The sequence below is a fragment of the Miscanthus floridulus genome, chromosome 18, assembly GCF_019320115.1.
Source record: "Miscanthus floridulus cultivar M001 chromosome 18, ASM1932011v1, whole genome shotgun sequence".
NCBI classification, from domain to species: Eukaryota; Viridiplantae; Streptophyta; class Magnoliopsida; order Poales; family Poaceae; genus Miscanthus; species Miscanthus floridulus.
In genome coordinates this window covers 21,470,514-21,602,108 of record NC_089597.1, presented here as the reverse complement: position 1 = coordinate 21,602,108, position 131,595 = coordinate 21,470,514, and the positions used below count along the sequence as shown (strand labels likewise).

Genomic DNA, 131,595 nt, shown 5'->3' with positions numbered 1-131,595 from the left:
AATATAGATCGAATGTAAGGAATAAGAATATATATAAATGTAGAATGTAAAGAAACATGAATATAAATATAGATCAAATAAATATAGATAGAATATTGGAGAAGACAACATATCAATACCATTGAAAAATGCAGGAGCCATGACCAAATCACGTAGAGAGAGAGTGGATGTCTTGAGAAGTGAGAGTGAAATGTGAGAAATGAGACTGAGAGAGTTCGTGGGTGGGTGGGATCGATGTATGTGGCCAGCAGTTTGTTTTATATAGGGGGGCATGGACATCACTACCGGTTTTTAAATAGAATCGACAGTGAAAGTTACTATCACTGTCGGTTTTAAAACCAAAGACGACAGTGAAGGGCCCTGTCACAACTTTAGGTAAAAAAATATAAAAAAACAGTGTCAGTTTGGAGCCTGCCATCGCAGCCTTTTGTAAAAAATATAAAAAAGTTTGGCCCGCCTGAGATTCGAGCGCGGGTCACAGGGTCGAGAGTGCGCGACCTTAACCGCTGAGTTAGGATAGAGAGTTCGGTTAGAATGGTTTTATTTTTTCTTTTATCCCATTGTAATGCACTACCAAATAATAAATACAAAATCAAGAAAGTTTGTCCCGCCTAGGATTCAAGCGCGGGTCTCAGAGTATAGAGTGCGCGGCCTTAACCACTGAGCTAGGATAGGGAGTTCGCTTAGTTTGCTTTTCTTTATTTATTTATTAATAGAAATAATACAGTTAGTTTATATTCTAAAATAACACAAAAATTTGTGTCTTGATTATTTAATTCTACGATAATTAATTAATGGTCAATAATTATCAAATAATAGTGTTTGTGAACATCATCTTAATATTTAATTACATAGTCAATAATTAAATTGTAGAGATGCGCACAAAATATAAATTAAATATTTAGTACGAATTACTGATACAACGTCTGCATAATAATTACATAGTTAACAATAATTTTACTATCTTTAGGTGCATCAACAATGAGGGCATCATTGTGATCAATTCGTACATAAGCATGTTCGTCACCCTCTTGAAGGATAGATAGGGGTACGTTCGCCCCGAATAGAGGCATTTCCTGATAGCCCCTATAGTCTTCTTCGTCCGTCACTCCATCGACATCGACAATCTTCCTTTTCCCTTCTAAGACTACTTTTAGCCTTTCTTTTGTCTTGTTGTCCCTTGCATAGAAGACTTGCATAACATCTCTTGCAAGGACGAAGGGGTCATCTCTGTATGCGGTCTTAGTGAGATCAACGGTAGTAAACCCTTCGCTGTCAGTGTTGATTTCCTCGAGCCGGACCCACTGGCAGCGAAAAAGAGCTGCCTTCAATGGACCGTAGGCTAGCTCCCATATCTCCTCTATGAAATCATAGTATGTTGCCTGCACATTGCCGTTCTCATCGTGAGCATCAAAATGAACACCACAATTTTGGTATGTGCTCTTTCCATCTTGCTTTTTTTGTGTAAAATGTGAATTCATTGATCTCATACCCTTGGTACTTAAGATATGTACTCGAAGGTCCCTTGGCTAAGGCATCCAGTTGATTACCCAACTTTATTCCAAGCAAGCGATGTCGCAACCAGCTGACAAATTCCTCCTTATATTTTTTATCTAGCCAAGCCTGTGACCTGCTCGGATACAGAGTTTGCAGCGATTGCCTATGCTCATCAATATATGACATCACACCCTCGGCTTGTTGGAGAACAGCGAACTGTGCCTATCTAAAAGAAACAAGGTCGTCTACTGTAACAGATTTCTCTCCGATCTTCCTTTGCCATGTAGTCTTCCCTCATGACAAGATTCTGGAACTTCGACCCTTTTGATGTCTAGATAATATGTGCAAAACTCAATGGCCTCCTCCGTTGACCATCCTTCAACCATGCCCCTTCTGGCCTGAATCTGTTCCTAACATACCTCCTGAAAACTTTCATCAATCTTTTGAAAGGAAACATCTGATGCAGGTACATTAGGCCAAGGGCTCTAATTTGGTCAACAAGATGAATGAGCAGATGCAATGAGATATCAAAGTAAGTCAGTGGGAAATACATCTCAAGCCTAACGAGAGTTTCGGCTATGTCCCGCTGCAGCTGCTCTAGCGTGGACACATCAATGACCTTTTTTGAGATCGTGTTGAAGAACGAGCAAAGCTTTATGATTGGGACGTGGACCTTTGGGGGGAGGATACCACATAGAGCAACAGGGAGCAGCTGAGTCATAATGACATGACAGTCATAGGCCTTCATAGGGCCATAGTTAAACTTGAGTTCTCTCATGTTCACTAGCCTCTTCGGGTTCGCACAGTAGCCCATCGGGACTTTGAGTTCATTGAAGAAAGAAATAAGCGCACACTTTTCTTCCTTCTTCAATGTCCATGACGAAACCGAAAGTTCGAACTGGCTATTCTCTAGCTCCACGGGATGCAGCTCCTTCCTGATTCCCAAGTGTTGCATATCTAGGCGTGTGGCTAGTGAATCCTTCGATGTCCCCTCGGTGTCCATCAAGGTGTTAAGAGTGTTAGCGCACACGTTTTTAGTGATGTGCATGGGATCAAGACAGTGGCGTACACTCAGAAATGGCCAGTAAGGTAGTTTCCAGAAAACCAATTTTTTCTTCCAAACGCTCCCATCAGGCGCTGCTGCTGCATTGTCCCCCTTCCCAAGGACAACCTCCAGTTTGTTGAGTTCTCGAAGTATCACAGGCCCGTCTCGATATTTTTGGAGCTAAGCATTTCTCAATAGTATCGTTGAAATCTTTTCTGTTCCTATGGTAAGGGTGATCCTTAGGTAGGAACCTACGGTGTCCCATATAAACTATCTTTGAGTTATTTGGCAGATTTACTGCATCGGTGTCGTCAAAGCACTCGACACATCCAGTATAGCCTTTTGTCTTCTCTCCGGACAACGAACCTCGACCTAGCAGGTCGATGATTGTAGCGATAGTACTCCCTTGATCATGACATGTTCCTTTTTGTACTCGTCCCAAACATCTGGCACACCCTTTTTAAACATCTCCACTAGTTCATCGATCACTGGTTCCAGAAACACATCGATGTCATTCCCAGGCTGTCTTGGCCCTTGGATCAGTAGTGGCATCTGGATGTACGACCGCTTCATACAGACCCAAGGTGGAAGGTTGTATATACAGAGCGTCACTGGCCAGGTGCTATGATTGCTTCTAACCTGGTCGAAAGGATTCATCCCATCTGTGCTCAAAGCAAACCAAAGGTGCCTTACCTCTCCACCGATGTCCTTATAGAACATAGTATTGACAGTCCTCCAGTCATACCCATCGGCGGGGTGCCTCATCATTGTATCTTTCTTACGCTCTTCGCCATGCCAGCGTAACAGTTTGGCTGACTTTGCACATGCAAACAACCTATGCACCCGGAGAGCTATAGAGAAATACCAAAATACCTTTATGGGACCTCCTCTGGTCTTGGTACCCTCATCTGACGGCCCTTCCTTGTACTGTGGAGCTTCACACTTGGGGCACTTGTCCAAGTCTTTGTATTTTTCTCCACGGTACAATATGCAATCATTGGAACACATGTGGATTTTTTCAATCTCGAGGCCGATGGGGCAGATCATTTGCTTGGCCAAGTATGTCTTTTTTGGCAACTCATTTTTTTCTAGGAGCATTTTCCTTATTATACCTAACAACTGATCGAAGCCTTTATCGCTCAATCCTTTTGTCGATTTAAACTCTAATAGCATGATGTCGGCTTCTAGTTTGCTCATTGGACAATTCCTATACAATGGTATTTTGCCATCTTGTCTCATTTTCTCTGGCTTTCTCAGTTGTCTTTCACTAAGACATTCGGTCTCTACATTACGTAGCAGCTGAGAAATGCCATCGTTATCCTCGGTGTCGTCAGCTAGCGTGTTCCTAAACACATTATTAACTGTGGTCATAGGTTTCATGTTGACACCGGGTTCCTCGTCAGCATCATGGATGGCTACGTCAGGTATGTCCACATCATTATCGTTTTCCTGCAGAACATTCACACCAACCTCGCCATGCATAGTCCATATCGTATAGTTTGGCATGAACCCCCTTGGTAATCAAGTGTGATCGTATAGACTCAATTTGACGAAAGTTTCTATGATTCTTGCAATCTTTACATGGGTAGAAGACAGGGTTCCTATTCCCAGCATGGGCTTTGGCATCGGTGATAAACTGACTGACGCCATGCATATACCACTTGTCTGTTCGGGACAGATGCATCCACTCTCGATCTATCTCTGCACAAAAAAAATACTGAGACAGTAATTACAAAGAATTAATAAGAAATCGAGCTTAATGAACAACAATTGTAGCTCGAAAGTACCATTTTTGGAAAACATTATTGTACACTAATTATTGAAAAATTGAAATTGGTAGCCCTGGCCCTGTAAATTGAAAATCGTAGTAAAAAACAATTATTGTACAATATTGAAGAACAACTATTCTACTATACTTTTAAGAACTAATTATAGCATCACATACTAACAATGATGATCTTGAGCACCATGGAATAATTAGCTAGGAATTTAAATGTGTTCATAGACACCAACCTTTTGGATGATGGATTCACCACAATTTGAGCCTTGCACAAATGTCCAATTGAAAAAGTGTTCTCTAGAATGGAGAAAGAACTAGAATGAGAATCAAGCAATGTAGCCATCAAAACGAAGCTAATTAAGTAACAAAAGCAAAGGAGTGGATGTTTGTTACTAACCTTAAAGCAAAAAGATCAAGCCATTCTTCAAATCCAAGCACTAGCTTCATAGTGAAGAGCAGCTGCAGCAATAGAGGGAAGGGTCCAAACGCGCTCCTCTGTTCTCGGGATGGAAGAGAGGAGGAAGGAGAGGACGGCTACATCCTTTTTGTGTTATAGGCTTATCATCGTCGGTTCTTGGCTAGAACCGACAGTGATAGAGCACAATCACTGTCGGCTCTTGGCTTAAACCGACAGTGATGAGTGCCCGCCAAAACACTGCCGGTTCAAGCCACAAACCGGCAGTGATGTGGTCCTTCACTGCCGATTTTAGCCCAGCACCAATCATTTTTTCATTTTCAAGCTCATAACCGGCAGTGAAGGTACATCACTGCCGGTTCTCACAAATTCGGCAGTGATGATGCCAGCAGTGATGTGTAAATCTGGCGTAGTGAGCGGGAGCGCCACACGCGCACGACGCGCCCGCGGGTCCAGGAGCCATGGCACTAACCGCGTGGTGGTCGAAGTAGCCAGTGTGGAACCCATTGCCGGTGACGGGCTCGGTCGGGGTTCATTGAGTGGAGCTCCGGTGCTTACGACCATGGGTGGGGCCGTGGGGGCGGAGTGGAGCTCACTCAGCTAAAGGACCTGTGGAAGGCAGCCACAGCTCACCACGCGGGAAGCCAAGAAACCGGTCAGCAACGGCGAACGGCGGTGTGCATGCCTTGGCCATAGCGACGCCATACAGGGAGGGTCAACGGTGGTGGAAAAGTGAGATGAGAGGATAAGGTAGAAGAGAAATAATAAAATAAGCCTGAGAACAGAGACATCCGAGCTTGATTGTGAGAGCCTTGCTTGTGGGTCGTTGAGTGAACACACGGACACAAGCATTACCGTTTGTTGTTTATTAGACACCCGCAATATCTTGGATCAGTCCCTAAAATCTGGTTTTCAACATGTTCATTTTCGCTGAAAATTGCAAAATTTACAAAAAGTTCAAGTTCGTAACATAAGGAAAATATATCAATGTAAAGCTGTTGACACCGTTTTTTGCACGTGTCAAAATGATCGGAGTGGACTAATCGGCAGGAGGAAAGTTACTGTATACGCTGACAGCCGATGAAAGTCAGCTTGTAAAGATGGTTGCCGATGATTGGTGGTGATCGATGGAAAGGTTGATTTAGACTCGGCGTTGCCGATGAGGTTGGAGGTGTTATTGTCGATGCCGATGAAGGAAGGTTTGAAGACTACTGCCGATGAAACAGGAAGTATGCCGATGGAGAGGAGGTCGGTGAGATTTCCATCGTAATTGAGGCGGACAGGGAAATAGATAGGAGTTGAATTCCTTTTCTGTATTTTTTAGAATATGATTCATGTAAGAGTCACGTATTTCCTTAGGTATGGATTTGGTGTCCTAGTTATGTTTGGTTATGTCTCTTTAGATCAGGGTATAAATATGGATTGAAGGGCAATGTAAAATATATATCAATCAATATCAAAACCAATTTTTACTCCTATTTGCATCTACTTACTTTTCGGCGACTTCGTCAATTTGCACATTTTTCTTTTTACGAGTTCTCATTGATTCGGCGAGTTGCATCGCAGTGCAACCTTCGGCGATTCTCGAGTTCCGCGTGAGTACCTCTTGGCCGTGACTTCCGGGCGTATCGCTGTTGTCAGGACCAAAGTGCTCGTATCTTCATCCTTGTCGATTAACAGGTCAAATCGACTGGCACGCTTTGGATATCGATTCGGGTATTAGCCCTTTGTGTTTGCAGATCTACTTTTGCATCAACAAAAGCTGCATCCATTGCTAGTCCAAATGAACTCCATTAGTTCTCAGCTCCTGTGGAATTGTGTTAATTTTTCAATTTTATAAAATCAAAGACAGATAACGGACATGCGCACGCCAATTCCAAATGGCCGTCTCAGGGCACCAACTAAACATTACGATTTTCATTCAAGGACCTACAAGCTTTTTCAAATGAGTATAAGGAGCTTCTAAAGGGGAAGTTTTCCAAGGGTTTATACGCTCAACTGATTTTCATTCAGGGAAGTATAGAGTTTCCAAAGGAAATCATATGCACAAATACACTTTTATTCAGATCACGAATAGAAGTTTCCAAAGCATATACACTTGTATTCAGAGCAGCAGTGGCCGTATGGGAGCTCTTGATCATGGCCGGGAATCGTCAACTATCACTGTTATGGATTCTTCGTCCTCGAGTGATTATGTAATTGCTCTCGCGGTCATACTCATTATTCGTCATGGACAAGTAATTCTGTCATCCCTCTTAACGAAACACGTGCACGTGCGTTCGCCGACGTCGCCAGCACGCCGCACCACGTTCGCTGCTGGCTTCACAGCAAAGGGTCGGATTCCAACGCGGTACGCGGCAAAGGGATTTGATTTTCTGGTCTGTGGCTTGGGCAACGTACGTGGGCAGGTGGGCGAGCGGGGCGGTTCGACTTGGACCCCCCGAGCCGAACCCGCGCCTTTTGCAGCTGTGTACCCCCGTCCCGGCCTGCCTCCGGCCTCGCGCGCAGCCTGCCGGCTTTCCTCTCCCGCTTCTTCACCCTTCGCGTCGACGCGTCGTGGTGGCGGACGCTGGGGCTGAGGCCGGCCGCCGGCGGACGTCGACGACCTTGCCGACGCCGACCGTTCGCTAACTTGTCCACGGTCGCGGTGCCGTTCCTCCATTCTCCTCGCGCTGTTGCAGCGAAGGCTTGGCGCTGTTTCGTGGAGGAAGGAGCTGCGTAGGCTGCAAAGCGCGTAGCTGCACCGCAGGCTGATGGCGCGGCGGCCACTGCTGCTCCTTGTCGTCGTCGCGCTCTTGCGGTCAACGTCTGCCGGCGGGGCGGCCACCATCACCGTAGACGTCAAGGACTACGGGGCCAAGGGCAACGGCGTCGACGACGACACCAGGGTCGGAGGCTTGGAGCAGCTTTCTTCGTCTCCGATCCTTGCATCCATCCTCGTCCTGCTGACTCTGACCATCTCTGAACAATGAATGTCATTGCATGCAATGCAGCCTCTGATGACGGCGTGGAAGGCGGCGTGCGGGTCGGCCGGCGCGGTGACGATGCTGCTGTCGCCGGGGACGTACTACATCGGCCCCGTGCAGTTCCACGGCCCCTGCAACGCCTCCACCTTGACCTTCCAGCTGCAGGCAAGTGATCGATCCAGTTGCATTGCATTGCACTCCGATCCATTGGTAGTTGCCAGTCAAGCACCAACTGGCTGGACCCTGGACGTACGTGCGTGTCTGCATGCAGTTACGGTCTCTTACGTGCATGTGCGGTGCAGGGAACGCTCAAGGCTGACACGGACCTGAGTCGGTTCCGCAACGACTGGATCGAGTTCGGGTGGGTGACGGGGCTCACCGTCGCCGGCGGCGTCATCGACGGCCAGGGCGCCGCGGCCTGGCCCTTCAACGAGTGCCCTTTCCGCAAGGACTGCAAAGTCCTCCCCACCGTAAGCACACGCAGCTACTAGCTTGTTCTTCTTCTTCTCCGTCTCCGATAGATGCATGGGCCTCCGACGACTGACATGCCATCGACCGTCTGTCATGCATGCATACATGCACAGAGCGTGCGGTTCGTCAACAGCCGGAACACGGCGGTGCGTGACGTCACGTCGGTGAACCCCAAGTTCTTCCACATCGCGCTGCTGCAGGCGAAGAACATCCGGATGAGCGGGCTCCGGATCAGCGCGCCGCCCGACAGCCCCAACACGGACGGCATCCACATCGAGCGCAGCGCCGGGGTGTCCATCACGGACGCGCGCATCGGCACGGGCGACGACTGCATCTCCATCGGCCAGGGCAACGACGGCGTGGACGTGGCCCGCGTGCGGTGCGGCCCGGGCCACGGCATGAGCGTCGGCAGCCTCGGCCGGTACGCCGGCGAGGGCGACGTCACGCGGGTGCACGTCCGCGACGTCGTCTTCACCGGCACCGACAACGGCGTCCGCATCAAGACGTGGGAGAACTCCCCCACCAAGAGCAGCGCCGCGCACATGCTCTTCGAGAACTTGCTCATGGAGGACGTCCGGAACCCCATCATCATCGACCAGAAGTACTGCCCCTACTACAACTGCGAGCACAAGGTACCTTCTGCTCTATACGTGTACGACGTCGTGGCGCGCCGTGCCGCCGCCATTGGTGACTACATCTCATGTGCTCGTGAAAAAATGTTGCGCGCATTGCATGCAGTACGTGTCCGGGGTGACGCTCGAGGACATCCAGTTCAAGAACATCAAGGGCACGACGACGACGCCGGTGGCGGTGATGCTCAGGTGCGGCGTGCCGTGCCAGGGCCTGGTGCTGCAGGACGTGGACCTCAAGTACATGGGGCAGGGCGGCACGTCGGCCAAGTGCGAGAACGCCACGGCCAAGTATGTCGGCTACCAGTTCCCCAAGCCCTGCACCTAGGTGGCCGCGCGCCGACGATTTTTTTTTTTCGCGCGTGGCAGGCTTGCCGCCGGCTATGTGTGCGCGGGATGGTGAGCGCGTGCGTGCGTGCGATAGGATTTTCTGCTGCGATATGTCAATGCGTCCTCCAACCTGGTGTACCTAAGCCAGCTAGCTCCGATGCGTTGTGAAGTGAGCTTTGATTCTTTGACCGTGTTTATCTAGATGTCTGTCATTTTCAGTTTGTTGTTTCTTTTCGCTGTTTCTTGATAACGGATAATGCTGGCACACGGGCGTCCGTCAAGACGTGTTCCGTCCGGATGGCTTGTTTCCCCCGCTCCACTTTCAGTATGAAGCGGTTTCTCCAAAAAATAAAAAACACAGCGACATTTTCTTTCCCCATTGCCGCACGCATGCGACCGCCGCGGGCGCATCCACCACGCCGCCCGCCTACCGCTGGCCTTCTCCAACGCGGCGGCCTTCCTCTAGCGGTGGCCTTCCCATCCAGACGTCGCGCGCCCACTCCGCCTCGCTACTGTCGCGCAATCATCCCGTGTTGCTCGCTCCCGCCCGTTGCGCACACCGCCCGCCCCCCCCCCCCCCCCCCCCCCCCCGAGCCAAGCCCGGTGCTGCTAGCGATGGTGGTGGTGGTGGTGCTCGCGCGGCGCCGGCTCCGACCTCAACGGTTGGAATCGCCTGGCCCTGGGCTCCCCATGTTACAAGCACATGTTTCAATTGTTTCAGATGATTTCGTAGGTATGTTTCAAGTGTTTCATGCGGATGCTGCAAAAGGTCGGGATGTTGCAATGATTGTACACGCATGTTGCAAGTATTTGTTCACAATATTTTATCTGTTTTTTCGACATATGTTACAAGTGTGTTTATCTGGATGTTTGCATATGTTTCACACACGTTGCAAGTATTTTATCTAGATGTTGCATATGTCTGTAATTGTTTTTCATGTGTTTCAAACACATGTTTTGAATGTTTAAGCTGTTTCGTACGTATGTTGCAATTGTTTTATTTGGATATTTCAAAAGTAGATCGGAGGTGTTGTGTATGTTGCAATGTGAGCCACCTGACACAGCCGCCTGTTGCAGTTGCTAGGGTGCCGTGCATGGTGGGGAGCAGCGCAACAAGCGTGGAGGGGCACGGGAAGCATGGGGGAGTGCCGCAGGCAGGCCCAGCCTATGCGTGCAGCAGGCGTTGGCGTGGGCGCCCGGACACGTGGGGTCCGTCCAGACGTCCGGGCTAGTGCTGCCCTCTTGATAATGATTGCCAGATTTTTTGTGGTAACGAATTGGTGATCTAGGGAGGCAAAATGGGGAAATGGCATGGCAAGAAAGGTGATATAAGAGCATTGCGTTGTACCTAAACTTTGTCCTGCTCTAAAGACTCAAAGAATGACGGCTATATCTGCAATTGTGCAGAGGGGCTAACAACAAAAACTGACAATAAGCGATCTTGTTAACAACCAAAATCTAAATACTATGCTGGTTATATTGCTGACTAGACTACATGACGTATCGACAGAAAAAAACAATCTATCGGTTATGTCATAATAAGGGATTAGAAGTGCCACGTTCCTTCATGGATTGATGTTGCATTCCTGCAAGTTTGTTCATAATCCAGGTTCTTAGACCTGTGTCTAACTCAAATAAGTACTGAACTTACATAGTACCTAGCAACTAGCATCTAACACTGTTTAATTGGAAACAGAAATTGCTAGTATATAATCCAAGAACAAGACATAATGAAGCAGCAAAAAGTACTCGTTAGCTAGTCTCACGGGGAGGCAATGAAGATCCGTAGTAAGGGTTTTACTACATTACTTTATTAGTACTAGTAGCTCCAAATTTGCATCCTGACCATCCAGGCACATTACTATCCTAGTACCAGCAGCTACACTAAGGGCGTGATTGGTTGCAGAGCAAGCCTCGAGCAAGGATGGCTAGGCTGTGCAGGACCAAAGAAGCCGGGTTGAGCTCGTGCAAGTGGTCGTATTTGGTTGTCTTTGTTGTTGGTTCAGTACAAGATGAGATCATGTTTGGTTGCATGCATGTATCAAAGTTTTGGGTGTCTGACACATGGGTCCCTGCACCATGCGTGAATCAAGCCGTCCTGCACGGAGAGGGAAGTGAAAATTGAGAAGACAAAGGTGTGCGGGATGGAGGAGGGCAGATGAACGAAAGGATGCAGGCGAAAGGTGCGAGCAGGGGAACCAAACACGGCCGCAATGCACCGAGTGATACCAGATGGCCCTTCGGACGGCGTGAGCGGGGCAACCAATCACGCCCTAAATACATAACCAAACTTTAGGTCTTTGGCGTCCTGACGAAATACCCTTCCTTGAAACGGCTATGAAGTGTGCTCTTCTTCACACCCAACGCATTGGCAAGTTTCTGAAAGGTTGTGCGCTCACTCAGAGGCACAGCTTTGATGGCTTCAAAATCTATTTCTATTCTCTTGCGACCACAATTCTTATGCATCTTGTTTTTAACACCATCTATACTACCATAATCCTGACCCTTGCGCCACACAGACTGCACTACTCTCAGAGGCACACCAAATTTCAGTGCAACCTGACTTGAAACTCCACGACGCAGCACAGGTGGATCAGTCTTTGCCAACAACTCCAGGTAGATAGCGATCTTTAAATCGTGTGAGTAGTACCTCCTCCTCTTCTTAGCATTCGATCCTACAAGTATAGGAAACCTCAAAATTAGAACTCCTGAAAGTACTGTTTCAATACGACAGGATATCAGTAGCTATTAGAATATACACATCACTGAATCCCGACAAGATATCAGTAGCTATACCTCCATAAAGCATAAATCAGTAACTATCTGAAGTTACTCCATGGCGACAAATCGAAGTAACTGAAAGCTGAACATCTCCAGGAGTACACTAAATCCTGATTGTACTGTTTCTGGTCCGACAAATTTAAACACAGAGAACTAACCTTCATCTCCAGCAGATCCTCCATCTCCGGTTCCATCTCCAAGTTCCAAAGCCCCAATCACTACATGATTACTTGCATCTTGTAATCAAACAATGAACATCTAATCAGGAATCCGATTGGTCAAAACATAATGTGCCAAAGACAGAATTGTGTTCAATTTACCATGCCCTCCGACCGGGTCAGTATATCCTCCTGAAGGAGCATCACAAGAATCATCATCTCCCTGGTTGTGCACTCCTAGCCCATCTCCATCTAGGAGACCAAAAACAAAAGGCAAGGAAAAACAAGTCGGTGGCACCAAACGACCAAAATCAAACACGCATTCGGTTTAGAATAAAATAAATCGAGCAACAGTACCTGTTTCTCCATCATCCCGCACCATGTCGTAGTGGAGTTCATGCGCCGGTGCATCCCGGTCGCCAATGGCATCTCCCCAATCGATGCCATCGTTAAGGTCCCAGTCGGCTGGCACACGGTTTAGGTCGAATTCTCTTGGTGCCATTGGTCGGAGAACAGTGCATGCAGTGAATGAATAGATGATGGAAGAACTGTATGCAGGTAGGAGAGGATCTGAGGACATATATAGAAATGGCTGTGGCCCTTGGCCTTGGGCCATGCAGGAGGTTTGTGTGCGCGAGCATGGAAATCGCAGCGGGCAAAATTGAAAGAAGCGATCATGCGGGAGAATTTTGGAAGCGGCGCGAGGGGTTTGGGGCGGCGAATTTGGCACGGCGCGTCATGGTGCATTCATGCGGGAGAAATTGGCGAGGCGCGAGGCGCGAGGCGATGCGCGTGCGCCGCCACGGCCGGGGAAACCAAGCGATCAGTGCGGCCGGCCGCGGAGTAAATGGTTTTGACGAGTAAAATTTAGTGGCAGTTCTTGAACTTACACGAAGGTGTGGGTCTCTAACTCTCAAATTTTGATTTATTGGTATCTAAACTTATATTATAGTGTCATTTAGGTTCTCAACTCTCAAATTTTGGTATTTAAGTCCTAAAACACTTGTATGGTGATACTCCCTCTGTCCCTGAAAGAATCAATTTCTAGATTAAAAATTTGTCTCCAAAAGAATCGATTTCTGGAGGTGAATGGTCCACCGATCCACATTAATCTCTCTTGTAGTTTAGGTTGCATTTAATATAACATCTCTCTTCTGCGTTGCTATTGGATACTCCAAACAACACTATTTAATTAGTCTTCTCGGTAACTGGAGAGTTATTAAGGTTCAACAGTTTAATGAGGGGCAGGATGGTCTTTTATCTTCTTTGCTAATCTGTCCTAAAGTTCCTAGGAATTCATTCTTTCAGGGACAGAGGGAATACCATCTCGATCCCCAAACTTGACACCGATAATTTTGGTATTTGAGTCCACGTATTGATAGGGCGCAGTTTTGGTGGGAGTTTCATGAGAGTTTCATTTACATTAAATAGTTTGCCATATATGTATTTTTGATGACATGGCAATGTTTTAATGAAGAGATAGAAGAAATGAGTTCCATGGAAATGAAACTCTCATGACACGATTACCAACTCTATATGAGTCTTAAAATTAAATGTCTATGAAACCAGATAATGAAACTTTGTATTGAGAGTGAGTGTTTCATCCAAGTTTTATTCATTCTATATGACATGGCAGTTTTAAAAACAACGCAATAAAAACTCTCCACTGTGACTGGCCAAGTATGCTAATTATGGCCCCGTTTGGAGAGCTTCGTTTACTAATTCTTCAGCTCTGCTCCTTAATTCTTCGATGAAGTGATTTCATTGGATTCCTAGAAGGGAGTAGGGTGAGGAGTCGATGAGAATTGATTCTCTGATGATCCCCACTAGAATATAACGAGGAGCAGGGTGAAGCAAGTTTTTTAGCTCCCAACTCCTAGTGTAAATGGAGAAGTGATTGTCTCCTAATCTCCACCTGAATCAGTTGGCATTTTGAGAATTTAGCTAGTTAGGAGTGATTCTCTTAGAAAAACACGAGGCTAGAGCTCTCCCAAACGACCCCTGTATATTATCGTGCAAGTCCAGAGATGACATCGCTATAGAAGTTTTGGAACTCAAAAATCAAAATTAAAGAGTTGGGAACTCAGTACTGTTGTACAAGTTCATATACGTCTAAATCAAGATTCGAGAGCTATGTACCACTGTGCAAGTCTACTAAATTTTACTCTTGGAAGTCCCTCACTACCGAATTAAATCAACTTTTAAAGTTATTTCTAAGTCAAATTATTTGGATTTAATTAAGTTTATAAGAAATAATGCATATCTATGCCATCAAATTAGTATTATAGATATATCATAAAATATATATTTTTCATAATATATTTATTTAATGTCGTACGTGTCATTATTATTTTCTATAAAACTAATCAAATTCAAGGTATTTTTTATTTTGAACGATTTTAATAATTTGTACGGGACGGAGGAAGTACCTGTGATGCAAAAGAAACATTTTAAATTTGATTGGTCGGACGGACTTTTCTTTGTCGGATACGTACATAAATGTACTTGTTTTCCCCAACACTACTGTCCATAGGCCGCCACCGCCATGGGCGATGGGCCCCCGGCACTCAAAAATATAAAGGAAACGAGATTCTCAAAATGGGTGGAAAATGACGCGGATGATCCCTAAAATCAGATTCGACGCCCACGGCTCTAACGGGCGCGACCGCGCGAGGTCTTCGAATCGTACGGGCTATGCTAGGCCTTCCTGGAGTTGTAGTCTGATTTCAAATTGAGAGGGCGCTCTCCGCGCTTCCCACGCGGTTGCTGGAGTTGTAGTAGAGCTGGTGCGTTTGACTTAAAATTGGTGGTGGGAAACTATATTCTAAGGACTTTCTAGCGTATGGACGTCCGATCCGAAGTCCTAACGTGGGACGGTGCATGCTGCATGTCTCATGAGTACGCGCGCTTCACTTGCACAGGCAGTCAGGGCAGGGCTGCCCTGTGCCGCTCTGTTTCCGGGCGAATGCCAACTCGCACCCGTTTTGCTTTCGGACCGCCTGCGCCCACGTGGGTCCCAGTCACCTGCCCTGCCTGTGGATGCGCGTCGTGGATGTGTTGCCAGCCTTAGGCGCCCCGTAGGGTGACCCATGACGACATCCAACAGCTGCAGCAGGCGGCTGCGGTAAGTGGGTCCCATTGCAACATATGCAACACCGGATCTACTTTTGCAACATCCAGATGAAACACTTGCAACATACGTCCGAAACAGCTGAAACACTTCTAACATATGTCTGAAACACCAGGAAAGCACATGTGTAGCCATTGTAAACATATGCAACATCCAAATAAAACAACTGCAACTTATGTATGAAACACCTGAAACACTTGAAACATACACTTGCAACATACTTGTATATGAAACATCTAGATCTAAATTTGTAACATCTATATGAAATACTTGCAACATACGTTTGAAACAAATGAGACATTTAGAACATACACTTTAAACATACTTGTATATATAGCCATTGCAACATGTACACCATCCCGATCTACTTTTGCAACACCGATATAAAACAGTTGCAACATACCTCTAAAACACTTCAACCATACATTTGCAACATGTGCTTTTAGCGCAATATCTCCTTGCTGCTTGGGAACGGAGGTGCGTCGGTGCGTGAAGTTCGCCGGTGTAGAGCTCGGCGGTGGTGCGGAGCTCGCTCCTCCGGCGGAGAAGGCTACGGTGGGTTGCTTCGATGGAGAAGGCAGATAGCGCGCTGGAGAAGGCCGCAAGACGAAGTGGGGCGCGCGGGGATGAAGCGTGGCATGGTGGCGGCGGTGGTGCAACGTGGCAGGGAGGCAGCGGCTGCTCGACTGGGAGAGGGCAGCCATGCACCGCGCCTTGCAGGGCCGGCAATCGAGCACCGCGACTCGAGGCTGCCATGCGCTGCGCCTGGCAGGGCCAGCGGCTGAGCACTCCTCCTTGGAGGTGCAGGCGGAGGGCAACACAGAGACGAAGTGGTGCAACAAGCGACTCCTTGCGATTGGGAACGAGCAAGTGAATCGGTAAGTGGACCTGTATAGAGAAACCACACGTTTAGATCTGACGAGTTAATGCATCCTATGAAAAGCACCGTCTAGAGTCCAGATGCTCTATCCTAATCATTTCTGTTTTGTTAATCTACACTGGACAATGATTAATTATAACAAATCATAATTTGATAGTCACTGGAACCGGAGTCATTATGATGTTACGTAGACGTTTGAGATCGTTTTTTATTGTTGTCCATGTCGCTGTACCGGTTCTAGTGATTATGTCCATCCTAGTCAGAATATCTATTGTTTGATTGACAGAAGAGTAGATTGGACGATGGTGACGTCTAATTATCTAATCCCTACCACTAATAATGTACCGGTTGTGAACTTTTATAAAGTCACATAAAAAAAAAAAACTGTACACCGCAGTTATGAACTATCCTACGTGCACCTTAAAAAAGTACACCTAAAGCCAACTAACTTTTAAAACGAACGCACAAGATGCGCTCTAATCTCTCCTCTCTCTGGCTCACTCGAATCTAACGGACCATGTTTTCTGGATCAAACCTCATGCCTCATCCCAAATCCCACTTCCACCACGCGGCCCGCGCGTGACTCCCTCCCTCTGCCGATGGCCACAGTTCGATTCCCCTTTTTCCCTAATTTCCTGAAAAAGAGAGACATCGATGCTACGCTCCGGCCTCTGGGAAGAGAGCCAACAACCATGCACGATTCCTTCCCCTTCGCTCGTGACCTCTCGGGAGTCACGAGTCGTGACTAGTCGGCGGCGGCGCCTCCCTCTCCGCCCACAGCACCCTTCTCCGGCCGGCATCTCCATCTCCCACTCTGGCCGACACCACGCCCCTCTCTCTGTCCTCGTCAAGCGCCTTCGTCTCCTTCTCCTAGTCCGGTGGACGGTTAGGGTTTTGGTCGGCGGCGGCCGCGCTCGGCGTAGGCCGTAGGCTCCCCTGCCGGCCGCGCCTCCCTCTCCCTCGCCTACATCGGCCGGCCCCTCTCTTCCTCCTCAACAGCACTGTGCCAAGGCCTGGCCTTGGAAGACGGCGGCGGCTCGGCCCTGGATGCGGTGGCGTGGGCCTAGGAGGCGGCCATGGGAAGGCTCGAGATACGAAGGCACGGGCTTGGGATGCGGCAGTGACGCGGGTCCGAGATGCGGCGTCCGGCGCGGGTCTGGGATGTGGCGGCTGCAGCTTCCACGAGGGCCCAGGAGGAAGCAGCGGCGTGGCTAGGGAGGCACGACGCGTAGCCTCGAGATGCGATAGCCGCGCAGGATGTGGCGGCGCAGGCTCAGCAGGCGGCGGCGTGGGCTCAGGAGGGCGTTGGCGCCAGGACGACGGCCATCAGGTCGCCAGGCCGCCGACCACCAGGGTATGATTTCTGATTCCGTGAATATCTTGATTATCTCAGCAATTAAGATGTGTACAGAAAGTGTTAGTTTTCTTTTTTCGAAATCTAAGTGCTGATAGTTGTGCCACAGCTCACAGGTGTGGTCACGAACAAGATGATTTTTGGCTTGGGCTGGTTTGCTAAACCCGGTTCTACGTGAAGCTGAAAGGTGTAAAATTTCTCCTCAGGATTTGTGATTAGCTGGTAGTGCAGCAGTGTGTGGTAATTTCATTTGATTTCTTCACTTCAGGATTTGTACACAATTTCTATTGTGGGATTTCTTCGTCTGTTTACTGGAATAGTTGTAGTAGTTTGTTAGCATGACCATGTAACTTTTAAAGTTTTGCCGGAGCAAACGTTTTGTTTAATATTCCTCACTTATGTACAATTTCTATTGTGGGATTTCTTCGTCTGTTTACTGGAACAGTTGGAGTAATTTGTTAGCACGACCATGTAACTTTTAAAGTTTTGCCGGAGCAAACGTTTTGTTTAATATTCCTCACTTATGTTATCTCTGCATGGGTTTCACTAATGCCATTTACAAATTTGATTAGGTCCTACTTCTTTGGTGACATTTCTTCAAAAAGAAATGCAGAAGCATATCCAAATTTCCTATTCCATCTGTACTGACTATTTCGTTGGAAAATATCGATGCGATCAGAATGAAATGCTGCCACTAATTGTCAATACTCCTGGCTGGGTAAAAGGTATCTCTTAGTCATGCGACAGCTGATTTGCTTGGTCTTACCACATACTTGATTCAATAATGTTTTCTTTTTTGCATTTTTATTTAATGCAGGTGCTGGTTTTGATATGCTCATAGAGATGCTAAGGTATATCTGCTCCGCAATAGTTGTTCAGATATGCATCACAGTGCAGAGCAAGAATCTCCCTGATGGAGTGTTTTGGCTAGATGGTTGGCAAGCAGGACCTAAGATGATTAATATCGATGCTGCCTCTCATGATGCCTCGAATAGATCATGAGTAACTTTTTTTCAGTTAGAAATTTAGAAACTGATATAGTTCCGTGTATTTGTAAAATATACATGTAGGCTTGTAACTATGAACATTAAGCCATTTATCTCTGGTTGTGCTCAGACCTGTATATTATGTAAGTGATTCTGTGATTGCACCATTCAGTGATAGTTGTATTTGGGAAGTTTACATATTCTCTACATGTGTTCACCGGATAATGCATTCCATATTTAGCTATCAGTTTTCCTTATACCATGTTTTGACTACAGATGAGGGTACTGACATGTGTTCATTCTATATTTAGCTATCAGTTTTCCTTATACCTCTGTCCTATTGGAACCCGACTACAGATGAGGGTACTGACATGTTCATTCTAAAACATGGAATAGCATCGGATTTCAAACAATGAAATATCACAGTGGACTTAATGGTGGCCGTAGCATTAGCACGGACTTAATGGTGGCCATAGGGTTAGAAAGTGCTTTTGCTGGTCTGAAAGTGCTGTTGAAGTGGACAGACGGGTGTAACTTGACACAAGACAAGTAATGTGATTTCATATGCCCACACTATTTCTTTGAGGAAGATCACACATCTGCTGTTAGAGAAGTAAACTTCTGCCTGTATCATGTTCCTGCATGCAGTTTATTTTCCTTTCTGAGTGCACCCTACAATTTCTTTGAAGCATATTGTACTTGCAACAATGAAATATATAGTCTAGATTGGCAAAATAGATCTTTAGAGGAGCTCTGGAACTCCTGGTATGAATTTGTTTTTTAGGGGTGGAAATCTGTGATAAGGTGATTTCAGCTAAGTTGCTAGGGTGTTAACCCCTACTGGTTTTACCTGATAAGAATGACTTCAAATCAGAAATCAGTAGTTTACAAACCTTTAGGTTTGGAGGCCATAGTATACTCACAAATTTTCAAAATTTTTGCAATGAAGGTTTGGCGCAATTACAGAAAAAAAGAATATGTTCTGTCTTAACTTTGGGCAGCATTTCTGACAATTGAGTTGCTGTTGTCTGTCTTCTTTCAGTAATTCTGTTAGACATTCAAGATTTTGTTCCCCCAAATCTATGTCAAAAGAGAGCTCTAGTGCTCATGGATCTGCAAGCCCCAATATTTGGTTTGCTTAATAACATAACAGTTTGCTATGAGTTTCTTGGAATTTCTTTCCACGTTGCAGTTTCGTTAGATTAAGATTAAATCAAGCCTTACTGTTTGCGATGGTTAGCATATACGGTGAAAGCTATTTGTTTACCCTATTGCAAATCTAATGATTACCTCTTCTCTGTGTACGGATCCTGGTAGTTCTGGAAGTTGCTTTGTGAGTATCCATTACTCTTAAACTCAGTGTCCCATGTTAAATAACCAGGTTAGCATGATCCATTTGTCATCGGTTGACATTGATATGTAGGGTGCAACCGTCTCCAAGTGATCAAGTTCATCAAGAACTCATGTTACCTAGCATTTCTTTGCCATTTTCCTGTAAATGTTTGGTCACTATAAAGTTTTGTGTCTAATTTGCATTGATAAGTATATACTATTTTGTGCAGGAATCAGGCCGCCAGCTCCCAATTGGCAAGAAACACAAGTCATGCTGGGTTGCATAAGGCTTTGGTTCAGCAGCATCTGGCACTCATCCAAATACAAGGTAGTGGAACATGCCAAATTCTTATGTAAAGGAAGCCGGTGTTAGTCCAGGCGAACCCCAAATTAAGATTTGCCAAGATCAGTGAGACACAACGCAAGTGGTGTATTTTGCACATGACTTTTTAGTTTGCTGCATTATTTGTATTGCCTCAGAATGTTTTTGAAACCAACAAGAGATTTGCTAAAATGTTTGTTCTATGTTGGGAACTCTCGATGTTTCGCTGGCTTTAAGTGAAAGCAATCAGAAGTTTGGAGCATAATACTCCGAAATCTTCTACGTTTTCCCATTGGCAATATATTTTATTACACAACAACAACAACAACAACAACAACAACAACAACAACAACAACAACAACAAAGCCTTTAAGTCCCAAACAAGTTGGGTAGGCTAGAGTTGAAACCCAGCAGAAGCAATCAAGGTTCAGGCACGTGAATAGCTGTCTTTCAAGCACTTCTATCTAAGGCTAAGTCTTTGGGTATATTCCATCCTTTCGAGTCTCCTTTTATTGCCTCTACCCAAGTCAACTTCGGTCTTCCTCTGCCTTTCTTTACGTTACTATCCTGGCTTAGGATTCCACTACGCACCGGTGCCTCTGGAGGTCTCCGTTGGACATGTCCAAACCATCTCAACCGGTGTTGGATAAACTTTTCTTCAATTGGTGCTACCCCTAATCTATCACGTATATCATCGTTCCGAACTCAATCCTTTCTTGTATGACCGCAAATCCAACGCAACATACGCATTTCCGCGACACTTATCTGTTGAACATGTCGTCTTTTCGTAGGCCAACATTCTGCACCATACAACATAGCAGGTCTAATCGCCGTCCTATAAAACTTGCCTTTTAGCTTCTGTGGTACCCTTTTGTCACATAGGACACCAGATGCTTGGCGCCACTTCATCCACCCTGCTTTGATTCTATGGCTAATATCTTTATCAATATCCCCATCTCTCTGTAGCACTGATCCTAAATATCAAAAGGTATCCTTCCTAGTCACTACTTGACCTTCCAAACTAATATCTTCCTCCTCCCGAGTAGTAGTGCCGAAGTCACATCTCATATATTCAGTTTTAGTTCTACTGAGTTTAAAACCTTTGGACTCCAAAGTCTCCCGCCATAACTCTAGTTTCTGATTCACTCCTGTCCGACTTTCATCAACTAGCACTACATCATCCGCGAAAAGCATACACTAAGGGATGTCCCCTTGTAACCTCATCCATCACTAAGGCAAACAAATAAGGGCTCAAAGCTGACCCTTGATGTAGTCCTATCCTAATCGGAAAGTCATCCGTGTCTCCATCACTTGTTCTAACTCTAGTCACAACATTGTTGTACATGTCCTTAATGAGCCTGACGTACTTCGTTGGGACTTTATGTTTGTCCAAAGCCCACCACATAACATTCCTTGGTATTCTATCATAAGCCTTCTCCAAGTTAATAAAAACCATGTGTAGGTCCTTCTTCTTCTCCCTATACCGCTCCATCACTTGTCTTATTAAGAAAATGGCTTCCATGGTTAACCTTCCGGGCATGAAACCAAATTGGTTCATAGAGACCCGTGTTATTGCTCTCAAGCGATGCTCGATAACTCTCTCTCATAGCTTCATAGTATGACTCATCAACTTAATTCCCTAGTAATTAGTACAACTTTGAATATCCCCTTTATTCTTGTAGATCGGTACCAATATACTTCTCCTCCACTCATCAGACATCTTGTTCGATCGAAAAATATGGTTGAACAGCTTGGTTAGCCATACTATAGCTATGTCCCCAAGGCATCTCCACACCTTGATTGGGATACCATCCGGTCCCATCACTTTACCTCCTTTCATCCTTTTCAACGCCTCTCTGACCTTAGATTCTTGGATTCTCCGCACAAAGCGCCTATTGGTGTCATCAAAAGAGTCATCCAACTGAAAGGTTGTGTCCGTATTCTCACCATTGAATAATTTGTCAAAATACTCTTGCCATCGATGTCGGATCTCATTCTCCTTCACCAAGAGATGCTCCCTTTCATCCTTAATGCACTTAACTTGGTTGAAGCCCCTTGTCTTTCTCTCACGAACCCTAGCCATCCTATAAATGTCCTTCTCTTATTCCTTCGTACTCAAATGTTGGTAAAGATCCTCGTACGCTCTACCCTTTGCCACACTTACAACTCGCTTTGCAGTCTTCTTTGCCACCTTGTACTTCTCTATGTTGTCCACACTCCTGTCATAGTACAAGCGTCTATAGCATTCTTTCTTCTCCTTAATAGCCCTTTGGACTTCCTCGTTACACCACCAAGTATCTTTAGCCTCGCCTCCACTTCCTTTGGTTACTCCACACACCTCTGAGGCCACCTTCCGAATGTTGGTTGCCATCTTCTCCCACATGTTGTTTATGTCCTCTTCTTCCTTCCAAGAACCCTCTTTGATAACCCTTTCCCTGAATACCTCTGAATATATTTTATTGCCATCTCATTTTATTTTCCATGCATTCTTTTTCCTATTGGCAATATATTTTATTGGTTGTTTGATTTGTATTATTAAATGTAGCCATAGCGTTAGAACATGCACTATACTAGTTCTTCATAATTGCACCACTTGCTATGGTTTAGAATTATTACCAACTAGGTTCTCTCCATTCAACAGATGCAGATCTTCGCACCGTGAGTACCCTGATCATCACGGTCCTCACTCTTGAGTCAAGAGTTCAGACACCATCCATGGCTCCATGCCATTGTCATGCCATGCCCATGAGGCCATGAGGGCATCCCTCCATGGCTCAGATCTTCGCCGACAACCGGGCTCGAGGAGGCCCATACGCATAGGCCCCTCTTTTGGATTCGTGGGGGGGGGGAGGGATGGCAATTGCAATGGCGAAGAAGGTTTTTTTTGCTAGGAGCCAAGGAGGGCAATGCGTCCGATGAAAAGCACCGTCTGGCATATTGGGGCTGTTAGGGTCCGCTGATCGGACGCTAACAACACGCCGGCCGGCAGCTTGCACGTGGGATCCCTGGTGCTGGAAATAATTGTTAGAAATTTAGGCATTTTCATGTTAAAATTGATCTAGAAAATTAATAGCAAAATAGTGATGACAAATATGTGCACATGTGTAATTTTACTACTGCTCATATTAGCAGCAAATAAGTTCATGAATAACATACCGATCATAGCGGAAATAAGATTGAATTTAACCAATTCGAGAATAGAGATATACCCAGCGGAGGGACTCATGCTGAAAGCACCAGTGGCTCCATTCCCACTCATGGTAAGTTGCTCGAAGTCATAGACCATAGTTGATGCAGGAAGATGTACACAGTGCTATCCCTCGAACGTCCACTGGGAAGTAGATGAAGCCGATCCAAGAAAGAAGAAGCACCACCAGGAAGAAGACAAAGATGTTTCGAGGAAGAAGAGGAAGGAGAGCAGTCATGAAGACGCTCCCCAAAAACCTAATCGCCCGCACACACCCGAGCAGGTGTCCTAATGCAAACACCAGTTTCGAAGTCTTGCTCTCCCAAACCTTCGTGCACGCAGAGGATGGGACCGGGAGTACTCGGATGCAACTCGATAGCGAATTGGTGAGACGTGGTTGTGTGTCATGCGCACACGAACAAGAGGAGTGCACCGCCATATGTAGCCCCCAAGGACATGAAGAGACAGATGTAGTGATTGATAAATGGTCATGAACACAATGTAAGTTACCAGTAACTGACAAATAAATTGTTCGTTACTAGTAACCCACTAATCAACCCCGTTGATGATGGCATAAAGACCATATTAGTTTGTCGATAGAATATCGTCGACAGTCCTCCGAGGGGTATCCCACGAAGGTAGATTGATCAATAGAGAGGCATGTAATCAAGAATAAGAAGGCAACAGAGACACACGAGTTAGATAGGTTCAGGCCATCAGTATAACGTAATACCCTACTGCTGTGGTCTGTTGGTTTGTATTGGCTATCGTATGATATTGTGTGAGTTTAGAGGGGGTCCTTGCCCGCCTTATATAGTTTGGGGGGCAGGGTTACAAGTCGGTTAGATCTGAGAGATAACCGAAAAGTAATAACAGATTACAGGAATCATGAGATCATATGTATCCTAACAGATCTCGTAGTATCTTCAGGATATCTTCCTGGTGTCTTGCGGGAGGCGCCGAGCAGTGTCATGCCCCGTAAGATTCATCTTGTGGGTAGGGCTGCCCCTGGGGGTGTAGCCTATGTGGTCTGCCATGGGTATCCGGGGTCATACCCTCCATAGCTAGTCCCTGAGCGCCTTGTACCTGTTGTGCAACGTTGTCTTTGAACTTGTCCAAGCAGGTGCGAACAAAGCCGAGCAGTCAAACTCATGGTCCGACCACCGTGATGAGTTGTCGAGCAGTTGTGAGCAGTTGCCGAGTAGTTGTGAGTAGTTGTCGAGTAGCTTGAACCATCGCCGAGCAGTGTGACCCAAGTATGGCTTGCCATAAGGGTGTAAGGAGTTTAAGTTCAGAATCGAAAATTTCTTCGTTGTGGACCAAGTGTGCCCACTTAGAGTCTAACCACGAGAAAGGGAGATAGTCTTCTTCATCTTCAAGAGGCGCGGAGTCTTCTAGATTAAAGCAATCACACTCACCACAAGGTGAAGTGTGCCCACTTAGTCCCCGAGCCTGACAGTAGATGACATAGTCATGTGGTGCCAGGGTCCAAAGTAGAAAAATAGTAGAAGACCAGCTGAGCAGGTAGCCAGTCCCCGAGCATAGCCTTGAAATGAGAAAAAGCACATTCACCGCATGGTGAAGTGTGCCCACTTAGTCCCCGAGTCTGATAGTAGGTGACGTGGTCACGTGGTGTCAGGGTCAGAAACAGTGGTCAACAGGAGAAAATCCCCAGTGCGGTGAGGAACCGAGACATAGTGCTGATGCAGTCCCCGAGCCACAAGAGGAAATATTGGAGAAATTAAATTGTGGAGAAAATACCAGAGTAATGGCTATACAGTAGTAATTACTAAGCCATAACGGTTGGTGGAGAAGTCGGTGAATATTCGGCGAGTCGTAACAAATTGCGAAGATAAATGGGCGATACGGACCATGGTTGTGCGAAAGCCTAGGCAATGACCCACCTTGCTATTGTGGAGAATTCAGAGAGGCGCCAATCGTGGGAGCGGTTTCCCAAAAACCCTCGAATGCAAAAAGGTGGGGGGAGTGCTTTATAACTGTGCCGCTGCACCCCGTGCTCCCACATTTGCCACTTTGCCATTTCATCTTCTTCCTTAGCCCTCGCATTTCTAGATTCACATCCACGTGCGCTTCCGCCGCCAATCCCCATCCAGATCTAAGAGATGGCGCCGAAGAGGGGAGCTATGAACCCAAAGAAAGCGAGCCCAAAGAAGGCGAGCACCGGAGCCAGTCGAGACGAAGAGTGGGTACCATCATGCACGGGGGAGGCGGAGCTCAATAGATTGGTGGAGGCGGGTGTTCTTCCCGACCGCGTCACTGCCGGATGGCGCCTGACCCTCGGTGAGCCCTTCCCCATGCCTCATACCGACGAAGCTGTGGTATTTGAGGTCTACTTTTGGCGCGGATTAGGTTTTCCTGTTCACCTGTTCTTGAGGGATTTGTTGGAGTTATGGAGAGTCAGTCTGTGCAACCTCCACCCAAACACCATATTACACATATATATCTTCATCCATTTCTGTGAGGTGTATCTCAGAATCCTTCCCCACTTCAACCTCTTCCGTCACCTGTTCTGGCTGAAGAAGAGAGGCGGCGGTGGTTCCAAGGTGGTCGGTGGAGTGTATCTTCAGCTACGCGATGGAATGGCGGGTGAGTACCTTACTATGCCGCTGAACACGTCGCTGAAGGGGTGGAACACTAGGTGGTTCTACATGAAGCAGAGCCACCCTACCATCTACTGCGACGCTGACCACATCCTGAAGAGCCAGAAGAGCTGGTCGGAGATGCCAAGTAGCGCTGATATGGAGCAAGTGAGGGAGCTCCTTGGCTTAATAAAGGGCGTGAAGACCAACGGTGGATTGGTGGCAGCGAGCTTTATAGTGCACCACATCTAGCCCTGCAAGGAGAGGGCTCACATAGCCTTTGATTTCAAAGGGGAGACCGACAGTACCCAGGAGAGGACAGAGATGCTGTCGAGGGACGTAGTGCAAGAGCGACCTGCAGAGCTATTCGCTCCATTTGCCTCGTTCAACTTGCCAGGGCAGACGAGACCCTTTCACTACAAAAGCTGCCTCCTCAGGTAAATATCTCAATTGTGTGTTCCTAATGTTTTTTTATCTTCTGTCGTTGACAAGCAGTGGACTAATTCACTTATGCGAAGATCCATTCACAGGAAAGAGCGGTGTACTTCTTGGGCGTGCCGAGGGGCGATTGGCCGTAGGTAGTAGATGCTCGGCCACCGATGCAACTTGAGGAGGGAGCCGTCAGCATCTCATCGGAGAGTCCATCCCCGGTGTCGAAGAAAATCCAAGTGAAGAGGGTAGCGGCAGACGAGCTCACCTAGAAAAGAGAAAGATGGAAGGTGCCGCTCCCCTCAAGCTATTCGACATCTCGCTTGGTGGTGACTAGACCACTCAGACGTGGAGTACCACAATGTTTGAGTGGTCAGATGATGATGAAGTTCCAGTTGCTCCTCCACCGAGCACGAAGGCGCCTCTGCACAACACGCGCGTGGAGGAACAATCGAGGGGAGGGGAGGAAATCCCCCAACACTAGGCGACGGGAGCCCTTGAGCAGCAGGCAAGGGGAGTTTTGGAGTAGTAGGCGGATGGAGTCCCTGAGTAGTAGGCGAGGGGAGTCCTAGAGTGGCAGGTGGAGGGAGTCCCTGAGCAGCAGGCGAGGGGAGCCCTAGAACGGCGAGTGGAGGAGAGGCCAATGGTAGAGACCGTGGGACCTCCACCCCAAGATGCAGGCATCGACCCTAGGGCCATGGCTAGGGGCTCGGGTAGGCAGCGCCGGTTCAGAAAAATCTACCGAAAAGCCGCTATGTAAGCATCCTTGTCTTGGAGTTATTTGGTTGTCATATCCTTATCCTTTTTTGGCGATTGATGAGCTGATCTGATGCAGATCGAAGCATATGGAGGAGTCAACCCCGCCCGTCTAGACCGACGAGCAACCAAAGGCTGGTCCTGGGGCAGAGGAGACATTGGTAGACTCCATCTCGGAGTCCATGGGTGCTCGATGGCCTACGGAGGAGTCCACCACCGCTGCTGGTGGACTTGGTGGTGGCGAACAGTTGGCGTCGACAGCGGACGAGTCGGCGACGATGCCCGAGGCAACGGCGAAGACCGCCGGGTCTTCAGCGGCAAATGCAGGAGATGCTGATGCCACACCTGAGTCTAGGGTGGTGACACTGGTGGCGCTCGAGGAGCAAATAGTGCCCCCCGAGGTGTCGTAGGGCATGGTTGGACCCGCTGGCCGGCCACAGAGCCCTCCAGCCACGGTGGAGGACTAGGTGGAAGACATCGAATGTGAGGAATCTCGACCCCAAGCTATCCGGATCCTCCGCAGACGTGACGACAAGGTGGTGGTTGTTGAGGAGGAGGACACCACCAGGGAGCTGAGGAGACTGGAGTCTGCCCTTGCCGACGTGATGAAACAAATCAAGGTCAGTACTGCATCTGTAATGTTCATCTTTGACGTTGGAGATTGTTCTTGTTCATAATCTTGGCGTTTTTGTAGGGGATAACTTGGACTACCGAGCAGCAGCGCCAGCTAGTAAAGAGGATGGAGCACCTCACTGAGGAGAATGAAAAACTCAAGGAGGCGATGAACCTTATGGAGAAGAACATCCAGAGGGCCTAGCGCGAGTGAGACCTTACTGAGTCCAACGCGTGGGACCTGGAGTACCAGAAGGGTGTCCTATCCGAGCCGCTAGTGACCATGTTTGAGCATCTATGTGGCAAGTCTGAGCAGCTAGCCACTGTCTTCAAGTAGCTGGAGCGGAAGTCCGAGCAGCTCAGGAACGTATCCGAGCAGAAAACAGGTACGGCATATCGACGAATGTGCTTTGTATTGTTGAACAAGCACATTTTTGGTGATGACTGTTGTGCTTGTAGAGCAAGATGCAGAGCTCGTCTAGCTACACCAAGTCGTCGAGCAACTCTGAGAGGAGAAGGCGAAGGAGTCAGGGCGAGCAGACAAGCTGGCCGAGGAGCTGAAAGGTGAGTACTTCCTAGTCGGAGTTACTATTGAAGTAGTTTCCTTACTTGATGGAACCTTGCAATGCTTGCAGACTACTGTCAGAGGGTCAAGGCATAGTTTGATGTGCTGGTGCAGGAGGCCAGGACCCAAAGGGACAAGTTCGATGCCATAGTCACCGGAGTTAAACCGGTGCTCGACTGCGTTGACCTAGGGGCAGCTCCTTAGCCCGACGATAGGCCGCCGCATTCGGACACCATCATCCAAAGGTGCAAGCGGAGTGGGAGAACTTCAAGGGCTTCAATCATGATGCCATTATTACTGCCATTACTCATGCCCTTGCGATGGTTCGATCCCACTATCTAGCCGTTGACCTTCGGGCGATAGCGGCTGGATTCACCAAAGGGATGGGTGAGGTGGATCACCAGCAGCTAGAGGATGCGGCGAAGAAGCTGGTCGGTGACATCGACCTGTTCGGCGAGACAGACGACGATGGCGAAGCTCGGTGATCTGCTCGGAGAGTATGCTGTAATAACTGAATAGAGTAGTTAAAACACACAAGGGCGCAAATAGACATTTATGTATATGTATAAATGTTCACATGTGCATGTTTATGCAGTTTGCTAGTATTGTGGTAAAAAATCGTTGTAATATTAACCCTAATGCAATTATACGTAGTATAAATAGCGTCCAAGCAGTTAGTTCGTTACTAAACTCTTTGGCCTTAGCTAGCCCATAGTCCATAACGTTGAGTGCGGAGCCCGTACACGTGTAGGAGGAACAGGCATGACCAAGGAACCATAGCCGACCACCTATAACGTAGAGCGTGGAGCCCATAGCACGTGTAGGGAGAGATCGAAGACTGGGTCTTCTCCATAGAGAATGGAGCGAAACGTGTGCTGCTCGGTGGTTGGCGAAATAACTTGGAGATAAATGTGGCATTAGTGGCGTCCAAGCAGTTAGTTCTCTACTGTGCTCTTGGCCTTGGCTAGCCCATAGTCCATAATGTCGAGCGCAGAGCCCGTGCACATGTAGGAGGAATAGGCGTGACCAAGGAATCATAGCTGACCACCCATAACGCAGAGCATAGATCCCGTAGCACATGTAGGGAGAGATCGAAGACTGGGTCTTCTCCATAGAGCGCAGAACAAGACGTGTGCTGCTTGGCGATCGGCGAAATATCTTGAAGATTTGGAGAAATGTGGCCAGCGATTTGGAGAAACTTGTTCGGCGAAATACGTTGGAGATTTGGAGAAACGTGGTCGGCGATTTGGAGAAACTTGTTCGGCAAAAAATCTTGGAGATTTGGAGAAACATGACAGAGCAGTTATGGCGATCTTGTACTAGAGTTCATTAAGGAGTAGCTTAGAGCTCGGCGACCGTAAATGGAGATTAAATTGAAATGGAGAAACAATGGAGACAAATTATGGCGACCAAAACTTTATTCATCATGAAGTGGAGAATACATATCTAGAACATTTCAAGGATAGAAACGTATAAGGTGCTCGATGTGCCATGAGTTAGGGACATTGATTCTATCTAAGTCACGTAGGCGGTAAGACCTTGGTCGAGTAACCTCTTTGACGATGTAAGGCCCTTCCCAGGGGGAGGAGACCTTGGTCGAGTAACCTCTTTCAGTTTTTTGTTTTCTACGGAGAACGAGGTCGCCGACAGCAAATGAATGACCTTTGATGGTGTGGTTGTAGTACCTCTAGAAGCCTTCTAGACATTTGGCTGTGCGGACATAGGTGATCAAGCGTTCCTCCTTGGCCCTATCGACGTCCTCTGTCTGATCAGCTGTGGCTTGCTTGTCATCATAATTTTCCACCCTAGGTGCTCAGAAGGCAACGTCCACTTGTAGGATGGCTTCTGAGCCATAGACCAAGAAATACAGAGACACACCAGTGCTGTGACTAGCTTGTGTATGCAGTCCCTAGACCATAGCTGGTAGCTCTTTGAGCCATCTGCCTAGATGCTTTTCTTCTTTCTGATATAGCCTCTTTTTGAGGGCATCAAGGATCATGCCATTCGCCCGTTCGACCTGGCCGTTTACTCTAGGATGGGCAATAGAGACGTATTTGATGGAGATGCATCGGTCTTCACAGAAGTCCAAAAAATGATGACCAGTGAATGTGGTTCCGAGGTCGGTGATAATGCTGTTCAAGAGACCGAATTTGTGGATGATATCCTCGAAGAGCTCAACTACTTTCTATGTAGTAGCCGAGACAAGTGGTTTATACTCGATCCACTTGGAGAACTTGTCGATGGCGATGTATACGTATCGGAAACCACCTAGCTCTAGCTTGAAAGGCCCAATCATATCTAGTCCCTAGCATGCGAAGGGCTAGGAAGCTGAGATGGTCTGCAGTTCTTGTGCCGGCACATGTATTTATTGGCGAAAAATTAGCATCCTTCACAATGTTGGACGAGGTCTTCTGCATCGAAGATGGCTGTGGGCCAGTAAAAACTAGCTCAGAAAGCTTTGCTGACCAGGTTTCTTGAGGCCACATGATTGCCGTAGGAACCAGATTGAATTTCAAGAAGTAGCTTCACTCCTTCTTGGGTGATGCATTTCTGTAGTATCCCTTCCTTGGCACTTTTCCTCATCAAGTTGCCATTCGCCAGCACGTAATGCTTACTTCGATGGTTTAGGCATTCGGTTTTAGTCTTGTTGGTGGGTACTTCAGCGCTGGTGAGGTACTTGATGAACTGTTCCCTCCAATCGGCGGTCGACAAAGGTACCGTAAGTACCAGCTGCTCGGCGAGGGGAATTTCCTAAACTTCCTTCTCTTCCTTAATGGATGGCACCAAAAGATCTTGAACAAAGACCCCCGGTGGAATCGCGGTGCGAGAGGAGCCTAACTTGGATAGGTGGTCGATGAGTTGATTTTGATCTTGTACCATGTGGTGATACTCGATACCATAGAACTTCCCTTCAAGCTTTCTGATTTTGGCGCAGTATGCATCCATCTTCTCACTGAAGTAGGACCAGTCTTTGTTAAGCTGGTTGATAACCAGCGCAGAGTCCCCGTATACCATGATGCATTTGACGCCGAGCTCAATGGCTATACGGAGTCCGTGGAGACATGCTTCATATTCGGCGTCGTTGTTGGAGGCCGAAAAATGTATCCAGAGAACGTATTAGAGCTTATCCTTGGTCAGCGTAATGAATAGAATGCCCACACCAGCATCGTTGATGTTGAGGGCACCATCGAAGTACATCACCCAATGACTGGGACAAGTAGGGGCGATGGGCTCTTGGATCTCGGTCCACTCAGCGGTGAAATCAGCGAGCGCCTAAGACTTGATGGTAGGCCTACTTCTGAATTTGATGGAGTAAGTGCCGAGCTCAATAACCCACTTGATGATGCGGTCGTTGGCCTCTTTGTTGTGGAGAATGTCCCCTAGAGGGAATTCGGTGACCACGGCGATCTTGTAATACTCGAAGTAGTGTCGGAGCTTGCGTGACATAATCAGAATGACGTATAGCAGTTTTTGGACCCATGGATAATGAGTTTTGGGCTCATTAAGGACCTCGCTGATGAAGTAGACCAGATATTGCACCTTATAGGCATGCCTGGCCTCCTAGCGAGCGCCTAAGACTTGATGGTAGGCCTACTTCTGAATTTGATGGAGTAAGTGCCGAGCTCAATAACCCACTTGATGATGCGGTCGTTGGCCTCTTTGTTGTGGAGAATGTCCCCTAGAGGGAATTCGGTGACCACGGCGATCTTGTAATACTCGAAGTAGTGTCGGAGCTTGCGTGACATAATCAGAATGACGTATAGCAGTTTTTGGACCCATGGATAATGAGTTTTGGGCTCATTAAGGACCTCGCTGATGAAGTAGACCAGATATTGCACCTTATAGGCATGCCTGGCCTCCTCATGATCGGAGGCTTTGTTAGGAACAACTTGAGTTACTTGAAAGCTATGTCTGCCTCCTCTGACTAGGAAAAGTGCTTAGAGGCCTTGAGGAGTTTGAAGAATGGTAGTCCCTTTTCGTCGAGGCACGAGATGAAGCGGCTTGGAGAAGCCATGTAGCCTGTAAGCTTCTGTATATCCTTGACACTTGTTGGCCGTTTCATGTTGGTGATGGCGGAGACCTTGTCAGGGTTGGGTTCGATGCCACATGCACTGATGATGTAGCCTAGGGGTATAGTGGATGGAACTCCAAAGATGCACTTTGAAGGGTTCAACTTTCATCGGTACCTTTTTTGGTTGGCGAACGTTTCCTCGAGGTCGACGATAAGATTATCGGCGGTCTTGGACTTGATGACCACATCGTCGATGTAAGCTTCGATGTTGTGGCCGATCTATTGATCGAGGCACATCTGGATGGCCCTTTTATAGGTCACTCTAGCATTCTTGAGCCTGAAGGACATGGTGGTGTAGCAGTACACACCAAAGAGCGTGATGAATGATGTCTTGATCTGGTCTTCTTCCTTGAGGGAGATCTGGTAATAGCCAGAGTAACAGTCGAGGAAGGAGAGCAGTTCGTAGCCAGCGGTGGAGTCTACAACTGCATCTATCTGAGGCAGACCGAAGGGGTCTTTAGGGCAGTGTTTGTTAAGATCAGTGTAATCAACACACATTCTCCATTCCGTATTCTTGTTTTGAACAAGAACAGGGTTTGCTAACCACTCAGGATGATACTCTTCTTTTATGAATCTGGTAGCTAGGAGCCATTTTATTTCTACCCTAATAGCCTCCTTCTTGTCTGGCACGAATCAATGGAGTTTCTGCTTGATCGGTGTGGCGGTTGGCGAGACATTCAAGGAGTGCTCGATCTTCTCCCGTGGTACCCTCGGCATGTCTATAGGTTTTCAAGCAAACATGTCGATGTTGACACGTAGGAAGGAGACGAGCGTGCTTTCCTATTTGGGGTTGAGGTGAGCCCCAATCTTCATGGTCTTGGAGGGGTCGTTGAGGCCAAGGCTAACCTCCTTGGTTTCCTTGGACTTGGCAGAGACGCGAGGAGGCTCCAGCGATGGGATCTCTAGGTCATCGGTGGGCACCGTCTTGGTGTTGGTGACCACACTGGCCATCTAGATGGAGAGGTCGGTGGCTTTGGCGAGGGCGAGACTCTCTATCTTGCAGGCGTAGGCGATGGAGAGGTTGGCCCACAGAGCTAGGACTCCTACAGGCGAAGGCATCTTTAGCACCAAATAAGCATAGTGTGGTACAACCATGAACTTGGCCAGAGCTGGCTGACCAAGTATGGCATGATAGGCGGTGTTGAAGTCGACGACGTAGAAGTTGATGTGCTCGACGCGGTAGTTGCTTGCCGTGCCGAACTATATTGGTAGGGTGATCTCTCCAAGCGGTTTGGATGCCTTGCCAGGTACCACACCCCAGAAGGAGGAGTCTGAGGGTGTGAGATCTATTATCCTGAGGCCTAACTCCTTTAGGGCTCCGATAAAGAGGAGATTCAGAGCGCTCCCACCGTCGACGAGCACTTTTCTAAAAAGCACTTTCTAGATGGTTGCGTCGAGGACGAGGGGGAAACGCTCTATGTAGGGGATGTCTGCCCACTGGTCAGCCCTACTAAAGGTGATGGGGACCTTAGACCATGAGCGATAGCTGGGGTTGGCAGTGGCATCTTCTATAGTAACAGCGAGCACCCGTCAGGCGGTGATCTTCCGTTCTCTTCTGCTCTCGGTGGAGGCGAGGCCCCCAAAGATGGTGGTGACCACCTTGTCGTGATCTTGGAAGGCATTGTTATTGCCCCTAGGTGGTCGATGGCCCCTAGCTCCATTGTTGGTGTTGTTGTCCGACTTTTTGTCCTAGAACTCCTTAGCCAAGCCGAGGCAGTCCTTCATCTTATGCTTGGCATTCTTATGGAGAGGGCACGGGCCATCGAGGATCTTCTTGTACTGCTCGTCATAGTTGCGCTTGGCGCAAGGTTCATTAACAGCGGCGACAATGTGATCTGGCCACCGGCGGTGATTTTGGCCAGACTTGGATCCTTCTGGCCAATCATGACTGCTGTCCTAATGGTAACTACGGTCATCGTAGTGGCGGTCATTGTGGCATCGATCATCGGGGCAGTCATCGTAGCGACGAGTTGGGCAATGAGTGCCTGCATCCTCGTTGAAGCACACCTTGACTTCCTCGGTGTTAGCGCACTAGTTGGCGGTTGTGATCATCTTGCCATTCCCTATGGGTGGCTTGCGGTTGAACTTGGAGCAAAGCTCACGGTGATGGAATCCTTGGATAAAGGCGGTGATGACCTCAACTTTCGTGATGTTGGTAATATAATTCCTCATCTCGGAAAAGCATCTGATGTAGCTACGGAGGAGCTCGGACAGCTTCTGGTAGATGCGGTTGAGATCATGCTTGGTGCCTGTCTGAGTACATGTAGCCATATAATTGTCGGTGAAGACTTTTTTCAGCTCTTCCTAGGATCTGATGGAGTCCGGGGCAAGGCTTGTGAACCAGTCCATGGCAGTTGGCATGAGCATGACGGGAAGATAATTTGCTATGACACTGGTGTCTCCTCCGGCGACACGAACAATAGTGGCGTAAGCCTGTAACCACTATGTTGGGTTCATTCTTCCCTCATAGGACTCGACCCTAGTGATTTTGAAACCATGGGGCCACTGAAGTGTTCAGAGCGCCCTCGTGAATGCTGGGGGCCCTTCAAGGTTGTCGGTGCCATTGTCTGCAGCGTTGTCAGCATTGAGTGGCTTGAGAGCTGAGTCTGGGTTACCGTACTCTTGCTCATACTCATGGCGGCGGCATACTTCTTCTTCATGGTGACCGAAGCGGCATTCGTCGATACGTCGTCGTGCATCTCGGAGGTTGTTGAGGTGCACTCAAACATCCTGGTCGACCTCCTAGTCGTGTTGGTGGTGATGTTCAATGCGGTTGCCCCTAGCTCCGCCCTAGAGGGGTTGCCTATCGTCGTGGTACTGGTCGGTGAAACGACTTGGGCGGCGATCGGACCTTGGCGCGGCTGATCGGCGAATCGAGGTTGTGGAGTATGAAGGTCTCTAATCCTGGCAGATCTCATTGACTTGACAGTGCACCGCTTTAAGCATGGCGGCAACCTTGGCGACCTCTGGTGTCTGCGAGAGCTAGGCGAGCTTGTTGGTGGCCATGGCTAGGTTGGCACTTGGGGTCTTGTAGATGTCGTGGCCATCAACACGAACAAACTTGTCATCGAGATTGCGTTGAAGTGGCCTTCCTTGCAAGTCAAGCTGAGCCTCGGCCATCGCAAGGGAAACCTCGTTTGCTCAGCGCTACGCATGGTTGACGTTCTGGTTCTTGTGGGTGGCGCGTTCCTCCTCGGTTTCGCCATTCCAAGGGGGCTATCGATGCTGACGTTGAAGATTGCGCTGCCATGGAAAGGAGGGAGAGGAAGTAGTTCAGTGGTGGTTTCGGCGACGGTCTCTATAGAGCCCTGGGACTTGGAGTCTGAATTCTCCTCTAGGATGGTTTGAAGGGATGCTCTGGGGCGTCGGCTGATGTGCAACATGTTGACGGCCGGCGGAGGCTGGTCGGTGATATGGTTGGCGAGAGGATGAACATCTCCAACCTGGTCGGTGAATATGCCCTTTAGGGCATCTTGGTAAGCGGCGGCGGTGTTGGTGAACCTGAAGGGTAGGGCCATAACCCCTAGAGTTTCCCGAGCAGCCTTTGATAGATCTAGATCAGAGGGTGGTCGTCGTAGAACCAGAGTGTCTAGAGCCGATTCAGCGATGGAGAGGCAATCGGCGAGCTTCAGACCAACCTAATCGATGGATGCAATCAGATCACCATTGTTGATCTACCTCCTCTGGTAGCGAGGAAGCGAGCGGCAAGTTGTTAATGAAGGCAACCTTGGAGGCGGTTCCAAGATCAGATCTACAGTCACAGGTGTTGGGGTGATCGGTGTAGAATCAACCTGCACCAGCTCGATGAGCTCTCTGACTCCATCAGCGTTGATGATCCATGAGATCGATCCGACCGTGAAGATCTAGTCGGGCTGGGGAGGGATGAAGAGCCTACAGAACATACCATCTTGTTTGATATAGAAACAACATTCACACCCCTACCTGGCACACCAATTGTCGACAGAATATCATTGGTAGTCCTCCGAGGGGTATCCCACGAAGGTAGATTGATCGGCAGAGAGGCGTGTAATCAAGAACAAGAAGGCAACAGAGACACATAAGTTAGACAGGTTCAGGCCATCAGTATGACATAATATCCTACTCCTGTGGTATGTTGGTTTGTATTGACTATCGTATGATATTGCATGAGTTTAGAGGGGGTCCCTGCCCGCCTTATATAGTCTAGGGGCAGGGTTACAAGTCGGTTAGATCTGAGAGATAACCAAAAAGTAATAACAAATTATAGGAATCATGGGATCACACATATCCTAACAGATCTCGTAGTATCTTTAGGATATCTTTCTGGTGTCTTGCGGGAGACGTCGAGCAGCGTCATGCCCTGCAAGGCTTCGTCTTGTGGGCTGGGCCGCCCCTGGGGGCGCAGCCCATGTGGTCTGCCATGGGTATCCGGGGTCATAACCCCCACATAGTTACTAGTGAGTGACAAATCAATTATCCGTTACTAGTAACTCACTAATCAACCACTAAGTCTCCTTAAAACATCCCCTAATGGCTATTAACACGTCATGAGTTTTACCTAGCATTAATCCTAGCCATGAAATTTCTTTTGATTTAATTACTAAATGTAATTAGTTAATTCCAATTAAATCCAACAGTCCCCACCAAATTTCAAAGCATAGAAGAAATGCCCTCAACTTCGCTGTTGTTTAATATACTAGTGTTTCGGTGGAGTCTGTTAAGTTGATCATCCACCTAGAACAGAGGTTACGCTTCTTCACAACTAAACAATGGACTATGCCTTGAATTGATAGTTTTGTGCGAAATAAGTTTCACCTAAGTCCTTTACTGATACAAGGCTACCAAAAGCATCCCCCCTATTTGGAGCATACAAGTCAAACTCCTGGCCCATTCATAAGTATCTAGAGATCACCTAAATCTCATAGATAGTGACTAGCAGTCGAACTCACATATGTGTGTTTCTCAAAAGATGTTCTGTAGGACATCTTTGCTTCAACAAACCACTTTGAAACACATTAAGGTATAAAACCAACTTGCCTTACAGAAAAGGAAATAAGTGCATCTGACATGGGTTTAGTTAAGGGTCTTTCCTCACAGCCTACCCCTGGCATGTTTCACCATCCTACTTCATGGGATCTCCGATCACATAGAATAGGTTACCACCATGATAGACTTCATGTGGGTCTTAAGCCCATTTCACTCGATGCACTATCTATCACATTACGTGATAGTCCCTTAGTGAATTGATCTGCCAGATTTTTAGACGTGTGGACATAGTCCAACGCTATCACTATGGAGTTTATCAATTTTCTAATAGATTTTAATCTCCGCTTAACGTGCCTTGTGGACTTCGTGTTGTCCTTAGAACTATTTACCTTAGTTATCACAGTTTGGTTGTCACAGTTCATTGAAATAGCTGGTATAGGTTTCTTTACAACCGATAAATCCATAAGGAGTTCACGAAGCCACTTGGCCTCAGCCCTAGCGGTGTCTAACGCTGTGAGTTCTGCTTCCATTATTGACTTTGTTAAAACGGTCTGCTTGCATGACTTCTAGGAAGCAGCGCCACCTCTAAGCAAGAACACATATCCGCTTGTGGCATAAAGCTCATCAGCATCAGATATCCAATTGGCATCATAGAAACCCTCTAGTACCTTCGGCTACCTGATATAGTGAATGCCATAGCTCATAGTACCTTTTAGATAGTGTAGTACTCTCTCAAGAGCACACTAATGATTATCTCCCAAATTTGACACAAACCGGCTTAGTTTGCTCACAGCAAACGAGATATCAGGCCTCGTAGCGCTAGCCAGATACATAAGCGAACCAATAATTTGGGAGTATCTCAATTGATCCCTTGTTATTCTTTAATTTTTCCTTAATAGCACACTAGGGTCATAAGGCGTAGGAGCAGGTTGACAGTCACTAAACCCAAAGCGACTCAATACCTTTTTCACATAGTGGGATTGTGAAAGTGTAGCCCCACCATTGCCTTCTCTTAGCAGCTTGATATTAAGAATAACATCAGCTTCTCCTAAGTCTTTCATCTCAAAATTATTAGACAAAAGGTCTTTAACCTCCTTAATCACAATAAGGCTAGTTTCGAAGATCAGTATGTCATCAACATATAAACACAAGATCACTCCTTTGCCCCCACCATACCGATAGTATACACATGTGTCAGCTTCATTCACAACAAAGCCATCATATGTCAAAGTTCTATCAAACTTCTCATGCCACTACTTAGGAGCTTGTTTCAAGCCATATAAGGACTTCAATAATTTACACACCATGCCTTCTTGACCATTTGCTACAAATCCATCTGGCTGATCCATATGGATCTCCTCCTCTAACTCTCCATTTAGGAAAGCCATCTTTACATCCATCTGATGAATGATAAGACCATGAGAGGCAGCCAGAGAAAGCAACACTCGAATTGTGGTCAATCGAGCAATAGGTGAATAAGTATCGAAGAAATCTTCACCTTCTTTCTGAGTATAACCCTCACAAGCCTTGCCTTGTACCTCTCAATTGTATCATAAGGCCTAAGCTTTTTCTTGAACACCCATTCACCCTATTGGTTTACACCAATAAGGATGGTCAACAATTTCCCAAGTTCCATTAGACATAATTGAATCCATCTCACACCGTACTGCTTCCTTCCACAAGTCAGCATCAGGAGAGGAATATGCCTCTTCAATGGTTCTTGGTATGTCATCCACAAGGTACACAATGTAGTCATCACCAAAAGGCTTTATAGTTCGTTGTCTCTTACTTTTTTGAGTGACTACAATGTCATCCACCTCAGGATTGTGCATATGGGGTTAATCAGAATGTTCTATTGGAATAAATTGCTCATAGGGAATTATAGGTTCATGACTAGATGTGCTATGCGCATTTTTCATAGGAAATTCACTTTAAAAAAATGTAGCGTCTCTGGACTCCATGATAGTACCAACATGCATGTCAGGTACCCCAGAATTTATAGTTAAGAATCTATATCCAATGCTATGAATAGCATAACCAAGGAAAACACAATCAAAAGTTTTAGGTCCAAATTTGCGCTTTTTGTTAATGGGCACATTCACTTTGGCCAAACAACCCCAAGTGAGCAAATATGAGAGATTTAATCTTTTCTTTTCCCATTTCTCAAATGATGTGATTTCTTTATTCTTTGTAGGAACTCTATTCAAGACATGCCACGCTGTCAAAATAGCCTCACCCCACCATTCCTTAGATAGACCCGCTGTGTCCAACATGGTGTTAACCAACTCAGTTAGAGTGTGGTTCTTTCTTTCGGCAACCCCATTGGATTGCGGTGAATATGGCAGTGTCCTCTCATGAATAATTCCATTTTCTACACAGAATTCAGAAAATTCACTTGAAAAGTATTCTCCACCATGATCAGACCTTAACCGTTTAACTTTCCTCTCAAGTTGATTTTCTACTTCAGCTTTATAGATCTTAAAATAATGCAACGCTTCATCCTTTGTTTTTAACAGATAAACATAGTAAAATCTAGTACAATCATCTATAAAAGTCATGAAGCATCTTTTGCCACCTTTAGTCAACTCTCCATTCATCCCACATAGATTGAAATAGACTAGTTCTAATGACACCAAGTTCCTCGCCTCCGCAGCCTTGTGAGGCTTACGGGGTTGCTTAGATTGCACACACACATGGCACTTAGAACCTTTGACCAAATTAATTTTCAGAATTAAATTCAGATTTGTAAGCCGCGATTGTCGACGAAATATGGTCGGCAGTCTACCTAGGGGTATGCCCAAGGTAGTAGATTATCGGCAGATAGATGCGCAAGCTACAAACAAGATGGTGACGCAAGACAGACACAAGATTTTATCTAGGTTCGGCCGCCGTAAAGGCGTAATACCTACGTCCTGCGTCTGATTGTATTGCTGTATGTCAATGAGAGATGTTTTTTAGAGGGGTCCCCTACCCGCCTTATATAGTCCGGGGGGCAGGGTTACAGATCTAGAAACTAATCCTAGCCAGTTACAATTGCCATAGGTGGCCGGATAAGGATTCCTATTCTAACCAACCAGGATCTCATTTGACCTCCAAATCTGCCTTGATTCCTTGCGCGGGATTCCGAACAGATTGTCCAGGCCACGCGTCGTCTTCTAGTGGGCCAGACCTCCTGATCCGGGCCAGCCCAAGCCTAGCCGTAAGGGTATAGGGGTTAATACCCCCACAGCTAGTCCCCGAGCACCATGTATTATGCTGCGACACGCCGTTTGATCTCCTTCAACTAATGCGATCCATCATAATGTCATCTCCAACTGGTTGAAATATTGACCAATCGAATGTGCCAGAATTCTGGTCAGAACAGAGAGCAGTGGACCACGATTATAGCCGAAGATTCTGGTTGTCCGAAGAATGCATGGTGCTCTAAAGAAAAAAGAAAAAGATTTCTTTCCTTATCAAGTGTGCCCACTTGTATTTCTGAAAAGAAATATAAGTGACCCTTGGACAATAGTAGTTCTAGCGAACAGTCATAGCATAGGGGTCGATAAAATAAACACATTCACCGCAAGGTGAAGTGTGCCCACTTAGTCCCCGAGCCTGGTAGTAGGTGACGTAGGCACGTGGTGCCAGGGTCTAAAAAGAATTTCCACTGATGTTAAGAATCCAATCGTCGTACAAGCAATACGAGATGCACCGGCAGGTGCATCGTACCGATGTAGTCCCCAAGCTTGCTGGAAGGCGAAGTATAAGCCTTGTAGCAAGGTCTAAATAAATGCTTCTCAACTGTATGTGTGTACAAATCACATGTAGCCGAGGAGAGCGGTCTCCGAGCAGTGGTCAGAACAGTTCCCGAGCACGATAGTGGTCAAAAAAGTCCTCGAGCACGGTAGTGGTCGGAACAGTCCCCGAGCACGGCAGTAGTCGGAACAGTCCCCGAGCACGGTAGTGGTCTAGACAGTCCCTAAGCACGGTAGTGGTCTAGACAGTCCCCGAGCATGAGAGGTGCGGCGAAAAAAAAACAAATGCCACTTGTACTATTATTTTGTGTATTTATTTATTTACTTGCTCTGTCAAATCCAATTTAACACATCTAGTAAAAAAAAGTAGACGAGTATAGCACGTCATACTGCCTTCTTGTCCTTTCAAGCAAACAGTTACGTGGCACCTGTAAGTAGGTGCGTCAGCGTGGGCCCTCTCACACTGGTAATGAAGAGGCGCATACACTGATAACGAAGTGGCGCATATATTGGCATAGATCTCGAGGCTGTGAAAACAACCGTCTGCGGTGCGTGCGCACGTCTCCCAAGAATCTCGGGCAGATGAAACAGCGAGGTCTCTTGGTTAAATACAGTATAGAATTGGAAGTTACTTTTTACTGAACCCTATTACCATTCGCAGCCGCAGCCTTCTTCTTCCTCTTGCCAACCCTAATACCCCTAAAATCACCACCAATCGATCCTCCATAGTTTCCTCGTTCATCAGCAAGGCCAGATCCATGGTGAAAAGTGATGCATAGAAGAAAGCAGGAGTCATGGCAAAGGAGTGGTGGAAATCGAGAAGCAACGAGCTGACCATTGAAGACCTCGTTGCCATGGGAGTACTCCACAACAAGGAGCTCATAGGATGGCATGCGCCGGGGGGTGAAGGGTACCCTGATCCATAACCAGGTGAGATCGTGGTGTTTGAAGACTTCTTTAAGCGGGGATTTGGGGTTTCGGTACATCCTTTCCTTCAGGGCCTCTGTCTGTACTACGAGATTGGGATTTGCAATCTGCATCCCAACTTGATTCTCCTTGTCTCCACCTTCATTCATCTTTGCGAAGCATATGGCGGCTTCCAGCCCCATTTCGACTTCTTTCACCATCTTTTCTATCTACAAAAGAAAGGAAGCGGCAGATCGAAGATAGCCGGAGGTGTGTACCTGAACCTCCATGATGGCATGAAGGCCTAGTACCTGCACTTCCCATGGAACACGTCGCTTGATGACTAGTACAAGAAGTGGTTCTACATCCGCGAAGAGCCAAACATGATCACACTATGTGATGTGGGGTTCATTCTAGAGAAGAGGACCAGCTGGTCGGAGAAGCCTGAGCGCCTAGAACAAATTCCAGAAATACTTGGGATGATCCCGTGGAAGAAACTGGATGGTCCTAGCATGGTCGGGAACTTCATCAGCCGAAGGATCCAGCCCTACCAAAGGAGGGTACATCCTGGCTATGAATACCAAGGTAGCACAGACCCAATGAGGACGAGGCAGGAGGCGCTTGACAAGATCGAAGTCAGAGCCAGAATTGGAGAGCTATTTAACTTAGCTGATCCAAATTATGTTAGATTGAGCGACATCGAGCACGCTTTCAAGCTCGCCCGACCTCCCCCAAAGGTAACTCATCTTGCCTTGTACCCGTAGTCTCATATTGTAGTAGAAACTTACTGTGTGATCTCCTATTTGTTTCCCAGATTAATGGTCGGGATAGAGCGACAGTGTTTGTGTCGCCACCCCCTGGTGTAAGTTGCTGACCCAACCACCCATACCAGCATCGGGGGCGAGGACGTCGACTGGGCCGTGCTCGGAGTTGGAGAGGAGGCAGCGGCCAAAGCTGCTGGTAAGCGGCCGGCGGCCAGCAAGCATCGTCAGGCGATCTTGACTTTGTCGGACGACGACATAGAGGATGTAGACATCTTTCGACTTGTCCCTCGAAAGAGGAGGAGGCAACTAGAGTCGACGAAGCAAGGTGGCTCCTCCGTGCTGGCGGGACCCACATCACCAACAACTGCAGCGCGAAGGACAAGCAGTGGAGGGGTCGAGCACCAAGCACGTGGAACGAGCATGGCCGAAGAGACGTGCCTTTGCCACATCATTTCGCGCTTCCAACATGTAAGTATTTGTAACTTTGATGTAAGCTTGCAATTTGTATTGGTTGTGGTTGCCTTCTGAACTTATCTCGGATGTACTAGTTCGGCGTCCACCAAAAATCTAGACCAACTAGCCGGTAGCAGCATGGCTCCACCAGCCATTGCAGAGGAGACTGCCCAGTAGCCAGCCATCGAGGAACCCATGGCAGAAGATCTATCAAGGCCTCAGCAAACAAGCGGTCAAACAACGGTCCCCGAGTAGGTGGTCGAGGGAAGAGCCGAGCCAAGCACAAGTGCTCTGAGCACTAACCCTGCTAAGGGCAACACCTCAGCACCAAGGGTAACCGAACGGACCGAGGAGCAGCGGTCGGAGGTGAGAGCACAGAGCACGTTTGTTGATGCTGCAGCTCGTGGAAAGGACATAGTGATCGCAGAAGCTGCTAACTCTGGACTAGCACCGATACCCAAAGAAGAGCCCGAAGAGGACGAAGTAGAGGAGGTCCTGGGCCATCCGCAGGACAAGCGACAACATGTGTATGTGTCGTGTTGGCGGAACGACCAGTGGGTTGTTCATGAGGAAATCCCAGAGGTCGAAGAGACCAAGAAAGTTGAACGAGCGGCGAAACGACTGGTGACGGAGGTCCAGGTATGCTTTGCTTCACCACCTAATTTTGCTGTCTAGTCAAACTTTCTTAATTATCTTTTTGCACACAGGACTTAATGAAGACCATGAGGTACCGTAAGAAGTGCTTCGACCAGATCGAGGGGATCACTGCAAGTAATAAAGAGCTGACGGCAGAAGTGGAACGCTTGCGCCACCAACTTGAAGCCGCCAATCATGAGAGGACGGAGCAAGAGTCCTAGAACCAGAACCTGGTCGTCCAGCTCAGTAACAAAGAGCAGGAACGAACAAGTAAGTAGTCACTTTATCACAACGAGTGCATGACAAGTGTTGTTGCATTGTTGGTAGTAACAGGTGTAGTGTAGGCTTAGAAGCCGAAATGGTCCATCTCTGAGAGGAGAAAAGTCGTGCGGTCGTAGAGTGTGATCGCCTAAAGGAGGACAACAGAAAACTAGCGCACGACCAGTCGCAGCTCCGGGACCACACGACCAAGATGAAAGAGGAACTGAAAAGTAAGTTTTCCAAACCCCTTTGCTCACTTTTGTTGCCCGCCTTATCTTGTCGTGGTATGACGTTGTAATAGCTTGTGCGGTTTGCAGTTGTGAAAGTTAATGCCAAGAAGCATCTGGAGGCCATGATAAAAGATCGTGATGGCTGGAAGGCGTAGTGCCAAGAGATCACCAAGGATCGGGACACATGAAAAAACCGGTGCCAGGATGTGGCAACGGGCATTTTGCCGATCCTCAACCTTATCGATCTAGCGCTTACAGAGGACGTGCCAAGGACGCCACAGCTCGGACTAGTCGATAGATGCCGAAAGGCATGGGGATGGTTCCAGGAGTTTGTGAAGGAGGCGGGTGAGTACATAGGCGCACATGTGCTAAGCATGGTGCGTGCTCACTACCCCTTGATCGATCTCAAGCGCCTGGAGGCTGGATACCCGAAGGAGGTAGATCTAGACAAGGTTGAGGAGCTTCGGATGACCCAGCTGGACTTGTCGGCAAAAATAATTGGCGACATTAACCTGTGTGGAGGCAGGACAGCACCTGTACAGGGTGTGCCATCAACAAGTCAGCTGGAAGCGCCATCAGTTTTGAGCCAACCGGCGAAGCCTACGGTCTCGACCAGCCAGGCATCGGCGGGGCCATCTTCTTCAGCTCGACCAGTACAAGAGTCCTCGGGACTTGAGCACGATGTTGGGCCCAGCGAGCAGTAGGTGCCGCGTGACCCGACCAGCCAATAGTATAGGCTATAGCTGTAGAAGAAGATGTAGTTGTGTTATTGTAAACTTGGACCTTTTCAGGCAAGCTTGTAATAATGTAACTGTATATCTGTGTAAGCTTGTTTGTTTTATAGAAAACTTATTTAAGCTTGGATCTCGTGTTGGTGTAACTAAGTGAGAACATGTTAGCATTCTGTTTAGTTGTACTAGTTTAGTCGACACATCATCCTGAAAGGTTTGTATGGACCTGGTTTGTCCTATGGTCGGAGTGTGAGGTGCATAGCCTGTGCACATGTAGACACACACAAGTCAAACCAGAGGGGACCTACCGATCACCCGTAGCATAGAGAGCAGATCCCATGCACGCGTTGGGAGGAACCGGAGACAGGGCCTGCTCCGAAAACTCGAGAAGAAATGGTGGTCGGTTTTAACTGGTTGAGTTAGGATAACAATAGACTTCGAAGTGACACCTTAGAGTGGTCGGAAAAATCATAATAGCTTTATTGAATTAAGTCGAAAGTACAAGAGGAGTACATATCTTAGTAGTTAAGCATAGAAATGCCTAAGCTTGTCGATGTGCCATGAATTGGGTACGTCTGTACCGTCCAGGTGAGCTAACCTATAAGACGTTGGTCATGTAACCTCCTTGATCATGAAGGGCCCTTCCCATGGAGTTGCGAGTTTGTGGACACCAGCCTGATTCGTCTTCCACTTTAGGACTAGGTCCCCAACCATGAAGAACCGCTCCTTAACATTCTTGTTGTAGTACCTACGCAAAACAGCAAGGTATTTGGCTGTACGTACGCAAGAATCAAGCCGCTTCTCTTCCGCACTATTCACTTCTAGCTCCCGCACTTCATTGGCCTTGTCTTCATCGAAGTTCTCTACCTGTGCTGATCTGAAGGCTATATATGCTGGGAGCACTACCTCAGCACCGTAAACCATAAAGTATTGTGATACGCCGGTGTTGCGACTAGGCTGGGTTCTGAGGCCCCAGACCATGGCTGGTAACTCTTTGAGCCATCTTCCAAGAGCTTTGTCGTTTTCTCTGTACATCCTCTTCTTAAGTGCGTCCAAGATCATACCATTTGCTCGCTCGACCTGTCCATTAGCTCTAGGGTGCGCCACCGAGACGTATTTTACTACAATGCTCCTTTCATCGTAGAAGTCCCAAAAAGTGTTCCCGGTGAACTGAGTACCTAGATCAGTGATGATGCTGTTGGGTATGCTGAAGCGGTGGATGACCTGGTCGATGAACGTCACAGCATTTTCGAAAGATGCCTGTACCAGAGGCATGTACTCTATCCACTTAGAAAATTTATCGATCAGGACAAAGACACATGTGAATTTCCCAGGAGCTGGCTTGAAGGGCCCAATCATATCCAGTCCCTTGCATGCAAAGGGCCAAGAGGCTGGTATTGTCTGAATCTCATGTGCTAGTACATGGATTCTCTTGACAAAGAACTGACAACCCTCACAATGGTGGACTAGCTTCTCTGCATCGGCTACGGCGGATGGCCAATAGAACCCTGCTCGGAAAGCCTTACCAACCAGCGTTCTCGAGGCCGCGTGGTTGCCGCAGGAGCTAGAGTGGATTTGGTCCAGAAGATGTTCACCATCCTCCTGGGTTATACACTTCATCAAGATTTCCTCCTTTGCGTTCTTGCGCCACAATTTGCCATCAATGAGCAGATACTGCTTACTCCGACGCATCAAGCGTTCGTTTTCTGTCCGATCAGTGTAACCGCTACCATCTATCAGGTACTTGATGAAAGGTACTCTCTAGTCAGGCTCCTTAGTGGTCGGAGGTGGTTCGATGGTGTTTGGCGCCGGAACCATAGCCACCAAAAGCTGGTCTAGAGGCTTGTCAACCGTGGGATCTTCCTCTTCGATGGAAGGCGTGAGCAGGTCTTGAACAAATACGCCATGTGGGACTGTAGCTCAGGATGATCCTAACTTTGACAGTGCATCTACTGCTTGATTTTTGTCCCAGACCACATGTGTGTACTCGATGCCATAGAACTTGCTTTCTAGCTTTCTGATCGATTTGCAGTATGCATCCATCTTTTCACTAGTCGTATCCTAGTCCTTGTTGAGTTGGTTGATGACCAGGGCCGAGTCTCCGTAGACATAGAGACGTTTGACACCAAGCTCGACCGCAATGCGCAGACCATGCAGGCATGCTTCGTACTCGGCGGCGTTATTAGACGCTGGGAAATAAATCCTGAGGACGTATCAGAGCTGCTCCTTGGATGGTGACACGAAAAGGACTCCTGCTCCTGCGCCATCAATGTTGAGAGAGCCGTCAAAGTACATCTTCCAATACTCATCGGGCCCCTAAGAGGCAGGTGTGCTTAAGTCTGTCCACTCGACGATGAAATCGACAAGTGCCTGAGACTTGATTGTAGTATGGCTTGCAAATTCCAAGGAGAAAGGGCATAGCTCCATTGCCCATTTGACGATGCGCCCATTCGCATCCTTGTTGCGAATGATGTCTCCTAGAGGGTACTCGGTCATGACCACCACACGATATCCATCAAAGTAATGTTTCAACTTTTAGGATGTTATCAATATGGCATGGATCAGTTTCTGGACCTGTGGGTACCTGGTCTTGGATTCATTGAGTACCTCACTGATGAAATAAATTGGTCACTGTACCTTGTAGACGTGGCCGGGCTCGTAGCGCTCGACCACCATGGCAGTGGAGACCACTCGATTAGTTGCCGCAATGTAAAGTAGGAGAGTTTCATCTTCTCTAGGAGCAGTGAGGACCAGAGGTGATGTAAGGTATTGTTTCAGCTATGTGAAGGCAGCGTCTGCTTCCTCCGACCACTCAAACTTCTCGGATGCTTTGAGCAGCTTAAAAAACGGTAATCCTTTTTCGCCTAATCTTGATATGAAACAACTGAGGGCAGCTATGCATCCGGTAAGCTTCTGAACATCCTTCACCTTTTTGGGCGGCTTCATGTCCAAGACAGCTTTGACTTTCTCTGGGTTAGGGCATATGCTGTCGTGACTGACGACGTTGCCAAGTAATATACCAGAAGGAACACCAAAGATGCACTTCTTTGGGTTTAATTTCCATTGGAATATATTAAGGGCTGCAAAGGTGCGTTCGAGGTTGTCAACAAGGGTACATGCTTCCTTGGTTTTGACAACTATGTCATCAACATAAGCCTCGATAAGGTCATCTTTTATCTCGTCTTTGAGGTAGGCCTGTATGGCGCGTTGGTAGGTAGCCCTGGCGTTCTTGAGTCTGAATGACATGGTTGTGTAGCAGTAAGCGCCGAAAGGCGTGATGAAGGATGTCTTGATCCGGTCGTCCTTTTTGAGAGCGATCTGGTGATAACCAGAGTAGCAATCGAGAAAGGAAAGCAGCTCACAACCGGCGGTTGAACCTACGACCTCATCTATGCGAGGTAAGCCAAAGGGGTCTTTAGGGCAGTGTTTGTTGAGATCAGTGTAATCAACGCATATTCTCCATTCATTATTCTTTTTGCGTACAAGAACTGGGTTGGCTAACCACTTCGGATGATACACTTCTTTGATAAATCTGGCTGACAAAAGCCATGTAACTTCTACCCTAATCGCCTTCTTCTTGTCGCGAGCGAACCATCGTAGCTTCTGCTTGATAGGTTTGGCCTTGCCGTTGACATTCAAGGAGTGCTCGATCAAGTTCCGAGGTACACCGGGCATGTCAGTAGGTTTCCATGCGAACACACTCACGTTGCTCCTCAAGAACCTGACGAGCGCGTCTTCCTATTTAGGATCCAGGTTGGCCCCGATAAGGGCCGTTTTGCTGGGATCACCGTCGACTAGCTGGATCGCCTTGTGCTCCTTGGACTTGATGTTCTTGCGTGGAGCCTCGAGCTTTGGGATATCCAGGTGGTCGGCTGAGGTCTTCTTGGCGTCGAGCATGGTCTCAGCCATGCGAATAGAGAGGTTGTGAGCCTCTGCTATTTTGAAGCTGTCGTCCTCGCAGGTATAAGCTGCGTATACGTTGCCCCTGAGAGTTAGAACCCCTTTCTCGGTAGGCATCTTGAGCACCAAATACCTGTAGTGAGGTATGGCCATGAATTTGGTGAGCGATGGTCGACCAAGGATAGCATGGTAGGTGCCGTCGAAGTCAGCGACCACGAAGTTGACATAGTCGGTGCGGAAGTGGTCCGGGGTACCAAACTGCACAGGTAGCATGATCTGCCCAAGAGGTGTAGAGCTCTATCCGGGGAGGACACCCCAGAACTGTGCCTTGTATGGTTTGAGATCTGCCTGGGTTATCTTCAGGACTGGCAGACTATTCTTAAACAGTGTATCGATGGAACTACCGCCGTTAATCAGCACTCTGTCGAACTAAACCTTGTTGATACAAAGATCGAGGACCAGGGGAAAACATCTTGGCTCAGGTATTGTAGCCCATTGGTCCATTCTGCTGAAGGAGATCTCGCGGTGAGACCAAGGAGGGAGCCACGGATCGGTGATGAGGTTGTCAGTGTTGGCCACGTTCAAGCAGGCGCGGGCGAGCAGCCTGCGTTCTCGTTTGTCGATGGACACTTTGCCTCCAATGATGGTGTGGACATGATCAGTTGGCTTGATGTACTTGTGATGGGGATCTACGTCTTCATCATCGTTGTCTTTGTTGCGTTGTTCCCCTGCGTTGTTAGGCTTGTCGGACGTATCCGGAGCCTGTTGATGCGTGTAGATAGACTTGAGAACGCGGCAATTCTCCATGGTATGGTTTGACTTGGGGTGGAGCTGGCAGGGTCCTTTCAATGCTTTGGCGTAGTCTTCTTTGTAGTTGCGACGTCCACCACCTTTCTTAACGGTATTGACCTCGCCGTCGTCTTCCCGAGCACAGTTGCCCCTGTAATCGTCACGGCGATTACGCCGCTGATTACGCTGGTCGCGGTGGTCACGGGGGTCACTGTGCTGGTTGCGGCGATCAAAATTGTTGTTCCGACCACGGTTGCCGTGGTAGTCATCGCGGTGTGGGTGGTGGTCGGAGCGTGGAACCCTTGTTGCTTCTTCGATGATTATCTTTTTAGCATCGTCGGCATCCGCATATTTCTTGGCAGTGGCCAGGAGCGCTGTGACTGATTTAGGTCTCTTGTGAAGGAGCTTGTCCCGTAGGGCATTGTGGAAGCGGAGACCAATGATGAAAGCCTCGATTACCTCATTGTCGGAGATTGACGGGACCTTGATGCACATCTCCGAGAAACGCCTTGACGTACTCGCATAGTGGCTCATCTTTCCGGTCTCGAATCCGCTGCAGATCATATTTGTTGCTGGGTTGCTCGCAAGTAGCAATGAAGTTGTCGATGAAAGCTTGCTTGAGCTCTTGCCAAGAATCAAAGTAGTTCACCGGCAAGCTGACTAGCCATTGGTGACCTGCATGGCCAACAGCAACTGGGAAGTAGTTAGACATGACATGCTCGTCAGCCATGGCTGATCTGCGCGCAGTTTCATAGAGCATGACCCATAATTCGGGGTTCTCCTTGCCGTCGTACTTCTAAAGTTTTTCGAGCTTGAAGTTCTTGGGCCATATGACTTGGCGAAGGTGTAGAGTAAACTGCTTCAACCCCGAAGGGCCATGGGCAGTATCATATTCCATATGGCGATAGCTTTCGTGGGACGCACGATCGTTGGCTCTTTGGTTGATGTGATCACGCAGATCGCGTTCTCCGAGGTAATGGCAGAGATCGTTATTGCCATCATGGTGATCTCGGTTGCCACCCTGATTAATCCTGCAACCGTGGTTGTCGTGGTGATTATCACGGTTGTCCCGGCGGTTGTCGTCCCGGAAGTCGCGGTGGTTGTCATCCCGACGGCGGTTGTCGTCCCGACCACTATCATGGCCACTGTTTCCGCCTTGACGGTTGTCTGATGGGTCGTTGTTGCACGAGCCACGTTGGTTGGGTGGCTGTGAGCGACTTGAGTACTAGCGGCTGTGGATTGATTCGACTGAGACGGATGGAGCCCGAGCTTGGTTTACAATCTCTGCAGTCTGGGCCATAGCAGCCGTCAGGTAAGCTTGTATATCATCACGAACTGCCTGTGTTTCCGGGGTGTTGGGTAGTCGTTGCATTGTCGCCATAGCAACAGCTACGTTGGCGCTTGGAGTCCTGAAGACTTGCTTGTCCCCCACCCTATCAAAGGCATTGTTAAGGTCGCGTGGCTGGACCCTTATGCGTCGGGCCTCCTCTTCTGCCTCGGCTTCAATTTGTCGGCGATTAAACCGATCAATATTGCGTGCTTCGCGTGCTAGCCTTTCTTGTTCTGTTTCGCCGACTGTCGGTGGTTCATCATTACTGACAACATTGATCAAGTCTCCTCGCCTTGGTGGGAAGGATGGGAATCGCGGGAATCCCGGGGCATGGTCTAGGATATCTAGATCGTATTCAACGCCTTCGTCGTCATGATGCTGGAGCTCGGTGTGAATGGAGGCATTAGATGCGATGCCGGACGAGGAGCTTGAGCCACCCTCTTGAACTGTGTGGACCGATCCTTCTTGATAATCCTCAATTCGGACCATATTGACGAAGTTGCGCAGGCCATAGGGCTAGACCTGGTGGTTCTCCATTGAGGCTTCGTACTCGGAGAGCTGGAGACCCATCGTAGGGGCTGGCCGGCAACGAACGGAGTGCCCTTTAGGAGTAGATGTGACCATGAGATCCATACCGAGTCATGTAGGACGACTGGCCTGAGTTGGTCGGGTAGATCTATTGTGGGTCGTAGTTACCTGCTCATTAGGTTAACTTTGAATCGAACTTACCAGAGCTAGGGTTTTGGCAAGTTTGGTGCCGACCCGATCGATGGAGTCGAGCAAGTCGGTGTTGTCGATCTGCCTCCTTTTGTAGCAAGGAAGCGGACGACGGGTTGTCGGTGTGGCTGAAGACGACGCTGGCGTGGTCGGAGCCAGATCCACCATGGTTGGAGCCATAGCCGATGCAGGTGAAGCGGTGGTCGGCACAGATTGAACCCATACCTCCTCTGGGGTCATGGCGATGAAGTCGTCGGAGCCAGTAGTCCAGGTGATCTGGCCGATGGTGAACGTGAGGCCGTTCGGCGTAGCCATGGAACCGGGGATGATGACCATCTTGTTCGCCTAGAGAGCAGTACGCATACCCCCTACCTGGCATGCCACTGTCGACGAAATATGGTCGGCAGTCTACCTAGGGGTATGCCCAAGGTAGTAGATTATCGGCAAACAGATGCGCAAGCTACAAACAAGATGGTGACGCAAGACAGACACAAGATTTTATCCAGGTTCGGCCGCCGTAAAGACGTAATACCTATGTCCTGCTGTATTGCTGTATGTCAATGAGAGATGTTTTTTAGAGGGGTCCCCTGCCCACTTTATATAGTCCGGGGGCAGGGTTACAGATCTGGAAACTAATCCTAGCCAGTTTCAATTGCCATAGGTGGCCGGATAAGGATTCCTATTCTAACCGACCAGGATCTCGTTTGACCTCCAAATCTGCCTTGATTCCTTGCGCGGGATTCCGAACACATTGTCCGGGCTGCACATTGTCTTCTAGTGGGCCAGACCTTCTGATCCGGGCCGGCCCAAGCCTAGCCGTAAGGGTATAGGGGTTAATACCCCCACAGCGATAGACAACCAAAATTAACATGACAAAGACGTAAATGCCAAATATTTGACTCATCAAGGATAATAGCATTGTTCACAATCTTATTACACACATCATCATGCAAGGATAAGCGAAACAAGCCTCTGCAATCATAACCTTTATCAACAAAAGTTTCATACTTTGATAGTACACATTTATTGGCCTCAAAGACAATTTTATAACCATCTCTACAACATTAAGAGCTGCTAACTAGATTCTTTTTGATGGAGGGGACATGCTGCACGTTCTTCAACAACACCGTCTTTCTCGAAGTGAACTTTAGAATGATGGTACCAACACCAAGAACACGTGGATGGGACCCGTTCCCCATCAGCAAGGCTCCAGTCCCGCTGACCTGATAAGAAGAAAACAAAGACGCATCAGCACACACATGAATATTAGCCCCAATGTCCATCCACCACTCAAGCGAATGACAGACTAAAAGAACAGTAGGTAAAGAATTACGATACCCAAATATTCTTTCTTCAGACTCGCTAATAACCATGTTTGCAGATTTCTTCTCTTGCTTAAATTTGCGGTCTGGGCACAAACTTACCCAATGCTCATCGCTCCCGCAAACAAAGCAACCACCATCTTTGGTGTTCTTTTTCTTCTTAAAAGTGGTTGTTTGTTTAGGCTTCGAGTTGTTCTCTTGCTTGTTCTTCTTCTTATTACGAGATGCATTTGAATTTTTCTTCTACACCATATTGGCACTAGAAGACTCAACGTCTTTCCCACACGTGTCTTTTGCTCTCACCCTCTCCTCAACATCAAGAGACCCAATAAGCTTAGCCACGCTAAACTCTTATCTCTTGTGTTTTAGAGAGGTAGCAAAATCCCTCCAAGAAGATGGTAGCTTAGCGATAATACCGCCGACCACAAATTTGTCGGGCAAAACACATGGGAACTGTTCGAGTTCCTTAGCCAGTGCCTGTATCTCATGAGCTTGTTCGACCACAAAACGGTTGTCAACTATTTTGTAGTCAAACACCTACTCCATGATGTACAGCTCGCTACCGACGTCAGAAACACCAAACTTAGCATCAAGTGCTTCCCATAAATCCTTGCGTGTCGTGTAAGGGATGTAGCTGTCCTCATACTTACTATGAAGCGCGCTAATCACGGCGTCTCGAAATAGGTTATCGGCTACCTTGAACTTTTGCTCCTCCTCAGGAGTAAATTGTTTAGGTTTTCCGTGTGTGGTGTGATAGCAGTTAACCACAACACCATCTTAGCACGCCATCTCTTGTAATTTGTTCCATCAAAATCATTTGGCTTCAAAGAAGCTGCAAAACCACTAACAGAAAATTGCCTAATATTAGGTTTTTGGATTGTTACGAATTAGGCATTTTCATGTTAAAATTAATCCACAAAATTAATAGCAAAATAGTGATGACAAATATGTGCACATGTGTAATTTTACTAATGCTCGTATTAGCAGCAAATATGTTCATGAATAACATACTGATCATAGCGGAAATAGATTGAATTTAACCAATTCAAGAATAGAGATATACCTAGCGGAGGGACTCAAGCTCAAAGCACCACTGGCTCCATTCCCACTCATGGGGAGTTGCTCAAAGTCACGGACCACAGTTGATGCAGGAAGATGTACGCAGTGCTGTCCCTCGAACGTCCACTAGAAAGTAGATGAAGCCGATCCGAGAAACAAGAAGCGCCACTAGGAAGAAGACGAAGATGCTCTGAGGAAGAAGAGGACGGCGAGCAGTCGCGAAGACGCTCCCCAAAAACCTGATCGCCCACACACACCCGAGCAGGTGTCCCAATGCAAACGCTGGTTCCAGAGGCCTGCTCTCCCAAACCTCCGTGCACATAGAGGATGGGACCAGGAGTACTCGGATGCAACTCGACAACGAATTGGTGAGACGTGGTTGTGTGTCATGCGCACGTGAACAAGAGCAGAGCGCCGCCTTATGTAGCCCCTAGGGACACGAAGAGACAGATGTAGTGATTGATAAATCGTCATGAACACAATGTAAGTTACCAGTAACTGACAAATAAATTGTCCGTTACTAGTAACCCACTAATCAACCCGTTGATGATGGCATGAAGACCATATTAGTTACTAGTGAGTGGCAAATCAATTATCCGTTACTAGTAACTCACTAATCAACCACTAAGTCTCCTTGAAACATCCCCTAATGGCTATTAACACATCATGAGTTTCACCTAGCATTAATCCTAGCCATGAAATTTCTTTTGATTTAATTACTAAATGTAATTGGTTAATTCCAATTAAATCCAACAATAATTAGCACAGACAAGGGCCCACCTCGCCCACGTCGCAACACTCACGCCGAAGAATTCCGCCCCATCTTGGGCTTTGTTCGCTTGAGCTTATAAGCCAGAATCAACCCTACTTTTTCAGCCATAGAATAGTATTTTTCTCTCATAATAAATCAGTCATACAAATTAGCCGCAGCAGCAATAAGTCCTGCCAAATAGAGCCTTCGCCGGCAACCGGCAAGCAGGAGTTTCTAAAAAAAACTGGCAAGCAGGTCGATCGAGAACGCCTTCAGCACAAACTTTAGACCAGCTACAACATTCAGAAGGGGTCCACGCCGAAGCCTTAGTGGTGAACTGGTGGTCAAATAAGATAGGATTAAGTCCACTTTTAGCCCCTCAACTATTGTGTTAGTCTAATTTTAACCTTCAACTACAAAACCATCTAGTACCGGTACCCCAAATGTCAAAACCGTTCACTTTTAGCACCTGGACGGGGACAAGGCTATTTTGACCTATCGTTGAGCGGTTTTGACATGTGGGGCCCGAGCGTCACCCACTCATTCCCTCCCTCTCCTTCCTCTAGCTCTAGGAGCCGACGTACACCACGCGGGCCTCCACGACCACCGCGATGACCGTCACAGCGCTGTCGCCCTCCCGCACCACATGCTCCATGGTGTGCCATGTGTCCCCATCCCGGCGACCCTTTTGTTCTTCCCCTGCTTCGTCCCGCGTCGCCACACCTTGACCGTGCCGTCGGCGGAGCTCGTGAGCACGAGCGCGTCGAAGGCCGCGGCGGCGACGGCGTTAACAGTGTCGGTGTGGGCGTACACGGACTCGAGTTACTTGGAGTAGAACACCCACCACACCTTGAAGGTGCGGTCCCAGGAGGCAGAGTAGACGAGCCCCGCCACGGCATCTAGGCTGAGCGACGACATGACGTCGAAGTGCCGCATCCAGAGGTCGCTGTGGCGCCACCGCGTCTGCACGTACTGCGACGGGCGGAGAGATCTCCACAGCACGTCCTAGAACCACGACAGTGACCCCACGCGGCGGTGCTGCATGGTGGACCTAGGGGCCTCATCCGTCGCCGCGCTCCGCCACACGCGCACCTTCCCGTCCTGGTGCCCCATGTAGATGCGGCCGTCGGCGGCCACCACGATGGCCTTCACCAGGCCGCTGCCGGAGCGGAACCCGCCCAGCTCGTGGCGGTCCCGCCACACGCGCACATTCCGCGAGTCCGTGCCCGTGTACAGCAGGTCCCCCGCCACTGCCAGCGAGTAGACGTGTCCGCCGTCCTCCTTGACGAGCGAGCCGAGGAGCCCCGTCCGTTGCTTGGTCGTCGCGTCCTCTGCGCCGCCGCCGCAGGGGCTGGCGCCGAGACCCGAGAGCTACGTCCATGGGGACGAGGCGTTCGGTGACGCCGCAGTGCTCGCGCTCGTGGTCGGAGTCGCCGGCGTGGTGGAACACGACGTGTCACTACCGTAGTAGTCGTCGTTCGGCCGCAGGAACTGGAGCAGCTTCTTGTGGTTGCCGATGGCGCGCCCGCAGTTCAGCAGCTAGCTACCTAATCGTTCGACCGAGTTGCAGGAGTTGGACGGGAGCAAGAATGATGACACGTCGGCGGCGGACATCTCGGGCAGGCCCGGCAGCGTGAACCGCGCGTCTAGGTCGTCCTCGGGCGGGAACTCCACCAGGCCACGCACAACACGGGCCTGCCGGCGCCCGCCTGCCGCCCGAGAAGCCTCGCGAACGCCGACGAGCCATCCTAGGCGAGTTGCCGCATGAGGTCGTCCAGGTCGGGGTCGGGGTCCTCGTCGTCCATGAACTCGAATCGGACGCGGCCCCGGCCTACCGGCACGCCATCGCCGCCGACCGACACGCCCGCGAACGCGGCCAGCTTCGCGCCCACGCTGGAGAGCGAGGAGAAGGTCACCAGGAGGCCCTTGGCCATGGCCGTGGCCGGCTTCCTCTTCCCTGCCACGGTGGTCGTGACCGTGACCGCTTCCTCTCCCATGGATCGGACTCGGATCTCTGCCACGTCTTGGTGGCCAATCCTGCCCAAGAGGAGGCTCGCCGACGGCGAGGTTCGGCCGCGAGTGGCGCATGGCCAGCGCGAGCACCAGTGAGTACGACTGCGTGGAGTGGCTGGACGCGCAGGCGCCGCGCTCCGTGGTGTACGCGTCGGTGGGCAGCGTGGTGCTGCTCAGCGCGGAGGTGGGTGAGATGGCGCACGGGCTCACCTCCACGGGAATGAACTTTGCTGAGCTGAAGGAAGGAGAGGGAGGGAATGAGTGGGTGACACGCGGGTCCCACATGTCAAAACCGCTCAACGATAAGTCAAAATAGCCTTGTCCCCGTCCATGTGCTAAAATTAAACGGTTTTGATAGTTGAAGTACCGGTACTAAACGGTTTTATAGTTGAGGGTTAAAATTAGACCAACACAATAGGTTAGGTGAGGAGCCAAAAGTGGACTTAATCCAATCAGATATGATTTTTGTCCTGCCGTCTGTCAACCTGTATCAATCAGGTTTGTGGGGGAACGTGTGACATTGTGGTACAAAGACATTTCATATTTTTTCAATTAAAATTTGAGCTTTGGTAAGAACAATTACATCGAGTAAAACTGAAATTCATGGGTAGCCTAATCTGTCCATTTGTTCTTTAGTCATGTTGCGATTCAATCGAGACGGATGATACGTCGAGGGATCTGGTTCGGCCAATTCATAAGTCGCATTCAAATCTTAAATCATTCATAAAAAGTTTTCAAGGCACCAACCAAGCAAACAGTTCGACTTTCTTGGAAGTTTAAGCTTCCAAAGGAATTCATAGAAATATAGAATAAATTTGAGTCTTCAAGGAGGTTTATGTTTGTAAACTTCAAAAGGAATTCATAGAAGCAAAAATTCAAGAAGTCAAGAGCAAGACACAAGAGGGGCGTTGGGTGCTCACTCCCTATGCAGCCTGTTCGCTTGCTCGTAAACGATCGTAAATTTTCAGTCGGAAACAGTGTTTTTCTCTCACACCAGACCAGCCAGCAGTAAATAATCCACGATACGATACGGCCTCCCGAACAGGCTGCATATACCGGTGTCCATTCCGTTCTTTTCTCTCTCTCTAGGAAATTAACTTTTTTTTTGAAGGAATAGGAATAGAACATTTTCATGTACTATACTGAACTTTAATAAAATATATAAATAAAGCTACCTAAGAATTAATTATATATATGATTTATTTACATATAATTTCAGTCATAATCATTCTAAATATATGCAAAGTTAAATGAAAGTTAGAATATAGTTCAACAACATTTCAAAATAAGATGTTAGCACTTGATTTTATTTTAGACGATACCGGTACTGCCAGCGCGAGCTCAGTCACAGACGGGATGCCGCCGCCGTCGGCGTCGCCATCCCCAGGTTCGCTGCCGGCTTCAGCAAAGGGTCGGATTCGACCACCTCCATGAGCCGTGGCCACATCCTGGTGGCGCCGAAGAACCACGACCCGTCGCCGTTGGGGCTGGGCACCACCGTCACGGACGCGGACCCCAGCCGGCCGTGGCGCACCCACGGCATCACGAGGCTGGGCTTCCCGAACCCGAGGTCCCCGTCGATGGCGAACGGGAGCAGCCCGGAGATGATGAGCGCGGGGCTCCCGAGCCCCAGGTTCACCGCCTCCGTCCACTTGCCGCCGTCCCTGAACGCCGCCTTCCGCTCCTCCATCCAGTCCGCCAGATCCTGGAACCGCGCCGCGGTCATGACCCCCGCGATGGCCGCGCGCACCGTGGCCGCCACCTCGGGGAGCGGCGCGCGCAGCAGCTCCGCCACGCTCGTCTCGCGGGTCGTGTACGTCACCACGTTCCCGATGTAGCGGTCCAGCGCGCCGTCCCACGGCTCCACCTGCTTCCGCCCGTCGACGATCCACGCCATCCGGCAGCTGGGGTTGGCGTCGCCGACGGCGCGCGCGAGGAGCTTCCACACGTGCGCGCACAGCGCCACGAACCGCGACGCGCGGCGGCCCCCGCGGCCGGGAGACGACGCCGCGGCCTGCAGCGCCGCGAGGTCGGCCGCGTCGATGCGGTACAGCCGCCGCCGGATGGTCGCGGTTAGGAGGGGATTGATCATGGTCTCCGGCGTGAACCGGGCGAACTCGGCGTCCAGCGACGCGCTGTACCGCGGCGGCGACCGCGGCTTGAACAGGGACCGGTCGAGCAGGGGCTCGCGGGAGAGGCCGCCGTCGCGGATCATCTCGGCGAGCGCTGTCAGCAGGAAGGTGAACGCCCGGCCGTCCGCAAGGAGGTGGCTCGTGGCCAGCGTCTGGGCGAACCCGCCGCACGCGAACCGGACCAGCTGCACTGACAAGGCGAGGGTCCCGTCGAAGGGTATCTGGATGAGCCCCAGCGACTGGTCGACCTCCGAGAAGTCAACGGCCGCGAGCGGCACCGCGGCGTCGGCGACGACGAGCTCGGCGCCGGCGTTGTTGCAAGCGACCTCGGGGATCTTGGTCTCCGGGTCGAGAACGACGCGGCCGGCGAAGGGGAAGAGGCGGGAGAGGTAGGACGGCAAGGTGGCGCGCACGGTGGCGAGGACCGCGTCGAGGCCGGCGGCGGGGGCGGCGTAGATTGAGACGAGGAAGATGGGGAACGGCCCGAGGACGAGGTCGAGGTTGGAGACGGTGAGGACGGAGGGGAAGCCCGGCGGCGGGTGCGAGGCACGGACCAGCGTCCGGGAGGCGATCTCGAGGTGGAGGTGCCTGACCGCCATTTCGCCGAGCAGGAAGAGGGCGTGGCGTCGGGGACCTTGGACGGGGATGGATTGGACTACCGGAAGTGCGATGCTGACCTGGCGCCGACAACACAGGCAACTCTTCGAAGCTATGGTGTGTGTGAGTGATGCACTTTTGCTATAGGTCGGACGCAAATAGCAATTGGTGGATACATTTTCTTTTGCTCTATGAATGGGCCGACAATAAAAGTGTACACAAAAAAAATGTACTGTACACACCATTTTAGATATCTATGTGAGCAAATCTCTATTAGGACGTCCTCAACGGCAATGTTAAATCGCCGGCTTGAAAACAATAAAAAAAATAGAAAAGCATGCAGCGTTTTCACGAGATGGCGGAGGGGCTGTGAAAGGAAGTCTTCTAGCAGTATGTGCGCGACTAGCGAGTCCGCAGGTGTTAGCACCGTGTTCTCCCTCCTCCGCGGCCAATAAAATCTTATGAAGACTAAACGCTTGGGGACGTCCGTAGACTATCGTGAACAACGTCATCCAGAATAGAAGACTCATTCTATACTTAGACAGTGTTATAGGCAAAGTATTTAATATCTATTTTTTATCTTCTCTAGCAACATGATAAAAAAAAGGAACCCTTTCTACAAATAAGTCTTCAGGAGAGAGGATACTCATATTTGGATTATGTCTCTGCTGTAACTCAAAATGGGTCTCACATATAGATATTCTGTTGGAGGCTGATACAATACCATCCACGACTCATTTTTAGTTTGGGTCTTCATATAGGTGATCCATTGATGAGGATGGGATTAGTTTAACACCGATTTAAAAGGAAAAAGGTACCCTCATTCATTGAGTGGCTATGGTGACAAAGATAGCAACTGCACGTCCCAAATTTCTCATGGGGAATTCTTTGTTAGGGGATGATGATAGAGATGGTTTAGTCCTCCATGGAGAATAAAATGGGGAAAACAATCCTCATCGGGTTTTATGCCATCCTAGTTGCTCTCAAACCGCCTCGTAAAGCACAATCCTTATGAGGGCCTTAGCCTGTTAGAAGCCCTATCTCTCAATTCCTACATCACCTGTGGACACACCCACCGTCGCAAACTTGTAGTTGCTTGTAGCCTGCCCACACGTGTTCTTGACACCGCAAAGCCACCGGCCGCTGCAAGCTCTGCACTAGAGATGGAAACGGGCCCCAATCCCCGGTGGGGATTTCATCTATTAGGGGACATAGATGAGAAAAATTCGATCCCCGCTGGCCGCTTAACAGACCAAAAGGGGTCCCACCGGGTGAGGCGGGGCTAGGAATGTTCCCTTCGTCCCTGTCCTCGATCCCCGTTTCGTTATGACTAGCACACAAGGCAAGGCCCAGTAATTTAGTGGCCCAGTTCGAAGCCCAACTATGAAGTATAAAAGGAAAGTTTTCCTGGTAACCCTAGCTTCAATTCCTTCCTACCTCCCGGCCGTCACCGAGCGGCAGAACAGATGCGACCGCCGCTCGCTTGATCCTCCTTTCCCTCGAAGCAACTTGTGAATCGCGAGCGAGGAGCGACCAGCCACCAACGAGACTAGAGAAAGGAGGATTGAGTGAATAGCGGCCGTCACCCAAGCGGCAGAATAGGCATGGCCGCCGCTCACTCGGTCCTCCTTTCCCTCGACACAACTCGTGAATCGCGTACGAGGAGCGACCTAACCACAAGCTAGACCGCGAGGCAAAGGGGGGGGGAGAGAGAGAGAGTCATCGCAACCTACAAGAGAGAGTTCTCATGGCATCGCCGTCAATATCTACAGCCGGCGTGGAAGATGGCCGGTGAAGAACTTCTTCCTCCTCTAGTTCTTAATCCCAACTTATAGCTCCTTCATCTCTCCTAGTAGCTCGTTGTTTACTAACTACTAACCCCATTCCCCATGTGATCGTCCCTCCTCAAGGGATGCCAAAGCATCTGACTGTCCTACCACCGGATCCAGCTCCGGCACCAATGGATCCCGCCACCGATGCACTAGAACCAAACAAGACCGCCACCGCCGCACCGGTGCCGGTCGCAATTGCTGTCAAGCTCGACATCCAACCACCAGATCCTAGCTAGCCGCCACTGCTGGACATTGATCAAGTCGACCTGCTATTAGATCCATGGTTGAGAAGAAAAAAGCTCCACCGACATCATCCACTAAAGCCATCGTTGCTGCAGGTGACTCGAAGCTCGTTCCCCAACCACCACTGGCCAAAGGTTCTAGCCTAAAGCACCCCTACTTGAAGACAGCTCCAACCTACAAGCATAGGTTAGTACTTACTACATTTACATTACATCTTTTTATTGTTGGCATGTTGTAGTAGGCAGTGGTTTACAATAGCTTTTGATCTAGGGATTCAAGATAGTAGGCATGTTGTAGACTGTAGTACTAATTATGCTATGTTGTAGTAGGTAGTGCTAAGCAATTTATGCTATAGTTTCCTTGTTAAATCATTTTTGTATATTGTCTTGCGGCAATTAATTGGGGATGGGGTCCCAATCAGGGCTGATATCCCTGTTTGGGGACAGGGACGAGGAGCGAGAGATTTCTGTGTCGCGGGGATCAAAACATTCCGTCAAAACCCAATGGGTATAGCCCCGTTGCCATATCTACTTTGCACTGCCTCTGTGGCTCCCTGCAGGAAGTCTGAACTCTGCTACTCAGGTGGCGCTGTGGTGGACGGTGCCTCTGCCACTATATTCGCATGGGCACATGAGGTTGGGAGCTTTAGATTTGGTGCTGAGATGATGCCTCTATGTGTGTATCGCCATGAATTCGTCTTCCCCATCAATGGCCACACCCTTGAGCCAATGGTGACAAAGGAATGATTCATCTTCCTCGTCTATTTGGTATGTTGGCTATTGCTTAGTTTCACATGAGGATGAGGGTAGAAAGAGCCTTTTAGCTATGAAAATCACGTTCTTAGTGTTGACTTTAATTTTGGAATTAGTCTATTAGCTAATTGTATTAGTGTTGACTTTGCCCATTGTAAAAGTCACGTTAGAAAGAGCCTTTTAGCTATGAAAAAAAATCAAGAATGACTTCATAATTAATATTGGGATTGATTGGTACGGTCACAAATTGCTTGTCTCTCAAAATAGATTTATAGAGGTGGTAAAAAATAGTTTGTCTCTCAAAGGACATTAATAGAGATGGACCTCTTAAGAGGACTGTCTTTGAAAATAGAAATCATTTTCAGATGCAGACCTCTTAAGAAGTCTGTCTTAGAATAAAGGCCCGAGGCCCAAGAGGTCTGTTACCTATGTTCACGTATATATACATGAATTAGGGTTTGAATGCTCCTCAGCTTTGTCTCTCAACCGGCTCTCTCAGCTCTCTCAGATTTAGACCCTCTCTCATCTCTCTTGGAGTAGGGGCGACAATGATGATAGCCTCAGCATCGTTGGTGACTACGTGAGGCTTTCTAGCGGTGGCTACTGTGCAGGGCCCTTTCGGTGGCGGTAGACCTATGGTGGTGGGCGCTCATGTGGGGCCCTCTCGATGGTGGTGGATCTGCGGTAGGTGCACGTGCGTGTCACATCCGGCCCAGTTTGGAGTTTGGCCTAGAGTGGCCCATGTGCATGTTAATGAGATATTATGGGGGGGGGGGGAGGTTAGTCCCACCTTGGTTGTTTAGGGTGGGTTAGACTAGCACATAGGGCTTCTAGAATCCATCCCACCATCCCTGGGTTAATCCTTTTACGCGAAGCGAGGACAAAAGCGTAAGTGGGATGGTGGTAGGTGTGGTTCACTCAGCGTGTAGAGTGGATCTAAGTCGTTTGAACTCTGGGGCGCTACAAATGGTATCAGAGCCGACCTTCGCGGCCATGGGTGCGTGCTGGTCAGGGGCGTGGACATGGACTTCAATGCGCATGTAGGCCCTATGGGGTGCACGGCATGGTACATGTGCCAGCACTAGACGTATGGTCGCGTGTGCTAAGAGGGAACATTCCTGGTCATTGTTTGCCCGGTTGTGTGTGTGTTGGGCCAACAAGGACGTCAGGCTCTTTGAGGGGGCTGTATGTCATATCTGGCCCAGTTTGGAGTTTGGCCTAGAGTGGCCCATATGCATGTTATTGAGATATTGTGGGGGGGGGGGTTAGTCCCACCTTGGTTGTTTAGGGTGGGTTAGACCATCATATAAGGCTTCTAGAGTCCATCACCCCCTAAACAACCAAGGTGGGACTAAACCCCCCACAATATCTCATTAACATGCACCCAGGTGGGACATAGGTGGTCTTTAGACTAGAAGCCTTATATGCTGGTCTAACCCACCCTAAACAACCATGGTGAGACTAACCCCCTCACAATATCTCATTAACATGCACATGGACCACTCTGGGCCAAACTCCAGACTGGGCCGGATGTGATAGTGCGGGGGCTACGTGGGCACTCTCTTAGCGGCAGCGGATCCACGTCGGGCTTACGCACGGGGGCCATGTTGGCCCTCTCCCGATGGTAGTGGATCCATGGTAGGCACATGCGTGGTGGTTGTGCGGTGCCTCTCCCGACGGTGGTAGATTCACAGGGCCACACTAGCAGTGACGGCAGACGCGAGGAAGGAGGCGGGCTCGATGGTGGGATCCGAAACAGGCTCACCAATGGGCTTTTGATTTTTTTGGTTTTATAATCTATTTCTTGGGGCAAGCATTTGGTCGCCTCTGGAATCCCGATTTACACATACGTTAAACTAGAGGCGAACTATTTGCCCGCCTTCGAAAATCAATTTTGACCGTCTCTAATAACCTTTAATGTAGTAGTGTGTATCACATTATGTTCTTTTACCGAGTTTGTTGTATAATTATGCGTAGAATTGAGATGTTTATTTGGGACTGCTCCGCTCCATATTTTTTAGCAAAATAGATGCTCAAATCGTGGAGTTGTGAGAGCACCTAGATCCTAACCTCCAGTTCAAATTATAAACCTTGTCAGAGTTGGCAGAGTAAACTCTACTCTATTGAAAATGGAGTTGTGAGAGCATCTAAAGAGTTGTTCCACAAACATCAATTTTTTGTGGAGCTGCTCAACGACAAAGTTTGTGGAGCAGTTCCATGTAGGCCCATAAGATATGCATTTTGGTTTGCTTTTATGAACTGGGTGTGGCCTAGCGACTTGAAAAAAAAGGAGCAGCTATGATAGTAAAACATGTGTGGCATGCATGGTGCCCTGGTGCCGCAAAAATGTTGGCTTAGTCCTCTAGATTGATTTGAGCCCATGTGTATGTCCCACAAACGAGGGGATATTCCATATAGGATGATCATGCCCCCATGTGACTTCAACCCTAGCAAACCCAGTGTGGATCATCTCATTTTCTCATGATTTGTCCATCTAACTAAACACATGATAAGTAATTGAAACTCATGATAGAACTAAGCAAGCAAACATGCATGCCTTTAGAAATTGTGTACAAAACATCTTATTGTAAAAAAAACTAGTTGGCATTGTGAGTAGGAATATGATGTGTTAGAAAATGAGTCAGACAAAGATAAATTGGAGGCCTCCCATCGATTTAGCTCTTGTTGGCATATCCCTACGCAACATGTGCCGCTCTAGGATTTGGAAGCCGTCGGGGCTCTCCCGGTCCTTCCGCAGATTGGCACACACCGCGTGTCTGCTAGGTCTTAGCATTGTTTGGCTGTAGGCACGTCACCTGAAGCTAGACATTTTTATTATTTTAAGTAGCTTTGCATGCAACATGAGAGGTATGAGGATGGCGGTAGCAGGAAGAGTGGCCTCATACGACCACATATGAAGATTTTTATATAAAAATTGTTGCCCTCCATGAGATTTACAACTTTCTAGTTTTGAGTTTTTTCATTTGAGATTGTTAAGATACTCAAAGTAAAATAATATTTTAGGAGCTTATTAATCGCGTACCAAGCTTTTCGTTTAGAAAAATCATCTTTCTTATACGATGTCAGTTAAAGATACTTTGTATATGACAATTGTAGCTTAGGATGACGGTAGCATGAAGATAGGCTCGAAGACGAGTAGGATGGAAGAGGAGGCCTACCCATATAGGAGAGATAGAGATGTCAATGGTAAGTAGCCCATTTTCTACTTGTTCTCCACAATACCAATAGCATTATGCTCAATGCAGGACTATATGCCATGTTCCTACTGCAAATGTGTTACATTTTTCTAATCCTGATTTCATTTAGAGTTTTGCATGATGCTATCATTATTTTAAATAGTACTAGCATATGTTAATAAACTTGGCGAAAATGGCTGTAACCTGTGGAGTTCATAGTTTTCCAACATTTATCATTATTTTTTAAAAAGGATGGCAAAAGTTTGCCGCAAGTTTTATTAGACGATGTAAAAGGAAAAACCATATAAAAATCAACATCACATCGGAGGCCCCTCCCCAGTTAACAACAACAGACACCACTTCTAGAAACAAGCGTCGAAAAAACCTTAGACCTATGAAAAAACAAAAGAACCCCTATAGCTCTATGGAGCCGACCAATGTCCACAACCACAACTGAAGGAAAACTGTCTAAAGAACCTAGACCACTATTCTGATTGAGGCTCTTCATGCCGTGGAGCCAAAGCCAAAGAAGTCAAAGAACCACAGAAGTAGTTCAAGAGAAAGGAGAAGCTGATCTTCGTACCATTTTTTCAAGAGCTACTAGCTTTACATTTCGGAAGCTTTATGTGCTTTAGAAGCTTTTGTTGTTAATTGTACCAAGACAAGCTGATGATGGACTGCTAGAGATATGGTCTTGCGTCACTACGTCAAGAGTCGACCAAACGATCCACATAGTATGCCTTTGGTGAACTGGGTGCGGTCTGGCGACTTGAGAAAAAAACAAAGGAGCAGCTATGATAGGAAACCTCATGTGGCATGCATGGTGCCCGGGTGTCGCAAAATGTTGGCTTAGTCTAGTAGATTGATTTGAGCACATGTGTATGCCCCACAAACGAGGGGTATATTCCATTTCGGATGAACATGCCCAATTGTGACTTCAACCCAAGTAAACCTAGTGTGGATCATCTAATTTTGTCATGACTTGTCCATCTAACTAAACACTTTGAAACTCATGATAGAACTAAGGAAGCAAACATGCATGCCTTTAGAAATTGTGTACAAAAACTGTATTGTAAAAAACTAATTGGTGTTGTGATTAGGAGTAGGATGCGTTAGAAAATGAGTCAGGCAAAGATAAACTGGAGGCCTCCGAGCGATTCAGCTCCTATTGGTGTATCCCTATGCGACACGTGTCACTCTAGGAATTGGAAGCCATCGGGGTCCTCCCGGTCCCTCTGTAGATTGGCGCACGCCGTGTGTCTGCTGGGTCTTGGCATTGTTTGGCTGCAGGCACATCACCTGAAGCTAGACATTTTTATTATTTTAAGTAGCTTTGCATGCAACATGAGAGGTATGAGGATGGTGGTAGCAGGAAGAGTGGCCTCATACGACCATGTATGAAGATTTTTATATAAAAATTGTTGCCTTCTACAAATTTTAAGTTGTAAGCTTTTTTCATTTGAGATTGTTAAGATATTCAAAGTAAAATAATATTTTAGGAGCTTATTAACTGCGTACCAAGCTTTTTGCTTTAGAAAAATCTTCTTTCTCATATGGTGTCAGATAAAGATACTTTGTATATGACAATTGTAGCTCAGGATGGCGGTAGCAGGAAGAGTGGCTCGAAGATGAGTAGGATGGAAGAGGAGGCCTACTCATATAGGAGAGATACAGATGTCAATGGTAAGTAGCCCATTTTCTACTTGTTCTCCACAATACCAATAGCATTCAGCAAGCAAACATGCATGCCTTTAGAAATTGTGTACAAAACATTTAATTATAAAAAACCAGTTGGCATTGTGATTAGGATTAGGATGTGTTAGAACATGAGTCAGGCAAAGATAAATTGGAGGCCTCCCAGCGATTCAGCTCCTGTTGGCGTATCCCTACGCGACTCGTGTCGCTCTAGGAATTGGAAGCCATTGGGGCCCTCCCGGTCCCTCCGTAGATTGGTGCAAGATGTGTGTCTGCTGGGTCTTGGCAATGTTTGGCTGCAGGCACATCACCAGAAGCTCGACATTTTTGTTATTTTAAGTTTCTTTGCATGCAACATGAGAGGTATGATGATGGCGGTAGTAGGAAGAGTAGCCTCATACGACCACGTATGAAGACTTTTATATTAAAATTGTTGCCCTCCATGAGATTTATAACTTTCTAGTTTTGAGATTTTTCATTTAAAATTGTTAAGATACTGAAATTAAAATAATATTTTAGGAGCTTATTAACCGCGTACCAAGCCTTTTGCTTTAGAAAAATCATCTTTCTTATATGGTGTCACAAAAAGATACTTTGTATATAACAATTTTAGCTCAGGATGGCGGTAGCAGGAAGAGTGGCTCGAAGACGAGTAGGATGGAAGAGGAGGCCTACTCATATAGGAGAGATACAGATGTCAATGGTAAGTAGCCCATTTTCTACTTGTACTCCACAATACCAATAGCATTAAGAAAGCAAACATGCATGCCTTTAGAGATTGTGTACAGAACATTTTATTATAGAAAACTAGTTGGCATTGTGATTAGGAGTAGGATGTGTTAGAACATGAGTCAGGCAAAGATAAATTGGAGGCCTCCCAGCGATTCAGCTCCTGTTGGCATATCCCTACGCGACTCGTGTCGCTCTAGGAATTGGAAGCCATTGGGGCCCTCCCGGTCCCTCCGCAGATTGGCGCTCGCTGTGTGTCTGCTGGGTCTTGGCATTGTTTGGCTACAGACACATCACTAGAAGCTGGACATTTTTATTATTTTAAGTAGCTTTGCATGCGACATGAGAGGTATGAGGATGGTGGTAGCCGGAAGAGTGGCCTCATACGACCACGTATGAAGATTTTTATATAAAAGTTGTTGCCCTCCACGAGATCTACAACTTTCTAGTTTTTCATTTGAGATTGTTAAGATACTTAAAGTAAAATAATATTTTAGGAGCTTATTAACCACGTACCAAGCTTTTCGCTTTAGAAAAATTATCTTTCTTATATGGTGTCTGATAAAGATACTTTTTGTATGACAATTGTAGCTCAAGATGGTGGTAGCAGGAAGAGTGGCTCTAAGACCAGTAGGATGGAAGAGGACGCCTACTCATATAGGAGAGATACAGATGTCACTGGTAAGTAGCCCATTTTCTACTTGTTCTCCACGATACCAATTGCATTCTGCTCTATGTATGACTATATGCCATGTTCCTACTGCAATGTGTTATATTTTTCTTATCCTGATTTCATTTAGAGTTTTGCATGATGCTATCATTATTTTAAATAGTACTAGAATATGTTATTAAACTTTACGAAAATGGCTGTAATGTGTGGAGTTCATAGTTTTCCTACATTTACCAACATTTTTTTAGAAAGGATGGCGAAAGTTTGCCGCAAGTTTTATTAGATGATGTAAAAGGAAAAACCATACCAAAATCAAAATCAACATCACATCGGAGGCCCCTCCCCTATTAACAACAACAGACACCACTACTGAAAACCAGTGCCGAAAAAACCTTAGACCTACGAAAAAAATAGAAGAAACCCCATAGCTCTAGGGAGCCGACCTATGTCCACAACCACAACTGAAGGAAAACTGTCTAAAGAACCTAGACCACTATTCTGATTGAGGGTCTTCATGCCAAGGACCAAAGCCAAAGAAATCAAAGAACCAAAGAAGTAGTTGAAGAGAAAGGAGAAGCTGATCTTCGTACCATTGTTTCAAGAGCTACCAGCTTTACATTCGGAAGCTTTATGTGCTTTAGAAGCTTTTGTTGTTAATTGTACCAAGACAAGCTGATGATGGACTGCTAGAGATATGGTCTTGCGTCACTACGTCAAGAGTCGACCGAACGATCCACATAGTATGCCTTTGGTGAACTGGGTGCGGTCTGGCAACTTGTGAAAAAAACAAAGGAGCAGCTATCACATGAAACCTCATGTGGCATGCATGGTGCCCGGGTGCCGCAAAATGTTGGCTTAGTCTAGTAGATTGATTTGAGCACATGTGTACGCCCCACAAACGAGGGGTATATTCCATTTAGGATGAACATGCCCAATTGTGACTTCAACCCAAGTAAACCTAGTGTGGATCATCTCATTTTGTCATGACTTGTCCATCTAACTAAACACTTTGAAACTCATGATAGAACTAAGGAAGCAAACATGCATGCCTTTAGAAATTGTGTACAAAAATTTTATTGTAAAAAACTAATTGGTGTTGTGATTAGGAGTAGGATGCGTTAGAAAATGAGTCAGGCAAAGATAAACTGGAGGCCTCTGAGCGATTCAGGTCCTATTGGTGTATGCCTATGCGACACATGTCGCTCTAGGAATTGGAAGCCATCGGGGCCCTCCCGGTCCCTCTATAGATTGGCGCACGCCGTGTGTCTGCTGGGTCTTGGCATTGTTTGGCTGCAGGCACATCACCTGAAGCTAGACAATTTTATTATTTTAAGTAGCTTTGCATGCAACATGAGAGGTATGAGGATGGTGATAGCAGGAAGAGTGGCCTCATACGACTACGTATGAAGATTTTTATATAAAAAATGTTGCCCTCCACGAGATCTACAACTTTTTAGTTGTAAGCTTTTTCATTTGAGATTGTTAAGATATTCAAAGTAAAATAATAATTTAGGAGCTTATTAACTGCGTACTGAGCCTTTTGCTTTAGAAAAATTATCTTTCTCATATGGTGTCCGATAAAGATACTTTGTATATGAAAATTGTAGCTCAGGATGGCGGTAGCAGGAAGAGTGGCTCGAAGATGAGTAGGATGGAAGAGGACGCCTACTCATATAGGAGAGATACAAATGTCAATGGTAAGTAGCCCATTTTCTACTTGTTCTCCACAATACCAATAGCATTCAACAAGCAAACATGCATGCCTTTAGAAATTGTGTACAAAACATTTTATTATAAAAAACCAGTTGGCATTGTGATTAGGAGTAGGATGTGTTAGAACATGAGTCAGGCAAATATAAACTAGAGGCCTCCCAACGATTCAGCTCCTGTTGGTGTATCCCTATGCGACACATGTCGCTCTAGGAATTGGAAGCCATCGGGGTCCTCTCGGTCCCTCTGTAGATTGGCGCATGCCGTGTGTCTGCTGGGTCTTGGCATTGTTTGGCTGCAGGCACATCACCAGAAGCTCGACATTTTTATTATTTTAAGTAGCTTTGCATGCGACATGAGAGGTATGAGGATGGTGGTAGCAGGAAGAGTGGCCTCATACGACCACGTATGAAGACTTTTATATAAAAGTTGTTGCCCTCCACGAGATCTACAACTTTTTAGTTGTAAGCTTTTTCATTTGAGATTGTTAAGATACTGAAAGTAAAATAATATTTTAGGAGCTTATTAACCACGTACCAAGCTTTTCGCTTTAGAAAAATCATCTTTCTTATATGGTGTCAGAAAAAGATACTTTGTATATAACAATTTTAGCTCAGGATGGCGGTAGCAGGAAGAGTGGCTCGAAGACGAGTAGGATGGAAGAGGAGGCCTACTCATATAGGAGAGATACATATGTCAATGGTAAGTAGCCCATTTTCTACTTGTACTCCACAATACCAATAGCATTAAGAAAGCAAACATGCATGCCTTTAGAAATTGTGTACATAACATTTTATTATAGAAAACTAGTTGGCATTGTGATTAGGAGTAGGATGTGTTAGAACATGAGTCAGGCAAAGATAAATTGGAGGCCTCCCAGCGATTCAGCTCCTGTTGGCGTATCCCTACGTGACTCGTGTCGCTCTAGGAATTGGAAGCCATTGGGGCCCTCCCGGTCCCTCCGCAGATTGGCGCTTGCCGTGTGTCTGCTGGGTCTTGGCATTGTTTGGCTACAAGCACATCACCTGAAGCTAGACATTTTTATTATTTTAAGTAGATTTGCATGCGACATGAGAGGTATGAAGATGGTGGTAGCCGGAAGTATATGACAATTTTAACTCAGGATGGCGGTAGCAGGAAGGGTGGCTCGAAGACGAGTAGGATGGAAGAGGAGGCCTACTCATATAGGAGAGATACATATGTCAATGGTAAGTAGCCTATTTTCTACTTGTACTCCACAATACCAATAGCATTCAGCAAGCAAACATGCATGCCTTTAGAAATTGTGTACATAACATTTTATTATAAAAAACTATTGGCATTGTGATTAGGAGTAGGATGTGTTAGAACATGAGTCAGGCGAAGATAAATTGGAGACCTCCCAGCGATTCAGCTCCTGTTGGTGTATCCCTACGCGACTCGTGTCGCTCTAGGAATTCGAAGCCATTGGGCCCCTCCGATCCCTCCGCAGATTGGTGCACGATGTGTGTCTACTGGGTCTTGGCATTGTTTTGCTGCAGGCACGTCACCAGAAGCTGGACATTTTTGTTATTTTAAATAGCTTGCATTGCAACATGAGAGGTATGAGGATGGCGGTAGCAGGAAGAGTGGCGTCATACGACCACATATGAAGATTTTTATATAAAAATTGTTGCCTTCCATGAGATTTACAACTTTCTAGTTTTGAGATTTTTCATTTGAGATTGTTAAGATACTTGAAGTAAAATAATATTTTAGGAGCTTATTAACCGCGTACCAAGCTTTTCGCTTTAGAAAAATTATATTTCTTATATGGTGTCTGATAAAGATACTTTGTATATGACAATTGTAGCTCAGGATGGTGGTAGCAGGAAGAGTGGCTCGAAGACGAGTAGGATGGAAGAGGAGGCCTACTCATTTAGGAGAGATACATATGTCAATGGTAAGTACCCCATTTTCTATTTGTCCTCCACAATACCAATAGCATTAAGAAAGCAAACATGCATGCCTTTAGAAATTGTGTACAGAACATTTTATTATAGAAAACTAGTTGGCATTGTGTTTAGGAGTAGGATGTGTTAGAACATGAGTCAGGCAAAGATAAATTGGAGACCTCCTAGCGATTCAGCTCCTGTTGGCGTATCCCTATGCGACTCATGTCACTCTAGGAATTGGAAGCCATTGGGGCCCTCCCGGTCCCTCCACAGATTGGTGCACGATGTGCGTCTGCTGGGTCTTGGCATTGTTTGGCTGCAGGCACGTCACCAGAAGCTGGACATTTTTGTTATTTTAAGTTGCTTTGCATGCAACATGAGAGGTATGAGGATGGCGGTAGCAGGAAGACTGGCCTCATACGACCACGTATGAAGATTTTTATATAAAAATTGTTGCCCTCCACGAGATCTACAACTTTCTAGTTTTGAGTTTTTTCATTTGAGATTGTTAAGATACTTAAAGTAAAATAATATTTTAGGAGCTTATTAACCGCGTACCAAGCTTTTCGCTTTAGAAAAATTATCTTTCTTATATGGTGTCTGATAAAGATACTTTGTATATGACAATTGTAGCTCAAGATGGTGGTAGCAGGAAGAGTGGCTCTAAGACCAGTAGGATGGAAGAGGACGCCTACTCATATAGGAGAGATACAGATGTCACTGGTAAGTAGCCCATTTTCTACTTGTTCTCCACGATACCAATTGCATTCTGCTCTATGTATGACTATATGCCATGTTCCTACTGCAATGTGCTTTAGAAGCTTTTGTTGTTAATTGTACCAAGACAAGCTGATGATGGACTGCTAGAGATATGGTCTTGCGTCACTACATCAAGTGTCGACCGAACGATCCACATAGTATGCCTTTGGTGAACTGGGTGCGGTCTGGCAACTTGTGAAAAAAACAAAGGAGCAGCTATCACATGAAACCTCATGTGGCATGCATGGTGCCCGGGTGCCGCAAAATGTTGGCTTAGTCTAGTAGATTGATTTGAGCACATGTGTACGCCCCACAAACGAGGGGTATATTCCATTTAGGATGAACATGCCCAATTGTGACTTCAACCCAAGTAAACCTAGTGTGGATCATCTCATTTTGTCATGACTTGTCCATCTAACTAAACACTTTGAAACTCATGATAGAACTAAGCAAGCAAACATGCATTGTATATGACAATTGTAGCTCAGGATGGTGGTTGCTGGAAGAGTGGCTCGAAGACAAGTAGGATGGAAGAGGAGGCCAACTCATATAGGAGAGATACAGATGCCAGTGGTAAGTAGCCCATTTTCTACTTGTTCTCCATAGTACTAATAGCATTAAGCAAGCAATCATGCATGCCATTAGAAATTGTGCACAAAACATTTTATTTCAAAAAACTAGTCGGCATTGTGATTAGGAGTAGGATATGTAAGAAAATGAGTCAGTTAAAGATAAATTGGAGGCCTCCCAGCGATTCAGCTCCAGTTAGCGTATCCCTATGTGACATGAAACGACCCCGATTTCCACGAAGGGAAATCCACAGCGTCGAAGTGTAATAAGACCGTTGTAGATCATATTACCCAATTTCCAGTCGAATATCACATCCATACAATGATAATATCAGAGTACAAGTAGTGCGGAATTACATAAATTATTACATCGCCGCATTGGCGGAATCAAAAGTAGCATTCATTCAGAACAACTTGAAGATAAGATCGCCAAACTCGAGCGTAGGCACGAACCCCTCAATCGTCAAACTCCTCGGAGCTATACTCCTCAGTAGAACCTGTGTGCCAAAATTCATCAGTATGATTTGTACTGGCCACTCCCAACCCTATGAGCATTGCTTTGTGGAAATTAGATGCAAGTTGGATATAGTCAAAAGGAACCTATAAGGCTGGGGTTTCCTATCCATTTAGCATATCAAGTATATATATAAGTATAGTCAAGTTTTAACACCATTCCCACACACATTCCACCCCATTTACATTCCAGAGCCAGGTTTCGATCCTGGGATCGATATACCACCATCACCACACCATCGCCATACCATAACCATACCATCGCTCAGTCGACAGGCCAACTCCCTCTCAGCACTGTCTCAAGGCCTGTAGCCGCTGGCTATGACCGACACTCTCTCACGGGGGAAGAAGAGAAGGACTCATCTTACTATCTAGTTTAAGCGAAACCCAGGAAAGGTCCATAGCCGACAAGTCGGCACATGTATCGATCGATCAACCATACACTCTGCAGAGGTTTTACATAACCACAAGATCCGCCTTCCTCGTTGATCGTCGTCAATTAGGCTGATTCCGGCCGCTTGCTAGCCTAAGATAATGCCACTCTACCATTCAGCCCTGGTACACCCCAAGTCTAGTCTGGGGTGGCTGAAACTGTGAGTCATGAGCCGGGTCCACAAGGTCTCCATGAAGTCTTGGAAGGGTGTGGGGGAAAAATCCTCCGTGCCCCGTACCTCCTTACACTGTCCGCTATCAACCTAGCAGTAGTGGCAATATCCTACCAAGTAGTTCGGCCGTCCCGCACCATATAGGGCAAGTGGTACGTAAGGCTTCCTGGTGAATCTGAGTACTAGTAAGTCCTTAGGGATGACCAAGCCAGAATGTCTTCATCAGGGTTTCCATTTATCGTGCCACCACAGCACCTCCATCCCGGGCTCTTCCCATCACAGGTTCACACCCAGGACCACCTCATATACCATTTACCCACCACAGGTATCCATTCCAGGGGTGCCCAGGTAGCACCACGTGGCAAGACTTGCCCCAGGCTCATCGTATACTCCGACTTGGTCGACACAACCCTCACCCTCCACACACCTAGGTCACACACGCAGCACTCTCCCCATAGTCTAGATGACACCAGTTTCCACCACGCATGTAGTATAAGCGTAGTAGAAGTATAAGTAATGAAATATATAGCAATAAGCGTGTGTCTAGCCTAATAGCTGGGTATGTAGGGGTATGGTTGCATCAAGGTAAAGGCCATCAAATAAGCATACTACCATGCAAGTCCTATCATAGTATGATTATAACAGTAAAGTAAAGCAATAGCTATTCTATATTAGCCATGCGTAATAGGTGCTACGAGATTGGGTGGAATGTGGCACCTTCAGTGTAGTCATCTCCGTACTCCTCACGGTATTCACGATTCTCGTCCGTCTGGTTCTCCTCCGAGTCTGCAAACGATCGCTTTATAGTCGCATTAGTTGTTTGCCCGGTTGTGTGTGTTGTTGGGCCAACAAGGACGTCAGGCTCTTTGAGGGGGCTGTATGTCATATCTGGCCCAGTTTGGAGTTTGGCCTAGAGTGGCCCATATGCATGTTATTGAGATATTGTGGGGGGGGGGGTTAGTCCCACCTTGGTTGTTTAGGGTGGGTTAGACCATCATATAAGGCTTCTAGAGTCCATCACCCCCTAAACAACCAAGGTGGGACTAAACCCCCCACAATATCTCATTAACATGCACCCAGGTGGGACATAGGTGGTCTTTAGACTAGAAGCCTTATATGCTGGTCTAACCCACCCTAAACAACCATGGTGAGACTAACCCCCTCACAATATCTCATTAACATGCACATGGACCACTCTGGGCCAAACTCCAGACTGGGCCGGATGTGATAGTGCGGGGGCTACGTGGGCACTCTCTTAGCGGCAGCGGATCCACGTCGGGCTTACGCACGGGGGCCATGTTGGCCCTCTCCCGATGGTAGTGGATCCATGGTAGGCACATGCGTGGTGGTTGTGCGGTGCCTCTCCCGACGGTGGTAGATTCACAGGGCCACACTAGCAGTGACGGCAGACGCGAGGAAGGAGGCGGGCTCGATGGTGGGATCCGAAACAGGCTCACCAATGGGCTTTTGATTTTTTTGGTTTTATAATCTATTTCTTGGGGCAAGCATTTGGTCGCCTCTGGAATCCCGATTTACACATACGTTAAACTAGAGGCGAACTATTTGCCCGCCTTCGAAAATCAATTTTGACCGTCTCTAATAACCTTTAATGTAGTAGTGTGTATCACATTATGTTCTTTTACCGAGTTTGTTGTATAATTATGCGTAGAATTGAGATGTTTATTTGGGACTGCTCCGCTCCATATTTTTTAGCAAAATAGATGCTCAAATCGTGGAGTTGTGAGAGCACCTAGATCCTAACCTCCAGTTCAAATTATAAACCTTGTCAGAGTTGGCAGAGTAAACTCTACTCTATTGAAAATGGGAGTTGTGAGAGCATCTAAAGAGTTGTTCCACAAACATCAATTTTTTGTGGAGCTGCTCAACGACAAAGTTTGTGGAGCAGTTCCATGTAGGCCCATAAGATATGCATTTTGGTTTGCTTTTATGAACTGGGTGTGGCCTAGCGACTTGAAAAAAAAGGAGCAGCTATGATAGTAAAACATGTGTGGCATGCATGGTGCCCTGGTGCCGCAAAAATGTTGGCTTAGTCCTCTAGATTGATTTGAGCCCATGTGTATGTCCCACAAACGAGGGGATATTCCATATAGGATGATCATGCCCCCATGTGACTTCAACCCTAGCAAACCCAGTGTGGATCATCTCATTTTCTCATGATTTGTCCATCTAACTAAACACATGATAAGTAATTGAAACTCATGATAGAACTAAGCAAGCAAACATGCATGCCTTTAGAAATTGTGTACAAAACATCTTATTGTAAAAAAAACTAGTTGGCATTGTGAGTAGGAATATGATGTGTTAGAAAATGAGTCAGACAAAGATAAATTGGAGGCCTCCCATCGATTTAGCTCTTGTTGGCATATCCCTACGCAACATGTGCCGCTCTAGGATTTGGAAGCCGTCGGGGCTCTCCCGGTCCTTCCGCAGATTGGCACACACCGCGTGTCTGCTAGGTCTTAGCATTGTTTGGCTGTAGGCACGTCACCTGAAGCTAGACATTTTTATTATTTTAAGTAGCTTTGCATGCAACATGAGAGGTATGAGGATGGCGGTAGCAGGAAGAGTGGCCTCATACGACCACATATGAAGATTTTTATATAAAAATTGTTGCCCTCCATGAGATTTACAACTTTCTAGTTTTGAGTTTTTTCATTTGAGATTGTTAAGATACTCAAAGTAAAATAATATTTTAGGAGCTTATTAATCGCGTACCAAGCTTTTCGTTTAGAAAAATCATCTTTCTTATACGATGTCAGTTAAAGATACTTTGTATATGACAATTGTAGCTTAGGATGACGGTAGCATGAAGATAGGCTCGAAGACGAGTAGGATGGAAGAGGAGGCCTACCCATATAGGAGAGATAGAGATGTCAATGGTAAGTAGCCCATTTTCTACTTGTTCTCCACAATACCAATAGCATTATGCTCAATGCAGGACTATATGCCATGTTCCTACTGCAAATGTGTTACATTTTTCTAATCCTGATTTCATTTAGAGTTTTGCATGATGCTATCATTATTTTAAATAGTACTAGCATATGTTAATAAACTTGGCGAAAATGGCTGTAACCTGTGGAGTTCATAGTTTTCCAACATTTATCATTATTTTTTAAAAAGGATGGCAAAAGTTTGCCGCAAGTTTTATTAGACGATGTAAAAGGAAAAACCATATAAAAATCAACATCACATCGGAGGCCCCTCCCCAGTTAACAACAACAGACACCACTTCTAGAAACAAGCGTCGAAAAAACCTTAGACCTATGAAAAAACAAAAGAACCCCTATAGCTCTATGGAGCCGACCAATGTCCACAACCACAACTGAAGGAAAACTGTCTAAAGAACCTAGACCACTATTCTGATTGAGGCTCTTCATGCCGTGGAGCCAAAGCCAAAGAAGTCAAAGAACCACAGAAGTAGTTCAAGAGAAAGGAGAAGCTGATCTTCGTACCATTTTTTCAAGAGCTACTAGCTTTACATTTCGGAAGCTTTATGTGCTTTAGAAGCTTTTGTTGTTAATTGTACCAAGACAAGCTGATGATGGACTGCTAGAGATATGGTCTTGCGTCACTACGTCAAGAGTCGACCAAACGATCCACATAGTATGCCTTTGGTGAACTGGGTGCGGTCTGGCGACTTGAGAAAAAAACAAAGGAGCAGCTATGATAGGAAACCTCATGTGGCATGCATGGTGCCCGGGTGTCGCAAAATGTTGGCTTAGTCTAGTAGATTGATTTGAGCACATGTGTATGCCCCACAAACGAGGGGTATATTCCATTTCGGATGAACATGCCCAATTGTGACTTCAACCCAAGTAAACCTAGTGTGGATCATCTAATTTTGTCATGACTTGTCCATCTAACTAAACACTTTGAAACTCATGATAGAACTAAGGAAGCAAACATGCATGCCTTTAGAAATTGTGTACAAAAACTGTATTGTAAAAAACTAATTGGTGTTGTGATTAGGAGTAGGATGCGTTAGAAAATGAGTCAGGCAAAGATAAACTGGAGGCCTCCGAGCGATTCAGCTCCTATTGGTGTATCCCTATGCGACACGTGTCACTCTAGGAATTGGAAGCCATCGGGGTCCTCCCGGTCCCTCTGTAGATTGGCGCACGCCGTGTGTCTGCTGGGTCTTGGCATTGTTTGGCTGCAGGCACATCACCTGAAGCTAGACATTTTTATTATTTTAAGTAGCTTTGCATGCAACATGAGAGGTATGAGGATGGTGGTAGCAGGAAGAGTGGCCTCATACGACCATGTATGAAGATTTTTATATAAAAATTGTTGCCTTCTACAAATTTTAAGTTGTAAGCTTTTTTCATTTGAGATTGTTAAGATATTCAAAGTAAAATAATATTTTAGGAGCTTATTAACTGCGTACCAAGCTTTTTGCTTTAGAAAAATCTTCTTTCTCATATGGTGTCAGATAAAGATACTTTGTATATGACAATTGTAGCTCAGGATGGCGGTAGCAGGAAGAGTGGCTCGAAGATGAGTAGGATGGAAGAGGAGGCCTACTCATATAGGAGAGATACAGATGTCAATGGTAAGTAGCCCATTTTCTACTTGTTCTCCACAATACCAATAGCATTCAGCAAGCAAACATGCATGCCTTTAGAAATTGTGTACAAAACATTTAATTATAAAAAACCAGTTGGCATTGTGATTAGGATTAGGATGTGTTAGAACATGAGTCAGGCAAAGATAAATTGGAGGCCTCCCAGCGATTCAGCTCCTGTTGGCGTATCCCTACGCGACTCGTGTCGCTCTAGGAATTGGAAGCCATTGGGGCCCTCCCGGTCCCTCCGTAGATTGGTGCAAGATGTGTGTCTGCTGGGTCTTGGCAATGTTTGGCTGCAGGCACATCACCAGAAGCTCGACATTTTTGTTATTTTAAGTTTCTTTGCATGCAACATGAGAGGTATGATGATGGCGGTAGTAGGAAGAGTAGCCTCATACGACCACGTATGAAGACTTTTATATTAAAATTGTTGCCCTCCATGAGATTTATAACTTTCTAGTTTTGAGATTTTTCATTTAAAATTGTTAAGATACTGAAATTAAAATAATATTTTAGGAGCTTATTAACCGCGTACCAAGCCTTTTGCTTTAGAAAAATCATCTTTCTTATATGGTGTCACAAAAAGATACTTTGTATATAACAATTTTAGCTCAGGATGGCGGTAGCAGGAAGAGTGGCTCGAAGACGAGTAGGATGGAAGAGGAGGCCTACTCATATAGGAGAGATACAGATGTCAATGGTAAGTAGCCCATTTTCTACTTGTACTCCACAATACCAATAGCATTAAGAAAGCAAACATGCATGCCTTTAGAGATTGTGTACAGAACATTTTATTATAGAAAACTAGTTGGCATTGTGATTAGGAGTAGGATGTGTTAGAACATGAGTCAGGCAAAGATAAATTGGAGGCCTCCCAGCGATTCAGCTCCTGTTGGCATATCCCTACGCGACTCGTGTCGCTCTAGGAATTGGAAGCCATTGGGGCCCTCCCGGTCCCTCCGCAGATTGGCGCTCGCTGTGTGTCTGCTGGGTCTTGGCATTGTTTGGCTACAGACACATCACTAGAAGCTGGACATTTTTATTATTTTAAGTAGCTTTGCATGCGACATGAGAGGTATGAGGATGGTGGTAGCCGGAAGAGTGGCCTCATACGACCACGTATGAAGATTTTTATATAAAAGTTGTTGCCCTCCACGAGATCTACAACTTTCTAGTTTTTCATTTGAGATTGTTAAGATACTTAAAGTAAAATAATATTTTAGGAGCTTATTAACCACGTACCAAGCTTTTCGCTTTAGAAAAATTATCTTTCTTATATGGTGTCTGATAAAGATACTTTTTGTATGACAATTGTAGCTCAAGATGGTGGTAGCAGGAAGAGTGGCTCTAAGACCAGTAGGATGGAAGAGGACGCCTACTCATATAGGAGAGATACAGATGTCACTGGTAAGTAGCCCATTTTCTACTTGTTCTCCACGATACCAATTGCATTCTGCTCTATGTATGACTATATGCCATGTTCCTACTGCAATGTGTTATATTTTTCTTATCCTGATTTCATTTAGAGTTTTGCATGATGCTATCATTATTTTAAATAGTACTAGAATATGTTATTAAACTTTACGAAAATGGCTGTAATGTGTGGAGTTCATAGTTTTCCTACATTTACCAACATTTTTTTAGAAAGGATGGCGAAAGTTTGCCGCAAGTTTTATTAGATGATGTAAAAGGAAAAACCATACCAAAATCAAAATCAACATCACATCGGAGGCCCCTCCCCTATTAACAACAACAGACACCACTACTGAAAACCAGTGCCGAAAAAACCTTAGACCTACGAAAAAAATAGAAGAAACCCCATAGCTCTAGGGAGCCGACCTATGTCCACAACCACAACTGAAGGAAAACTGTCTAAAGAACCTAGACCACTATTCTGATTGAGGGTCTTCATGCCAAGGACCAAAGCCAAAGAAATCAAAGAACCAAAGAAGTAGTTGAAGAGAAAGGAGAAGCTGATCTTCGTACCATTGTTTCAAGAGCTACCAGCTTTACATTCGGAAGCTTTATGTGCTTTAGAAGCTTTTGTTGTTAATTGTACCAAGACAAGCTGATGATGGACTGCTAGAGATATGGTCTTGCGTCACTACGTCAAGAGTCGACCGAACGATCCACATAGTATGCCTTTGGTGAACTGGGTGCGGTCTGGCAACTTGTGAAAAAAACAAAGGAGCAGCTATCACATGAAACCTCATGTGGCATGCATGGTGCCCGGGTGCCGCAAAATGTTGGCTTAGTCTAGTAGATTGATTTGAGCACATGTGTACGCCCCACAAACGAGGGGTATATTCCATTTAGGATGAACATGCCCAATTGTGACTTCAACCCAAGTAAACCTAGTGTGGATCATCTCATTTTGTCATGACTTGTCCATCTAACTAAACACTTTGAAACTCATGATAGAACTAAGGAAGCAAACATGCATGCCTTTAGAAATTGTGTACAAAAATTTTATTGTAAAAAACTAATTGGTGTTGTGATTAGGAGTAGGATGCGTTAGAAAATGAGTCAGGCAAAGATAAACTGGAGGCCTCTGAGCGATTCAGGTCCTATTGGTGTATGCCTATGCGACACATGTCGCTCTAGGAATTGGAAGCCATCGGGGCCCTCCCGGTCCCTCTATAGATTGGCGCACGCCGTGTGTCTGCTGGGTCTTGGCATTGTTTGGCTGCAGGCACATCACCTGAAGCTAGACAATTTTATTATTTTAAGTAGCTTTGCATGCAACATGAGAGGTATGAGGATGGTGATAGCAGGAAGAGTGGCCTCATACGACTACGTATGAAGATTTTTATATAAAAAATGTTGCCCTCCACGAGATCTACAACTTTTTAGTTGTAAGCTTTTTCATTTGAGATTGTTAAGATATTCAAAGTAAAATAATAATTTAGGAGCTTATTAACTGCGTACTGAGCCTTTTGCTTTAGAAAAATTATCTTTCTCATATGGTGTCCGATAAAGATACTTTGTATATGAAAATTGTAGCTCAGGATGGCGGTAGCAGGAAGAGTGGCTCGAAGATGAGTAGGATGGAAGAGGACGCCTACTCATATAGGAGAGATACAAATGTCAATGGTAAGTAGCCCATTTTCTACTTGTTCTCCACAATACCAATAGCATTCAACAAGCAAACATGCATGCCTTTAGAAATTGTGTACAAAACATTTTATTATAAAAAACCAGTTGGCATTGTGATTAGGAGTAGGATGTGTTAGAACATGAGTCAGGCAAATATAAACTAGAGGCCTCCCAACGATTCAGCTCCTGTTGGTGTATCCCTATGCGACACATGTCGCTCTAGGAATTGGAAGCCATCGGGGTCCTCTCGGTCCCTCTGTAGATTGGCGCATGCCGTGTGTCTGCTGGGTCTTGGCATTGTTTGGCTGCAGGCACATCACCAGAAGCTCGACATTTTTATTATTTTAAGTAGCTTTGCATGCGACATGAGAGGTATGAGGATGGTGGTAGCAGGAAGAGTGGCCTCATACGACCACGTATGAAGACTTTTATATAAAAGTTGTTGCCCTCCACGAGATCTACAACTTTTTAGTTGTAAGCTTTTTCATTTGAGATTGTTAAGATACTGAAAGTAAAATAATATTTTAGGAGCTTATTAACCACGTACCAAGCTTTTCGCTTTAGAAAAATCATCTTTCTTATATGGTGTCAGAAAAAGATACTTTGTATATAACAATTTTAGCTCAGGATGGCGGTAGCAGGAAGAGTGGCTCGAAGACGAGTAGGATGGAAGAGGAGGCCTACTCATATAGGAGAGATACATATGTCAATGGTAAGTAGCCCATTTTCTACTTGTACTCCACAATACCAATAGCATTAAGAAAGCAAACATGCATGCCTTTAGAAATTGTGTACATAACATTTTATTATAGAAAACTAGTTGGCATTGTGATTAGGAGTAGGATGTGTTAGAACATGAGTCAGGCAAAGATAAATTGGAGGCCTCCCAGCGATTCAGCTCCTGTTGGCGTATCCCTACGTGACTCGTGTCGCTCTAGGAATTGGAAGCCATTGGGGCCCTCCCGGTCCCTCCGCAGATTGGCGCTTGCCGTGTGTCTGCTGGGTCTTGGCATTGTTTGGCTACAAGCACATCACCTGAAGCTAGACATTTTTATTATTTTAAGTAGATTTGCATGCGACATGAGAGGTATGAAGATGGTGGTAGCCGGAAGTATATGACAATTTTAACTCAGGATGGCGGTAGCAGGAAGGGTGGCTCGAAGACGAGTAGGATGGAAGAGGAGGCCTACTCATATAGGAGAGATACATATGTCAATGGTAAGTAGCCTATTTTCTACTTGTACTCCACAATACCAATAGCATTCAGCAAGCAAACATGCATGCCTTTAGAAATTGTGTACATAACATTTTATTATAAAAAACTATTGGCATTGTGATTAGGAGTAGGATGTGTTAGAACATGAGTCAGGCGAAGATAAATTGGAGACCTCCCAGCGATTCAGCTCCTGTTGGTGTATCCCTACGCGACTCGTGTCGCTCTAGGAATTCGAAGCCATTGGGCCCCTCCGATCCCTCCGCAGATTGGTGCACGATGTGTGTCTACTGGGTCTTGGCATTGTTTTGCTGCAGGCACGTCACCAGAAGCTGGACATTTTTGTTATTTTAAATAGCTTGCATTGCAACATGAGAGGTATGAGGATGGCGGTAGCAGGAAGAGTGGCGTCATACGACCACATATGAAGATTTTTATATAAAAATTGTTGCCTTCCATGAGATTTACAACTTTCTAGTTTTGAGATTTTTCATTTGAGATTGTTAAGATACTTGAAGTAAAATAATATTTTAGGAGCTTATTAACCGCGTACCAAGCTTTTCGCTTTAGAAAAATTATATTTCTTATATGGTGTCTGATAAAGATACTTTGTATATGACAATTGTAGCTCAGGATGGTGGTAGCAGGAAGAGTGGCTCGAAGACGAGTAGGATGGAAGAGGAGGCCTACTCATTTAGGAGAGATACATATGTCAATGGTAAGTACCCCATTTTCTATTTGTCCTCCACAATACCAATAGCATTAAGAAAGCAAACATGCATGCCTTTAGAAATTGTGTACAGAACATTTTATTATAGAAAACTAGTTGGCATTGTGTTTAGGAGTAGGATGTGTTAGAACATGAGTCAGGCAAAGATAAATTGGAGACCTCCTAGCGATTCAGCTCCTGTTGGCGTATCCCTATGCGACTCATGTCACTCTAGGAATTGGAAGCCATTGGGGCCCTCCCGGTCCCTCCACAGATTGGTGCACGATGTGCGTCTGCTGGGTCTTGGCATTGTTTGGCTGCAGGCACGTCACCAGAAGCTGGACATTTTTGTTATTTTAAGTTGCTTTGCATGCAACATGAGAGGTATGAGGATGGCGGTAGCAGGAAGACTGGCCTCATACGACCACGTATGAAGATTTTTATATAAAAATTGTTGCCCTCCACGAGATCTACAACTTTCTAGTTTTGAGTTTTTTCATTTGAGATTGTTAAGATACTTAAAGTAAAATAATATTTTAGGAGCTTATTAACCGCGTACCAAGCTTTTCGCTTTAGAAAAATTATCTTTCTTATATGGTGTCTGATAAAGATACTTTGTATATGACAATTGTAGCTCAAGATGGTGGTAGCAGGAAGAGTGGCTCTAAGACCAGTAGGATGGAAGAGGACGCCTACTCATATAGGAGAGATACAGATGTCACTGGTAAGTAGCCCATTTTCTACTTGTTCTCCACGATACCAATTGCATTCTGCTCTATGTATGACTATATGCCATGTTCCTACTGCAATGTGCTTTAGAAGCTTTTGTTGTTAATTGTACCAAGACAAGCTGATGATGGACTGCTAGAGATATGGTCTTGCGTCACTACATCAAGTGTCGACCGAACGATCCACATAGTATGCCTTTGGTGAACTGGGTGCGGTCTGGCAACTTGTGAAAAAAACAAAGGAGCAGCTATCACATGAAACCTCATGTGGCATGCATGGTGCCCGGGTGCCGCAAAATGTTGGCTTAGTCTAGTAGATTGATTTGAGCACATGTGTACGCCCCACAAACGAGGGGTATATTCCATTTAGGATGAACATGCCCAATTGTGACTTCAACCCAAGTAAACCTAGTGTGGATCATCTCATTTTGTCATGACTTGTCCATCTAACTAAACACTTTGAAACTCATGATAGAACTAAGCAAGCAAACATGCATTGTATATGACAATTGTAGCTCAGGATGGTGGTTGCTGGAAGAGTGGCTCGAAGACAAGTAGGATGGAAGAGGAGGCCAACTCATATAGGAGAGATACAGATGCCAGTGGTAAGTAGCCCATTTTCTACTTGTTCTCCATAGTACTAATAGCATTAAGCAAGCAATCATGCATGCCATTAGAAATTGTGCACAAAACATTTTATTTCAAAAAACTAGTCGGCATTGTGATTAGGAGTAGGATATGTAAGAAAATGAGTCAGTTAAAGATAAATTGGAGGCCTCCCAGCGATTCAGCTCCAGTTAGCGTATCCCTATGTGACATGAAACGACCCCGATTTCCACGAAGGGAAATCCACAGCGTCGAAGTGTAATAAGACCGTTGTAGATCATATTACCCAATTTCCAGTCGAATATCACATCCATACAATGATAATATCAGAGTACAAGTAGTGCGGAATTACATAAATTATTACATCGCCGCATTGGCGGAATCAAAAGTAGCATTCATTCAGAACAACTTGAAGATAAGATCGCCAAACTCGAGCGTAGGCACGAACCCCTCAATCGTCAAACTCCTCGGAGCTATACTCCTCAGTAGAACCTGTGTGCCAAAATTCATCAGTATGATTTGTACTGGCCACTCCCAACCCTATGAGCATTGCTTTGTGGAAATTAGATGCAAGTTGGATATAGTCAAAAGGAACCTATAAGGCTGGGGTTTCCTATCCATTTAGCATATCAAGTATATATATAAGTATAGTCAAGTTTTAACACCATTCCCACACACATTCCACCCCATTTACATTCCAGAGCCAGGTTTCGATCCTGGGATCGATATACCACCATCACCACACCATCGCCATACCATAACCATACCATCGCTCAGTCGACAGGCCAACTCCCTCTCAGCACTGTCTCAAGGCCTGTAGCCGCTGGCTATGACCGACACTCTCTCACGGGGGAAGAAGAGAAGGACTCATCTTACTATCTAGTTTAAGCGAAACCCAGGAAAGGTCCATAGCCGACAAGTCGGCACATGTATCGATCGATCAACCATACACTCTGCAGAGGTTTTACATAACCACAAGATCCGCCTTCCTCGTTGATCGTCGTCAATTAGGCTGATTCCGGCCGCTTGCTAGCCTAAGATAATGCCACTCTACCATTCAGCCCTGGTACACCCCAAGTCTAGTCTGGGGTGGCTGAAACTGTGAGTCATGAGCCGGGTCCACAAGGTCTCCATGAAGTCTTGGAAGGGTGTGGGGGAAAAATCCTCCGTGCCCCGTACCTCCTTACACTGTCCGCTATCAACCTAGCAGTAGTGGCAATATCCTACCAAGTAGTTCGGCCGTCCCGCACCATATAGGGCAAGTGGTACGTAAGGCTTCCTGGTGAATCTGAGTACTAGTAAGTCCTTAGGGATGACCAAGCCAGAATGTCTTCATCAGGGTTTCCATTTATCGTGCCACCACAGCACCTCCATCCCGGGCTCTTCCCATCACAGGTTCACACCCAGGACCACCTCATATACCATTTACCCACCACAGGTATCCATTCCAGGGGTGCCCAGGTAGCACCACGTGGCAAGACTTGCCCCAGGCTCATCGTATACTCCGACTTGGTCGACACAACCCTCACCCTCCACACACCTAGGTCACACACGCAGCACTCTCCCCATAGTCTAGATGACACCAGTTTCCACCACGCATGTAGTATAAGCGTAGTAGAAGTATAAGTAATGAAATATATAGCAATAAGCGTGTGTCTAGCCTAATAGCTGGGTATGTAGGGGTATGGTTGCATCAAGGTAAAGGCCATCAAATAAGCATACTACCATGCAAGTCCTATCATAGTATGATTATAACAGTAAAGTAAAGCAATAGCTATTCTATATTAGCCATGCGTAATAGGTGCTACGAGATTGGGTGGAATGTGGCACCTTCAGTGTAGTCATCTCCGTACTCCTCACGGTATTCACGATTCTCGTCCGTCTGGTTCTCCTCCGAGTCTGCAAACGATCGCTTATAGTCGCATTAGCGACGTCTATAGAATAGCACAAAGAAGCAATGAAAATTCAAAAGAGCCAAATGCACTCAAACATGGTTTCATTGCGTAGAGCTCGATTTTAGATGAATTTTGGTCCTGGTTTCATATTTTTCTGAGGTCATATGAATTAGTTATGAATTTCCGAAGTTTAAATCATTTCTGAAAATGGAAAAGGCCGAATTAATTCTGGGCTGACACGTGTCACGCTGTGACTGGTCCACGTGGCATGCTGATGTCAGCATGATGTCAGCGTCTCAGTTCCGAGCTGACAGGTGGGGTCCAGCTGACGTCAGCATGACGTCAGCATGACATCATTAACATCATCAGTTCCGACAGGTGGGTCCAGGGGCTCTTGGGTCACAGACATGTGGGTCCGGTCAAAGTCAACGTCAGTCAATGGTCAACGGTCTACGGCAACGGTCAGGGTCACTGACGTGTGGGGCCTGGGCTGCTGACGTCAGCAGCTGATGTCATCGTGACGTCAGCATGATGTCACCTTGGCTGTGTTGGCTTCTGCCGTGTGGGTCCCGTGTGATGTCAGCATCTGACATGTGGGTCCAGAGTGTCCGTGCCACTGACATGTGGGGCTAGGTCAATGGTCAATGGTGACGGTCAATGTTCAACATGGGCCGGGTCTCAAACAGGCTCTGGTGGGCTCGGGTTGGGCTGGTCTAGGCCGGGCTGACCCGGACACATGACAGGCTATGACGCAGCCATGTCACAACCTTGGGCCTCCACTGGGCTGTGGTCTACGGCTGTGGGCGTGAGCGTGGCTCACGGTGGACCAAGAGGCGCTGGTCTATGGACCTAAGGCAGGGTGCATGGTGGACCAAGCCTACCTCTCTTTCCTTGGGCACGGTCTACGAGCACCGGGTTCATGCGCGGGTGACCGGCGAGGGGAGTTTCCCTTGTTTCTCCCGTGGCTGTGCTCCCGCCGGCGGCGTGCCTCATCGACGAGCCTTGCCGTAGGCGCTGTCGTCCAATCAAGGTGGGGGAACGCTTCACCAGGCTTCGGCAAACATGGTGGTGGGGTCTAGGTGGTGGCCAGGGCTTTCCAGGGTTCTAGCCACAGCGAACGGTGGATAGGCATGGCTTGGACGGGGCGATGTGCTGGCTAGAAGCTTGCTTGGTGGGGCGCGTTAGCTACCCGTGGCTCTAGTGAACAGGTCGGGAGAGACAGGGAGGCGTTAGGTGCTCCCAGCGGTCCTGGCCACGGTGGAGTCGATGCGATGGCAACGGTGCTCCGGCCGCGGCGTGGTGTGGTCTTCGAGAGTCCTCCGGTGGCCTTCGCCTTCCTTGATCGCGGGCGTGGTGTTTTTCCGTGGTGAGAAGGAGCCAGCCAAGGCAGTGGCATCACTTCTACTGCGGTGATGCGGCTGCGGTGGCCTCGCCACGGCCGTGCGCATGGCTGCGGTGTGCGCCCATGTGTGCTCGTGTCCAGGGGGCTTAGGAGGGGGTCTCAGCAGCGAGAAGCTCACCGTTGGTGTTGTGGAAGATGGGATGGCGGTGCAGTGGCGGGTCGTAGCTGTTGTAACACCCTAGGTGTTTGGCTTCCACTAATTGCATTTCATTTCATAAGCATGTGTATCATCTATGTCATCATTTCCATTGTCACTGAAACATACATATGCAACATTCGCACATTCTGTTTGTTTCGTATTTGAGTGCTTATGAATGATAGTATTGCAACATATGAATGCAGCATAAATTTCTCATACCTTGCAACATGGCAACATGGTAGAAATATGACAAGTGTAGAATAACAACCAAGCCATGAAACGTATGAAACATTTCATTGCAACATATGATTGAATTGTTTGTTTTAGTTGTTTTATTCCATGTGATCATTAGAAGTGGTATAACAAGTTTGTAAAGTGGTTGATTATGGTCTAATACACCTTAACTACACTTAGGTTACTTGTTGGAACATTGTTCATGTAGATCAAAATGACCAAAATGCCCTCAAGTGCAAGTTTGACTTGAATTGACCCTTGGAGTCTCACTGTTTGACTGTTTAAAAAGTGTAACTTAGAGTCTATGCATGCTTGAGCAACCTAAAGCAAAGTGGTAGCTAATTTAGTAAGGAACAAAAGTTGTTTTATGGTCAACTCATGAAAATGTCTAGAACATGGTCAAACATGGCCCACAAGTCAGAATTTCATGCTAATCAACACTGAAAAATCTTGCTAAGTCATTGATGTCATTTCAGTGTGATCGAGCCATCTTTGGCTTGTTGTAACTTCTGATCCATGGCGAATTAGGTAATGGTTCTTGAAAGTAAATTGCAGATGGATGTTTGGTCTACATTTTTCATGAACACTGTTTTTGCAAACCAGCAACGGATTAGCCAGTTTACCGCGAGGAAGTCACGCTGTCAGGCTGCTCACCCCGACTGAATGGAAGCTACAGTGGTCGCGTTTTTCAGAAAACGCCGGACGCGTGTGCGCCGCGCGTCGACGGCCGGCTGACCGCGCTGGCCACGCGCCGTGCGCCTCCTGGCGTCGCAGACGCGCCTTGAAGCCACTCGCGCCTGCCCGAACGCACTCGCCTCCCCATTTCGCTTTTCCTCTCCTCCCACAGCACGCAGCGACGAGAGCTCTGCCGTCCGCCTTTGCCGACAAAGCATCGCCGCTGCCGTACGAGCAAACCACCGCGAAAACGCGTTGCCCCGTCCGCCTGTAGCCTCACCGTGTTCCCCTCCATCACCTCCACCGTTCAATCGAGTCGATTGAGCCTCGGTAAGAGCGCATTGCCGTTTTCCCCCACCGTAGCCATGGCGGAAGCTCGCCGGAGTTGGCGCTCCACGCGGCCAGCTGCCCTCGCGCCGCTCCCATTCCTTCCTCTGCCACGCGCTAGCTCATAGGAACACCACCGAAGCTCGTGGGGTCACCGATAGGGGCTGTGTCGTCGTCAGTTCACCGGAGCCGGCCGTGCCGTGGCCGTGCGCCACCGTGTCAGTCGCCAACCCCTCTAGCCACCACCATAGCACCGATTGAGGTCACCAATAGATGCGCATGGTCATGGCGAACGTCGTAGAGTAGATGGTGTCACCGGAGAAGCCACCGGCGTTGAGTTCCACCGTCGCCGAGGCCGCCTCCCCTGTTTCCCTCGCTGACGCGCGGGCCCTTCTTGTCAGCCGTCGCGGCTGAGGCGGGAGCCCAGCGTGGGCCGCGTTCGCGTTGGGCCGCGCCAGCGCGTGAGTCGCGGGCCGCCGATTCTTGGGCTGGCCCGTGTAGGGCTGAGTGTTGTTTTCCTATTTTATTTCGTTTATTTATTTCATAGATTTATGTACATCTTGAAAAATATGTAGCTCCTAGTATATAGATCCAAATGCTATGGTTCTAATTTTGTTAAGTTCCTGGTCATGTCTAGTATTTAATAAAAATATAATAGGAGCACATGTTTTAGAAAACTTGGATGAATTAAATAGGAGTTTGAAATGTGTTTTTAGAAGCATGCAAACTTGTTTGAATTTTATCTTGAGTTTCTGTGGTCCAAAAATTATGAAATTTTGTGGGTCCTCTATTTTGGTTTATTAGAAGCTCTGGTAAAAATTTCAGAGCTAGTGCATGTGTAGTTTTTAAGTTATAGAATTTCCTTGTATTAATAGGTGGATCTTGTGTGAATTTTCATAATTTTTCTATAGATCCAGTGAAGGTGAAATTTTATGGGTGCTATTCTTATGCTAGAAGGATGCTAGGAAAAATGGGAAATCTGTTGCTTGACACTTTTTAATAAGGTTTCCTAATTATGCTAGAAATAGACATGTCATCTGTTATTTTGGATACAGCAAGTTATGTTGGTCCAATGGCTTTGAAATTTTTATGGTAGTCTATGTGCAGCATGAGATAGCTACTGTAATTTTTGTAGATTTTTATGAATAGTTTTACTATATATTGCTTAAATCACCTAATTAACTAAATAAATTGGAAAAGGATATTAAATAATTTATTTAGAAGTTGGCACTATACTTTCTGATGTTTCTTAGGTATGAAAAACAAGTTGGTAAACTTGGTTTGGTCAAATTAGGCTTTTGCACCATCGTTAAATAATTAAGTTAGCAACCCTGTCATTGCGGGACAGATTCTAGGTCTACTGGAATTGGAATTGGTCAACTTCAGAATCATGCTTTGATGTTTACAAATAAATTGTAGAGAATTTCATAAGCTTTCCAGAATGTCCTCTTGCAAGTCATTTGGAGTTATAGAACTCTGGTTATGATAGAATTAAGTTACTACTTGTTGCATATGAAGCTTTAACTGTTGTTTTAAGTATGTCTTTACTATTCTAAGTTCATGGTACTGTTCCTAGGTGTTAGGCCTTTAACTGAAGATGAGCATCTTTATCTTAGGTTATGCAAGTTAGGTAAGTTGCTCTTGTTATTTAAGTTAAGTTGAGTACATGCTTAAAGTGATTTGAATAGAGCTAATTACTCGGTAAACGAGTGTCCAGTGACGTTTTCATAAACACCCATTGTGCTTCATTCATCATGAGCATCATGTCATCCCTTATGCATCCATGATATTTATCTCGTGCATCGGCATGCAATAGGTGTACCGGAAGGAGTAACCCTGCTGGAATTCGAGGAACTGAACGAGCAGCAGCAGCCGACACCGGAAGTTCAGGAGGAGCAGCCTTCAGGAGAAGTGCCAGACGAGGTCGCCGTTGAGTGCCCTGACCACCGTCCTTGCAACTTTGTGAAAGGCAAGCCCCGGAGCATATTAAGCCTCCTATTTTCCGAACTGCAGTTACAGTATTATTATTACATATATTGTTGCATTAAGTTTAGGTGTTGGATGCAAACACTTGCTGCATTGGTTACCCATTCCTTGTCCAGATATTGTTACCCTGAATCCTATGTAGCTCAGGCTCGAGTAGTGCTTAGCCCTGCTTTAACGCGGTAGAAGTCGGGTGATTTCCTGTCACCTGCGAGATATAGGAAGATACATGTGGCACGGTTGGCTATATTTGCTATCGTGGAAAAGAACCAGTCCTAATTTGAAATGAAGACCGGACGGAGGCTTGCCGGTTTGCAGTGACTCCGTCTGTGTCGCTTAAGGACTGATTCTTGGAGCCTTTCCTGTTCATGTTGAACGCATGCCTCTCTCTTAGTTGGCCGGCCCGATGACCGACCGCGAAGCCGAGTAGCTCACCTCAGGCCGGGAGTCGATAAGTATAAAGTGCGCCTCGGAAGGGAGCCGTAGGCGTGAGTCCAAGGGCAGGTGATTTAAAAGTCCTGGTCGTCCTGGCAGAAGGGTAATCCCTGAGAGTGCTGGCGCTGATCGAACCCGCGAATTTGGTTCCTGAGATGTTCCAAAGGTGACCCACGGCTACCCTTGCAAAGTATGCCAGGGTGAGAGTTAGGAATATCCCCTCAGCTGAGTTGTAATTCGATTCGAATCGCCGTCTCTCCCGGTTAGTGAGAACTTGACGGGCTTATCTCCAATGTAGATACACTTAATAACTTAATGGTTCGGAAATGATGATATGATGATGACAGCCTTATTATACCTGCTATGGTTAATATTGTTTGCTCCTAATAAGTGAGTGCTCTAGTACAGGTGCTAATCTAGCGGACAGGTAAATAATGATAAGCTTGATGCTAAGTTTAAATTGGTTACTATAATCTTAAGCTCTTTTATGCAACTGTGTCAAGCTAGCCCACCTGAAAAGCCTTGCATGATCCTTGGTGTCCTTTATTCTGATTTTTGTCGGGTAAGTCTAGCTGAGTACCTTCTCGTACTCAGGGTTTATTTCCCACCTGTTGCAGATGACCAGTTCTTCTTTGGTTGCTGCAAGTACTGCCTTCTCCCTGCTGGGGATGAAGACTAGACCGTTGGGCACGGTCTCTACTAGTTCTCATACCTGATAATGCTTTTGTGGGACATGACTCTGATCTTGGCAATGTATTTGAAAACTATGGTGTTTTGTACTAAACTATGTTGCTTCCGCACACTCAAACTTGGTTTGTAATATTTATTTGAACTCTGATGGATGTAATCCGAATGCTACTTATGAAATGTTGTAACGGATGATGTGTTGTGTTGAATCACTACGATCTTGGTTTGTATGTCGAGAGTTGGTTGAAATCCTTCGTGGTTTCCGGACTACCGGGATTATGGGAGCTTAAGTACAGGAATTTGATCACTTCGGTGATTGTTTTTGTACTTACGTTCTTATGATTTGGTCGGTTCTGTTACAGCTGGCTATCAGAGCAAGATTTGACACTAAACACGTCATTTGTGTATTTAAAACAAAAGTATTTGTAAAAATCCTAAATTAAATACTAAGTATTGCCAGTGGTCATATCCCTTATGCCCGAATAAGGACTCTTAGGTGGCTTATTAAAGTACTAACTTGGGGGTTCCTGCTTGTTTCTGTTTCGTCGTCCATACGGCGTGCTATTGTATGGATGCCATCCGCTTGGGTGGTAATGTATGGATCAAAATACCTCTACGCTCTGGTAAGTGTGAGTTGTGAGAGCATGACCGTCCAACCGTCGGTCTAGGGGAGAGTAGTTGTGGTTGCTCGCATATTTACATGTTCAATCATGTATCTATGAGAGTACTTAAATGTGGGTATCTCTGACGGGTAGCTGTGATACTAGAGTATATGCATCAGGGGATGTATGTGTGAGAGTATTAGTGTACTGCTTGCTTTTATACTTTTTGGGAAATTATTGGGCTGAAATGAAATTTTCTGCAGGTACACTAACAACGTATCGTTGTAGATCGACTAGCTACCGTATACGAGAGAACGTATGTAGGCCACCGTATATTTCGCTAGCCTTTAAATTTTTCTAGGTTTGTGAGGACGTACGGATCGTGCATGCATCATGTTCAAGCATACATGGCATTTCTTGCATTACTCCCTCCTTTAAAAATTGATGGTCCTGAATAATTAAATTTCGTATCCCTTAAATGATTCTCCCCTTACGTTGTAACTTTTTGCTACAGATGGCGCGCACGAAACGCACTGCTCGCAAGTCCGCTGGAGGTAGGGCGCCTCGTCACCGTTTAGCTCCTCGTGAGCCCCGTCCTGAGCCTACTGAGGCGGAAAGGCTAAGGGCAGAGCTGGCTCAGGTGACTGCTGAAAGGACTACAGTTCAGCGACGTTTGGAGCAAGTCACGCAAGAAAGGGACCAAGAGACCCTTGAGGTTCAGAGGTTGACAGTTGCTCACCGCAACTGTGAGCGTATGTTGGTTCACATGCTGAACCAACGGAATGAAGCCTGGCACGAGGAGAATGTGTTGAGAGCGAGGCAGGTTGAGCTAGAGCAGCAGTTGGCGGCTGCAGAAGAGTACAATGACAATCTCCATGAGGAGGTTCACCTACTGCACAACCAACTTCACCCTATCCTGCCACCTGATGATGAGAATGAGATGGGTTCTGGTGTCATCATGGCTGAAGGTGATGATGACATGGAAGTCAATGGACCTGAGGACGCTCCACCTGATGAGGAGGAAGATGAGGAGTTAGAGCCTCCTAGTGATGAAGATGAAGGAGAAATCTTCGACACCGACTCCGAGGACGATGCGTAGTTTAGCTTACTACTTAGCTAATGCGCTAGATCTAGTCTTTTGTTGATCCTCATGCATGAACGAGTAGCAAATTAATCGTTGGGATGTAATAACGAACCCTATGTTACCTTTGATGTAAGTTGAAACCACTATGGCTTGGATGTAACCTATCGAACGTATTATGCTCCACGTATGTGAGCTTTTGATGAATTTCGCCTTTGCGGTCTATGGATCTCGTTGTTGGTTAAGTTCATCGCATTAATGTGTCAATTGATGCACTTGATGAGTTGTGTGATTGTGATGGATGATTGTGCCTCTGTTGATAGTACGAATTCATTTTCTCCATTAGGAGTCAGTTTGGCATAATTATACATTTCATCTACAAAATTTCCACATCGTCAGTGCTCATTGGCTATACATTTTGCAGATGGCTTACAATCTTCGTCGCGGTCGTAACCTTGGAGATGAGGAGCAAACACCTCCTCCACCACCGCCTACACCAGCTGAGCTAATGCAGACTGTTGTGGAAAGTCAGCGCATGCTAGCTGAGGCTATGCGCCAGATGGCTAACCGTGAGGATCGGCATGTCCGCCAGGGACCCGAGCCGAACCTAGTATAGCAGTTTTAAGGACTTCATGGACACAAAGCCTCCTATCTTTCGTGAGGCAGAAGAACCCTTACAAGCGGATGAATGGTTGAGCACGATAGAGCAAAGATTTGGATTGCTCCGTTTGACTGAAGGCATGAAGGCTACGTATGCAGGACACCAGCTCCAAGGCCCTGCAGGCATCTGGTGGACCCATCACAGGACCACCTTCCCTGCTAACGTTGAGATCGTCTGGAACCAGTTCCAGGCAGCCTTCAGGGGACACTTTATCCCTCCTGGTCTCATGGCCATCAAGCATACTGAGTTTATGAAGCTCACCCAAGGCAACAAGAGTCTCAATGAGTACCTCCAGGCATTCAACAACCTGGCAAGGTATGCTCCCGAGTTCGTCGATACTGACGCCAAAAGAATAGCTAGCTTCAAGAGGGGACTTTCCCCAAAACTGATGAAGTCAATGGGCAACTGCAAGTGTGTCACCTTCAATGAATTTATCAGTGACACTCTGACCCAGGAGAACAATGACAAGATTTATGCTGCTTCCAAGAACCGAAAAAGAAACTTTGAGGCTGGTGCTTCCCAGTCCAAGGCTCCAATGGTATCTAAGGCCCCGTACCAGTCCACCCAATGCTAATGTCCGGTACCGCCCACCGCAGAAGAAGAACCAAGCTAAAACCGGTTTCCGCAAGGGGTATACCATTTCCTTGCCGAAGAATACATCTGGGCAGAGTAGCTCCAATGTTCCACCATCAAACAGGCCATGCTGGAACTGTAACCAACCTGGTCATTGGGCAAACAGATGTCCCCATCCTCCCAAGAATGCTCAAGGAAACGTCCGTCAGGGGCGTGTTCACTATACTACAGTGGAGGAAATTCCTGCTGGTGAAGTGGTCACCGCTGGTAAGTTTCTTGTTAATGATCACCCTGCAGTTGTGCTCTTTGATTCGGGTGCTTCGCACTCCTTTGTGAGTTCTACTTTTGCATCTGAGCATAATATGAATGTGATTACAATTGTCAAGGGTGGGTATTGTATTAGTGCTGCTGGAAATAATATCCTGACTAACCAAGTAGTTAAAGATGTAAAGCTTGAGATTGGGGATCGAGAGTTCCGTATGGATCTTGTGGTTCTACCAGGGGTAGGAATTGATATAATCCTAGGAATGAAGTGGATGAGCCGGGAATGGAGTGTTGATCGACACGTCAACCCGTGTAGTAATGTTGAGGGATCCTGTGGATAAGAAGGGTTTTCTTGTGCAGTTACCTCGTGATATCTCTATTCACAATACAGCCAATGCTACCCTAGCCAAAGCCATTAAGGATCTACCGGTTGTCTGTGAGTTTCCAGATGTCTTTCCTGATGACTTGCCTGGATTACCTCCGGACCGCGATGTAGAATTCAAAATAGAACTCATTCCGGGTACGGCTCCCATTTCTCGAAGGCCCTATCGAATGCCGCCCAATGAGTTGGCTGAGCTGAAGAGTCAGTTGAATGAGCTATTGAAGAAAGGATTGATTCAGGCCTAGTTCTTCTCCTTGGGGTTGTCCAGCTATATTTGTGAAGAAGAAGGACGAGTCTCTACGCATGTGCGTGGATTATCGTCCCCTAAACGCTGTTACTATCAAGAACAAGTACCCTCTTCCTCGCATCGATATTCTGTTTGATCAACTCTCCAAAGCTAAGGTATTCTCCAAGATCGATTTGAGGTCTGGCTACCATCAGATCAAAATTCGTCCTGAAGATATACCTAAGACAGCTTTCTCTACTCGTTATGGCTTGTTCGAATACCTCGTCATGTCATTTGGGTTGACAAATGCTCCGGCACACTTTATGTACCTGATGAATTCGGTATTCATGCCGGAATTGGACAAATTTGTCGTCGTGTTCATTGATGATATCCTGGTATATTCTCAGAATGAAGAAGAGCATGCGGAACATCTGAGAATTGTTTTAACTCGGTTACGTGACAACCAGCTTTATGCTAAGTTCAGCAAGTGTGAATTCTGGTTGAACAAGATACCTTTTCTAGGTCATGTGTTATCTGGTGATGGAATTTCGGTTGACCCTACGAAGGTGCAAGAAGTCCTTGAGTGGAAGGCACCTACTACGGTCACAGAAGTTCAAAGTTTCTTGGGATCTGGCTGGCTATTATCGTCGCTTTATCCCGGATTTCTCAAAAATCGCCAAGCCCATGACTCGACTACTGCAAAAAGATGAGAAGTTTGTGTGGACTCCGAAGTGTGAAGAGGCTTTCCACACTTTGCGGACCTTACTAACCTCTGCTCCTGTATTGGCACAACCTGACATCGAGAAGCCTTTTGATGTCTACTGTGACGCATGTGGCACCGGTTTGGGGTGTGTTCTTATGCAGGAAGGCCGAGTAATTGCTTATGCTTCGCGCCAGCTTCGAAAGCATGAAGTCAACTATCCTACCCATGACTTAGAACTAGCCGCAGTTGTTCATGCCCTGAAGATTTGGAGACATTACTTGCTGGGTAATGTGTGCAACATCTATACTGACCATAAAAGCCTCAAGTACATCTTTACTCAACCCGAGTTGAACATGCGTCAACGACGCTGGTTAGAATTGATCAAGGACTACAACCTTCAAGTGCACTACCATCCTGGTAAGGCAAATGTTGTTGCTGATGCCTTAAGCAGAAAGGCCCATTGCAATTCCTTAGTTAGTGAAGACTTTCATCTGTCACACCTCCTTCATCCTGTAGTACTCCACAATATCACTGTGGATTGCTCTCTTAGAAGTCGAATTATCGAACTCCAGAAGACTGATGTGGGTGTGTTTCATATCAAACGGAAAATGAAAGAGAAAGAGACCAAGCACTTTAAAGTCGATGACAAGGGAATTCTCTGGTTTAATGATAGGCTGGTGGTACCCAAAGATAAAGAACTTAGAAATCAAATTATGGAGGAAGCCCATTCTTCAAAATTGTCCATCCATCCTGGTAGCAGTAAAATGTATCAAGATCTCAAGCTGTATTATTGGTGGACCAAGATGAAGAAAGAAATCGCAGCTTATGTGGCAAGGTGTGATAACTGTTGCAGAGTCAAGGCTATTCACATAAGGCCCGGACTATTGCAGCCACTATCTATTCCTGGCTGGAAGTGGGAAGAAATTAGTATGGATTTTATTGTTGGATTACCCACTACCAAAAAGGGTTGTGATTCCATCTGGGTTATCGTAGATCGTCTAACTAAATCTGCTCACTTTATTCCGGTCAAGTCTACCTATCATCCTCACAATTATGCTGAGATTTATTTTCAACAAGTGGTACGTCTCCATGGTGTACCCAAATCCATTGTTTCTGATAGAGGACCTCAGTTCACGGCTCGCTTTTGGGAGTGCTTACATCAGAATCTTGGCACTCATCTAATCCGCAGTTCCGCCTATCATCCGCAAACATCAGGACAGACTGAGCGTGTTAATCAAATTCTTGAAGACATGCTTAGAGCTTGTCTTATCTCTTGCAAAGGCTCTTGGGAAGACTGGTTACCTCTCGCTGAATTCTCTTATAACAACAGTTATCAAGAGAGTATCAAAATGGCTCCTTTTGAAGCTCTTTATGGCCGAAAGTGTAGAACTCCTTTGAACTGGGTGGAGTCCGGGGAAAGAAGATTCTATGGTATTGACTTTGTAAAAGAAGCCGAAGAGCAAGTCCGGACTATACAAAAGAATATGACTGCCGCTCAGGCTAGACAAAAGAGCTACGCTGATAAGAGAAGGAAACCTATTGAGTTTGAAGTAGGTGATCATGTTTATTTGAAGGTATCCCCTATGAAAGGAGTCAAGCGTTTTGGAATTAAAAGGAAGCTTGAGCCTCGATATGTTGGACCTTACCGCATTATCGAGAAAAGTGGAAGAGTAGCCTATAAACTCGATTTACCCCGTGAAATGGGTGCTATATTCCCGGTATTCCATGTGTCCCAGCTGAAGAAGTGTCTTCGTATTCCCGAGGAAAGAATAGCAACAAGGAAAGTCAACTTGAAATCTGATCTTTCTTATGAGGAAAAGCCCGTGCAAGTTCTGGATACTCAAGAAAGAGTGACTCGTACACGAGTGGTTAAATTATACAAGGTAGTTTGGAGTAATCATAGTGAACGGGATGCAACCTGGGAGCGGGAAGATTATTTAAAGGAAAACTATCCAGCTTTCTATACTGATTGGTACGCTTTCCAAATCTCGGGACGAGATTTTTCTAAGGGGGGAGGGCTGTAACACCCTAGGTGTTTGGCTTCCACTAATTGCATTTCATTTCATAAGCATGTGTATCATCTATGTCATCATTTCCATTGTCACTGAAACATACATATGCAACATTCGCACATTCTGTTTGTTTCGTATTTGAGTGCTTATGAATGATAGTATTGCAACATATGAATGCAGCATAAATTTCTCATACCTTGCAACATGGCAACATGGTAGAAATATGACAAGTGTAGAATAACAACCAAGCCATGAAACATATGAAACATTTCATTGCAACATATGATTGAATTGTTTGTTTTAGTTGTTTTATTCCATGTGATCATTAGAAGTGGTATAACAAGTTTGTAAAGTGGTTGATTATGGTCTAATACACCTTAACTACACTTAGGTTACTTGTTGGAACATTGTTCATGTAGATCAAAATGACCAAAATGCCCTCAAGTGCAAGTTTGACTTGAATTGACCCTTGGAGTCTCACTGTTTGACTGTTTAAAAAGTGTAACTTAGAGTCTATGCATGCTTGAGCAACCTAAAGCAAAGTGGTAGCTAATTTAGTAAGGAACAAAAGTTGTTTTATGGTCAACTCATGAAAATGTCTAGAACATGGTCAAACATGGCCCACAAGTCAGAATTTCATGCTAATCAACACTGAAAAATCTTGCTAAGTCATTGATGTCATTTCAGTGTGATCGAGCCATCTTTGGCTTGTTGTAACTTCTGATCCATGGCGAATTAGGTGAATGGTTCTTGAAAGTAAATTGCAGATGGATGTTTGGTCTACATTTTTCATGAACACTGTTTTTGCAAACCAAGCAACGGATTAGCCAGTTTACCGCGAGGAAGTCACGCTGTCAGGCTGCTCACCCCGACTGAATGGAAGCTACAGTGGTCGCGTTTTTCAGAAAACGCCGGACACGTGTGCGCCGCGCGTCGACGGCCGGCTGACCGCGCTGGCCACGCGCCGTGCGCCTCCTGGCGTCGCAGACGCGCCTTGAAGCCACTCGCGCCTGCCCGAACACACTCGCCTCCCCATTTCGCTTTTCCTCTCCTCCCACAGCACGCAGCGACGAGAGCTCTGCCGTCCGCCTTTGCCGACAAAGCATCGCCACTGCCGTACGAGCAAACCACCGCGAAAATGCGTTGCCCCGTCCGCCTGTAGCCTCGCCGTGTTCCCCTCCATCACCTCCACCGTTCAATCGAGTCGATTGAGCCTCGGTAAGAGCGCATTGCCATTTTCCCCCACCGCAGCCATGGCGGAAGCTCGCCGGAGTTGGCGCTCCACGCGGCCAGCTGCCCTCGCGCCGCTCCCATTCCTTCCTCTGCCACGCGCTAGCTCATAGGAACACCACCGAAGCTCGTGGGGTCACCGATAGGGGCTGTGTCGTCGTCAGTTCACCGGAGCCGGCCGTGCCGTGGCCGTGCGCCGCCATGTCAGTCGCCAACCCCTCTAGCCACCACCATAGCACCGATTGAGGTCACCAATAGATGCGCATGGTCATGGCGAACGTCGTAGAGTAGATGGTGTCGCCGGAGAAGCCACCGGCGTTGAGTTCCACCGTCGCCGAGGCCGCCTCCCCTGTTTCCCTCGCTGACGCGCGGGCCCTTCTTGTCAGCCGTCGCGGCTGAGGCGGGAGCCCAGCGTGGGCCGCGTCGCGTTGGGCCGCGCCAGCGCGTGAGTCGCGGGCCGCCGATTCTTGGGCTGGCCCGTGTAGGGCTGAGTGTTGTTTTCCTATTTTATTTCGTTTATTTATTTCATAGATTTATGTACATCTTGAAAAATATGTAGCTCCTAGTATATAGATCCAAATGCTATGGTTCTAATTTTGTTAAGTTCCTGGTCATGTCTAGTATTTAATAAAAATATAATAGGAGCACATGTTTTAGAAAACTTGGATGAATTAAATAGGAGTTTGAAATGTGTTTTTAGAAGCATGCAAACTTGTTTGAATTTTATCTTGAGTTTCTGTGGTCCAAAAATTATGAAATTTTGTGGGTCCTCTATTTTGGTTTATTAGAAGCTCTGGTAAAAATTTCAGAGCTAGTGCATGTGTAGTTTTTAAGTTATAGAATTTCCTTGTATTAATAGGTGGATCTTGTGTGAATTTTCATAATTTTTCTATAGATCCAGTGAAGGTGAAATTTTATGGGTGCTATTCTTATGCTAGAAGGATGCTAGGAAAAATGGGAAATCTGTTGATTGACACTTTTTAATAAGGTTTCCTAATTATGCTAGAAATAGACATGTCATCTGTTATTTTGGATACAGCAAGTTATGTTGGTCCAATGGCTTTGAAATTTTTATGGTAGTCTATGTGCAGCATGAGATAGCTACTGTAATTTTTGTAGATTTTTATGAATAGTTTTACTATATATTGCTTAAATCACCTAATTAACTAAATAAATTGGAAAAGGATATTAAATAATTTATTTAGAAGTTGGCACTATACTTTCTGATGTTTCTTAGGTATGAAAAACAAGTTGGTAAACTTGGTTTGGTCAAATTAGGCTTTTGCACCATCGTTAAATAATTAAGTTAGCAACCCTGTCATTGCGGGACAGATTCTAGGTCTACTGGAATTGGAATTGGTCAACTTCAGAATCATGCTTTGATGTTTACAAATAAATTGTAGAGAATTTCATAAGCTTTCCAGAATGTCCTCTTGCAAGTCATTTGGAGTTATAGAACTCTGGTTATGATAGAATTAAGTTACTACTTGTTGCATATGAAGCTTTAACTGTTGTTTTAAGTATGTCTTTACTATTCTAAGTTCATGGTACTGTTCCTAGGTGTTAGGCCTTTAACTGAAGATGAGCATCTTTATCTTAGGTTATGCAAGTTAGGTAAGTTGCTCTTGTTATTTAAGTTAAGTTGAGTACATGCTTAAAGTGATTTGAATAGAGCTAATTACTCGGTAAACGAGTGTCCAGTGACGTTTTCATAAACACCCATTGTGCTTCATTCATCATGAGCATCATGTCATCCCTTATGCATCCATGATATTTATCTCGTGCATCGGCATGCAATAGGTGTACCGGAAGGAGTAACCCTGCTGGAATTCGAGGAACTGAACGAGCAGCAGCAGCCGACACCGGAAGTTCAGGAGGAGCAGCCTTCAGGAGAAGTGCCAGACGAGGTCGCCGTTGAGTGCCCTGACCACCGTCCTTGCAACTTTGTGAAAGGCAAGCCCCGGAGCATATTAAGCCTCCTATTTTCCGAACTGCAGTTACAGTATTATTATTACATATATTGTTGCATTAAGTTTAGGTGTTGGATGCAAACACTTGCTGCATTTGTTACCCATTCCTTGTCCAGATATTGTTACCCTGAATCCTATGTAGCTCAGGCTCGAGTAGTGCTTAGCCCTGCTTTAACGCGGTAGAAGTCGGGTGATTTCCTGTCACCTGCGAGGAGATATAGGAAGATACATGTGGCACGGTTGGCTATATTTGCTATCGTGGAAAAGAACCAGTCCTAATTTGAAATGAAGACCGGACGGAGGCTTGCCGGTTTGCAGTGACTCCGTCTGTGTCGCTTAAGGACTGATTCTTGGAGCCTTTCCTGTTCATGTTGAACGCATGCCTCTCTCTTAGTTGGCCGGCCCGATGACCGACCGCGAAGCCGAGTAGCTCACCTCAGGCCGGGAGTCGATAAGTATAAAGTGCGCCTCGGAAGGGAGCCGTAGGCGTGAGTCCAAGGGCAGGTGATTTAAAAGTCCTGGTCGTCCTGGCAGAAGGGTAATCCCTGAGAGTGCTGGCGCTGATCGAACCCGCGAATTTGGTTCCTGAGATGTTCCAAAGGTGACCCACGGCTACCCTTGCAAAGTATGCCAGGGTGAGAGTTAGGAATATCCCCTCAGCTGAGTTGTAATTCGATTCGAATCGCCGTCTCTCCCGGTTAGTGAGAACTTGACGGGCTTATCTCCAATGTAGATACACTTAATAACTTAATGGTTCGGAAATGATGATATGATGATGACAGCCTTATTATACCTGCTATGGTTAATATTGTTTGCTCCTAATAAGTGAGTGCTCTAGTACAGGTGCTAATCTAGCGGACAGGTAAATAATGATAAGCTTGATGCTAAGTTTAAATTGGTTACTATAATCTTAAGCTCTTTTATGCATGATCCTTGGTGTCCTTTATTCTGATTTTTGTCGGGTAAGTCTATCTGAGTACCTTCTCGTACTCAGGGTTTATTTCCCACCTGTTGCAGATGACCAGTTCTTCTTTGGTTGCTGCAAGTACTGCCTTCTCCCTGCTGGGGATGAAGACTAGACCGTTGGGCACGGTCTCTACTAGTTCTCGTACCTGATAATGCTTTTGTGGGACATGACTCTGATCTTGGCAATGTATTTGAAAACTATGGTGTTTTGTACTAAACTATGTTGCTTCCGCACACTCAAACTTAGTTTGTAATATTTATTTGAACTCTGATGGATGTAATCCGAATGCTACTTATGAAATGTTGTAACGGATGATGTGTTGTGTTGAATCACTACGATCTTGGTTTGTATGTCGAGAGTTGGTTGAAATCCTTCGTGGTTTCCGGACTACCGGGATTATGGGAGCTTAAGTACAGGAATTTGATCACTTCGGTGATTGTTTTTGTACTTACGTTCTTATGATTTGGTCGGTTCTGTTATAGCCGTGTAGCTCCGGAAGCAGTGCAGCGCGGCTTCGTGGCGTCGTCTCCTGCTCCGGCGACACTGGCGGTGTCGCACGGCTTTGGCACTCCCCCTTCTTCTTCCTCTTCTCCCTCTGCTCTCTTGGCTTGGGTGCGTAGTGAATGGCCACCAAGTGGTGGCGGGGCGATGGGACAAGCTCTAGGGCACTCGGGGCCAAGGCTTTTATAGCCGAGCTCGGCCATGGAGCTCGGTGATCGGCGGCTGGTGATTAAGGGGGGATCGGAGGCGTGTGCATCTCATCCAACGGTGGTGTGAGGTTGCGTGAGCGCGGCGCAAGGGGGAGCAAGGCCATGCCCCGGGCGTGACCCCCTAGCCCACTCCTGCCACCGCTGTCGGTCCTTGGTCGCGCGGCGGTTGAGCGTGGGCGCGAGGAAGATGAATAGGAGGGCTGACATGCGGGGCCTGTGTGGCAGCGGCTGTAGGCAAGGCGAGAGCGGTGTGCGGGCATGAGCGGCGTGCGGGCTGGCTGCTGGGCCTGCGTGAGCTCATGGGCCGGCCTACTGCGGCGCGCTGGCGGGGCTGGCCAGTTGCTGTGCGCTGGCAGGCCGAGCCTGCTATGGGTCTGCTTTACTTCTTTATCTTTTTCTGTTTTATTTTCTTCTCCTTTGTTTGATTTCAAATTTGGTTTTGGAATTCGAATTAAAAATTGGTGCACCAAATTCATGGGAGTTTTAGATATGAGGCCCACAACATTATTATATAAATATTAGGAATTTATTTAGCTATTTTGTATAACAAAAATAGGTGTGGTTTTGTTATACAAAAATAGAATTAGTTTTTCTCTTTAAACCTTTATTCTTTGGTTTAAGTATTAATTATTTTATGGTTTATTACTTTATTGGAGTTGTTAAGCATATCATAACTCAAATGGAAATCCAAATCACATTTTGAATTAACAATGTATGCAATACTTTATTTGTTAGAATTTAAATAAACATAGTTAACTAATGACATGCCATGCTTATGTGTTGACTTGGGTTGGGGTTAGACCTAATGCATCTCTTAGGTTGGGTTTCTATACATGACACCCATCATCACATGGGAGTTCTAAGAAAATTTTTGTAGTTGGTATTTTTAGTGTATGGATTTTTGGGTTGTTATAGTCCTACCCCCTTAACAGAATCTCGTCCCCGAGATTAAAGCGTAACGTACTCTTTGAAGAGGTAAGGATATCGTAGCCGGAGGTCAGACTCTTTCTCCCACGTTGCTTCTCTCTCAGTGTGATTGCTCCATTGGATCTTGCACATATGGATAGTCTTGCTTTGGGTCTCTTTGGTATCTCTGCCCAGAATCATGATAGGATATTCTTTATACTCAAGTGTATCTTAAATGTCAAGTGTATCAGCTGGAACTACTTTATCGGGCTCTCTCAAACACTTGTGTAGCTGTGAGACATGGAATACGGGATGTACATCCATCAATTCCTCGGGTAGCTCAAGTTTGTAGGCGAGCTTCCCGATCCTCTTGCAAATCCTGTATAGGCCAACAAATCTAGGGGCAAGCTTTCCTTTCACATGGAATCTGATAGTTCCACATAGCGGGGATACCTTGAGATAGACGAAGTCTCCCACATTGAACTCAAGTCCTCTTCTTCTTTTGTCAGCATAGCTCTTGTATCGACTTTGGGCAATTCTCAAATTCTCTTTTACTTGCGCAACTCCTTCTTCTGCATCTTGGATCTTAGCGGAGTCAAAGAATGATCTTTCTCCCGGTTGAGACCACATCAAGGTGTCTTACAAGGTCTGCCATACAGAGCTTCAAACGGTGACATCTTGATACTGGCTTGGTAGCTGTTGTTGTAAGAGAACTCTGCATAGGGTAGGCATTTCTCCCAATCAGAGCCATAATTCTGTACACTAGCACGAATCATGTCTTCTAAGATCTGATTTACTTGTTCTGTCTGTCCATCTATCTGTGGATGGTAAGCGGTACTGAAATCAAGTTTGGTTCCAATGGACTTGTGCAGGGCTTCCTAGAATCGGGACACAAACTGAGGACCACGATCAGATACAATACTAGAGGGAGCTCCATGTAGCCTGAGAATATGCTCAACATATAGATCTGCTAATTTTTCAGCATCGGTCTTGGTCTTAACTAGTACAAAGTGAGCAATCTTGGTCAAACGATCAACAATCACCCAGATGGAATCATTGCCTTTCTGTGAACGGGGCAATCCAACTATGAAATCCATGGATATACTCTCCCATTTCCACTCGGGAACGTCAAGAGGCTTTAGCAAACCTGTAGGCCTTTGATGTTCAGCCTTGACTCTATTACAGGTGTCACAACGTGCCATATGTCCTGCAATGTCTGTCTTCATGCCCTTCCACTAGAAGTGTTTCTTCAAGTCTTGGTACATCTTTGAACCTCCAGGGTGAATACAGTACTTGGAATCGTGAGCTTCTGACAGAATTTCCTCTCATAGTACTAGGTCAGATGGAACACAGATTCTATTCTTGAACCAGATGGTTCCTTGTTCATCTTCCTAGTGGTTGGTCTTGTAGCCTAGTTTCATTAGACCACGGAGATATTTGATCTCCTTGCAGCTTTTTTGAGCCTGACGGATAAGATCTGTGAGATCATACTGTATGCGGAGCTCATTCAACAAGCCATGCGGTAGTATCTCTAGTTGGAAATCATCAATCTCTTCCTCGAGCTCAGGTGGTACGGATTCAATGATCAAAGTGTGACAGTAACTCTTGCGACTGAGAGCATCTACGACTACATTAGCTTTTCCCGGATGATTGTGGATTTCCAGGTCATAATCTTTGATCAACTCTAGCCATCGGCGTTGCCTCATATTTAGATCTTCCTGAGTGAAAAAGTACTTCAAGCTCTTGTGATCCGTATAGATATCACACTTGTTGCCTATCAAGTAGTGTCTCGATATCTTCAAGGCATGCACAACTGCTGCTAACTCAAGATCATGGGTTGGGTAATGGTTCTTGTGTTCTTTCAACTATCGGGACGCATATGCTATCACTCTTCCATCTTGCATCACTACACAACCAAGTCCTTGACGGGATGCATCACAATAGACCACGAAATCTTTGCTGATATCAGGCAATGCTAGCACAGGAGTTGTGGTAAGCTTCTGTTTCAGTTCCTGGAAGCTTTGTTCGCACATGGGCATCCATTCAAAGTCTTTAGTCTTCTTCAGAAGGTTGGTCATTGGACGAGCTATCTTGGAGAAGTTTTCGATGAATCAGCGATAATATCCAGCCAATCCCAAGAAACTTCTGATTTCTGTCACGTTACGGGGTTGATCCCACTCTTTCACAGCTTCAATCTTGGCTGGGTCAACTGCGACACCTTCAGCTGATAGTACATGGCCTAGGAAGGCAACTTCCTATAGCCAAAATTCGCATTTGCTGAACTTTGCATAGAGCTGATGTTGGGCTAATTTCTCAAGCACGGTCCTCAGATGATGTTCATATTCTTCAGCGGTGGGTGAATAGACAAGGATGTCATCAATGAATACTACCATGAACTTATCCAGTTCATCCATGAAAACCTTATTCATCATGTTCATAAAGTATGCAGGAGCATTCGTGAGTCCAAAGGATACCACAGTGAACTCAAACTGCCCATACCTAGTCACAAAAGCTGTCTTTGGGATGTCACTCTCTCGAATCTTCATCTGATAATAGCCGGATCTAAGATCAATCTTGGAGAAATACTTGGCACCTTTGAGCTGATCAAGTAGATCATCGATCCTTGGCAGGGGGTACTTGTTCTTGATGGTGACTGCGTTCAAGTTCCGGTAATCAATGCACATTCTCATTGAGCCATCCTTCTTCTTATCAAATAGAATAGGGGATCCCCAGGGTGAAGCACTAGGTCTGATATATCCCTTCGAGATGAGCTCATCAAGCTATTTCTTGAGCTCAGCCAGTTCATTAACTGACATGCGATAGGGTCTCTTAGCAATGGGTCCTGTTCCCGGCAAAAGATCAATGATGAACTCTACATCACGGTCTGGTGGCATACCCGGTAATTCTTCAGGGAACACATTGGGATAGTCTCTGACCACAGGCACATCATGAACTGTCTTCTCCTCTTTCTATGATTCTGAACTCGCTTTAAGGGCACACAAGATAGAGGTGGACTTTCCGGACTGGGGTTCACATCTAATGACTTGGCCTGATGGGTGGGTCACTTGGACGTATCTAGGTAAACATGATATGATACCTCGGTGAATGGTTAACCAATCCATACCTAAGATGACATCTAGGTTAGTGGAAGGTAACAGGGTTAGGTCGGCTTTAAAGATAAGGCCCTCAATGGTAAGACTCGCTCCCTTACAGATGTGGGTGCATTTTAGGTCTCCTAAAGGTAAACTAGTGATAATAGGCTTTTCACGTGGGGTTACAGGCAGGTCATGTTCTCGTGCAAACTTGGATGATATGTAAGAACAAGTTGCTCTAGAGTCAAATAGAACTGATGCAGTATTGCCATTAACTAAAAACATACCGTACACAAAGTTAGGGGCAGCCTGTGCTTCCTCGGCGTCTAGATGGTTGAGACGTCCACGAGTAGCAGATCCCTTGAACTGAGACTTCTGAGCAGCTGAGTTCTGAGGGCACTTAGCAGCTTTGTGACCTAGTTGGCCACAAGCAAAGCAGGTGAAAGGCGTACCGCCTGTAGGGGTTGGCGCGGGTGCCTTCCAGTTTCCAGTGCTTGGTGCGGAGCGGTTCTGTGCTGGGCATTCATTCACAGAGCGGGGATGGTTGAAACGGTCCTGAGTGTTGTAGTCCTGAATATAACGGTCCCGGGTGTAACGATCCTGAGCAGGGCGAGAGTATTTGGTGGTGTAGCCTCCACTACCCCTACTCGATCCAGGGTTGTCATCCCTGTTGTGGCAAGAGCGTTCCTTGGATGGTGTATCTCTGCGGAACCTCTTGCGATCATGACCACGGAAGGACTCCTCAGGCTTACGCTTCCTCTCCCTATACTCCTCTCTAGCTTCAGCGTGATCCTTCTCGATCTGGATGCAGCGATCCACCAGAGCACGCAACGTGTTACTCTCAATACCGCCAAACTTCAGCTTGATGTGCGGGTTAAGTCCCTTGCGGTAATAGTACAGCTTCTCCTTCTCAGAGTTCACAACATAGGAAGGTGCATAGCGTAGAAGGTTGGTGAAACGAGTAGTGTACTCAGTCACCCTGTCTTTTCCCATCTTGATGTTGCGGAACTCCTCAGCATTGGCCTCCATGACACCCTTGGGAATGTGATACTCATTGAATGCTTCGGTGAACTCGTCCCACGAGATGTTGGCAGGGTCCTCATGGGAATCACTGAAACTGTCCCACCAGGCACGTGCTGCACCTATGAGCTGGTGTGCGGCTGCTCCAACACACTCATCATCGGTGAAAGTGGTGAGGTCAAGCTTCTTCTCCATCTCCTTAAGCCAGTCATCGGCTACAAGCAGGTACCATCATAGGTAGGTGGTCTTAGCTTCAGGAATCCTTCTAGCTTCCTTTGGAAGTCGTTCTGCTGACCTCCCTGGCGATGGTTTGCTCCTTCCACAAGAGCTACAAGAAGCTGGGTCTGTTGTGCCATCACTTCTGCCAGGTTCAGTGGTGGTGGTGGAGGAATGTTTTCCTCAGGCGGTGGAGTATTCTCTAGGTTGAAGGGTATCCCTCCACTTCCACGGCCACGGCCACAACCATGGTTGTTGCCACCATGCCCCCCATTTGGTTCGACTAGTTTGGGGGTGGGCGCACGTCCACAGTTCATTAGGCGATTAGATCAGCGGTTCGACATCTACAATACGGATCATAGAGAATTTAGTGTTTGTGCCATAAGTGCTTATAATTCGATATGATTACATGATTTTGATGATTTAAAGAAAAACATTTATACTATCCAACACTCATTACAAAGAAGCAATAAGATCCATAAGATGCAATAAGATCCAAAACATTCATTACATGGGTTTTATTACATAGCTTCATCTCCAGTAGCTACACTTGAAGTGTGAGAATCGTACTACGCATAATGTCTCATAATACATCTCATAAGGGGTACATCATGGGGTACAACTTATGGAAGCTACTAACATGACTCTTGACCACGCAGGGTCATCCTACTCTAACTCGTACACTGCAGCTAGGATACGACTGTTCTCGATCTCGATCTCCTCGTCTGACTTGTGAAGTCAGGACACGTACTTCAAGGCCTCGGCGAGCTCCTCAGTAGGCTTGGCTCCAGGTAGAGTAGGGCAGGCGTCTAGGTTGAGGCGAGTCGGGGCTAGCTCAAACTCCTCTATCCTAGGCTTTGTCTTGCTGCGAATCTCCTTGGGTAGCTGATCCCACATACCCTTCATCTCCCTGAGGTGCTTCTTGTCAGACTTCTGCCGAGCCGGCCAGGTTCTCTCACACTTGTCCTGTAGGTACTCAGTCTGCCTGAGTGCCTCGATCAGGTGACCCTGGTTGCGAATGGCCTTCTTCCTGAACTCCTCTAGCTCTTGAGTCATGGTCTTGTTCCAAGACTGGATCTTCAGCATATCAATCCCCTTGGATCTCTCTTTGTCTCCTCTGCGGTTGAACTCGGCCTTCTTGTCATCCAACTCTCTTTGCAACTCCAAGACCTTACTGTCGAGGTAGCAGTTCCTGTTGCCTAGGTCCACGGCTTTGTCCTATAAGTCTGTGACCTCAGTTCTGTGGACTTCTTCATGACGGTTGAGCTTGTCCTGTAGCTTGGCAACTGTCTCTAGTAGACTAGCTCGCTCCTGTGCTCCCTACGAGTCTCGCTCCTGGTACTCCCACCGAAGGGCCTGGTCCTAATGTCTCCTCTGCTCTAGCTGGGTCATGTACCTGTCCTACTCCAGTAGGTGGATAGCTGAGACGTGAAGGCATCTATCCTCCTCAGCAAGGATAACTCTGTCGGCTACAAAACTCTGCTCACTAGGGGTAAGGCTGAGGTCGAGGGACTGGGGAAGTAGACGGAACTCTGTCGCCTTCAGGTGCTCGTAGTGGTCCCTCATCACTCTGTGAAGTGCCTTGTGTGAGATAGCTTGCAGTCCCTCCTCGACTGTGTCCTCTATAGTCAACTCGGTGAAAGCTGGGACAGAAGGTAAGGTAGTGCTAGCTGGGAACTCGACTAAGGCGACAATCGGTCCTTCGATTCCTCCTTCCTGAGCTGGCTTCCCAGTGCAGGTGACCTTGACAAGCTCGTCGGGGACACCTAACGTGACAAGAACTCGGCAGAGGGTCTGTGCAAAACCCTCGAGCTCATGTAGGTCGAAGGCGAGCTTGGCGTGGTCCAGGGGTAGCGATCCTAGAGGCGGCCAGTCGATGTTCGTTGCCATCTGCATGTTTTAAGGAATCAGGTGTTAGCAGGTCAATAATAGATAAACCTTGCATAAAAGTAAATGCAGGGTTGGTATATAACCGAAAGAAGGGCTGTTCACGTCCTATTCTATTGTCCATTCCTAAGGGTTTCGTCCTATGGTCAAGTATGGCTCAGATACCAACCGAAACGACCCCAATTTCCGCGAAGGGAAATCCACAACGTCGAAGTGTAATAAGACCATTGTAGATCATATTACCTAATTTCCAGTCGAATATCACATCCATACAACGATAATATCAGAGTACAAGTAGTGCGGAATTACATAAATTATTACCTCGCCGCATTAGCAGAATCAAAAGTAGCATTCATTCAGAACAGCTTGAAGATAAGATCGCCAAACTCGAGCGTAGGCACGAACCCCTCAACTATCAAACTCCTCAGAGCTATACTCCTCAGAAGAACCTGTGTGCCAAAATTCATCAGTACGATTTGTACTGGCCACTCCCAACCCTATGAGCATTGCTTTGTGGAAAATGGATGCAAGTTGGATATAATCAAAAGGAACCTATAAGGCTGGGGTTTCCTATGCATTTAGCATATCAAGTATATATATAAGTATAGTCAAGTTTTAACACCATTTCCACACACATTCCACCCCATTTCCATTCCAGAGCCAGGTTTCGATCCTGGGATCGATATACCACCATCACCACACCATCGCCATACCATAACCATACCATCGCTCAGTCGACAGGCCAACTCCCTCTCGGCACTATCTCAAGGCCCGTAGCCCCTGGCTACGACCGACACTCTCTCACGGGGGAAGAAGAGGACTCATCTCACTATCTAGTTTAAGCGAAACCCAGGAAAGGTCCATAGTCGACAAGTCGGCACATGTATCGATCGATCAACCATACACTCTGCAGAGGTTTTACATAACCACAAGATCCGCCTTCCTTGCTGACCGTCGTCAACTGGGCTAATTTCGACCGCTTGCTAGCCTAAGATAATGCCACTCTACCATTCAGCCCTGATACACCCCAAGTCTAGTCTGGGGTGGCTGAAACTGTGAGTCATGAGCCGGGTCCACAAGGTCTCCATGAAGTCTCGGAAGGGTGTGGGGGAAAATCCTCCGTGCCCCGTACCTCCTTACACTGTCCGCTATCAACCTAGCAGTAGTGGCAATATCCTACCAAGTAGTCCGGCCGTCCCGCACCATATAGGGTGAGTGGTACGTAAGGCTTCCCGGTGAATCTGAGTACTAGTAAGTCCTTAGGGATGACCAAGCCAGAATGTCTTCATCAGGGTTTCCATTTATCGTGCCACCACAGCACCTCCATCCCGGGCTCCTCCCATCACAGGTTTACACCCAGGACCACCTCATATACCATTTACCCACCACAGGTATCCATTCCAGGGGTGCCCAGGTAGCACCACGTGGCAAGACTTGCCCCAGGCTCGTCATATACTCTGACTTGGTCAACACAACCCTCACCCTCCACACACCCAGGTCACACACGCAGCACTCTCCCCATAGTCCAGATGACACTAGTTTCCACCACGCTTGTAGTATAAGCGTAGTAGAAGTATAAGTAATGAAATATATAGCAGTAAGCGTGTGTCTAGCCTAATAGCTGGGTATGCAGGGGTATGGTTGCGTCAAGGTAAAGGCCATCAAATAAGTATACTACCATGCAAGTCCTATCATAGTATGATTATAACAGTAAAGTAAAGCAATAGATGTTCTATATTAGCCATGCGTAATAGGTGCTACAAGATTGGGTGGAATGTGGCACCTTCAGTGTAGTCATCTCCGTACTCCTCACGGTATTCACGATCCTCGTCCGTCTGGTTCTCCTCCGAGTCTGCAAACGATCGCATTATAGTCGCGTTAGCGACGTCTATAGAATAGCACAAAGAAGCAATGAAAATTCAAAAGAGCCAAATGCACTCAAACATGGGTTCATTGCATAGAGCTCGAGTTTAGATGAATTTTGGTCCTGGTTTCATATTTTTCTGAGGTCATATGAATTAGTTATGAATTTCTGAAGTTTAAATCATTTCTGAAAATGGAAAAGGCCGAATTAATTCTGGGCTGACACGTGTCATGCTATGACTGGTCCACGTGGCATGCTGATGTTAGCATGACGTTAGCATCTCGGTTCTGAGCTGACAGGTGGGGTCCAGTTGACGTCAGCATGACATCATCAACGTCATCAGTTCCGACAGGTGGGTCCAGGGGCTCTTGGGTCACTGACATGTGGGTCCGGTCAAAGTCAACATCAGTCAACTATGAGTCAAAGGTCAACGGTCTATGGCAATGGTCAGGGTCACTGATGTGTGGGGCCTGGGGTACTGACATCAGCAGCTGATGTCATCGTGACGTCAGCATGACGTCACCTTGGCTGTGTTGGCTTCTGACGTGTGGGTCCCGTGTGACGTCAGCATGACATCAGCATCTGACATGTGGGTCCAGAGTGTCCGTGCCACTGACATGTGGGCCAGGTCAACGGTCAACGGTCAACATGGGCCGGGTCTCAAACGGGCTCTGGTGGGCTCGGGTTGGGCCGATCTAGGCCGGGCTGACCTGGACACATGGCAGGCTGTGACGCAGCCACGTCACAACCTTGGGCCTCCACTGGGCTATGGTCTACGGCTGTGGGCGTGAGCGTGGCTCACGGTGGACCAAGAGGCGCTGGTCTATGGACCTAAGGCAGGGTGCATGGTGGACCAAGCCTACCTCTCTTTCCTCGGGCATGGTCTATGAGCACCGGGTTCATGCGTGGGTGATCGGCGAGTGGAGTTTCCCCTGTTTCTCCCGCGGCTATGCTCCCACCGGCGGCGTGCCTCGTCGGCGAGCCTTGCCGTAGGCGTTGTCGTCCAATCAAGGTGGGGGAACGCTTCACCAGGCTTCGGTGAACATGGTGGTGGGGTCTAGGTGGTGGCCAGGGCTTTCCAGGGTTCTGGCCATGGCGAACAGCAAATAGGCATGGCGGTGCTCGTCGGTGTGGCTTGGACGGGGCGATGTGTTGGCTGGACGCTTGCTTGGCAGGGTGCGTTAGCTACCCGTGGCTCTAGTGAACAGGTCGGCCGAGACATGGAGGCGTCAGGTGCTCCCAGCGGTCCTGGCCACGGTGGAGTCGACGCGATGGCGACGGCGCTCTGGCCGCGGCGTGGTGTGGTCTTCGGGAGTCCTCCGGTGGCCTTCGCCTTCCTTGATCGCAGGTGTGGTGTTTTTCCATGGCGAGAAGGAGCCAGCCAAGGCGGTGGCGTCACTTCTACTGCGGTGATGCGGCCGCGGTGGCCTCGCCACGGCCGTGCGCGTGGCTGCGGTGTGCGTCCGTGTGTGCTCGTGTCCAGGGGGCTTAGGAGGGGGTCTCAGCGGCGAGAAGCTCACCGTCGGTGTTGTGGAAGATGGGATGGCGGTGCAGTGGCGGGTCATAGCCATGTAGCTCCGGAAGCAGTGCAGCGTGGCGTCGTGGCGTCGTCTCCTGCTTCAGCGACACCGGCGGCGTCGCACTGCTTCGGAACTGCCCCTTCTTCTTCCTCTTCTCCCTCTGCTCTCTTGGCTTGGGTGCGCAGTGAACGGCCACCAAGTGGCGGCGGGGCGATGGGACAAGCTCTAGGGCACCCGGGGCTGAGGCTTTTATAGCCGAGCTCGGCCATGGAGCTCGGTGATCGGCGGCTGGTGATTGAGGGGGGATCGGAGGCATGTGCATCTCATCCAACGGTGGCGTGATGTTGCGTGAGCGCAGCGCAATGGGGAGCAAGGCCATGCCCTGGGCATGACCCCCTGGCCTGCTCCTGCCACCGCTGTCGGTCCTTGGCCGCGCGGGCGGTTGAGCGTGGGCGCGAGGAAGATGAATAGGAGGGCTAACATGCGGGGCCCGTGTGGTAGCGGCTGTAGGCGAGGCGAGAGCAGCGTGCGGGCGTGAGCGGCGTGCGGGCTGGCTGCTGGGCCTGCGTGAGCTCGTGGGCCGGCCTGCTGCGGCGCGCTGGCGGGGCTGGCCGGTTGCTATGAGCTGGCGGGCCGAGCCTGCTATGGGTCTGCTTTACTTCTTTATCTTTTTTTGTTTTATTTTCTTCTCCTTTGTTTGATTTCAAATTTGGTTTTGGAATTCAAATTAAAAATTGGTGCACCAAATTCATGGGAGTTTTAGATATGAGGCCCACAACATTATTATATAAATATTAGGAATTTATTTAGCTATTTTGTATAACAAAAATAGGTGTGGTTTTGTTATACAAAAATAGAATTAGTTTTTCTCTTTAAACCTTTATTCTTTGGTTTAAGTATTAATTATTTTATGGTTTATTACTTTATTGGAGTTGTTAAGCATATCATGACTCAAATGGAAATCCAAATCACATTTTGAATTAACAATGTATGCAATACTTTATTTGTTAGAATTTAAATAAACACAGTTAACTAATGACATGCCATGCTTATGTGTTGACTTGGGTTGGGGTTAGACCTAATGCATCTCTTAGGTTGGGTTTCTATACATGACACTCATCATCACATGGGAGTTCTAAGAAAAATTTTGTAGTTGGTATTTTTAGTGTATGGATTTTTGGGTTGTTACATGACACGTGCCGCTCTAGGAATTGGAAGCCGTCAGAATTGGAAGCCGTCAGGGCCCTACCGGTCCCTGCGCAGATTGGTGCACACCGCGTGCTTGCTGGGTCTTGGCATTGTTTGGCTACAGGCACGTCGCCTGAAGCTAGATATTTTTATTATTTTAAGTAGCTTTGCAAGCAACATGAGAGGTATGAGGATGGCGGTAGCAGGAAGAGTGACCTCATGCGACCACGTATGAAGATTTTTATATAAAAATGTTGCCCTCCATGAGATCTACAACTTTCTAGTTTTGAGTTTTTTTATTTGAGATTGATTAAGATACTGAAAGTAAAATAATATTTTAGGAGCTTATTAACTGCGTACCAAGCTTTTCGCTTTGGAAAAATCATCTTTCTTATATGGTGTCCAGATAAAGATACTTTGTATATGACAATTGTAGCTCAGGATGGCGGTAGCAGGAAAAGTGGCTCGAAGACGAGTAGGATGGAAGAGGAGGCCTACTCATATAGGAGAGATATAGATGCCAATGGTAAGTAGCCCATTTTCTACTTGTTCTCCACAATACCAATAGCATTAAGCAAGCAAACATGCATGCCTTTAGAAACTGTGTACAAAACATTTCATTATAAAAAACTAGTTGGTGTTGTGATTAGGAGTAGGACATGTAAGAAAATGAGTCTGGCAAAGATAAATCGGAGGCCTCCCAGCGATTCAGCTCATGTTGGCGTATCCCTACGCGAGACGTGCCGCTCTAGGATTTGGAAGCCGTCGGGGCCCTCCCGGTCCCTCCGCAGATTGGTGCACGCCACGTGCCTGCTGGGTCTTGGCATTGTTTGGCTGCAGGCACGTCACCTGAAGCTCGACACTTTTGTTATTTTAAGTAGATTTGCATGCAACATAAGAGGTATGAGGATGGCGGTAGCAGGAAGAGTGGCCTCATAGGACCACGTATGAAGATTTTTATATAAAAATAGTTGCCCTCCATGAGATTTACAACTTTCTAGTTTTGAGTTTTTTCATTTGAGATTGTTAAGATACTTAAAGTAAAATAATATATTAGGAGCTTATTAACAGTGTACCAAGCTTTTCGCTTTAGAAAAATCAGCTTTCTTATATGGTGTCTGATAAAGATACTTTGTATATGACAATTGTAGCTCAAGATGGTGGTAGCAGGAAGAGTGGCTCGAAGACTGAGTAGGATGGAAGAGGAGGCCTACTCATATAGGAGAGATATAGATGTCAATGGTAAGTAGCCCATTTTCTACTTGTTCTCCACGATACCAATTGCATTCTGCTCTATGTATGACTATATGCCATGTTCCTACTGCAATGTGTTATATTTTTCTTATCGTGATTTCATTTAGAGTTTTTCATGATGCTATCATTATTTTAAATAGTACTAGAATATGTTATTAAACTTGACGAAAATGGCTGTATCTGTGGAGTTCATAGTTTTCCTACATTTGCCAACATTTTTTTAGAAAGGATGGCGAAAGTTTGCCGCAAGTTTTATTAGACGATGTAAAAGGAATTAACCATACCAAAATCAACAGTCACATCAGGAGGCCCCTCCCCTATTAACAACAATAGACACCACTACTGAAAACAAGTGCCGAAAAAACCTTAGACCTGCTGAAAAAACAGAAGAACCCCCATAGCTCTAGGGAGCCGACCTATGTCCACAACCACAACTGAAGGAAAACTGTCTAAAGAACCTAGACCACTATTCTTATTGAGGCTCTTCATGCCAAGGAGCCAAAGCCAAAGAAGTCAAAGAACCAAAGAAGTAGTTCAAGAGAAAGGAGAAGCTGATCTTCCTACCATTGTTTCAAGAGCTACCAGCTTTACATTGAGGAAGCTTTTTGTGCTTTAGAAGATTTTGTTGTTAATTGTAGCAAGACAAGCTGATGATGGACTGCTAGAGATATGGTCTTGCGTCACTGCATCTAGAGTCGACCAAATGATCCACATAGTATGCCTTTGGTGAACTGGGTGCGGTCTGGCGACTTGAGAAAAAAAAAACAAAGGAGCATCTATGACAGGAAACCTCATGTGGCATGCATGGTGCCCTGGTGCCACAAAATGTTGGCTTAGTCTGGTAGATCAATTTGAGCACATGTTTACGTCCCACAAATGAGGGGTGTATTCCATTTAGGATGAACATGCCCCCACGCGACTTCAACCCAAGCAAACCCAGTGTGGATCATCTCATTTTGTCATGATTTGTCCATCTAACTAAACACATGATTAGTAATTGAAACTCACGATAGAACTATGTAGGCAAACATGCATGCCTTTAGAAATTGTGTATAGAACATTTTATTATGAAATACTAGTTGGCATTGTGATTAGGATTAGGATGTGTTAAAAGATGAGTCAGGCAAAGATAAGTTGAAAGCCTCCCAATGATTTAGCTCCTGTTGGTGTATCCCTACGCGACACGTGCCGCCTAGGAATTGGAAGCCGTCGGGGGCCCTCCCAATCTCTCCGTAGATTGGCGCACATTGCGTGTATGCTAGGGCTTGGCATTGTTTGGCTACATGCAAGTCACCTGAAGCCGGAGATTTTTATTATTTTAAGTAACTTTGCATGCAAAAGTTTACTAGATGAACATACATTTTTAGAAAGGACGGCAAAATTTTGCCACAAGTTTTATTAGACGATGCGAAAGGAAAAACCATACCATAATTTACATCACACCGTAGGCCCCTCCCCCATTAACAACAACAAAGACCACTACTTAAAACAAGCACCGAAAAAACCTTAGACCTGCGAAAAAACCGAAGAACCCCCATAGCTCTAGGAAGGCGACCCATGTCCACAACCACAACTGACAGAAAACATGTCTAAACAACCTAGACCACTATTCCGATTGAGGCGCTTCATGCCATGGAGCCGAAGCCAAAGAAGTCAAAGAACCAAAGAAGTAGTTCAAGAGAAAGGAGAAGATGATCTTCCTGCCATTGTTTTAGGAGTTACCTGCTTTATGTGCCTTAGATGCTTCAGCTGTTAATTGTAGCAAGACAAGCAGATGATGGACTATTGGAGATATGGTCTTATGTTGCTGCGTCAAGAGTCGACCAAACGATCCATCTAGCTCCGTTCGCTGGTCTGAAACTTGGCTGAAAACACTGTTCCGGCTGGTTTATTGTGAAAGAAAAACACTGTTGGCTGGTTTGATGAACAGTAACGTGTGAGGAGGACCAGCTGGCTAGCTGGTCTCTTCCAGACCAGCGAACGAGCTCAGAATGCCTTTGGTGAACTGGGTGTGGTCTGGCGACTTGAAAAAAAACAAAGGAACAGCTATGATAGGAAAACACGTGTGGCATGCATGGTGCCCTAGTGCCGCAAAATGTTGGCTTAGTCTGCTTGATCGATTTGAGCACATGTGTATGTCCCACAAAGGAGGGGTATATTCCATTTAGGATGGACATGCCCCATTTGACTGTCAGCCCAGGCAAACCCAGTGTGGATCATCTTATTTTGTCATGACTAACTAAACACATGATAAGTAATTGAAACTCACGATAGAACTAAGCAAGCAAATATGCCTTAGAAATTGTGTATAGAACATTTTATTGTGAAATACTAGTTGGCATTGTGATTATTAGGAGCAGGATGTGTTAGCCAATGAGTCAGGCACACGTGTGGAGGTTCATGCTTAGAGCACCAGAGTTGCTCCTCAACTCGTAGGCTAAGCAAAAGAGGGCTCGGGTAGGGATGACCATAATTAACTAAAACTGAGAATCGAACCGAAATAACCGGAACCAAAACTGAAATAACCAGTTGTCTGTTCGGTTCCAAAGAGAAGGAACCAAACTTTTCTTTGCTTATTTCGGTTCTACTCTTGGTTAACCGAATTAAACGAAAGAACTGAATTACAAGAACTTGTATTCCAATTATTTGCATTTTGTAAACACTATGTATGGTTTACGTGTGATATGTCATATTTGGACTACTTTGTGTTTGTGTTACTATATTTGCTATTGTCTTCTTGTCAATTATTATTATTATCTAGAACTGAGGAAGTGTTGCTAAGTTTTCTTCTATAAATTGAGCTTTTTTATTGTCTTAGCCTATGCTAAAAACTGCGAATCAAAACCGAACCAAAATAACTGAAAACTGGATGCTCATTTCCTAAAATTTCTCAAAACCAATCAGTTCCCATTTTCTAGGAACCGATTTTTTCAAGAACCAACGAACCAAGCCTAAGAACTGATTGCTCACCCCTAGGCTCAGGCATATAGTGACACACCACAGTAAGAACGATGTTCTATTTAGAGCCTTCTAGGTATTAAATCTGTAGTTTTTTTGGGTGCTTCGTAGCAATCCAAGTAAGTTTTACTACTTAGCTCATATTTTGAAATTTTTAGAGTTAATAGTGAAGAGTACCAAGGCACCGAAACCCTTCTTTACTGGTGCCCCTAAGCAACAACGGGGAACAAGCTGGAAGATGAACATAAAGGTCATCTGATTGTTATCATGGTAGTTAATAATAAGATTCTTTATATTGAAATCACATGCTTATTCAAAGCCGGAAGAAGCAACAAGAGGAACTCTTCAGAGATGCTAGAATGGTATAAACAAAAGGAAAAATGTAGAAAATTTGCTTTGTAATAATAAAATGACTTCCACCAGAAATTCAGAAAGAAATTTCTAGATCTCTTTTGTAGAACAGAGCACCAAAGCCATTATTTCATATTGGATAATAACTAGGTAGTGTGCCTTGTTGATGAGGCTCGAGATGCATCTATCAAGTAGGGATGGCAATGGGTACTCTTACATGAAATATGATGGGTACAAACCCTATTAGGCACCGGTATGGGGCCTCCCACCCCAAGGGTATGCTAAAGAGATATTTCTTATCACCATCGGGTAGAGCGGGTGCACATTCCCCTATACCCCATCCTGCTACCCGATATGGTACCCATCAATGACCTATGACATGTGGGTATAGAGCATATACAAATTGAAACACTACCTGCCAGTCATCTAGTCCCATTCCTTTACCCTCCCAGCCACTAGCCCACTAGTAGAGAAATGACTTTTGATCCACTTCAAAATTTGGTTTTAGTCTAGGTATTTTTTCGCGCCCGGGACTAGAGAAACCTTTAGTCCTGGTTGGTAGCTCCAACCGGGACTAAAGGTCCCTACCCAATGGCTACCGAGGTGTATCAGAGGCATGTCAGTGCGAGAATCTTTAGTCCCGGTTTGAGACATGAACCCGGACTAAAAGTGTGACTTTTAGTCCTGGTTTGAGACACGAACCTGGACTAAAGGTACCTTTAGTCCCGGTTTATGTATCAAACCCGGACTAAAGGTGTCCCCAAACTGAATTTAAAAGGAAAGCGTATCTTATCTAAGTTAGATGTGTGGTGGTAGGTGAGATGGTAACGCGTGCAAGAGCTGAAGTGGGAGGTCGTAGGTTTGAATCTCCACAGCTGCAACTTTTTTTTCACCCAATAAACACCTCTACTCCCGGTTGGAGGAACCGGGACTAAAATCAAGACCTTTAGCCCCGATTGCATAGTCCTGGTTCCAAAACCGGGATTAAAGGGGGTTGAGAATCGGGACTAAAGCTTGTTTCTATACTAGTGGCCCTCACACACCGAATCACTAATTTTCATGTACTCTCAAGCACCGATCCACAGTGCTCGTGTGCTATGCACGCACCTATGACATGTTAGTCTGTTGTGTCCCTATCATGCATGACCATCTGCTCTTCTTGTGCCATGGTCTGTCACCACTTCTTGGTCCTAGCACGGGCACTGGTAACTTAGCACAGGTTTTGTTGCCAACATGAGGTCATAACCTATGTGGCACGAGGGTTGGGGGGCGGGGGTGGAAATTGATTTCTTAGCCATGGGTCCAAAAAATTCCTTTTCTATTATGGACTGTTGTTTCCTTTTTCTATTCCATTATTTTAAAACTTTAGTCATCGACTTACTCGGGATTGTGGTGCTAATTTGCTAAAAAATTGGAGAATTTGCAATGTTGGTGATGAGTTGCTATTATGTGAATTGTACATTTGTAATAATGCATTTATGCTACTAGAGGAATTTTTAATTATAAATCTATAAAACTTGAATTATTGGTTGTCTATACCGGGTGTGTGTTGCCCAATGACCACTTGTTACCCACATGGGTGCCAGATGTGGGGGAAATCTAGACTCGAGATGAGTGGTGGGTGTGAGTGGCGAGGCTGTTTTATCCCAACATGGATTGGTATGGAGCTATGCTCACAAGGTTTCATACCCATTGCCACCCCTATTATCATAGAGCAAATGGTTGCTGTTTTGAGGCTAGTTTGTAATGTTTGACATGTTTTCATTCAAGTTCTGACATAAAATTTATTAACCATTCTTCTTACTCCATATATTTTTTCAACTTAAAAAAATAGCAACCTTAAAAAGTGTGTGAACACACGACTTGGAATAATAGTATTTTTTAAAACAAAATGTTATACACACTATATGAAAAATATAAAGCAAGTGTTCTATCTTTCTATGCTACATGAGAGCATTGGCATGGTACCTTTCCTGGTTTGGACTCACTAATTAGAGTCCCCTTCACCTTCTAGGGAGTTTGTGCTGACCAACTAGATGGTTTTCATGATAGGATGCTCAAACTTGTCCTAGTGAGTCACTGGACATAAACTCCATCTTACGCCTCCATTGTGTCCTTGTTGAATCATACACCAATGCATATGTGCTCAAGCTCATTGGCAACCTCTTCAAAATGGTAGTCAAGCAGAAGTTGGACTACAACATGTTGTTACTGCTAGGGAGGTTCACCAACATGCTCTTCCATTGTTCCATCAGTGGCACCACCACCAACTTGCTTCATGGTCATGATCATCATATCCACCATCTCCTAGCATTGCTTAACTCCATCATGTGGATCTATCTCAATCATCTCCATTGAAAGCATTAGTCAACTAGTTGTCACTAAATTACCAAAACCAAACTAGGGTTTTCACCCACTGGGTATCATACCCATTGCCATCCTTGTTGTCATGGAGCAAATCATCATTGTTTACTTGTTTTGAGGTTAGCTTGTAATGTTTGGCATGTTGTTTTCATTTAAATTCTAACCTCAAATTTAGTAACCATGCTTCTTACTCTACATTTTTTCAACTTAAAAATTTAATAACCTTAAAATGTGTTCTACACACAACTTCGAATGGCAGCGCTTTTTCTAAAAAAGTTCTACACTTCTACATGAAAAATACAAAGCAAGTGTCCTATCTTTCTATGCAACATGAGAGCTTAGCATTGGTAGGATGAGACAATAGCTTTCCTAATTTGAGCGGACCAATTGGACAACCCCAAACCTTCCAGGGAGTCCATGCTGACCAACTAGATGGATTCCATGATTGCATGCTCAAACATGTCCGTGGTGAGGCACTAGCCATAAATTCCATCTTACACCTGCACTGCCTCCTTGTTGACCCATCCGTTGATCCAACTATGGTCATGCCAATTGACATCCTCTTCAAAATGATAGTTTCCATGGTTGCTATGGAGGTTCACCAATGCGTCGTTACACATGTCCATGTTCGACTACATGGAGGCTGTGGCCCATGGGCCACCGATGGCAGCACCACCAGCTTGCTCGGGAGGCACTTGCTTTGATCTATCGATTAGGATGGGTGATGAGCTCAGGGGCGTGATTGGCTTCAATAATTTGGGATGAAGGAAACCCTATGCAAGGTTGTGGTAGGCATAGTGCATATGACCTATTAATGGGGAATTGTGCAGGAGTCACTGACTGAAAAATGAAGTGGGTCTTGGCGCGAAAACCATTTCTAGCATGAGTGATGGCATCGTGCTATGAGGGACAGCTCAATCTGGCTGACCTAAGTGAAAGAGTTCATCCCACATCCTTGGGTACATTCATTGTTGGATGCACTAATCTCCTAGGTAACTTAAAACTAGGCAACCCTTGACATCCACTTTGCCTTCTAGGGAGTCAGTGCCTACCAACAATTGCATGATTGGATTCCCCATCTAATCCTAGCAAGGCACCGGCCCTCAACTACATCCTTGTTTGGAGATACATGGCAAGATTGACAACAGATGTTGTCTAAACACACAACATATATTTCTAATATTGCACACAGGGTCGACAGCAGGCATTATGGGCTTGATTCTTTAAGCTAGAAAGATGTATGTCATCCTCAGAGGAAGCAAGTCGACACACAATGTCTTCCTTGATATAGCCATAATCCTATGCATTCATGGCCGCAATGTGTGGTAGCATTTTGATGGCATGTGGTGCAGTTCTTGGAGACACAAAGTTTTCTAATCAATGGTTAGGCATGCGCCCATGACGCAATGCAGGCTGTGCTCGGGCATACTCTATGATGAGGTAGAGCTTGTCCGCCTTGATGCCTCGCACCACCTCTTGGAACTCCACCATGGTCGGGTTACCCACGCATGCCACGAGCAGCGCAACCTCAAGCAGAAGCGACTCTCCGCTGACGCGCATGGACTTGATGGTGACCTTCTTGCCACTATGGCGATGGCACGCTTTCCACGTATCATCGAAGGCCCCCGCACTGATCTTGCCGAATTCCTTGTATGAGTCAACTCTGCCTATCCGGATGTTGTCAAGTGGGTTGCTTGTCCCTAGTGTGATAGTCAACGATGCAGCAACCAGCGTCGACATTGTGGTGGCTAGCGGTGCTTCATCTCCATTGTTGCCACTTGATGCCGATTGAGAGGCTACCTTCCGCTCATGATGGAGGCGGTCGCTTAGTGGGAGCTATACACAGGTGTGCTAGAGTAGAGTCTGGAGGCTAACATATGGAGTGTTGCTTATTTTTTTCCTTCTCGCTGGAGGATTTTTTGACAAGACTTGCTGGAGGATTGGTTTCCCCTTAGACTGATAGTGATTCAACTAGGAGGAAGTGAGAGTGAGAAGAGGTACTTCTTGGAATAGAACTACTTGAATTTGGGGACTTTCGCTCACTGACCAAAGTTTCCAAACTTGGAGAATTTTCTTGATTTGGAAAGAGCTAGATTAGGGATAGGGGATTTGAGCCTAGAGGATAGAGCTCACGAACACCTTCGGTAGCGATGAATATAGATGACGTCAACAACAGTGGTGACTGGCTTAGTGGCAGGTATCTCCATGTAGCGGCGATGTGGTGGTGGCACCGCCTACCTTGCGAAGCCAAGATGGTGATCGAGGCAATCAGTGACGGTGCTAAGATGATATATATACTAGTGGCCCCGACGACCATATCAAGAGAAGTGGTCATCAGGCAGAAATAGGGGAGGTACCACTGGTGTGCCTGAAGTTGGAGTTGATGGAGGTCACCGGAGGTTAGGAAGACGCATAGTTCTTATCGAGGCAAGCAGGTGTAGAAAAGATACATGGATGACAGAAGGATAAAAAATGACTGGATATGTTGATACCAAATCAAAATCTATTATTTAAAAAAAACAAATCAAAATCTATATCCGACAAGTGTTAAATGTGTTGACATCTGTCATATAGTGAATTGGCCTAAATAAATGCTGTGAATGGTTCTTTATATTCATTTTCCCCTTCACTCGCCTCTCTTCTTATTTTAGCCCTATCTGTAATTGAATTACCCAAGCATCAAATGGTAAGGGTAAGGCTACATTAAGTTGGAGATGGATGAGTTCCATAATGGGAAAGGTGTGAGGTATCCATTAGTGTTGAAAGAATTAGCTCCAGCAATACCTAACAACGTATTCGCACATAGGGAATCAAATGGGAAGCACACGAGACATAGTGATTATACTGGTTCAGGCACGTGGTGCCCTACGCCTAGTTTTTGAAGTAGCTTCTCTCTATATTTGTATGCTCGGTAGGGGCTGCTGCTCATAGCTATGCGCTAGAATGCAGATCATGGGATCTGATCGGGAGGCCCCTACCCCTCCATATATATTTTGGGGGGGGGTACAATTATAATAGATCCAATCGGCTAATAGATGTGTTTCCTAGTTTATTATATGAAAAGCATAATAGAATGATTCTATCCTATCGCCTAGATATAACTGTGTCGGATATCCTCAGAATGACTTGATCTCCAAGCTTATGGATTCGCCTGGCCTACGTGAGCCTCATTCCTCATCTTCTTCTTCCTGGTAGATAAGCGTGTATCGGGTATATGGGCGGTGAAGGTACCCCGTGCCCATATATCCGATAATTACCATCTTCACCTTCAAGAAGAGTGGTTTTATTGTCCTTTGCATTGAAATTATACCCATGAACAAGGGGCTTGAGAACCTTATACCGATAAATAATAAGTAGAGCGAAGCTGACTTTATAATCCGGTGCTGGTGCAGCGTGTGTAGCTCACTCACATTTTTTAACTTAAAAATTCATAAACTAAAAAATGTTCTACACACAACATGGAATGATAGAATATAGTTAAAAATGTTCTACACATTATATGAAAAATATAAAGCTAGTGTCCTATCTTTCTATGCAACTTGAGAGCTTTGTATTTCGTTGGCATGTGGTGCAGTTCTTGGAGACAAAGTTTTCTAATCAATGGGTAGGAGCATGCCCATGATGCAATTCAGACTGCGCTCGATGTACTCCATAATGATGTAGAGCTTGTCTGTCTTCACGCCGCGCACCACCTATGGAACTCCACCACGGCGGGTTACTCGTGCACGCCGTGAGCAGCGCAGCCTCACGTAGAAGCGACTCTTCTTTGGCGCGCACGGACTTGATGGCAACCTGCTTGCCACTATGGTGATGGCACGATTTCCACATGTCGTCGAAGGCCCCCGTGCCGATCTTGCTGAATTCCTTGTATGAGTCCTCCCCGCGTATCCGGATGTTGTCAATCCCATCGCTTGTCCCTAGTATAACAGTCAGTGATGCAGCAGTTGGCATCGACAATGTGGTGGCTGGCAGTGCTTCGTCTCCACTGCTGCCACTTGAGGCTGTTGACAGTTGTTAATGCCAATTATAAACTATCAACATAATGTGCATATATGCTTAATTTTATCACCAAACATAGTTATAGGGTTTGATTCTAACAAGTTTCATGAGTTTTGGTGCTATAACTTGTCCTATAGGATATTTAATTTTTCATAGAACAAAACTATCTCAAATGATGAATTGGAGTGCACCATTGCGAAGAGCTCATTGATCTGATCGAAATAGATATATTATTTGTTATATTTGGAGCTCGGAATGAAAAGATATAAATTTCGCAAATAAAATAAAAACTCTACATCATGAGCTGCGGGATTAATTGGACCCAATTCAGAATTTGGCCCATTAAGGCCTATGTGCATTTTAATGAGATGTGGTTGAAAGTTTAGTACCAACGAGGCCATTCAGAGAAGAAGGGTGCCTAGCGCCCCTCATAAATAGCAGCCCCTACCCCCCCTCCCTGAGGCAGATCTTGAAAACCCTAATTCATATCTCTCATTAAGATCAAGACACACCAGGAGGATTAGATCTAGAGCTCTCCAATGTAGTAGATTAGTAGCTCAGAAGTGAGGGTCGAGTTGGGCTCCTGCTCAAGTTCAGGTTCTAGTCTTGGAGGCTCAGCAAAGCCTTGTATCTTCACTTCTACATCTTGTAAGACTTATTATCAATTTATCATATTCTTATCTACATGGCTATGTTTACTTTAAATATATATCTTGCTTAGTTAAAGGTTATCGATACTTTTGTGTGCGGGTTCATAGAGCGCTTAGCTTGCTAGTTTACCGGTTAGGCTAAGTAACCGAGTCTCGTGTAAACATGGTGCTTATACGATGCTCTGCTTGTGAGTGCACCCTGTTCTTTGGTTGGGTGGTAGCAGCGGGAGGTGACAATCCCGTCTATCCTTTGTAGTCCACTCCGAATTGAGTAGGTTCTTAAATTGATAGACCATAGTCGCGTCAGTAGAGTTATCTATTGTGGGTGCTCTACCATCTAAGCGGTGTCCTGAACTGCACAAGAGTAGAGTTAGTCTTAGCTATAGTTAGGTATATATATATATATACTTTGATCCTATAATAAGAATATCATAGGAATCTACCTCACCTGTTGTTCTCCCGAGTTGACTAGTTTATATTATCTTTATAGATCTATCCCCTGAGTGTCATTATGCTTAATTCCTATCTATATATTTACCCTCTACTTAAGCTATGCTAGTATATTGATAGATATTCCTCTATTACTCAATAAGTCTTACTCCATTGTTTCCCTGTGGTAAAATATAAATAACGATACCTAGAATACTCTCGGTAAAATGCTACAATGGTATTCTGTGCGCTTATGAAATCTTTCATATTCTTTTTGCATTAATAAACACCAACAGAGGTTGATTGATAGGCTGCCTTTAGCTCACGATGGAGGCGGTCGCTTTGTGGGAACTATACACAGGTGTGCTAGAGTAGAGTGTGGAGGCTAGCCTATGGAATGTTGCTTCTTTTTTCCTTCTTGCTGGAGGATTTTTTAGAAGACTTGCTGGAGAATTGGTTTCCCCTCAGACCGATAATAATTCAACTAGGTGAGAGTGAGAAAAGGTACTTCTAGGATTAGAACCACTTGAATTTGGGGACTCGCTCACCGACCAAACTTACTAAAATCGGGGAATTTTCTTGATTTGAAAGAGCTAGATTAGGGTTAGGGATTTGAATGTAGAGAATAGAGATCACCAATGCCTTTGGCGTTGATGATAGGTATAGATGATGTCAACAGCAGTGGTGATTGGCTTAGTGGTAGGTATCACCATGTGGCGATGACATGGTGGTGACACCGCCTACCATGCAAAGGCAAAGATGGCGATCGAGGGAATCAGGGACGGTGATAATATGATATATATACTAGTGGCACCGATGACCATATGAAGAGAAGTGGTCATCTGGCAGAAGTAGGGGAGGCACCACTAGTGCGCCTTAAGTTGGAGTTGGTGGAGGTCACCAGAGGTTAGGAAGACGTATAGTTCTTATCAGGGCAAGTAGGTGTAGAAAAGATACATGAATGATGGATGGATAAAAAATAGCTGGATATGTTGATCAAAATCTATATCCGATAAGTGTCAAATGTGCTGACATCTATCATCACTACTATGAATATCAACTTCTATGACGAAAATTTTAATGATGAATCTAAAACCGTCATAAAATATTGCTTTTTATGATGAAATTTTCTGTTTCATCATAGATCACCGTGAAGAACATCGAACCCCCTTATCTATGATGAAATTGGGTACCATCACAAAAAATGTCATAGAACAGCATATCATTTCATCACAGATCACTCGCACAACTATTCCTGCTCGTCTGTGACGATCTTATTCAGAACTATGATGAACATGGCTTTGTCATTGAATTAATTACTGATCTGTGATGAACAATATTCGATCTGTAATGATGGTGCTTCGTCATAGATCTCCACACGGTACCTTCTCCATCCGACATGTACCTGTGGGACCTATAGTTACTCATCCATGACGCTTGCTGTTCGTGATAAAAGTGTTCGCTCGATCCTTTCTCCATGCGACGTGTACCTGTGGGACCCTTTCTCCATCTGACCTATGGAACCTGAACCTATGGGGCCTGTCTCCATGTCCATTCGACCTATGAGACCCAACAACTTGCATGTCACTTGTGATTGTGGACCCTTCTCCATCTAACTTGTCCATCTCCATCCGACCTATGGGACCCGATGGTTTGCATGTCACATGTACCTGTGGGACCATCTGACCTTTGGGACTCGACGGCTTATGTGTCACGTGTACCTATGGGACCTTTCTCCATCTCCATCTGACCTATGGGACCTGATCGCTTGCGTGTTACTTGTGGCCGCTGGGGTTTAATAAATTCAAACTAAAAAAACCATGAGACCTAGGAGTCAAACCCGGGACCCAGAGCAAGGAATAGACTATCTTCACCATTGCGCTAGATGCCTGGTTGTGTTGACATGTCTTTGGAGTAGTATATGTTCTCTGTGTGGATAGGTTGACTTATATATTGGATATATCCCTATCCCCTGCAAGTGGAAACAAATCTATGCCTATTGGACTTACGACGATGGCGATGGCGGCAATGGAGGATCCCTAGTGTGTTGTGGTGGCCTAGGCTTCCTTTTGGAGGCTAGGCGGCGGGTCTTCTCAGTGGATCATGGTGGCATTGGCGTCTATGTCCGTCGTGTGCTGTAGCAGAGACGATAGATCCGATCCGTAGGTCTCCTTTCTTGCCTTTTCCTGTTCGCTTCACTATTTTGCTCCTTGCTTGAACATGAGGTATACAAGAAACATTGTAGCGTTTTAGATCTAGTTAGGCCAATGATGATGAAAAGAACTAGGAGGTGGCACTGGTTGGTTTTCTCCTAGCGCGTGTGTCGACAGAATATCGTCGGCAGTCCTCCAAGGGGTATCCCATGAAGGTAGATTGATCGATAGAGAGGCATGTAATCAAGAACAAGAAGGCAACAGAGACACACGAGTTATACAGGTTTAGGCCATCAGTATGATGTAATACCCTACTCCTATGTTTTGTTGGATTGTATTGGCTATTGTATGATATTGCGTGAGTTTGGAGGGGGTCCCTGCCCACCTTATATAGTCCAGGGGGTAGGGTTATAAGTTGGTTAGATCTGAGAGATAACTGAAAAGTAATAACAGATTACAGGAATCATGGGATCATACATATCCTAACATATCTTGTAGTATCTTCAGGATATCTTCCCGGTGTCTTGCGGGAGGCGCCGAGCAGAGTCGTACCCCGCAAGGCTTTGTCTTGTGGGCTGGGCCGCCCCTAGGGGCGTAGCCCATGTGGTTTGCCATGGGTATCTGGGGTCGTACCCCGCACAGCTAGTCCCTGAGCACCTTGTATCCATTGTGCAACACCATCTTGAGCTTGTCCGAGCAGGTGCGAACAAAGCCGAGCAGTCAAACTCATGGTCCGACCACCGTGATGAGTTGCTGAGCAGTTGTGAGCCGTCGTCAAGCAACGTGAACCATCGCCGAGCAGCATCAAGCGTCGCCAAGCAGCGTAACCCAAGTATGGCTTGCCATAAGGGTGTAAGGAGCTCAAGTTC

The 131,595-nt window shown here is 46.4% G+C and overlaps 3 protein-coding genes, 1 long non-coding RNA gene and 1 pseudogene across 5 annotated transcripts; 3 read left to right on the top strand and 2 right to left on the bottom strand.

Annotated features, from left to right (window-relative positions):
- The first annotated feature begins 7,231 nt into the window (after nucleotides 1-7,231).
- Nucleotides 7,232-9,324, top strand: LOC136524827 (exopolygalacturonase-like). The gene is made up of 5 exons (XM_066518070.1): nucleotides 7,232-7,625; nucleotides 7,731-7,868; nucleotides 8,006-8,173; nucleotides 8,288-8,806; nucleotides 8,913-9,324. The coding sequence occupies exons 1-5, from the start codon at nucleotides 7,491-7,493 to the stop codon at nucleotides 9,129-9,131; spliced, it is 1,179 nt and encodes a 392-aa protein (XP_066374167.1). The 5' UTR covers nucleotides 7,232-7,490; the 3' UTR covers nucleotides 9,132-9,324.
- A 7,794-nt stretch (nucleotides 9,325-17,118) lies between these two features.
- On the top strand, nucleotides 17,119-18,444 carry LOC136519682 (uncharacterized). Of its 2 annotated transcripts, XR_010775018.1 has the most exons (4): nucleotides 17,119-17,436; nucleotides 17,546-17,623; nucleotides 18,009-18,161; nucleotides 18,254-18,444. It is a non-coding gene; the product is annotated as an uncharacterized lncRNA (long non-coding RNA). The 2 variants fall into 2 exon arrangements; XR_010775017.1 differs by lacking the exon at nucleotides 17,119-17,436 and having other exon boundaries at nucleotides 17,480-17,623.
- Nucleotides 18,445-52,841: 34,397 nt separating this feature from the next.
- Nucleotides 52,842-59,910, bottom strand: LOC136522234 (hydroxycinnamoyltransferase 2-like). Its single transcript, XM_066516029.1, has 2 exons — nucleotides 58,184-59,910; nucleotides 52,842-52,939 (listed from the first exon to the last, which is right to left on the bottom strand). The coding sequence occupies exon 1, from the start codon at nucleotides 59,833-59,835 to the stop codon at nucleotides 58,207-58,209; it is 1,629 nt and encodes a 542-aa protein (XP_066372126.1). The 5' UTR covers nucleotides 59,836-59,910; the 3' UTR covers nucleotides 52,842-52,939; nucleotides 58,184-58,206.
- Nucleotides 55,417-56,462, bottom strand: LOC136523438 (protein JINGUBANG-like; annotated as a pseudogene).
- Nucleotides 59,911-65,578: 5,668 nt separating the features above from the next.
- On the top strand, nucleotides 65,579-117,763 carry LOC136523437 (uncharacterized). Its single transcript, XM_066517123.1, has 19 exons — nucleotides 65,579-65,624; nucleotides 67,178-67,297; nucleotides 67,923-68,012; nucleotides 68,630-68,719; nucleotides 70,316-70,405; nucleotides 71,001-71,120; nucleotides 72,250-72,339; nucleotides 72,965-73,054; nucleotides 73,574-73,663; nucleotides 79,231-79,350; nucleotides 79,976-80,065; nucleotides 80,683-80,772; nucleotides 82,369-82,458; nucleotides 83,054-83,173; nucleotides 84,303-84,392; nucleotides 85,018-85,107; nucleotides 85,627-85,716; nucleotides 116,975-117,094; nucleotides 117,720-117,763. Exons 1-19 carry the CDS (start codon nucleotides 65,579-65,581, stop codon nucleotides 117,761-117,763), a joined length of 1,770 nt encoding a protein of 589 aa, XP_066373220.1.
- The last annotated feature ends 13,832 nt before the right edge of the window (nucleotides 117,764-131,595 follow it).

Coding starts and splice junctions, on each gene's coding strand:
- LOC136524827 (XM_066518070.1), top strand. CDS start 7,491: ATGGCGCGGCGGCCACTGCTGCTCCTTGTCGTCGTCGCGCTCTTGCGG. Junction 8,174..8,287: donor ACTGCAAAGTCCTCCCCACC/GTAAGCACACGC, acceptor ATACATGCACAG/AGCGTGCGGTTCGTCAACAG. Junction 8,807..8,912: donor ACTACAACTGCGAGCACAAG/GTACCTTCTGCT, acceptor CATTGCATGCAG/TACGTGTCCGGGGTGACGCT.
- LOC136523437 (XM_066517123.1), top strand. CDS start 65,579: ATGGAAGAGGAGGCCTACCCATATAGGAGAGATAGAGATGTCAATG. Junction 73,055..73,573: donor GAGAGATACAGATGTCACTG/GTAAGTAGCCCA, acceptor TGACAATTGTAG/CTCAGGATGGTGGTTGCTGG. Junction 73,664..79,230: donor GAGAGATACAGATGCCAGTG/GTAAGTAGCCCA, acceptor ATATGGTGTCAG/ATAAAGATACTTTGTATATG.
- LOC136522234 (XM_066516029.1), bottom strand. CDS start 59,835: ATGGTGTGTACAGTACATTTTTTTTGTGTACACTTTTATTGTCGGCCC.